General features: G+C 36.8%; 5 protein-coding genes, 2 long non-coding RNA genes and 1 pseudogene across 7 annotated transcripts; 3 read left to right on the forward strand and 5 right to left on the reverse strand.

Annotated features, from left to right (window-relative positions):
* Window positions 1-2,177: 2,177 nt before the first annotated feature.
* On the reverse strand, window positions 2,178-8,706 carry LOC121257724. Its single transcript, XR_005939268.1, has 3 exons — window positions 8,517-8,706; window positions 6,845-6,847; window positions 2,178-2,190 (listed from the first exon to the last, which is right to left on the reverse strand). It is a non-coding gene; the product is annotated as an uncharacterized LOC121257724 (long non-coding RNA).
* Window positions 8,707-8,793: 87 nt separating this feature from the next.
* LOC121258745 lies at window positions 8,794-11,008 on the forward strand (the record flags this gene model as incomplete). Its single annotated transcript, XM_041160288.1, is given in 4 exon segments — window positions 8,794-8,866; window positions 8,869-8,936; window positions 9,787-10,095; window positions 10,768-11,008. Coding segments are annotated over 4 exon segments (564 nt in total), but the record flags the coding sequence as incomplete, so codon positions are not given.
* Window positions 11,009-12,682: 1,674 nt separating this feature from the next.
* LOC121257723 (serine/threonine-protein phosphatase PP2A catalytic subunit) lies at window positions 12,683-17,201 on the reverse strand. The gene is made up of 6 exons (XM_041158902.1): window positions 16,563-17,201; window positions 14,959-15,073; window positions 13,906-14,014; window positions 13,753-13,830; window positions 13,212-13,403; window positions 12,683-13,112 (listed from the first exon to the last, which is right to left on the reverse strand). The coding sequence occupies exons 1-6, from the start codon at window positions 16,813-16,815 to the stop codon at window positions 12,939-12,941; spliced, it is 921 nt and encodes a 306-aa protein (XP_041014836.1). The 5' UTR covers window positions 16,816-17,201; the 3' UTR covers window positions 12,683-12,938.
* A 12,267-nt stretch (window positions 17,202-29,468) lies between these two features.
* Window positions 29,469-32,048, reverse strand: LOC121256902 (CLAVATA3/ESR (CLE)-related protein 25-like). The gene is made up of 2 exons (XM_041157694.1): window positions 31,477-32,048; window positions 29,469-30,043 (listed from the first exon to the last, which is right to left on the reverse strand). Exons 1-2 carry the CDS (start codon window positions 31,761-31,763, stop codon window positions 30,001-30,003), a joined length of 330 nt encoding a protein of 109 aa, XP_041013628.1. The 5' UTR covers window positions 31,764-32,048; the 3' UTR covers window positions 29,469-30,000.
* A 12,967-nt stretch (window positions 32,049-45,015) lies between these two features.
* Window positions 45,016-79,063, reverse strand: LOC121257161 (phospholipid-transporting ATPase 3). Its single transcript, XM_041158068.1, has 27 exons — window positions 78,649-79,063; window positions 77,519-77,584; window positions 76,042-76,103; window positions 74,249-74,330; window positions 73,934-74,044; window positions 70,529-70,606; window positions 70,256-70,352; window positions 66,579-66,685; window positions 65,697-65,762; window positions 65,424-65,545; window positions 65,202-65,286; window positions 64,986-65,063; window positions 64,777-64,893; window positions 64,342-64,488; window positions 64,156-64,260; window positions 59,471-59,613; window positions 58,641-58,742; window positions 58,442-58,505; window positions 58,138-58,350; window positions 52,122-52,287; window positions 51,919-51,998; window positions 51,578-51,817; window positions 47,353-47,574; window positions 47,110-47,277; window positions 46,541-46,903; window positions 46,346-46,452; window positions 45,016-45,554 (listed from the first exon to the last, which is right to left on the reverse strand). Exons 1-27 carry the CDS (start codon window positions 78,829-78,831, stop codon window positions 45,248-45,250), a joined length of 3,681 nt encoding a protein of 1,226 aa, XP_041014002.1. The 5' UTR covers window positions 78,832-79,063; the 3' UTR covers window positions 45,016-45,247.
* On the forward strand, window positions 72,881-82,967 carry LOC121257162. The gene is made up of 3 exons (XR_005939164.1): window positions 72,881-73,354; window positions 81,029-81,030; window positions 82,956-82,967. It is a non-coding gene; the product is annotated as an uncharacterized LOC121257162 (long non-coding RNA).
* A 14,128-nt stretch (window positions 82,968-97,095) lies between these two features.
* LOC121258266 (protein SHORT HYPOCOTYL IN WHITE LIGHT 1) lies at window positions 97,096-99,872 on the forward strand. Its single transcript, XM_041159727.1, has 4 exons — window positions 97,096-97,318; window positions 97,472-97,681; window positions 98,880-98,945; window positions 99,428-99,872. Exons 1-4 carry the CDS (start codon window positions 97,157-97,159, stop codon window positions 99,569-99,571), a joined length of 582 nt encoding a protein of 193 aa, XP_041015661.1. The 5' UTR covers window positions 97,096-97,156; the 3' UTR covers window positions 99,572-99,872.
* Window positions 99,873-103,852: 3,980 nt separating this feature from the next.
* On the reverse strand, window positions 103,853-106,878 carry LOC121258861 (annotated as a pseudogene).
* Window positions 106,879-107,227: the final 349 nt, after the last annotated feature.

A 107,227-nucleotide genomic window follows, 5' to 3' on the forward strand; every position in this document is an offset into this window, starting at 1 on the left:
GTGGAGTACATTTCATAAATGTGTAGGGTTGAAAGATATTCAATCTAAAAGTCAAGTTTTTCTAGATGTACCGACTAGGTGGAACTCCACCTATCTTATGTTGGAGAGGGCTTCAAAATTTAAAAGAGTTTTTGATTGGTTGGAGGAAGAAGATATGTGCTTCCTTAGTAGTATTAGAGATGATGATGATGATGATGTCGATGATGAAAATGTAGACCATGTGGTGAATACGAGAAAGTCAAAGAAGTTAGGGCCTCCCAATGCATCCGATTGGGCGAAGGTACAGTTGTTTGTGAGGTTCCTTGCATTATTTCATGATGCAACTTTTAAATTCTCGGGGGATGAATATGTAACTTGTAATATTGTTTTCCCGGAATTGGTTATTATTAAAGATGCCATTAACATGGAGTGTGAAGAACGAAACCCCGTGGTGGGATTAATGGCCACAAATATGAAGAGAAAGTTTGACAAGTATTGGGAGAATTTGAAAAATTAGAATATGTTGCTCTATGTTGGTGTTCTTCTTGATCCTCGCTACAAGATGCGATACCTTGATTTTGGATTGGGAAAATGTATGCACATGATCATGTGAAAAAATTGATTTCAGTTGGAAGGTGAAAAATGTATTTATCTGCATATATGAGGCATACATGGAAAATGAAGAAGAGCATTCTCTTCAGCGCACAAGTTCCTAACATGAAGATATAAATCCTTCAGCTGACAAGGTGGCTAGTAGAAAGGCAAAAATGATGGCTGAATTTAAACAATAGTTGCAGTCAGAAGAGAGTTTGGAAAGTAAGTTAGAGCTTGATAGATATCTAGCTGAAAGATGTGAGGATGAAGATGATAGTTTTGACCTTCTAATTTGGTGGAAGGTGAATTCAGTTAGATATCGCGTACTTTCAGATGTTGCACGCGATGTACTTGCAATATCGATATCTACTGTGGCCTCTGAATCTACATTTAGTACTGCGGGTCGTGTACTTAACCATTTCCGAAGTAGTTTAAATCCAATGAGTGTTAAGGGTCTCATATGTGCACAAAACTGGCTTCGTTCTTCTTCTACTCTAATAAGCCTTAGGACTTTAATGGATGAAGTGGAGGAATTTGAGAAGCAGCTGGATATGTGTATGTAATAAAATTACCTTTGATATCTTTTGTGGTTTATTTTGTTTTATCTTCTATGTTATGTAACTTTATTTAACTTGTTTTGTTTTAAATTTTTATGGATAGAACTTGTTGGGAACCCGAACTTTGCTAATTCTGTGGAGGGGTCAAATTTAATGCCTACTGGCCCTACACCCAATGATGATTAAAAACTAAAGGTGTGAGAAGATTGTTGGTAAGTTAGGCTCTGATGATCTCTTTATGTGGGTTATGATTTATTAATCTATCTATATTTGTTTAGTGGGATGCATATGGGGATTGTGTTCCATGTGAAGTGTTTATTGTTAGTTGGATATTTGTCGTCTGTTCCTTTTTCACTCTCAAGTGTTGTGTTGAAGATTTAGTTTTGCATAATGCAACTTTAATATGAAAAATCTTGTCTATTTGCCATAAGATATATGATTTGTAAGTTTTGGGTATTAACAATTTGACAAGCCATAAGATGTTTGGTTTTTGGTGTTTCTCATTTTGGGTCATTGGTAACTTTTGCTTTATTGCATAAATTTGATTGCAGGGATTTCTTACATGGGAAGTAGGAACTTGAGCTCCAGTAGTTAAGCAGATATGAACGTCACTCCTCTTTAAAAATTGGCTAGAATATCACTAACTAGTTTTACACATTATATGTTAAGTACTTAAGTTGTTAAGTTGTTAAGTTTTGGATTGTAATTTGTAATTTATAATAACTTTTGTATTATTATTATTATTTAGTTTTTTAGATAGATTAGTTTTTTTTTATCATTATATTTTTCAAAATCAAGTTTTTTTTAATAGTTTTAACTACAAAAGTGTACAAAATTTGATGTGGGCCGAAAATAATTGAAATTTGAAAAAAAAAAAAAATCAAATTCACATGAGTTGCATTTCAGGCATGTCTAGACCGACTGGACCGACCCTGGACCAAATCGGACCAGTCCTATACCTTACTCGGTCCGGTCCAGGGTGGAGAATTCTTAAACTGAATAGGTCCGATCTGATCCACAAAATTGCTCAAGACTAAACCGGACCCGACTAAGATCACTCCTAATTACAAAGCTAAGTGTACTGAAAGCTATCAAACTCTAATACCTTGTTATATTGGATATTTATTCGTGGTTTTCTGACACATGGGCTTGCTACAGACATTTCTATCACGTTGCCTTTAGGTGGTTGCGTTTAATGTGAATTAAATCATTGTTATTCTTTGCTAAATCATTGTTGCATGACATCATACCAATCTCTCCGTCTTTTTCACATTAATTTGTGAACTCTTCTAGGGAGAGTTGTGTTATTCATGGCCTCATGAGTATTAGTTGCCGTTGCCTTTCTTGCATAACATCGCCCTCATTTTGTTTTGGTTGCCTTTTTACGTTGAAAAATAATTTACGCATAATATTTTATATAATTATATTTTAAATGAGAAATATTTTTATAAAAAATTTTATAAAAATAACATCATTTTAAAAAAATATCTTTATTTTATAATATTATTGTATAATATATTATACAATATATGATGCGTATATCATTACTCTTTTAATATATAGGCCACCTCCCACCTCATTATCAATGCTTTCATCTTTTCAATTGATCACTTTAGTCCCCGTGCATTGCTCGCCTTTAGCCCATTCCAACTTCTGTCCAACAACTCTATTCAAGTTCCCAGCAAACCTTCTGTTTTACACTTTTATTTCGTCTTTGTACGTACGTGATCCATTGGAATTTGGAACTCATATTCTTCGGTGCGAACTACTTACCCAGCTCTTGGGAAGATAAACATCGCATTAGCTTATCACTCCTCAATAATAATAAAAGTAGTTTTTTTTTTTTTTTCCCAACATATGTATGGTGCAGAGATTTTGAATAAAATCAGTCTTTATAATTTAAAGTATTATATTAAGACACATCAGTTTATTAGATTTAATTTTATAAATTTACTTTTACGGTTAAAACATTCTTATTTACAATTTGGTCCTAAAAATTTTGGCAGGTTTGGAATCTTAGATGAGATAGGGGTGGGCAGCGGGGCCCCGACCCCGCTGCCCCGACCCGCCTCCGTTAGGCGGGGCGGATCACCCCGCCCGTCAGATGCGGGCGGCGGGGCCACCCGCCCCATCTGGGGCAACATCCGGGGTGGGGGCGGGCTGGGGTGACCCCCGCCCCGGATATACCCCGCCCCGCCCCACCCGGATATTATTATATATATATAATTATAATTATATATAATTATATTATATATTATACGTTATTTACATATATATTAAAAAAAAAAAAAACCCAGGCATGAAACGACGTCGTTTCATGCCTGGGTTTAAAATTAAAACTGAAACCCTTATCCAGCCCCCCCTTCTTGCCTCTGCCGAGCCCCGATTTCTCATTTCTGTTCTTCTCAGTTCTCGCTCTCGCAGCCTCGCTCTCGCCTCTCTCTCTCTCTGAGTTACTTCTCGCAGCCGTGAGCCGCCGCCCGGTCCATCTATCTGCATCGCCATCCCCGTCGCACGACTCGGACTCGCACCCGGTTCCTCTCTCTTCATCTCCGAAGGTACGAAACCCAAATTCGACACTTCAAATTTTTTTTTTTATTTACATATTTAATGGAGATTGGAGGAAGGATGGAGTTTATCGGAGATGGAGGATGGGATTTTGTGAATTGTGTGCTGTGGAGTTTAGATTGTGCATGTGGTTTGATCTTTGAAATTTTGAATGGCTCCCGTGACCCGTGAATTGTGTGCTGTGATTTTTTTTTTTTTTGCATTATATAATGTGTGTAAATCACTGAATTTCAATATTATTGTGTCTAGGGCTCCAATCCGAAACCCTAAATTAATTTAGGGGTTTTAATCTTTGAAACCCCTAAATTAATTTAGGGTTTCGAAATACCCTAAATTAATTTAGGGGTTTTCAATCTCAATATTATTGTGTCTAATTAATTCGGATTGGAGCCCTAAATTAATTTAGGGCTCCAATCCGAAATCCTAAATTAATTTAGGGGTTCGAAATACCCTAAAGAGCCCAATCCGAAACCCTAAATTAATTTAGGGGTTTTAATCTTTGAAACCCCTAAATTAATTTAGGAGTTTAATCTTTAAAATTGCTATGCACTAGGGGTTTAAAAAATTAATTTAGGGGTTTAAAAACAGAATTTGATGTTCCCTACCAAATTGAACAAAAAAAAAAAAAAAAAGAATGCACTAGGGTATTTCGAAATTCAATATAATGAATTAAGATGAAATATATATATATATATATATATATATATATATATGAAATTATGAATGTCAAGTGGTACTTTTTTTTATTCTACTTTTTTTTTTTTTTTTATGTTCATTATAATTTATATAGTTGCTATGCTTATGCCTTATAGTCTTTCAAGTTATAAATATAAATATATATATATATATATATATATATATATATATATATATTATGAATGTCAAATTCATTTGAACACAAAAGAGAATTTGCATAAACATGTTGTTTTAGTAAAAAGAAAGCATTTAGGGTGACAAGACAAAGCCCTCAACAAATTTCGAAATACCATAATCATTATTATCCATTCATATCAACATCTCATCCCTTATTTTGAGTTGATTTCTAGACGTTTCATTTTTATTGTATTGTATTTAATTTCTTTATTTAATTTAATATGCTCGGATGTGATCATTTTTCTTAATATGTTGGTTCAAATTTGTCTGTTTTGAGTTCGGAGAAATAATTAAAATAGTACAATAAAAATAACTAAAACCACTATAAGTCTTTTTATAACTTGAATAATTAATGTGTCTTTTTAATGCCTAAAATTTATGACTTTAAATTTTTTACAATTGTTTGATGAATTATATGGTCTAATTTTTTATTCTAATTTTTTTTTTATGTTCATTATATATTTGCTATGTTTTATATAATTTCAGATTTATTGTTTGCTTGAGTTCATGGATATGCCAGCAGATTTTAGTGCGAGCTCTCCTTTCCAGGCCGAGGGCATCCCTACCCCTACCCCTACCCCTACACCTACACCTACCCCTCCTACTCAAACCCCTACCCCTAGCCCTACGGCACCTTGCCCCGCCCCAAGCCCAACAAGAAACCTGCTTCAATAGTTTGGAGTCATTTCACCAAACTAGAGGGTGGTGACTCAAGTAACCCCCAAGCCAAGTGTAACTATTGTGGAAAAATTTATGGATGTCACTATAGGAAACATGGCACCTCACAATTAAAGGTGCACTTAGAAGAGCAATGCAAAAAAAGTCTAATATTAAGATCATTACAAGACAAAAGCCAATCTAGACTAGAAATTAGACTTAAAAAAATGGCGGATGAGACTAGTGGGGGTGCAACTTTGAAGGGGTATACTAAGTATAATCCCGATGAGTGTAGAAGACACCTAGCTCGTATGGTCATAATGGATGAGCTACCTTTTCAAATTGTTGATGGGAAAGGGTTCCAAGCGTATTCTCGCTACTTGGAACCAAGGTTTAACATTCCTTCTCGCCACACGGTGGCAAAGGATGTAAAAAAACATTATTACATTGAAAAGGAGAAGTTGAGGGGTCAATTGGCGGATCAATTTGTTTGTCTCACCACTGACACTTGGACATCGATCCAAAATTTTAATTATATGTCTTTGACTGTGCATTTTATTGATGTCATTGGACATTGCAAAAGAAAATTATAAAATTTTATAAAATCACCGATCATAAGGGTGAGACAATTGGAAAGGCCTTGGAGGCCGCAATAAAGGAGTGGGGGTTGACCCGAGTGGTTACAGTTACAGTCGATAATGCCTCGTCTAACGATGTTGCATTGGGACATCTAAAGACCTATCTTAGAGAGGCAAATAAGACACTCATGGGTGGTGAGTGTCTGCATGTGAGATGTGCGGCACATATTCTGAATCTGATTGTCACTGATGGTTTGAGAGATCTTCATGACTCGATTGCTCGGGTTATGACTGCTGTGAGATGGGTGAGATCTTCTCCTTCGAGGTTGGACAAATTCAAGGTTGCTGCGAGATCTGCGGGCCTAACATCTAAGAGGGGCCTTTGTACTGATATGCCTACACGATGGAACTCAACATTTCTGATGTTGGAGGCGGCCCAAGAATATAAGCTGGCATTTACATTATTGGGTGACGAAGACATCCAATATGTTAAATATTTTGATGATCACAGGGATTGGGGAAACCCGTAGAGGATGGTTGGGAAATTGTAATTAATTTTGTAGAGTTTTTGAGGCTTTTTTACGATGTCACCATGAGGCTATCTGGAACTTTGTACCCTACATCCAATATTGTATGTCAGCAAATATGTAGGGTAAAAGAAGAATTAGATGACATGGTCGCGGGTGGTCACATTAGGATGCGTGAGATGTCATTGATTATGAGGACAAAGTACGACAAGTATTGGGGAGATTTAACGAAGGCTAATATTTTGTTATATGTAGCTGTCGTCTTTGACCCGAGGTATAAGTTGGATGGCATGATATTTGGATTGGGCCTTGCGTACGGGCAAGTATGGGCAGAGCTTATTGCAGCAAGGGTTCGGGAAACCCTTACTAGATTATTTGATGAGTTTTCCACCCTGCGGGGTGGTAATATTGCGGCACCTACACCTACCCCCTCAGCCTCAAGCTCACAGTTTCCTGAAGTCGAGATTGGGAAAAGACGTAGATTGGAGTGGGGTGAGAGGTATGAGCAGACCCCCTTCCTTCGGAGTTCTATAGAGGCTCAGCCAGAGATAGACAGATACTTAGCAGTAGAGATTCTACCATTTTCACGAGATTTTGATATATTAAGTTGGTGGAAGGTGAATGTCGTGAAGTATCCCATCCTTGGAGAGATAGCCCGCACACTTTTGGCCATCCCTGTTAGCACAGTAGCCTCAGAGTCGGCCTTTAGCACGGGAGGACGTGTATTAGATTCATTTCGGAGTTCATTAGCTCCTGCCACTGTGGAGGCTTTGATTTGCACGCAGAATTGGATCAAGGGAACTCCAATTCATGTTCCGGATGTTCTTGAGTATGAGAAGGCCGACGTCGAGGAGGATAGTGATGATCAGTTTGGATCTGGTATTTATTTTAATTTCATTTTATAATTTCTTATTTTAATTTATTTATTTTCATTTAATTGGTATTCATTAATTTGATTTCAAATTTAATACTCATAGTGATACATGAGACGACGTCTACGGCTACCTCCGATGCAGTATGACTTTGTATTGGACCCACCATTGTCATGGTTTGCACAATTTCTTCCATAATTGTTTTTTGCATTTAAAATTTTGTTTCATCTTTATAACTTTTTAATTCTAATTTGTTTTATTTTTAACTTATTAATATTTCAGGTTTTATAACTTATTGACTTTTATGATCTTGATTTTCAGTCTCACAGCAATCGACATAACTCACCACTCAGTGAACTCACCGCTACGGCTCCACCCCAAAATCAAATTGATCAAATTGAAAAATTATGATTTTATTAATTTATAATTAATTGTAATGTTGCTACAATAGTTAATTGTATAATTTGTAATATTTATTTCTTTTAGAGGAATTTGTAATAGTGTAATAGTTTATTAGTTCTCTTAATTTGTATAATTGTGAACAAAATATTTTAGCATAGTGCCTTACTGCCTTAGTAATGATTACTACTTAATTACTTAATAACGTAATAGTTCAATGTATGATTCTATATATCCCTTATATATATATATTTTTTTTCTTGTTTTTAAATCTATATACTTTTTAATCTAAATAATGGGCTCAAATGGCCCAAAAACGAATTTTGGGCCCAAAGTGGCCCAAAAACCGATTCTGGGCCAATTAGGGCCCAGAAAAATGTACTGGGCCGAAGGCCCAGTATGGGGCGGGGGGTGCTGACAGGTGGGGGTCCACCCCCGCACCCCGGCCCAACGGACGGGGGACCCCGCCCCCGCCATGCGGGGACGGGGTCTGGGAGAAATTCCCCACCCCCGCATATGCGGGGGCGGGGGCGGGGGCGGAGGCGGGGGAGGGGTGGCCCTGCCCCGTAGGGGGCGGGTATCACCCCTAAGATGAGATACATAATTTTTATTATTTTATTCCTAAACATAATTCAAATACAAAATTTTCAAATTAATCATTACAAAATTTTCAAATTAATAATTACAACTTTTTCAAATAAAAAATTAAAAAAAATCAACTTTTTCAAATCTCTAAATAAAAATAATATTATAAAACTATATTATTACAATATTTTATCTTTATAATATTTTTTATTCAATTTTTTCTCTCTTATTTTTTAAAAAATTAAAAACACTCAATTCAAATTATCTCATTACTATTCACAAACTATCTTATTCCTATTTATGAGATTATTATCTCATCTCAATCACGCCATTACAATTTTGAGAAAAGTTGGGTAATAAAGAGGAAAACAAAAATGAAAAGGCAAGCGACTCTTCGAATCGAAACTCTAAAGCCCAGCAGAAGCAGAGGCCATAGATACCAGAAGAAATGATTCCAAATTCTCTATTGTTTCTCCACTTCTTCCTTTCCATTGCAGTGCACACCCTCGGGCTTCAAAGGTAATCGTCTATTTATACTCTCGCTCGCTCACTCTCAGTGACCACGGTTACATTTTTTTTCCTGGATGTTTTTTAATTTGATTTTTGCAGGATTGGTGGAAGTGTTGCACCTGAGAATCGGATCGGGCGCAGAGTTCTGCTGAGTTTCAAAGAAACCCCTCGGGAAGTAACGCTACCTATGAGTGCGCTCCTTCCGGTCCCTGCGTTCCCTGCCTCTACTCCGAAAAGGTTCCGATTTTCATTTAAGTTTTTTCCTAAGAATTTGAAGCCTCTCTTTCATGTTTGGATTTTTATACGATTGTTTCAATTGATAGATTTGTGTGGATATGTTTGTGAGTCGAATTACTTGAGATTCGTGCCTTTGAAATTAGCGTTGGTGTTATGTGACCGAAGGTCGTAGATTTTTCTAAATCTAAAGTAATATCCAAGCTGTGTCCATGCTGTTTGTTGGTGTATTGCATATGATATCTTTTGGCAAACTAAGAGACCAATTGAAGGATATAGTGGGTCTCCTCGCTATTGGGAATTTTCATTAATGCTATGGTGCAATGGAAAACAAGAACAGAAGGTTGGATAGAAAGTTGAGCCAGTGAATCCTCTATAACCTCAATCCCACTATTATTGGGATATTGGAAGAGACATACATTAGGCAGGCATGTGTGCTAATGTTTTTTGGATTACCTCTATGGAGCCTGAATCTTATTTTCATCTGACTTTAACTTATTTCCAACCCCTCTATTACTACTTCTGGACCGATATATCTTTTGAGATGCAATAAAAGGGTGCATTGAAGACAAAATTGCAGACCGTGCTGGGATCCTTCAATATTAGCCCCATTGCTTCCTTGTCGAGTGCCTTCTCAACTGGTACCAACCGTGTACTGGTTCTCATGTTGTTTATTATTATCCATCCACAACCTAGTGCTCCTCATAACTTCCTGTATATAATGACAATAAAATGTACTGTAGATTAGCTTCTGCACTTTCATCATATCCTGTTGATGTTGTTTGCATGTCACTCCATTGGTCTTTGAAATGTATGAGCGCTTATTTTTTTTTGTCTTTATTTTGTTCTGCAGAATGATGAAAAATATAGGTGCAGTGAGACTGTTTATCGTATTCCATACAAATGTGTAGAAATTAGAGATAATTCGAAGGACGCAAATGTGAAAAATTCTCATAATAGCCGTTTTACTCTTGAAATCTCTGACAAGAATACAAAATTAAATGGTGTATTGCATGATGCTGGAGAACTCACTTCTTCAATGAGGGAGAGAAGTGTACTTGATGATCCATCAATGTTAAAGAGTGGACTGCAAGCTTATACTACATATGAAAGCTGTTTACCGCCGGTTAATGAAGAGAAGTTGTCAGTGCTTGGGTTTGAGGTTAGCATTATCTTCTAGTGTCTCTCTTTATTATAGTGCCTGATAAGTGCGCTTGATTAATTTGTCAAAAAGTCCTATTTACATGTGATAAATCAAATATTCTGTGCTATGGGTCTATTTGGCTCTGGCCTGCTAGTCTCAATACTTTAATTTATAGTATATTGTGCACTTATAATCCGTGTAATGACATTGGAACAATTGTGCTATATTCCTTCACAAAAAGGATTTTCGACATTCAACATCACACACTTTTGTTTTAGGCATTGATTGCTATTCTGTTTCTTTGCTTTGAACTTATTTGTCACAAACATAGAGCTTCTGCATCGTGATTCATGTATTTACTTTTTTGCTCTTCGTTGTGAGCTTATAAGTTACTTGACCAAAGAGGTATTGACAATCAAAAAGCAAACATATAAAAACCTGAAAATTGTCTGTATGTCTGCCTCTGTGCGTGTGCGCGTGCGAGTGTTTCTGACAAGTTATCTGTTGTTTTCTTAAGCACTATAAGCTAACTTGCTAAATATTTCACTTTCATAATAATGATTGGTGGATGCAACCATTGCAGATTAAATGCAATTTCTTTAAAGTTAGCCTTTTACTTGCTTTGCAATAAAATGAAGAACATGATACATGCCTGTGTTGATGCCTATTATTCTGTTTCATTCCATACAGGGGATTGTGTTGTGTTTGTTGCTCATTAGCGGCACGGTTGTATACTTCAGAAGAAAGCGGACCATTGCAATGACAGGTTTTGGAGGGAGGATCCAGACCAACTCTAGGTTTTAATGCATCGTATGGATCCTTTTGCTTTATATTTTCCCCTATAATAAATAGCAAGTCAAACAGTGTAATAACATCTAAAATGATTAGATCATTCTAAACTTTTATTCAATGTAAAGAGAAGACAACCTTACATGCTCATGCCTCATATGACATGCATTGTTCACAGGGATAATTAATATTCATCATCGTAAGATCTACATGTATCTGCTTTACTTCAAATTGAACCATCCGATTCAGATCAACCAAAGGATAATTGAAAACCTATTATACTCCAAACTCGGACAACTTCCCTGCTGCCACATCTAGGCATCCATTGATACTTGCATCCGACCGTATCATTTACAGGAAAATATAAACACAATTCTTCTTACAACCATAATTTTAATGAAGGCATCTTTGTAAAATAATTTTAAAAGGTTAAATATTTTTCTTTTTTATTTTCATTTTATTATGATACGTGGACGATACACGTGTTTTTATTCGTGTTGACATGGCTTACAAGTCACGTGGTAAGAGCTCTGTTAAGTGGGTCTAACAATTGTCAAACAATGAAATTCAGAGTACATGGATGAAAGAGATTCATTTTTAAAAGTCGGTGAGTGACCTTTTAAAGTCCAAACCACAAGATTTATAGTATTTAATTATAGAAAATTCTACAAACTATACCTGGCTTATTTTTATCCCACTATAATGGAGTGACAATGTCCATCAACTTTTAATTTTTTTTTTAAATTAAAAAATATCCAAAAGTGATGAAAAGTGGCGGAATGAAAATGAAATAAAAGTGTAATTTATAGTAGGGGTGGCAATTGGTATTTATGAGTCGTGTTAATTCATGAGCATTCGACAATATATGTTAACCTAAACTCCACCCATTAAGTTAAACATATCAGATTTTCAAACCCTAACCCGACTCATTTAAATGACGGAACGTGTCGTGTCACCTGTTTAATAATTAATTAGAAATAGGTCAATATAACACAAACCTGTTTCATATAAATAGGTTGAATTAACATAATTTCACATAAAAGTTAAAACGTATATTTATTAGTAGCCACAATATCTAAAAAATAAGAATAAAACTACTTACTAACAAAAAATATCAATATTTTTCAAATTTTAACTAATAATAAAAGTAATATTACAAACTCTATAATAACAAATATGAGCATAGGTTCATAATTACAATTTCAACAATAAAAACATAATCAACAATAGTAAAATTGTAATTTTGAAATAAAATTTAACGAATTATTGCGGGATGACTTCAGGTTAAATGAGTAGACCCATTTATTAATCGTGTCTTAACAGATCAATCCATTTTAATCCGAATCCATTTAAATCAAATCCAAACACACTAATCTCATGTCGTGTTAATATTAAATTCATAGATTACATCACATATTGCCTCCTAATTTATAACATTACTCTTTAACTATAAAATAATTATAAAAAGAGAACTACAACTACAAAATATTTCATTGTGAAAATCTGATATGGTTGGAAATCCAAGCACACTAATCTCATGTCGTGTTCATATTAGATTAATTGGAAAAATGATACTGTCGTTGCTCATTCTTATCAGCCAATTGTCTCAGCAAAGTTTGGGCCGAACTTTTTGAACAAAAACCACAGAACCTTCTCCCTACAACATGTTCTAATACTGCAAAAACTGCTACGTTTTATGCAGCTCAATTGCAGACTTGCAGTTTGCCAAGGTGGGGAACTCTTAAAAGGAAAGCAAGTGAACGACAACTTTATAGAAAAATCTACCGAATCTGCCCCCTACCCTAACATTGCGATATTACAGAAGAAATACACCATGTTATTGCCGCTTCCTCCTTCCGAAAATATACAAGAAAACAGGCCATTGGTGGCTTCTGTCAGTTCTCCTATGAGTTTCTTAAGAAAAACAATAAAGCAGCAGCACAAACTCCAACAAAAGAATCATGTTGATGATGACCCTCATCTTAAACAACAGAACTCCTCTCTTTTTAAGACACATCTACAATAACATAGCAGAAGAACAGGGGCTACAAGCAGCAGGCAAAAATATGAAATTACAAAAAATAATCGGGAGTCTTGCGTGTGGTGTCAGGCTCAATTTGCCGAGGTGCAGGATCAAACTGCAGAAAATTCTGGTCCATGTTCTCCCCAATTTCTAGTATTGCAGCCATATTCCCACAACGGTAACAATAGTTTGGAGCACTAAATACAGTCACCACGTTCTTTTCCTATAAAAATAAATTTGAGATGAAAGTTAACAAAATTTGCAGTAGAAATAGATGTCAACCCCCCCAAACAAAGATTTCAGTCCGGTCAGGTTCACAAACCTGACACCAGTTGTACCCTTCCATGACAAGCTGGTGGGCTCTTGAAATCAATGTCAGCCCATTGGTATGGTTGAACTGAGCAGCTATATCCTGTCCGAATGTATAACCAGCACCACGTGGAGATATTCCCCACCCACAGCGGTCATCTGGATCAGACCATAAGAGATCACACATTGGTCCTTCGTGTGGAACCTGTTCATGGCAGACAAATGACACAATAACTGTTATGCATGCATTTACAATTACCATGGGAATGAAATAGGGCGAAGGTAACTGGATGTTGTTTTGACATATATTACTTCAACGACACAGAAGAAATATGGGGAATAAGTCACATAATTGCCAAATTTCAAAGGGGTAAACCTTAACACATACAGGGACTGATTTAAAAATTGGTAAAAAGATCAATATCAGCATTCACACAGTCACAATGCCTGGATATTAATACTTTTACCAACAAATGCACTCCAACACAATTAATACTTGAAAGTGTTAGCCATGTCCACTATGAAAAACATCAGATGTGCAATAATGTACATACCTCTTGTATACGGTCCAAAGCTCGGATATTATCCAACGTATCTAGAGAGGGTGACAGACCTCCATGCAAACAGAAGATCTACAACAATAAAGTAAGTCAGAAGCTGCAATAAAATTAATGAAGTAACCTAGCAGCAACATATCCAAATCAAACCTGACTCTCAATAAGGGCGGTGAGGGGTAGATAATCAAATAAATCAGTAAAGTACTTCCACACATTGGCATTTCCATATTTTCTCAAGCATTCGTCATAAAAACCATACCTGAAAGGGGGAAAAGGAATGAAGATAAGGGTGGAATTCTACAAAATCAACTGCAGTGTGTGCGCGCGCGCATGCATGCATCTGAGTGAGCGACAGAGAGAGGAAGGGGCTGGGGGCTAGGGTTAAGTTGATGGTGACTTGATATCATTATCTCTCACTCAGATATTTAACACAAAAAAGTCTTACCAGTGCTAATGAAGGTTCAGTGTTTAAACACTCATTCAGTCATTCTTCATCTAAAGCAATTTTTTTTTTTTTTTTTCCCAACCAGGAGTCATCGTAAACTACATATTCCCATGCATTTGTTAACCTTATCTTACTTCAGTTATCCATGCAGCATCATCAAGCTTAGCTATTTCGCTCTTTACTCAAAAGTTTTATTGCATTAGGAAAACCATATCAAACAACTCCCTCTACTATCCAGTTAGAGCTATCACTAACTTCAAATGGGTTTATTCCTTATCCTTTAACATTCTGGCTTGACACTCGAGCATCTTTTGGCTAAAAACTGTGTACAAAGGCAATAACAGTGAATCACCAAACAGAAAGATTAATTAAACCCAACCACTTGCACACCTTTTTATTTTTTTATTTTTTTTATAAGTACAAATATTATATATATCAAAAGGAGGGAGTACCCAAGTACACTGAATGTATACAAGAAAACACCTTACCCATATTGGAAGCCCCTAATGACCAAAAAGCCTGTGAAAAAAAACCCAAAATACACCAAGCCCGGCCCCAACCCCTTGTTTCCCGTAGAACTAACACTCTACCTGAAAACCAACCCCACCCCCTTATTTCCCGTAGAACTAAAACTTCACAATGTCCCCACTCTCAAAAGCATGTTAGTATTTAGAAAGGGACCGCGCGCTTGTACTTTTGAAGAGGTTTATAATTTAGATTAACAATTACAAATGTAAACAACAAGAAAAGGGTCTTACACTTGAGTTATCTGCCGGCTCTCATGATTCCCTCGAAGAATTGTGATCCTGTCTCTGTAACGAACTTTCAGAGCCACCAAAAGTGAGACAGTCTCGACTGAGTAGTAGCCACGATCTGCATAGAAGTAAACAAGACAATAGGAAAGACTAGTATATTCATGATTTAAAACTTCAAACAGCTATTCAAACCTGCAACTCAAATAGCGTTTAGTAAACAAAACCACAAACAGAATTAAGATAGCAAGATTCTTGAAAGACGAAAAAGAGGAGGAAACAGAATCCAACCAATTATCTCAACATCATTACTGTCCTCTTCATTAATGACACAAATGTATGACATGAATAACACAATCCAAGCTATTATCTCAATAGTGACACTGTCCTCATCCTTCCCCTTAAATTTGCAACATCTCTAACTAAAAGCACATAATTTATTCACTGAAATGATTGCTGGACTTCACATAAACATCAAAGTTGAATACTTCCCATGCAGAAAACCACCCACGCTACTTCAAGAATACCTAAAATTACTTGTGATAAAACGAGACTGCTTTGCTGCAGGACAAAAAATTCTCGTATCACAACATTCAACTTCACATGATCCTCTACAAGCATCTTCTCCCTTGTCTCTCATCCACAGGTTTTAAAAGCACCAGTATACACTCTTTTTGAAAAAAAAATAAGAATATACATGTCATAAGATATAGAACCAAAAGATGTAAACAAATTTAAAAAAGAGTGCTAGATTAGAAAAGAGATTTGCAAAACGAAAGCTCACAAGCTGATGTGGCTAAATATGATACATTAGATCTACTTTGCAAAAAAAAGAACTTTGCAATATAATGTACCGGATTAAACCAATCAGTATGTGAGTCTACTTTCGTGAACCAGACATTTCTCTATATAAAACATGTATTTATTAACATCTTAGACACGAGCCATATGGCTAATTTGTGGTATGTGGCAAATCATCCCCAAAACAAGATATGCAGAAGCCTGGGTTCAGTCCAAGAAAGTTTTTTGTGCAAACAGATTTGACCGCACAAAATCATAGACCAATTCCATGTAAAAATCTGCAACGCCATATTTTGGCCGCGTCATACAGTTTCCATGCGTAGTCTGTACAATATAGCTATGCAGAATGACCACAATTTGTACACATCCGAGACACAAAACAAACCAAGCTTAAAAAGCTGCCAGTAAGTGGCCACCTGAGAGCTTTGAGCGCTTACAAAACAGCAGGAGTATCTTGCATACAAGTTTTCATTTAATCAGGAATTAAAGCAAATAACAAATTCTAATGTTTGAAAACCATTGCTCACCCCCCAAAAGGAAAGAGTTGTTCTTTCTTTCAAATAATTGAGAGTAGGAATGAAATACGAAATTTAACATATGATTGGGCCCTCATAGATGAAACACCTACTTGGAAAACAAAAAGGGCCAACGCGTTATATTAGGCATTTCACGACCTAACAAGAATACAAAAATCCCAAATCAAACACATCAGGACGCAACTTTTTTTATTTCAGAAAAAGGAAAGAAAAAACTGGCATCCTTATTTTTTTTTTTTTTTTGAGAGGAAAAAAAGAAACTCGCATCCTCACCTACATAATCGCCCATAAAGAGATAATTGGTATCGGGAGCATTCCCTCCTATCCGAAACAGCTCGATGAGATCGTAGAACTGGCCGTGGATATCACCGCACACCGTCACGGGGCACTTAACCGGCTGTACGTTCCACTCCTCAACCAGAATTGCCCTGGCCTGATCACAGAGCGTCTTCACCTCGGCCTCAGGCAACGGCTTGCAGTCCATCAGATGCTCAATCTGACGGTCCAGATCCGCGTGCGAGGGCATCGTAAAAGCCTCTCTCTATCTCTTACCACTCAGATCCACCCCGACGAGATCGCCGATTTCAGGGATCGAAAGCCGCGTAGAGGGAACCGGCCGGACCGATGTCTAGAACTCAGTCGAAAGGAAAACTCATCGAAAAAGAGATTAGTAACTTGTAAGGGTTAGGGTTTCGGGTTGAAACGCGCGAGGCAGAGGAACGAAACGAATCGTTTTGGAGATCGGTCGGGGTACGACCTCACGAGTATTCCTAGCAGCTGTGTGTGTGTTTCTTCTCTGTTTTGGGAAAAAATATAAATTGAATAAAAACCATATTTTTTTGATAAAGAGGAGAAAGAAAGAAGAAAGAGGAGAAAGAAACGCAAGAAGAAGCTAAGAAATAGGCTGCCAAAATGAAATGCAACGAAGAAATGGAAAATATCATTTTGATTAATACTAGAGATATGTTGATTTTTAACTTGAATTTTGTTGTCTTAAATTTGCTGAATATAGGTTGTATTTTAAATAATTTTTTAAGAATTATTATTATTTTTTTTTTTAAAAACGAGAGTCGAATTCCAAATCTCCATTCCAAAAGATAGGATGTTATGTCAAGATCATACACCTTTGACAATTTTTTAAGAGTTTAAAAACAAATTATTATATACTTTTAAGTTACGGATAAAGTGATAATATATATTCATTCTATTAAAATGATTTATGTGAACGGAAGAAAGATAACATTAAATAATTAATTGTTAAAATTTAATTGACATTGTATCTATTATTATTGATTATTGTTATAAAATAAATTATAACACAATTTCTATACCACATTACATTTGTGGTCTGTTCAACGAGTTTGTAAATATATATATATATATATATATATAATATTATTTAATGAGACTAAAAATAATCGAGTTCAAGAAAGTTAAAGTTGTTGCTTTTAAAATCATTTTATTTATTTAAAAAATCGTGTGACGAGGGACAGATACTTTTCATTCTATATAGCTCCGGCAAAAAGTCAAAATGAATCTAATGAAAAACAATAAAGAAAGAGATAGACACGTGGCGCCAGCTCCAATTGTTGGACGGCTCAAATCTCCTCGTCCGTTATGGTTGGTCAATGACCCATGATGATAGGGAATCGCGATTATGCCATTTCACCATCCTCCTCCTTTTCAATACATTAACCTCAATATATATATATATATATATAAAAGGAATATGCTAGGTAGACAGATGGTCTACCGGACATTTGCACCCATAGGTACATTTCAATTATTTATTTTTTTTTTCAAATGTAAAAAGTGTATTGAATTAATTTTTTTTTATTTTTTCTTTTCTTTTCTTAAATATTAAAAACATTTCTTAATATTTTGAAAAAAAACAAAAATAAAACCATCGATCAGCTATCGGTAGATCATCGGTCTCCGTAGCATGACCTATAAAATAATTATATTTAAAAGTCTTTTTATATCACATATAATTAAAATGACAAATAAAAAATGATAAATAGTTTTTAAATAATTTAATACCACATTAGAAGATGGTGTAAGAATGATAATAAAAATGATGATTTATAGCACTACTTTAAATATATGTACACACAGACACACACCTCTCATTATCCCATACATACATACATATATATATATATATATATATATATTTATATGAATGAAAACTTCTACTTATCATCTCCTACATTACATGTAATTTATCATTTTTATCCTTCTATTTAAATACACATACGTAGAGTTTTACATGGAATCTTACACCACACACTTCTATCTAATCAACATGTGATTTTTTTATTTTTTCTCTTCTATCTTAATGTTTAAATATGTGTGTATTTAAATAAAAGGGTAAAAATAATAAATCATGCTTTGGTTAGGTGGAGGTGTATAGTGTAGGACTTCTTTATAACATTTCTCAATACATATTAACACTTGTAATCCAATAGAAGTATAACAATCTCTACGACTTGTAGTTAGTCCTACACGCACTATGGTTTGAAGAACAAAACTGCATGATGTTTATAACTCGATCTTGGCTAGATAGGAAAAGATGTCGATGCTACTGGGAACAACGAAGACTAAGAAGCAAATTGAACAGGCCACTTTGTATTTTGCTCACATGTTTATGAAACTCGATCCTCACCTCTTACTCTCAATCCTTATAAGCCCAAGCATCATGGTTATTGTTTTTTTTTTTTTTGCGTCGCTGTTGAGTGTGGCTTAATTCCTGTTGAGAATGCCATTTTAGAGACTTGGTTCGACTGTAACTCGACCCTGGCTCGAGTGAACTTTGGCTCGACACTTCGCTTGAGCGAACCCCAGGTAGATTGTTGGCTCAACACTCACTCGAAAGTCAGCTCAAACAAATGCCAAGTAGATTGTTCGCTCGACATGCTGCTCGAGCCAATTTTTGTAATTAGAGTTTTTCACGTCGTACAATATAAATACATGTTATTTTTTCATTGTATAAAACAACTTTTGTTTTTGCGAGCTCATTGGGTGTATTAGGACTTTTGGAATTAAAGAGTGATTTTTTATTTCTCTCTTGTACTCTATTTTGTGATAGTTAATTCCTTAAGACTGACTCATCTAGTGGACGTAGGCTTGTTCTAAGCCGAACAACGTAAATCTTGGTATTTTTTGTGTGATTATCGAATTTTCTTTTGTTTGCTTCTACTATTATATTTCAAATTAGTCGCTGATCGCCAGTTAATCCCAACAAACTGGTAACAAAGTGCTAGACTCTGTGGGAGATCTTAAGGGATGACTATGGCAAAGTTTGAAGTGGAGAAGTTCAATAGTCAGAATAGTTTCAGTCTATGGCGCATCAAGATGAAAGCTCTATTACGACAACAAAGCTTGGCAAAGGTCATGGATTAGAAGGTGTCAGATGAATCTTTTATACTGACAAAGGAAGATGAAGAGAAAGCACATTGTGTTATTCTGTTGTCTCTTTCCAATGCAGTATTGCAAGAGGTTGCTGATAAAGATATTGCCACTGGTCCTTGGAAGAAACTTGAGAGTCTGCACATGAAGAAGTCGCTCACCAACCGTTTGTATTTGAAGCAAAGATTATACACTTTCAAGATGAGGGAAGTTACTTTTATTTCCGATCATCCAGATTAATGTAATAAAATCATTATGGATTTGAGGAATATTGATATTAACCTTGATGATAAAGATCAAGCCTTAATTATGTTGTGTTTGTTGCCGGTTTTATTTGATAATTTTGTGAACTTGATGCTATATGGTAGAGATACTATCTCCTTGGCAGATGTAAAATCGTTTTGAATTCCAAGGAGTTGAGAACAAAATTGGGTATACAAGGCACAAATAATCAAGTCAATGGATTGTTTGTTAAATATTCTTCTAGTGGTAGATCCGGGGAAAGAAGTTCACAAAATAGGAGTAATTCTAGTGACAGTTCAAAATTTAACAAGAAAAATGCTAAATGTCACTATTGACATATGTTTGGTCATTACAAGAACGAGTGTACTTGATTGAAAAACAATGAGGAAGGTAAAATGTTAAATGTCTGATATTGTCCTAGCAATCAGCGGCTCTAGCGGCCGTTTTGGTGACAAGTGGGTCATGGTATTCAACTTGTACATTCCATATGTGTCACAGGAGAGATTGGTTCACTACCTACGAATCAGTTAACGGTGATTCAGTTTTGGTTGGGAATGATATGGCTTATGATATTGTTAGGATCGATTTAGTCAAGATTAAGATGTATAATGGAACTGTTAGAACTTTATCTAATGTTTAACATATTCCATTTTTAAAGAAAAATCTTATATCGTTGGGCATTCTTGACTCCTTTGGTTATCAGTATTCAGCTGCAAATAGAGTCATTCGAGTCTACAAGGGCTCTTCGATGATAATGATAGGGAATAAGATAGATGGTCTTTATTTTCTTCTTCGTGAGACAGTGATTGGTGCAGTTGCATCTTCAGACATTCTGGATTTAGGTATTACTCGTTTATGGCATATGTGATTGGGCCATATGGGTGAACGAGCGTGGCATTTGTGAATAGGTAGCTTTTGCTTTCTGTGCTCAAAAGACAGGGAAGCTTGATTTTTTTTTTTTTTTGTTGGCTTTGGATTCTTCTGAAGTAGTATAGAATTAGGTTTACTGCAACTTATTTGTTCTAATTTTCGGGGTAGATCTTGTGCACGATATTTCCCTATTTGTACTCATGTTTGCTGATGGCCATTTGAGAAAAAAAAATGTGACAATCCAGACTTAACTAAATCCTCGCCTATCTTTTGTCACCATGTTATGTTTAATCTTTGGGTCAAGCAAGAGGAGTAGAATATTCAGAAGTATTGGGCTTCATCCATTTGGTTATTTTGTCTTGGTGCATTGGGTGTCCAAGCCCACAAGGAGGCCAAAAAGGCCCATAGAATTCATCCACCACTTTGGATTAGGGTTTGAAACCTTAGTGAAACTTAGGGCACATGCCCAACTCACCAACTACCAGCCACTTGTCATACATGCACATCCCACCCATGAGACACCATGAACCAAGACGTGATTTGGGGTAAAAGGGGTAAGAGATTTTAGGGTTTTGGTAACTCAAAAGTCCCATATGCCTCCCACAAGACTTTGGCAATTTCTAAAGCTTTGAGTAATGATTAGAAAGGGGAAAAGACACTCAGAGCCACTACAAAATAGAGGCATGGAACCCCAAAAAGACCCTTAAGGTTTCGACAAAGGATTACACGCCAACCATGACAAGCTCACCTACCATTTGACACTTGTCACACATGTAGATGGGTGAGAGGATTTCTAAAAGATGGCATAGGGAAGTGACGCATGGGGATGCCAAAGGGCTTAGACACACATTTCCAAAGACCTCCTAGGGTTCGGGTAAGGGGTGTTTCACGCTCATCTAAGAAAGACCAACCAACTGTTTTGTCAAGTGTCATGCATGCACTTAGGATGGGGGTATTCTAGAAAAAAGCAATGATTGGTAAGAGAAAAGGGTGCTTAGAATGAAGCAAACCCTAGTTCCTAAGGTGGGCCACAACACACTTTCTTTCTCTCTCACCCCACTTGTTACACCCTTATAGTTTCAAGGAGAGGCACATGAGAAAAAGAAAGGGGCGTCTAGGGAAAACGCACACACACAATCACCAAGGCTCTAGAAGGATCTTTGTGAGAAAAAGGAAAATGAGTGGACGAATAGGGATAGAACAACCCACACGCCACATGCCACTTGGCGAGCATCCACATGCCCAATGTCCAAGGAAGACTTAGGGTTGAGGAAAGGACATACACGCCCAAAAAGGTTAATTGAATCTAGTCCATATGTGAGTCATGTCCAATGGGCTTCTAGGGAATTTTAGTGGGAGCCATGACACTTGTCCTATTTTCAGAGTGACCTTTGATGTTTCCAACGTGTAGGAAATGTTAGGGAAGAGGGAGAGACATTTAGGCTTAAGCTAAAAGGGGTAACACATAGAAATCACACAAGACCACCATTTGAGCTTCTCTATGACATAGGGAGATAGGACTTGGAAAGCTATAAAAAGGGAAGAGGCCAACGTCCAAGGGTCTTTTCCTTTGGATACTATTTTGATTTTCTCTTCACTTGCTTTCTCTCCACTCTCTCTTACATGACCAACCAACGAGAGCCTTGCATCTTCACTTTCTCACATTCTTTCACTTTCTCTCCAAACAAATATCATTCATTTCTCTCTCCTCTCTGGTCATGAGCACAGAAAGAAGTTGGGAGCCACGTATTCAAGGGAAAACGCCACACGATACCATCCTAACTCCCACTACCCATGCATACACGCACGAACACAAAGGGTGATGGGGTCACTAGGGCTCGATTTCAAGGGAAACCCCCACCACCACACACTAATGTTTTAACCTTTTACTCATAAGAAGTTTCTTGAGAAGAAACTAGGATTTTTCCTAGGGGGAGGCCGAAACTAGAAATGGTAGTCTTCATCTCATTTCTAAGGGATCTTGGCCATGATGCATAACATGCACATCTTGTCTATGCCCTACACACACGTACACGCCCAAGACCTAGCCAAGGTTAAGGGAAAACATGACCACCATCTAACCAAGGGCCTCTAGGCCGAATGCTTGGAGTGCCACCATGAGTAAGAAAAACTCTAGCACAACTACATACGTCGGATTAGGGTAATGTTTTCTTATTTCTAATAAGTTAAACGAACTTTTTTATAGCTTACTTGATCATCTTACATTGCTTTGGATTTTTGTAAGTGGACTCTCAACTTACCTTGGATAATATTCGTATATGCCACGTAAATTTTTGTATGTTAACGTGTGAACTAGTTTTATTGGTTGAAAATCTCTTGTTACATGATATCTTGTAATCGGATTCACATGATGATATTGTTATGCTTACGTGTTCTTGATAATTCGGACGTGCTTAGAAATAAAGGTTCAAAACTGTTTCTTGTGTATTATGCTTATACGTTCTCAAATGAATTGGTCATGAGTAATTGTTGGGTTTAGGAAATTGTTTCCTGCCTTAGTATATGTTGAATGCTATTGCCTATGATTGTGTTACGTAAATCGCATGTTCTAATATTTTCAAGCCATAATGTGAAATGTTCTGTGTGTTGTCACATGATTACATAGTCCTCGACATTGCATGTTCATACAGTCTATGAAAAGAAAAAGAGTTACAAGTTCATGTTACATGCATTTTAGGTTGTGTACTGTTTTTCAAAGAATATAGTTTGTACATGTTTTATCACAATCCCAAATACTAGGATTGGAGAATGTCCTGCGGAACTATTCTGTCCACTCTGGAGTGCAAAAATTGGAGTGGTAATTAACTACAGTCGGAAAACCTTGAATGGATCCTTGTGGAAAGGATATCAAAGCGGGGCAACACCTAAAGCTAGTGGGTGACACATGTGTTATATGCAGTGAAGGTGAAATGAAGAACTGCCACATAGAAAAGACTATGACATAGTCATCATGATTAAATGGGCAATTAGGTGATGTGGCAACTAGTGGGGAACCCACGGTGTATAGGGGAGCTTTGAGGTATCCAAATCACATGTTACAAGAAGTGAAAAGGCAATGAGTTAAAGATGTGTAATAAACTGTTCAATTTGCAAAAGAGAATGTTGTTTTATTGAAAAGTCAAAGGACCTCCGATACATATTTTTGAAAATTCAAATTACATGAACTAAGTTTTCGGGTCAAGTACATGTCCATGCATTCATTTTATGGTTTGCATTTATATGCTTATATTATATGTTGTATGTTTGTTTACTTACTGAAATTTCTCGAAATCTCATCATGGTAGTTTCTACTGTCATTCTCAATCCGAAAGAGTAGAAGTTGTGACAGGTGTAGATACAGACCATGAGAAATGCAAGAGAGTGGATCCCCCACCCGTGAAGGAGGCTCTGAAGAGCCCTGAGCGCTCGGCAGAGCCATTCGTAGAAGATAGGCTCAAAGCGACCAACCGCTTCATAAGTGAAGTATTGGAGCTTTTCGAGGTTTTGAAGAAAATTATCAACAATGAAGAAACAAAGTAGGCTCAAGAAAGAGAAACCTTAGAAGGAAAATTATTATCATAGGGATATGGCTTTTAAAACCCTCTTGTATTTTGGAAAATTTGAACATATAAATAAGTTGTTTTAGGATTCTATAGTTTTAAATGGCACCATGATGCTTTTGAAATTGCTCTCAATCTTAATTAGATTTATATGAATTTCCGCTACAATTTATTGCATACTGCTAGAAATACATTAGGTGCATTACATGTTAACTGTCATGTACAAGGGTATGTAGCCTTGAGTTACATGTCCCGACACTTCAGTCACCATCGAATCCCAAACGGTGACTTGGGGCATCACAAAAAGTTCAGGTTTATTTATTTTTAATTTTTTGTTTTGTGATTTGTTTGATAATCTTCAAACATTGGAAGGTTTTGATTGAAAATCTGACAAACAAGCAGGTAAAGCTTCTTTGTACTGACATTTGGGATGGAATTTTGGTATTGTTAAGTATCGTACAATTGGATCCACTCCACAGAAATGGGATAACTGAATGGAATGAATCAGACTTTTGTGTGAGAGCTTGTAGTAAGCTTTTGGTATGCCAACTTTTGAGTGAAGCGATCAACACAACTTACTATTGGGTGAACCATTCTTCTTTCACAGTGTTGTTGTCTTCCACAATGTAGGAGAGCATGGTTATAGCAAGAATGTGGAGTTGCTGAGAGAGCTTCACAATAGAATGCAGGTGGTACTTTAGATCATGCTATTGGAAATGAGCATGATTTTGATTTTGGCATTAGCGCACAGTGAAAGCAAGTCTACAGTTTCATCTAGTAGATAAAGGAGGCAGTTTGGCCACTTTCAGGATATGCTCATGCAGATTTTGTGGTGTTCTTACTTTGTCAAAGAATATTTGTTGTTAGCCTTCGTGTGTATTCAGGAATCGTTGTTCAAGTAAGCAATCTATATCGTAGTGTGTTTGTCTGTGTGAAGAGATTAAGATTCTTCATTAGGACCAAACTTGTGATTTGGTCAAATTGTCTATGGAGTTGAAGAATTTTTTGTGGAAATTGAGTTTTTCAAGGCTAGACATTGTGTTTTGTTTGGGATTTGTGGATGAGTTTTTTTTATTTATTTTTTATTTTTTAAAAAATATTTGGTGGACATCTTTGATGTTTTTGTTGTCAAATTGTGAAATTTGAATTCGACTTGGCGGAATTCATTTTGTTCAGGCTTGATGGAATTCAAGCCAAGGTGGAGATTTGTTGAAAATATGACTTTGGCTCGAACAAACTTTAGCTCAATACTTTGCTCGACAGTCCACTCGAGCGAATCCCAAACAGATTGTTCACTCAACATCTGCTCGACAATCCGTTTGAGCGAATGCCAGGCAAATTATTCACTTGACACTTCTCTCGACACGCCGCTTGAGCAAATGCTCGTAGTTAGGTTTGCGCTGTACAATTTAAATACATGTAATTTTTTCATTGTATTGAGACTTTGAGCAACTAGAATAGAGAGAAAAGAGAGAGAACTCCTTTTGTGAGATTTTGAGAGCTCATTGGGTGTATTGGGGCTTTTGAGATTGAGGAGTGATTTGTGATTTCTCTCTTATACTCCATTTTGTGATAGTGAATTCCTTGAGACTGACTACGCCATTGGACGTAGGTTTGTTCTAAGCTGAACAACGTAACTCTTGGTGTTTTTGTGTGATTGTTGAATTTTCTTTTGTTTGCTTTCGCTATTATATTTCAAATTAGTCGTTGATAGCTAGTTAATCCCAACAATAGCAACTCAGGCATGCAACATATTCGTGTTGTACAAAACTGTTTCTAAGCATATATCATATTTTGGTTTATTGGATTTAGTTTGGGCCACTTGAGTTATTAAGTTGGGCTTTGAATCCTGTTATTGCAATTTTTTTTTATAAGATTAGATGACAACAATATAACTGATGATCCATGGTAGTGCACGATGATGTTAAAGAGCTTGAACTGCTCATCCATGGTTTGTATGGTAATAAACTGTATAAAATATAAAATGAAAAGTACTGAGTTTTATGTTATTCGACACTAAATCAATTATATATAAGACTTTTGGAAGCGAAATCCACTATATTTATTAAATCTACTATATCATTTCACAATTGTATGACAGACCTCTCTTTTATCTTTTTTTTTTTTTGGTCTCATTTCTATTTGTTTTCTTATGGACTTTCATTCTCTCATAGGCCGGCCATACAATTTGTTCTTAACACTTTTTTATACCCACTAAATTCCTTTTGCAGACTAGGTTGGCAAATTGGTTTTTTAGATATTGAGATGAGATGAGATAATTTGAGAGGAGTTTGCTATCCAAACCAGCCTTAGCCTCCATAGACCAGGCTTGGGTATCTAATTCGACCTCTTACCCAGTCTTGCCTAACCCAACCAATTCTACTCTACCCATTCGTAGCTACATAGTAGCTTACACAATTCAATTTGCAGAGCCTCATAGTTCAAACCGTGTTATATGTCTTATTGTCTTTCCTAGGCAAACCTATTTAGTGTATGTTAAGGAAGGTTAGAGGCGATCAACAGATAATTTGCAGCAGTTTGTTAAGGAAAGCAGTCAAACATTTAGCATGGGTGACCAAAACTAGTCGTACGTACGTGACAAGCAAGACACATATCCAACACAGCCAAGTATTCTGGAACAAATTGTTGCAGTGTCTCTTTCACAGATGTGGACCACAACCAAATTTGACAAATTCACCAGTTGGATTTTATAACCGTTGTTGTAGCGGTCCTCTCCTTAGCTTGGCCAATGAACAAGGGCCTGTATTTATTAGTCCTATTGTCTGTTTATTTTTATTTTTTTGTTGTATGTATCAAAATTTTTGTAAAGAGGTTTTGTCAGGATCCCTCATCCTCACTTCTTGTATTCTCTTTTTTAATTTTAATGCAAGTTTGGTGGGAAAAAAAACAAGACCCTATCCTTCCAAATTTTATCAGCCAACATGTGCTTGTAACGGAAGCAATTATTCTTAATTAATTCATCGGTTGTTATAACTTATAATGTTAGGAAGTGTTCTGGCCTAATCATGTTTGTATATAAATAGCTAGCTAGGTTAGCTGTGTTAAGGTCGTGTTTCGTACGCCTAGGCTAAATTCCTGTAACCCATATCGGGATGAATCACAAAGACAAAGTTGGGCTCGGTGGTGGTCTAGGGATCCTCCACTACCAAAGTTAGTACTTCATATGAGAGAATTGTAGGAGAATAATAGAGTTCAGAGAGTCTCATTCATACCGGAGCATTGCTTTTATACAAGGTTTCAGAAGAACATTCTCGTACCTTGTGTCAAGGCTTAGTGTCACGCTCGCAGTTGCTCCGGACATAGCCTTTAATGTGGCGTAGCACCTAAGGTGACTCCATTAATGCGGTGTGGCTCCCCGGATGGCGACTCAACAGTTGGTGATTGATGCAGTCACTTATTGTCCCCATCGTTATAGAATGGAGGGTTGCCCGTGCTTTTTATTCACTTGCCGACGTAGACCCTTTAATGTTAGGCATCACATGCGAGTGTCAGGGTCGGCGCTGCTCGTTTGTCCCCTTCAACTTATTTCTTGCGTGATGCATTCACTTTCTACTAACACAGTTTGTGGGCTGGGCTCTTATGGTGATTCCTGGGCCGTGAGAGGGTAGGATCTAGTCCAAGAGGGGCCTTAGTATCTGGCCCAAGCCCAACTCAGTGGGCTGAGAGGGGAACATCTCTTCCAAGCTGTGTAAAGGCAATTAATTAAACCAGTGCAAGATTATCATTCAACGCAGTTTTCTTATTTCATACTTTGTCCTTTATTTGTATATATATTTCTAATTTTTATCATATTACAATATGTAACAACTGAGTCAAAAATAAATTACATGTAGCCTTCTGCATTATCATGGATATATAGAGGCCGATATATAATTAGTTGTATGCATGGCTATGAAGGCCAACGAGAATGAGTTTTATTAGGTATAGGCTCAACGAGAATAGACCTTGTTTGTTTTCACAAATAATCTTATCTTATCTAATTATTACAATTTTTTCAAACTCTCATACAAAATATAATAAACAAATTAATTTTTCAAATCTTAAAATAAAAATAATATTTTAACAATATTTTATTTAATTTTTAATTTTTATCTCATCTTATCTGTACAATCAACTAGGCATTTTATTATAGATTGAATCTGGTGACGAGACCAAAAAAATGCAAGGAAACACACATGAAAAAATGGGCCTAGGTCAAAAGAAAAGTGGATTGGGCCATGAGGAGTGGGTTATAGAACGAGATCGAGCTTAAACGAGTTTGAATCCTGTGGGGCTGGGGCTCCACTTTGGACCTGTTTTAACTTTCGACTGAACTGATCCCATATTGGTACTATTTCCTGTCGGTACGTCTCACATGCATCAAAAGCATTGGTTTGAATGATCTTTTTTTTTTTTTTTTTTCCTTCCCTTTTTCCAATTTTGGTAAATATCCCAATTTGAATCCTATATACTTGCTTTAATTTGGACCTAGTCTTTGCTTCTCTGTCCAGTCAGATCAGTAAAACAAGAAATTAGGTAAAAGCATCATGTCATGAAAAAGTCGACTATATTATATGCATGCTTCCTTTAAGTTTAACTTTGGTGCATGTTTCGACAAAATGATGGAACGTATGTGGTTTGTTTCTTCCAAATGCGCCTTAAGTTATTTAATGCATGGTGAAAGCTTGGTATATATGGCATGTCATGTAAGCGGCCATGATCTATTTTTTACTATTACCGACGTGGCATGCATGCCAGTACGTTAGTATTAACCTATTTGACCGTTAACCGGGTGATCGATGTGAGTAATTAACATGATAGTGCCACGTGGTATTGCCACATCATCATCCCAATATTATACACAATTTATATATGTTTCGTTATTTGATTGTTACGAGACTAGCTAGAGAGAATCTAATTCGAGCTGTTAAACAAGTTTGAAAGAACTAAAGACCGAAACAGTTATGCAAGCAACTTTAAGAGGCCGCGGGATTCACTTTCGTTAATTTGGAAATCAAGCCATTTAATCTTTAAAGTAATTAATGCAGTAAACAGGTACAGAAACGTTTAAAACGCTCAACAACCCAAAGCCAAACACGACTATATATGATACATAGAAACTGGTACGTACGTACGTAGTACTGGTACATGCATGATGTACGTACGTACCCTTAATTCTCTATCTATATATGCATGCTAGCTGTTGCTTATTTGGACTTTTACGTACATGCAAAGATCGATGCTCATATATATGTTAATAAACTTGCTCTGATCTCCTTCGTAAAGGAATTAATTAAAGATGATCATGCAGAAACTAAAGTGGAGTATCTGCAAATTAGGCTCATCAATCTTCATCTGGACTGCGCCACAAGCTTCAGTACATACGTTTCTTTACTCCCCCAACGGTACCTTCCCATAACAAATTAACATGTGTACGTAAGAAAATAAAACTGCATGCATGCTGCATGCTAGCTAGCTCTCAGCTTGGATTCTGGGATCCTTTCAGGAGTACTATATATCTACAGAGCCAAATCTATTAAAACAAGCATGATATGTTCGACGATCTGCAAGTTTAAATATATATTAAGATGTAGTTTTCTGAAGCTTGTTGAACTGTGATGGATGGCTAGCTAATTAGCTCCACCAGGAGGTCGTCCAGAGTGTCCAGCTCTCCTTCCATAAAGAAAATATCGAAAACAGAACTATATTAGCAAGAGTACCATAATTTTGATTAGTATTTTGAATTCCATTATTTCAGAAGCAAATCTGCTAGCTAGCTCAGAAAGAGGAGGAAAAAGAAAAAGAAAAAAAAGAATCAGAATTTGGTGGTGGACAACAGACTAATTACATGAGCTGCTATTGTTAATCACACAAACTCCATCCGATGTGGTAGAGGTTACGAATTGGGATAAAGCTAGCTAGGCAACAAGAAAGTGATAAGAAAGGCACTGTGAAAAGCTTCAAGGCTTGTTATTATACGGAGAATCAAGTCATGAAATGTTAATTAGCTCTGGATAAGCTGCATGATTAGGGTATGGAATAAAGTGAGAGCAGACAAGCTTTATTTCCTTTTCCCCTTTACGATAACTAATTAATTGGGGTTTATGGACAGAACCAACAGCATATATGTGTGTGTGTGTGTGTGTGTGTGTGTGATAAAGAACCTTGATCATGATCTCTTAATTAAAACAGCACCTTAATGTAACAGTTAAAGCATGAAAATTCCCATAGTTTATATATAAACCTAAAAGTCTTCTCATAAAATATGGCATCCATCGGTATTTATTAATGATCATGAAATTAGGAAAAATAAAAAAACAAAAAGAATACTCATGAGTGAAATATATATATATATATATATATATATATATATATATAATTGCAGGCAGTTTAATAATCCTCTTTGTTCCTGAAAATGATTCTTTAATTGACTGAACAACACATAATAGAGACTCCCAAGAAAATATGAACTATTATTATTGGGCTGAGACAATTACAAGGAAATATTAAAAATCTATAAACAAATTGCGCCCACACACACACACACACACACACATATATATATATATGCAATCTATTTCTGACGAGTTATATTTTACAACAAAAATGAATATTTGCAATAACAATAAACTCATTTTGACAGGAAATGGTCATTTTCATAGTGAATATTAATTTATCACACAAGCATTTTTATTTCTTGTACTGGCGCAGTTGATGAAAGGGATCATTTAAGCTTAGCTGCAAAAGGAATCAATTTCATGATCATATATATTGCCTGGGATATTGAAAGTTCTCAATATCATATCTATTTAGAAAATAATACGAGCTAATTGCTAGCTTTAGCTGATTCTAAGTTCTTCCTTTGTAAAAATGAGATAGGGAAACGTACTCCATAGTTTAGCACATATATATGTACCAAACCCTAGCTATTTGCTAAACTCAGAAAAGATATATACACCAAAACAGACAGAAATATGATATATATATATATATATATATATATATATATATATATAAACCCCACAAACACACACACACACACACACACACACACACACACACACAATCTTTGTGTATGTTTCTCTGAATAAAACGTACGTACGTACCTGTTATGTATAGGATCTGGTCCATTGGGAACTCGTCTTTTGCTCATGCAGTTAAGATCCAACTCCGGATGATCGACGAGCTGCTTCTCTCCACCCATAACATGTGCATGGTTGAAATCTCCTCCGGAGTCGGACGTTAATGACGTTGGTGCAATATTCTTTGTACTTCCACTGATCTCCAGCTGGCTGCCAACCGACAAAAGAAAAATAACCCCTACCAATGCCAGTGCTCCAAACAAGACCTTCAAATGCAAGATCCAATTCTGGCTACTACTACTTCCACCCATAATTGTCGTCCTTTTATCTCTATACTTTATTAATTTCTGTTGGAGAAGATGCGAAATTATAGTGCTTCAAGCTGGACACAGATCCAGGATAAAACAGAACAAGACTATCATTGCGTGGGTGTCTGTGGTTAATATGGGGAGGTAGACGAGAGAAGATCTAACAAGGAAATTAAGAAGGCCGGAAGGAATACTGAGGCGAGAATTTTTAATTATGGGGGGCTGGGGCTGGGGCTGGACTGTTTTTTACCTCAAGGGAGTTAGCGATGGTTGGTTTTCTTTATAGGGTGGGATGGGATTCTGTTGCACTTTCTCGAGCCTGGAGAGAGAGAAAGAGAGAGAGAGAGAGAGAGAGAGAGGGCCAAGTTGGTTTCGAACGTGATATGGAGGGAACCCCTTTGCTTTATGCTGAGAAGGTCCCAATACGACTCTTCTTTTGCTTTGAATATTTGTGTATTTTCATGCACCTACGATACCAAAGACCCTCATTCTGTCATCCTTTACGTACAATCTGGTGAAAAGGGTAAAGATCTTATAGTCCCCAGTCCCATGAAATCTTCATGCACCTCTTGGGACTAAAAAAAGAATCGAATATCATGTGCAGCAACGTCATTAAGACACACACACAACCCCAATGTGGAACCGTGGGATTTTAAGGCAGCAACGTCCAAAAAGATTTTTGTGCTCGCTGCGTTCATATATTATTCGCAATGGATGTAGCCTACTGATTAGATCACATTGTTGAAAAGTACCTAATGATAAGTAGGGCAGTACAAAATCCGATGGAACCGGCCGCCTGAGTCCGGAACCGGCAAAGAACCGGTTGATCGGCGGTAGGAAATTGATGAACTAGATTCAAACTACCGAACCGTTTAGACAAAAAATTAAAATTAAACGACGTCGTTTGGTTTAATACACCAAACGACATCGTTTGGATTTAGGGTTTATTAACCCCCCTCCCTTCTTCTTCTTTTTCTTCTTCTCCCAATTCTCATCTCTCAGACTCTCTCCCCTCTCATGCAGCTACAGCGCATCCCGAGTCTGCCGTGCATCTCTCTCATAGCAACATGGATGCGGCACCATTCTCTTTCTTTCTGAGTTTCCATCTCATCGCGACGTCGAAGATTGACTGGAATCATGCCAAAATTGACGTCGCATGTTTTCTCCCCCTTAACCAATTGGTTTCGGCCAGTTTTAAACATGTATAAAGGTTGTCGGAGCTTAGTTGGCACCAAGGTTACACATATAAGCAATTATGTTACATAACTGTATAGTTAGTTATTTCTTGTACAAACTTATGTTTACAACTCAAGTATATAAATAGAGATGGATATAGCTCTATAAAGTTAACTTCCTAAATTTTGAATGTATAGAAATACATTTCTTCGACTCTCGTTGCCTGTGCTCTTTCTTGCATCTTCTTGTAGCTTCTTCAGTTTCAACTTTTGACATGCTATCAGAAGATTAAAATTCTGGTATGGCTTCCACATCTACTTCTTCTTCTTCATCCTTAATTGATGATTTTTCCAATTCTTACTTTCTTCACCACAGAGAAAGTCCTAGATCTCTTTTGGTTTCTCAGCCTTTGAATGGCGACAATTATTATACCTGGAGTAGGTCTATGGTAATGGCCTTGAGTGCTAAGAATAAGCTTGGTTTCATTGATGGAACCATTGCTCAACCATTGAATCAAGTTGATCCTCTCTATGGTATTTGGTTTTGATACAATAATATGGTGATTTCGTGGTTTCTATTTTTTTTTTTAAGGATATTGCCACTAGTATTATTTGTATTACCATTGTTGCTGAAATTTGGAAAGATCTGAAAATTTGATTCACATTGATAATGGACTAAGTCTTTTTCAGCTTCAAAAACAAATTTCTGCCCTAACTCAAGAGAATGTTTATGTAAGTATGTACTACACTAAACTCAAGGCTTTATAGGATGAATTGACTACTCTCAAGCCTATTCCCACTTGTTCATGTGTTCCTAGTTGTTCTTGTGGTGTCTTGAAAATTGTTGCTAATTATCAAAAGAATGAACATGTTATACATTTTTTGATGGGATTAAATGAGTCAATTTGGTCATATTTGTGGACAAATTCTTCTTCTTGATCCATTTCATTTTATCGCCAAAGTTCTTTCTTTGGTCTTACAAGAAGAAAAACAGCAAAATTTTACTTTTATATCCCTTCTATTGCTAAATCTACTGCTCTGATAAGCCAGAATGTCATTCAATTTATTGGTGGTTCCAAGCCTAACATTAATCAATGTTCTAAACCGCTTTGTACTCATTGTGGCTTATCTGGACACGCTGTTGATAGGTGTTACAAGTTGGACGGATTTCCTCTTGGTTATCATTCACATAAGCCTCAAACTCCAGCAGCGAATCAAGCGTCCAATGTCACATCTCTTCTTGGTTTAGACATGGCAACTACACCATAGCCTGTTCCACAACTACCTTTCTCACAAGAGCAATGTCATCAATTACTTGCTCTTATTCAGCCTTCTCCAAACACTTCATCCCCTACACCATCTGCTATGCATGTTGTAGGCTCTACTCATTCAACCTCCATTGCCAATCCTACTAATTCTTTCATAAATATGTTAGGTATAGTTTTATCTTCAATATTTAATTCTAAAAATCCTTTTTTCCAATCTAGAAATTCTTGGATTCTTGATAATGGTGACACTGACCATATGGTTAGCTCCATTTCTCTTTTCACCTCTATTACTTCCACTATTAATATGTTTGTTAAATGTCTAATGGTGATTTTGTTTTTGTTACACACATTGGTACTATAAAAATTTTTTATTTTTTCATCCTGCCCAATGTACTTTGTGTCCCATCTTTTGATTTTAATCTCATTTATATTAGCAAACTTACAGAAACTTTCTCCTGTTGTTTTATTTTTCTTTTCAAATATTGCTTTGTCTAGGACCTATCTACATGGAAGACGATTGGAGTAGCTGAACAACAAGCTGGCTTATATCATTTGCTTCAAAGGCCTGTAGTGTGTCTTCCCCTATAACATCTTTCTCTTAGTAGATTACATCTTTTACATCAAACTGTTCTAGATATTACCACTTCTAATTCTTTCTTATGTAATATCTGTCATTTAGCTAAACATAAACATCTTTTTTTTCTAACAAGTCATACAGTTAACAAATGTATCTTTGATCTAATATATGATTGTGATATTTGAGGTCTTTTTCCCATTGTTTCTTTTAGTGGCCATTGTTACTTTTTCACTTTTGTGGATGATTTTTCTCGTTGTTCATGGGTTTATCTCATGAAGAATAAATGTGATGCTCAAAAGTTGTATCAATCTTTCTTTGCCTACTCAATTTGGTATCAAATTAAGAAAATACATACTGATTAAGGTAGTGAGTTTGTTATGCCTTCTTTCTTATTCATCTAAAGGTGTCGTTCATCAACAAACATGTGTTGCTACTCCTCAACATATTGTTGAACATAAACACCAATATCTACTCAATGTTGCCATGTCCCTTTGATTTCATGCTCATTTACCCGTATCTTTTTGGAGTGATTGCATTCTCACCGCTACTTATCTTATCAATTCAACTCCTTCACCTTTGTTGTCCAATTAATCTCCATGAGGGCTTCTTTTCTCTTCCAAACCGACTTATTCTTATCTTCATATGTTTAGTTGTTTGTGCTATGCTTTTACTCTAGCTCATTCTCGTTCAAAATTTGCACCTAGAGCTACAGCTTGTATTTTCCTTGGTTATGCACATGGGATTAAAGTTACTAGCTGTATGACTTGCATACTCAATCTACCTTCATTTCTAGAGATGTTACATTTTATGGACAAATTTTCCCTTTCTAGAACTCTCTTCTTTCTTCCAATTCTGATTCTTCTTGTGTTATTTCTGTCTGCACTGATTTTTCTGTACCTAATCAAACATATCCCTTTCATCCTTGTACTCTTATTTCTCATTCAACACCTCCTGTTTCCCAATCTGTTCCTATACAGCCTTCTATACCTCCTCACAGAACTACTAGAGTTCATAAACCACCTTCTTACTTAGCATGTTATCATTGCAATCTTGTTGGTCCAACAACTACTTCTTCTTCCTTGCAAATTGGTGTCTCTGATAAGCAGTATCCTCTCTCTTCTATTTTATCATATCAACATTTGCATTTTGCACATCATTCCTTTGCTGCTTTTATTTCTTTACACAAAGAACCCGCTTCTTTTAAACAAGCCATTAAATCTCCTGAATGGTGTAGTGCTATAGTTGCTGAGATTAAGGCTCTTAAAGTCAATAATACTTGGACACTTACCCCACTTCCCCTGGCAAACAAGATGTTGGTTGCAAATATGTTTACAAAATTAAGCATAATTCTGATGGCTCCATTGAGAAGTATAAGGCTCGTCTTTTTGCTAAGGGTTACACACAACAAGAGGGATTGAACTATCTTGAAACCTTTTCTCCCGTAGCTAAACTGGTCACTGTTCCTATCTTGTTAGCCATAACAGCTTCTAAAAACTATCATTTACATCAATTTGATTTAAATAATGATTTTCTACATGGAGATTTGACCGAGGAGGTTTATACGTCCCTTCCACCTGGTTTTAATCTTAAAATGGTGTAAAACTAGTAAGGGGGAGCAATCTTCCATTACAACATCAGCTTCATCTTGACTAGTTTGCGAGCTTCACAAGTCCTTTTATGGACTTAATCAAGCTTCCAGTCAATGGTTTTCAAAATTTTCAACTGCTCTTTTAGCTCATGGATTTACTCAACCTCTTGATGATTATACTTTGTTCACAAGAAAAGTTGGTGACTCTTTTGTAGCTTTGCTGGTCTAGTAATGATGAACAATCTGTAGCTGATTTCAAAGTGTTCCTTAATAATCTTAGAAAAGTATGCACTTGAAGTCATCTTTGATGCTGGTTTTCTAGTTGCCAAACCTGCATCATTTCCTATGGATTAGAATCTTCGAATTTCCAGAATAGAGGGTACTTTACTTGATGATCAAAGAAGCAAAGTACCATCTCACGTTCTTCAGCTGAAGTTGAATACCATGCTATGGCTACTACCACTTGTGAGCTTCAATGGTTGTTCTCTTTGTTACAAGATCTCACTATCTCACGTGATAAACCTATCATTATCTTTTGTGACAACTAGGCAACTCTTCATATATTTGCAAATCATATTTTCATGAACATACAAAACACATTGACATTTATTGTCATATTATACGTGAGAAGCTTCAAGTTGGCGTGCTCAAGACCCTTCATGTTACTTCTCAGAATCAACTTGGAGATATCTTTACTAAATCTCTTGGTTTAACTTCTTTCTCTACCATTTTATCCAAGATGAACGTGTTTAATATTTACCATTCATCTTGAGGGGGAGTCTTAAACTTATCAGACGCTTAGATGGAGCTTAGTTGGCAGGAAGGTTGCGCAGATCAACAATTTTGTTACATTGCTGTATAGTTAGTTGTATAGTCAGTTATTTCTTGTATAGACCTAAGTTTACAACTCAAGTGCATAAATACAGATGGATATAGCTCTGTAAAGTTAACTTCCTAAGTTCTAAATATACAAAAATACATTTATTAAACTCTCGTTGCTCTCTGATCTTTCCTGCATCTTGATGTAGCTTCTTCATTTTCAAGTTTTGACATAGGTAGCTTACCTGCATGTATATGTAGAATGGGCAAGCGAGGTGTTCCCATGTTCACCAGTATATCTACTCAATCAAATTACAAATACATGAAAAAAAACCAAAGAAACCTCTTGAATTTGAATTAATTCAATCAAGTTGCTAAGGCACTAGTGGACCGATCGACTTCAAAAGGAACATGGGGTGCAAAATCAACTCAATCTAGTTTGTGAGTTGCTAATATTATCAGAGCTTGTCTATGACTGAGTGAACGTTGTCACGTTCTACAACACGAGATTTTGGCTAACTTAGAAGTTCTTGTTAAGTGAGAAGAGAGGAGGAGGAGGAGGAGGAGGAGGAAAGCCAACGATTGTTGAAAAGCAAAAAGAAGAGAGAGAAAAATTAGAATTATATGTTTATATATAGTGTAAGGATAGGCAAGTGGGTACCCAAATTCATGTCGCGCTTGCTCTTTGGTCATTCATCACTTGCTCCTGAAAGGAAATTAATGTATTTGTTGCCTGCTAGGAGTAGACTATAGGGCAAGCAGGTCGTGAATGGGTGACCTGCCACCTCACCCTACTTATACTAGGAATATGATTCAAATTGGGTTTTATGACCATGTACTATGGCATTATGGCATACACGGTAGTCTCTCCCAATCTAATGATATTTATCATGTATAATGTGTCCTTAATAAATTTTTATAAGTAATGCTACTCTTTATCCTAAACTCTATCATCCCCCATCACATATGGTGATGTGTCACATTCTAAGTGACTTCTTTTATCAACCACTTAAATAACATCTATTTGAAATTTGTATGCTATAGATAGGCAATCTTTTTCGACAAAATATATATCTCGTACATAAAACTTAAATGACAACATCCTTGTGAAAAGCTTTCATTTTACATATACGTACATCGATCGCAACTAACTGATCTTGTTTGTATTAATATGTACCAAAAGGAAGAAACAAGTAAATGAAAATAGTCCTACTAGTACTCACGTTCTTTATTTTCTATATTCATTATTATATTTATGGCTCCAATCTCTGGCCTCCTTGCTCTAAAAAAAAAAAAATAAGAAGAAAGAAAGAAAGAATGGAGAGAATAAAGAAAAGAACGGGAAAAACTTCTTGATTTCTTGCATCATATTAGAATTAATTGTTGGATCGAGATCTAGATTTTCTATAATTTTCTTATCCAATTACTTTATACAATTCAGAAAGATATATAGACACAAAATATTAATGCAGATATGAGTGTATTTAATGCACGTTAAGAGTTTATGTTGTCCACAGACATCATTTAATTATGTAGGATCCCCATACATAGACTGGCTCTCTCTTTAAATTCTAAAAAGTGTTTGTATCAAAAAGTTGTAGAGAGGATGATCTAGATCCTAGCTAATTGATGGCGTACCAAGGCGCGCGCATGGAAAACTTCCATCCAACACAAGCCAAATTTGATAATATTCTTAACTGAACTTAAGAGCTATTCCTGGTTGTACCTTTTCCCTTTTCCTAGTTATTGGCCTTGATAAAATGGGAATTAAGCTGCGCTAGTTGGGGTACAGAAAAGTTCTTATACCACAAGGATTGATATATATGGTATTCCAAACATAAGATATATACATACTATATTGACTGAAAATACTGATTAATTAATATGTCTCTATAATATTCTTGGTACTTGAGAATATATATGATAGATGCCGGATTTTATAGAGTTGGATGTCTCTGCAGAGTATAAATATGAGCTAGAATTGACTGAAGATATATAGAAGCTGGTTCCCATGCACAGATAAATAAGGCTTTTATTAATTAAGGGAATATTATCATGTGCGCCTTACTCTAATGTACAAGACTGCATGATATGGCACATTTTAAGTTATCTCATCTATATGAATCTCACAAAAGAGACACCAAAGCTATTGTATTGGGAATCCAATGCTTTTACACTTGTATAATAATAACAGCTTGTCATTCAAGTTAGATATAATTATTATCCATATAAAATAACTTGACATATATATTATTATTTGCAAGAAAATGGGTTGTCATTGCATCGATATATATTCTTAATATTATCATGTCGACGAAATTGCTACATACCAATTTATTGCGAGAGTTTCTTTTTGGTTGAGAGAGTGCTCACCGAGTGTGAGCGCATGCGCGCGCGCGCGCACACATATATATAAATTAGTCTACTGCATACAGTCTAAATGGAGACTGTTCATGCAAACTCATACATTAATTATATTTAAAAAAACTTAAAATTACAATAATATTTTTTTTTAAAATGATATAAATATATATTTTTTGTACCTACATTCATCAATGAGATTGCAAATAGAATTTATATATATATATATTTGCAGTGCTAGTGATATTGCACTACTGACAATGCAATGTTCATGATCAATTTACATCATGATGAATTGTCACATATATAGAGTCAACAGCAGCCAACTCGTACAAAATAAAAACATGAAGATATGATTATACTCTAATAAAATTAGAAGCTTTAATTGGAATGGAATCTATACTGAGATGGCTTCAGTTGTACAAGCACCAGCCTAGTTGGCTGCAGCTAGCAATCTTAAGCAGCCCACGTAATTAAGTGGATTTTCAGTCAGTATCAGTTTTCAGGATTTGCTTTGAAAAGCTAATTCCTTGCGGCTGTAGATGGAATAAAATGCAGTATATAGGACAGACAGTAAATCGCCATTGCTTTTAAGCTTTGGATATAATGTTGGAAACCCTTAACAAAAAGCATTTATATATATATATATATATATATATATATATATATATATATATATTGGCTAACTAGTTCCCCAGCTTACACCTGGGAATCTCTCCTTTGTCCACCAACATCATCATTATTAGGTCATACACATTTTTTTTTTTCTCTCTCATGATTGGGTTCAAAATTCAACTGTACGGTTGCCTTTAATTCCCATATATGTATATCTCGTCCTTTCTTCTTCTTCTTCTTTTTTTTTTTTTTTTTTTTTTTTAAATTTTATGTGCACAAGTTTTTCCCACATATCTTTTTATATTTCACTTAATTGACGGTTCACTTTTTAATTAAAATATAAATAACATTTTTTTCATAAGTATCTATGATGTGAATATCCTTGAAAAACTACAAATTATCAGAAAATCATCAGTTGATTAAATTGGATTCATCAGCAATATAAGAACTGATCATTTTATAATCTAACCGTATACCAGTCATGATTATGTTAAGGGTAGTTCTAATGTGCCGTTCAGTTTTGATTATTGAGAGTGCCCACTAGTACAAATTTTACTTTTTATTTATTTTTTTACATTTTTTAACATATCTAAATATTTTTTTAAAAAAATAAAAATAAATCAATACACTAATAGTCACTTCCTTAATGAGTAAATAAAAGAAAAAAAAATTAAATGCATGAGCAGTTAAAATGAAGAGACAAAATGAAGCGGTATAGTAACATTATTCTTATATAAAATATTCCGGTACTTGGAAGTAGAAACATAATTAATTAATTAATTGCAAAAAAATTAATATTATATATATGTAATATATGAGATGCAAATCACCAAAATCATTGCCATTAATTAACCATAATATTAGTAAGGCATGCAATTTAATTACCTGGCCGCCGCCCATGCACATCAATTGATCATCTAGAAGCCGAAGATCAGGGTTTGTGGAGTACAAGGGTGGCCTACCAGCTAGTGTTGCATGCAAATTATCATATACAAATCTCATTTTCTTTTAAGGATTCGTACACAGACAGCTTAGCTTTGATGAAATGTTCCCCACCAATCGCGCGAGATATGATTTTTTATATATAGATTCATGCTCGAATCATGACTTGGCTATATAGCTTCAGTACCCAAGCTGGGGGCCGGACGATTGATCTTATCATCATCATCATCATCATCATGTATATGCCACTGAAACCAATAGATTTTAAGTGCCAAAGCATGCATGCACTTTTCTGCTTAAATTTTGCTCCTTGCTCTTACTAAAGAAGCATATAATAAAGTTATGTGCCAGCTGCGGCTGATCTTTTCTAGACACATTTTCCATCTTGCATTATTTAGATATCAACGGCTACCTAGCTAGCTAGCTCCTATATAAAAGAATGGGAATCTTAATTCTTTTGAACACATGCTAGCTACGTTAATTTACATATATTTCACAATATTTACCAAATAAATAAATATAATATTTCACATATATTTATAAACGAAGATCAGTAGCATTTCGTTTCTCATTAGATAAATACATCTATTGGAATATCAATTTCAAGTTTATACTTAAATAGTTATATATATATATATATATATATGCTATATACACTCTTATTAATGGATGAATTTATCTTCAACCAATACCTTGTATAAACTAGGTCTTAATTTACACTCTTCAATAAAAAGAACACACCCAAGCCGCATCAAACTCTTTAATACATATATATATAGAAAAAAAAAAAGAAAAAAAAAAAAAAGAAAGAAAAGAAGTGGTTGGGCGACCTTAGCCACCCCATGGGTGGCCGACCACCCGATCGAGGGTGCGTGGTTCTATAGCCACACCTGCCTAAGCTAGCTAGGTGGACGGCCATGACCTCATAAGATGTGGTTGCATATCCATTCTACTGAAGGTGGTTTTGAAACCACCTATAGTACGTAGCGGGTCTCCAATGACCACAGTGGGTTGGGTTTCCAACCACCCCTGGTATCGATAGTTTCTTTTTTTTTTTTTTCGAAATATTTTAGACAAAAAAAAATTACACAAAAATAAATCAACAAATTAATGTACTTTGATGCAGTACATCTAATTGTAAAGTTACTTTTAATATAAAGTAGATCTAACATATCACGTAAAGACATGTCAGTTTATAGATTTACTTTTACGTAATCGTTTTGTGTCTGTAACAGTTTTTTTTATCTTTTTTTATTCGTAAATGGTTTTTTTTTTTTAAATGCCAGTTTATTCTTTTTTTAAAATAATAGAATCCTTAAGTGGCAATTTGGATTAGGTTATACACCATATTCTGACAGTAGGCCGTGGCCACTCTTAATAAATGGGTCATGTTACGTACAAACATATATATTAAGCTTTTATTCAACTTCCATCACATTGTGTTAGTCTGATACTGTATTCACGAACCATTAGATCAACTCTTGTTTTTCAAATAAAGAATATCAAATTGAAAGGATAATATCACATCAATACAGAAGGATAGTAATAGTGCAAGATGAGGATTTGATTATATATAGCATTTTCCTTTTGACTATTTTCGGTTGTAGATAAAATACATTGGAGTTTACTTAGATGTGCAAGTAAGTCGAGCTCAAGTAAGTTGTAGGTGGTCAAGCCTTATTTGTTTAATTTGTATCCAAACACGCATCAAGCTTGAGCTTATTTATTGGCCGTTACGAGAGTTGTTGCAATGACTCATGATATCAGAGCATTTTCAAGTAATAATCCAAAGGGTTTAATATGTTGGAGTTCAGCTATTCTTGGCGCCTTTTAGAGCTATTAAAACTTATTATTGTGAGAACAAGTTATCATGGCCATGATGAAGGGTAGTAGAATTTGTTTAGGACTTGATTCCTTAATTTTCTTTGTAATCCTTGTTGCTTTCATGCAGGCTCTTTATTTAAGAGAAATTTTATAGTTCATAGATCGAACTCTAAAATTGGCACCCAAGAAGTTTAATTAGTGTTAACGCCGTGTTTCGTACGCCTTTGGGCTGATTTCCAGCAACTTGAGTCTTAAGTCTTACACCTGCTCACTTAAAAAAACACATAGAATGGGGGGCCTTGGTGGTGGCCGGGGAGTCTCCAATACTAAAGTCAGTATATCTCCTTATTAGTTCGTGCGTAGGCTTAGAGGAATCAAAGAGAGTTTTTCGTACATAGGGATCGACTTTTATATTAAGTTTCTGGTGGGGACAGCTCGTACCTAACTTTAAGACGCCTATGTCCTTTACACTGTTCGTTCTTTTAGAATCCTTTAATGTGACGTGGCTTCTGGGGTAGCATCATTAATATGGCATAGAGTCTGCGGAGTGGTGTCATTAATGCGGTGTGCCCTGACTCACTTTACCCTGCGGTGTTCCCTGTTGAGCCCCTCCATGCATGCTGTCAGAAAATCAAGGGTTCTCCATATTTTCCGCCCACCTGCTTGTGCAGGTTCCCGAAGGTAGGGTGTCATCGGGGTGGTGTCAGGGTTGTGAATCCCATCTACCCCTACCGTCAACTTTCCCCATACATGGGTTATTTCGTGGGTAGGTTTTGCTCGTGGGCCAAGTACTCTACAGAGGCCCACTGACTCCTTTTGGAGAAGAGTCGTTGGACTTGGTTGGGCTCTCTGACTTACTTCCCCCGTCGTCCCTCGTGGGGTTGCTATATGGGCCGATAGGGCGGGAAACCCCCCTTACAATTAGCTTATTTATTGTATAAAAAAAGGATAGAGAAAACAAGAAAATCATGATGGGAAAGGAAGACTTGGGGAAGCTGAAAACCCCAATAATGCATGCAATTGATCATGTGTTGTGGGTGAACAACGCTCATATATACCCCTTAAAGGATATATATGAAGACTTGGGGAAGATCGATGTAAGTTGTCTTGATGGTTGTTGGTTGCATGCTAGGGATGTTAATCACTAGAAAGGATCTCGACGATATTATTCAGGAATGCAGCCTCAATAGCATACACTTAGAAGACTGGGGATTTGACTATTTTTCTGAGTAGAAGAATGGAATAAAACTTATCGAGAGTAACTATTAGATATTCTCAAAGTACAGTCACTTGGTACTCCTAGAGTGTTGTAGTACTCATCTTATGATAAAATATCATGTCAATTAAAATTAGTGTTTATAACATAACTATATAGCATGTTATGATAAGATGAAGAGTACTACATCGTTCATATTATGAAATTACCTAATAATTTTCCGACAAGAGAGGCTCAAAGCGTCTCTTTGAATTAATTTGGTTACCCCTATAGTAGTACTTTTAGACAACCAATCTTATTCTTGTTAAAGCCACAAACATCTTAATTATTTGACTTAAAAGAAAATACTTTTTATCGTGTATTTAGCAAGAGGGCTCAAAGCGTCTCTCAAGTTTTTAATTTTTTATTTATTTACTCGTGGTCGTTAATGATATTGAAGATTGTGTTTATGTTAGCCCTTAGCATTCACATTGGACTACCCAAGTAAGCTGCAGAATTAATTTGGTTATAGCCCTGTAATGGTTCTAACAATTTAACAAAATATAGCCTAGCAGGACGTGAAGAACCCCATTTTGGCTTTCAACCAGCGTTTAGATGTACTGCTAAAGAGGAATTATTCCCTCTAAACCCCCTTTCTCCTTTCTTTTCTCCATTCTCCCTGTTACAGAGCTTAGTTACTGTTCTTGGTGCTAAGTTAATTAAATTCTCGTCAATCAAAGCGTGTTGAATGAATACCTTTTAGAAAAAGCTTTATTTACAAGCTTTCCACGTTCCCATCATGTCATATGAGAGCATGCCCAAATAAAACAGCAGAAAATAAACAAATACAAGTAGAGCCAAGCGTAGATGCTAATCAATATATACATCATCAGGCTAAAAACCAAATTATATTGCACAGCCAAAAAATGCTGAGATGTAAATCTACATCAGTGGCAAGCCCGGTAACCGGTAAGGTTCAACAAGAGAGAACAGATTTCCGGGTTGAAAAAATGGATGGAAGAAGAAAGAAAAAACTAGATATGGCACAAGCTAATTCTGCAAATATCTCTAAAGGAAATGGTCAAAATGAAAAATTTTGTACAGCAAAATTTATCATTTCAGACTATTTCTTAAGGGGTATCTTTGGCCGTGATCTCATGCTGGCTCTCCGAGCAACATCCCATGCCTTCTGAGGGGCATAGATGCCTAGCTGTGCAGCAAAAAATGACTCATACCCAGGTGAGTCAAAAGCAAAGCCAGTGTGTTTTGATCTCTCTTGTGGGAGTTGAGATAACGCATATCTCCTTGCCTCAGCTTCCGTAAGGTGGTTCCCAATCTCCAGAAAATCTGTCTGGCTGGTATTATCAATTTCATGCCTGTGAATTTCCTGAACAATCTGATAGTCATAGGGAAAGAACCATCTTTGAATCCTGCATCAGGAAAAACCAAAGATTAATGAAGCCAAACAAGACATGCACGCTCCACAAATCAAACTGAAAACTGTACCTCAATTATCAAATAAAGAAAGTTCAGGTGCAGATTATAATGATAATAGTACTAGTTTATTGCAGGGACACAGTGAAGAGCAAGCATAAAATGCAATATGAGGTGAAAGCCTTCACCATGCTATATATGGTCACGTCCTTCTGGTCGATCACGACAATACTCTCCAGTAACTTTAAATCGGGCATGTGATTGGGAGAACCAGCTCCATACTTTACGAAAACGACCTCACCAAGTGTGTAGGCTGAATAAGTAATCACCAGAAACATGAACCAAACTAAGACTGGTCAATGCCTTGGTATCATATCCTTGATACGTTTTTTTTTTTTATAAGTAAATATTGTGGAGACACGTTGCTGTCTATTTCATCCTTGGCCCATTTCGGATAAAGTAAACACTCTCCTAAATCATCTTCCACACCTGAAAAGGGCCAACCCAAGAAAGACAGCAAACCATCCGGGCCAATGCTCCAAAAAACCATATGAGCCAAATCAAGGAATGTACTACCTTGCTCCAAAAGCAACCTACTACATGAGCCCTATCACTATGGCATTGCTACAAACTTGGTCAGTTCAACCCAGCCCCTTCCTAGAACCAATAACCTTTAGCTGTGTCGATCATTGAAAACATGCATATTCAAGCCTGAGAGTGCATAAAAAGACTTGCAACATATCCACATATAAAAGCTACAGAGTGCTCTCAGAGACTAATTTCTTACCCTTGATAGACGAAGTCGCCCAAAAGGGCAACAATGGGAACAAGAAGAATAGTAATGTAAAAGTAGAATGTGCTCATCAAGACATATATGGTGAAATAAACATTCTCCTGCATTGAATGTTAAAAAAAAGGTAAGTTAGCATTTAGAATGATTTAAAAGGGTTGGACAGAGATAAACCAAAAACTAAGTACCCACCTGTCGATCCATTGGGGTCATAATTCCTGAATAAATAAAAATGAAAACAAACCACGCTAAAATACTTCCTCCAACACTAATGTAATGCCACCTTGTAATGGAATTACACATCAGAAGAAGTCGCAAGTTGACTGTTACTACAACACAAGTGAAGGCCATCGTGCTAACATCCCAGAGACCAAACATCTTCCCTGATGAATTTTTAGCACTTTTACTGGAAGTGGTAACAAAGTGATAAAAGATGAGAGACTGATAGATAGAAAAGAACGCCCATATTGCCACAACTCTCCATTTAAAAAAGACATTTCTTATTCCCTCCCTATAGAGTTGAGGATACTTCTTAGAAAGGGTTGCACTGACATCCTGGCAAAAAACACGAGAAAATAATCAATCAAGCATTCCACAAAAACTAGTAAAAATAGAGAATGAAACCAGCAAATTGTTTTTTGAGATAGGGCCTTCTGATGGATGTTTCCCCAACAGAAGTGATCAACCAAACTAAATGCAATTGCTTCAATAAAGTTGCATTAAAAAGTTGACGTCCTAAATGGCCTGAAAGAATGTTGTACCTTATCAAAAAGCCCCACAATGATCACAGGCAGTGCAGTGAATATAACATTATACAATGACTGAAACCAGTCATCATAAAATCTTTGACCAGAAAATCCAGTTTGAAAGGTGAACCAAAATTGAGTCAATGTGAATGTAAGGTTCTTGTAAAAGAAGTATGTCACCACCTGCAATAAAATTTACCATGAATGTAACAACTCAAGTTATATTAACACAGTTTTGAAGCTAACCAAAATTCAGACCTTGCATAACCTAAGATAAGACCACCGTCCATGCACAAGAAGCAAATCTGTAAGGAAGCGAAACTGGGCAATCGCAAAATCACTAGCCATCACCGCTTGCATCCCTTCCATCCCACTTATTCCAATGCCAATATGAGCAGCTTGAATCATGCTAACATCATTGGCACCGTCACCAATGCTAAGTGTAATTTTTTGTCCACCTTTTTTAACCAGACTTGTTACCTGCTATGTACCTTTTCGTTAGTATCACAAGAACTTCCTCGTGCTATTAAAAGGCCTATTCTTATGATCAATAAAATCTTGTTTACCAATCAAAAAATAAAAAAGAAAGAAAAAAATAATTAATTTCATTTTGCACGGTAAATATTCCTAATATGAAGGCATTTCCTTTCCCTTTTTTTTTTTTTTTTTCTGAAAGCAAGACATATTAAACTTGAAACCATCTGAAACCTCCTAGGCTTTCAATCTTGTGCTCTTTGGATCGGTTTTGGTTGTAGTGAAAGCGTGTGGTAGGTGTTGAAAGCCCTAAATGGAGACAAGGCAAACAGATCCAGATGGTTATTCCACGGCCTTTTTCCAAACTCATTTGAATGTATTGAAGGAAGTAATTATGATGGTTTTCATGAGTTTCGCTCGACAGGCAACTTTGAGAAGAACCTTAAAGTTACATTCATTGTCCTTATTCGAAAGAAGTCAGGGGAGGTTAATGTCAAGGAGTTCCAGACAAATGAGTCTAGTGGACGGTGTTTATAAAACTATGGCCAGAGTTCTTGCAAATAGAATAAAATCAATGTTATTGAAGATCATTTCCAACTCTCAAAATGCCTTTATCAATGGAAGGAAAATTATAGACTCAGTTCTTTGCCAATTAATGCTTGGATGGTAGGTTAGGTAAAGTGAGCCATGAGTGATTTGCAAATTGGACATTGAAGAGGCCCTACGATCAAGTGATCGGGGCTTCTAAATTTAATTTCTCATAGGTACAGTTTTGGGGAGAAATGCTGTAGCTGAAACACCAAATAGCACCCCATGGACTCCTTCAACAGTACTCGAGGCATATGTCAAGGGGAACCCTTATCCCCGTTACTCTTTGTTATTGTTATGAGGCTGAGTATGATGATTTCTGCCACGGTGCTCAAGGTCTTTTGTCAGGTCTTTCAATAGGCATTAGGAATCGAACTGGGCTTAGCATCTATCATTTTTTATTTGCATATGACACTGCAGTATTTTGTGAAGCCAACCATGACAATCTCAGCTACCAGCATTGTTTACATCAATGGCTTGAGCAGTTTCTGATCTAGAGGTCAACTTGGCCAAGTCTAAATTACTTTTCATGGGTATAGTTAGAATGTAGCTTGTTTGGCAAACATCTTGAGTTGTGGATCTCTTCCTTACCCATGAGCTATCTTGGGCTTCCCTTCAAAACCAAAGGTATGTGGGATAAAACTATTGAGAAGATGGAGCATTGTCTAATTGGCTGGAAGCTGTTGAACTTGTAAAGGAATGGTAGGAGCACATTGATCAAAAGCACGCTATCCAACTTACCCACCAATAATTATATGTCACTCTTCTTACTCCGTCTGGGTGCTAATCATTTGGAGAAGTTACAGCGGTGATTTCCTATGGAGAGATATGGGGATGGAGCACAAGTTCCTTCTTGTTAAGTGGTCCAAGATATGCTCAACAGTCTTAGAAGGCAGGCCAGGCCCCCTTTGCATTGGAAGCTTATTTGGAGAAATAAGCTCTTCCCAGAGTGGCTTTTTCACTTGGATAAGGCATTAGGGAAGATTCTTACCTTGGACAACGTGAGGAAGCGAGGCTTAATATTGGTTACTTGTGATTGCATGTGCAAGAAAAGTGAGTAGCAGGTGAATCATCTTCTTTTATAGTGTGAGGTTGCTAGCATCCTATGGAACACGATCTTTTGCCTTTTCTGGGATAGGTTGGCAATGCCTTCTTGGGTAGTGGAACTCCTAACATGTTCGAAATGGCAATTTGGCAACCCTTAGTGCACACCTTTGTGGAAGATGATCCCATCATGCTTATTATGGTGTCTAAGAAGTGAAAAAAGCAAGCAAGATTTTGAGGATACCAAAAAAGTTGGTGTTAGAGCTCAAATATTTCTATAACAACTCAAGAAAGGCCCAAGCTACATCTAGGCCCATGCTCCAAAATGACTAGTTAGGGTTTCAATTGAAGTCCCTTGGAATCGTCATAAAGGGCTTAAACTTCTCACTCCCAAGAAATGTCAAATCCCATTCACTATACATCCAAGGTATTACAATCTCTCCGCTTGAATCCTCGACATCCTTGTCAGGTCATTCCATCATAAGTGGCACGGTTCAAGTCCCACACTTTTGGTTGAGATTGACTCTAATACCATTTCTGTCAACCCAAGGTAAGACCAAGCCACATCTAAATCCATGCTCCAAAAAGACTGGTCAAGTTTACTACTGGAGTCCCTTGGAATCATTATAGCAAGATTAAACTTCTCCCTCCCAAGCAATGTGGGATCCCATTCACTATACACAATCTATGGTATAGTGATGAACCTTGACCAACATACTTCACTTCTCATTACTTCCACTTCATACTTCACTTCTCATTACTTCCACTTCACACCAACAGGATAAGATTTAGATGCAAATGTTCCAACAAAACGGAAACTTAAACTAAAGTTCAAAACTTGTCAGCCAACAGATACAGATCCTCTTCATCTCTTAAGGAACTCCACTATCTGGAATTTAGCCAATCTCACCATTGAACAAATATTCAAAGCCCGGTATCACATCATACTACTCATGGGCAAACAACATTTGGTGCTCAATTGAAAATTCATTCTATTTTGATTGTTGTAGTGTGAACTCAACCCGTAATATTGAGGGTTTGGGTGAGAGATTGGCCAAACTCCTGTGGAGTTACATAAGGAACTTCTGAAAATCCAATGAAATCACCATGGTCCACACTGTATGTTAAAAAATATATAGCATGTATGCTTCGAACATTGGTAGTATTGAGGAGGACAGGATGCTTTGGATGGATATTGGGAATAGGAACTTCTCTCATCTCTGTGCGAACTTTGTACAAGGCTTTGTTGTGTCACAATCATATTTTGTTTATCTGGAAGTGCATTTGGAGAAAGTGCCGCCTAAAATTGCTTTCTTTGGTTGGACTGCATCTCTTGAGAAAATATTGACTATGAAAAACTTGAGAAAGTGTGGACTCATTGTGATAAGTTGGTGCTACATGTGTAAGAAGAATGGTGAAGCTGTGGATAATCTTTTACTTCACTGTGAGGTGGCATTGATGTTCTGGGCTGAGATTTTTAAAAGGACAGGACTTGCATGGGTGGTGCCCAAGAGGATGGTGGACTTGTTTGCTTGTTGGAAAGGGCTTCGGGGCAATACCCAAATTGCTTATGTATGGAGAATGATTCCTTTATGTCTCATGTGATATATTTGGCTTAAAAGGAATGGTTGAAAAGCTTTGAAGATTGGGAACGCTCTTTGAATGAGCTTAGAAGTTTCTTTTTCCATACTTTATTTCTTTGGGCTTCTGCCAATGTTTTTAACGAAGCCAGCTTACATGACTTTTTTGTATCACTTTCTAGATCCTAACTTGTAACTAGGTGTTCTCTGTTGTATACTTCTTGTATACTTGAGCTATGCCTATTTACTTGTTTCAATAAAATTTTATTAAAAAAAAGAAGTTAAAAGAACAAATGTGTATCTCAGAATATCTGTGAATACTAGTGAAATCATCGTCTATGAATTGTAGTGAAATAGTAGTAAATAGTTTGTGAATAGTAGTGAAGTAGTCTGAGAATATCTTTGAACAGTTGTATTCCCAAATAGAGCCTTAAAACAAACCAAATCAAAACAAATATATATTTTAACGGATTAAAAGAATAATAAAATTTCAATCCACATCCAAGTATCCACAGGCGAGAAGTTTTTTAATGATACAGTGGCATCACATTGATCTCATGGCATGGCATGGCATGGTATGGACTGCTAATTTCACAATTTTCACACAGCAACCAAATCCAAGCACAGGATAAATTATTCATAAAGAGAACAAAATGAAGCACCGATACAACACACATTCTGCAAATGCATCAACCACAACTCGAACTTATACAGCTATGGAAAATAAATTCATCTATTTTGCTCCATTTGGTGCTCAAATAGGAAATAATTCAGTTAAGTTATATCCAGAACCTCACCTGTGCTTTCTGTAAAGGAGAAACTCGGCAGCAAACAACTGAACTACAATTCAAGCTCAAGTTCAGTAGCATCACACGTAAACTTGGGTCTAAGGCATACATCAGACACTTTCCATCTATTACAAGTGCTAATTTTGGTCCAGAAAGTGTCTGAAGATAGTGCTGTGCCTCCTCGAGGCATTTCTTCAGTTCTTTTTTAACTTGTTCTTTGATAAAGCGCGCAATTTCCACTTGGTCACCCTAACAACAGCTTCGAATTAATAACATATACATTAAATGATTTGAATCAATGCTTCCAACATCCAAGTGTAAAAACATATGACCAAAAAAATGCTGCTTACCCTATCTTCAACTTCTCTAATCGCATCAGTATCTGAACTGATGATAAATTGCTTCATGCCATTGTTAATTAAGTTGCAGGCTACAGCAAATAGGCACAAAGAGAAAACTCACTTACTTGCAGACGCAATTTAGGAAATGGAAATAATTAAAATTTTGAGAGAAAGGGAGAAGAAGCACAAGCTCTCGTCCTAAACAAACTTACCATAAGCTATGTTTATCGCCGTTTCCATCTTGTCCCCTGTCAGTACCCAAATCTTAATACCGGCTCTAGAAAGAGTCTCTATACAAGCTGGTACTCCTTCTTGAAGCTTATCTTCTATAGCAGTGCACCCAATCAAAATGAGATCCTTTTCTATGAGTTCTGACACCTGCATAAATTTTATATTTTTTTTGAAATAGTTGCATCCAAATAAAAGATAAACCAAATTAAAGCACACATGAAAATTAAACGAAGTGGAAAAAGAACTAACATCATGCTCATGTATGAACACTTGATTCACAAAATTAAAGACTTTTTTTTTTTAAATTAATAAGAGATTTTATTACCATGAATAGGCACAGCCCAAGTACACGAAGTATACAAAGGAAATACCTAATACACTCTACTAAGCAGGAAAAAGACTAACACAGTAGAAAAGAAAAAATTCCGAAGTTCTCCGAAAGAATGCTCTGTCTTCAAAACATCTCACATTCCTTTCCAGCAAAAGGAATCATTTTCCATTTGGCAGCTAACATTTCCTTCCCTCAAAACCTCTCCAACATGCAAGAAGATCCACAACTTCCTTTGGCATCACCCAATATATACCTGTCCGACCAAAAACCTCATTCCACAAAGACTTTGCCACCTCACAATGAAGAAAGAGATGATTTACATATTCACCATCCTTCTTGCACATAACACACCAATCAAACAATACACAAACCACGTTTTCTAAGGTTTTCCGTGGTCAATACTTTCCCTAGAGCAACCATCCAACTGATAAACGCCACCTTAGAGGTACCTTCACTCTCCAAATGCTTTTCCAAGGGAAAACACAACCAGGCTGACAAGTCAGCACCTTATAAAAAGAACTAACTGAAAACCTGGAATTTCAAGCATGGTCCCACAGTAAACTGTCCTCTCTTCCCTGCATCACTTTTGAAATATAAATTCTTCCCAAAAAATCAAAAACAACATTCACTTCCTAGTCATTTACATCTCTAATAAAATCAACATTCCACAAAATATTATTATCGGTATGTTGGAAATAATCTTCCACTGCAGCATTTTGATCCCTTGCAATCCTAAAAAGAGAGGGAAAATCAGATTTGAGAGCTGATTCCCCACACCAAATATCATGCCAAAAAAGAATCCTCTTCCCTTCCCCACCTTAAATAATATGTTTCGAAAACTCCCCCCAACCTTTCCTAATGAACTTCCATAAACTCACCCCATACACTCCCCCAACTTCATTAGAACACCAATCCCCCACCCACTCCCATATTTAACAGCAACAACATTCTTCCACAAAGCATCTCCCTCTACATGATATCTCCAAAGCCATTTCCCAAGAAGTGCTTTGTTAAACATCCTCAAATTTCTCACCCCCAATCCTCCACAAGAGATTGGTTGACAAACCTTGTTCCAACAAACCAAATGAAACCTTTTCTCCTCTCCTATACCTCCCCATAAGAAATTATGATAAATTTTCTCAATTCTTTTTGCAACCCCTGCTGGCAAAGGGAAAAGTGAAAGAAAATACGTGGGAAGATTAGACAACATACTCTTTATCAAGGTAATCCGTCCCCCTTTAGACAAGTATAGCTTTTTCTATCCAGCCAACCTTCTCTCGAGCTTCTCAATCACCCCATCCCATATCAAAACAGATTTGTGAGACGTGCCCAACGGAAATCTTACACTCCAAAATATTGGCTACTGCACCTACTGGAACAATTTCAGACTTGTTAAGGTTAATCCTTAGACCCAAGACAGCTTCAAAACATAACAAGGCTCTCAAAGATCGAAGATGTTCTTGATTGGGCTCACAGAAAATTAAAGTGTCATCAGCAAAAAGATGAGATAATTTAATGCTATTCCAATTCTCATTTCCAACCTCAAAACCCGACAAGAACCTTCCTTCTACCATCACTTCAATCATTCTAGTCAACGCATCCATGACAAGAACAAAAAGAAAAGGAGATAGCGGATATCCTTGTCTCAAACCATGTGAGCTATTAAAAAATCCAACCGGGGTATCAACACCAAAATAGAAAATCTCAACGTCGAAATGCAATGCTTGATCCACATACACCATTTCTCTCCAAAACCATACCTCCCAAGTAGATACAAGAGGAAATCCCAACTAACATAGTCATATGCCATTTCCATGTCTAATTTGATCAAAATTCCAGATTCATTTAATCTAATTCTGCTATCCACAAATTGATTAGCAACTAAGACCGAATCAAGAATTTGTTTCCCCCTTATAAAAGCATTTTGAGGTTTCGAAATAATTTTTCCCAACACCACACTCATATGATTAGCTAACACCTTAGAAATGATCTTATATACCCCATTCACCAAACTAACAGACTGAAAATCCCACATCTCCACAGCCCCTACCTTCTTGGGAATAAGAGCGATAAATGTAGCATTGACACTTTTCTCAAATTTCATAAATGTATAAAATTCAAGAAAAAAACTTCATAATATCCTCCAACCACATATTTTCAAATTTAAAGCACCTATGCCCTCTCAAAATGCCCCCCACATTCCAACATAATAGGATAATGGTCAGAAAACATTCTTGGTAACCTTTTCTGGCTCAAATCAGGAGAATGAACTTCCCAAGAAGCCGAAACCAGAAATCTGTCCAGCTTAGACCATGCTCTTCCATTGGACCACGTAAAATCCCACCAACAGTAAATTGATCAAATCAAGCTCAAAAATCAGATCTGAAAAAGTATTCATGACCCAAGAAAAGTAATTATCCCCCAATCACTCACTAGGAAATCTTGTAATGTTGAAATCCCCGCCAAAACACCAAGGAACATCCCAACAGCAGCTAACACCCATCATTTCATCCCATAAAATTCTCCAACATTATCCACATTAGGACTGTAAACCCCTGCAAAAGCCCATTCAAATCCATCTTCCACACTCTTGAATCGACAAGCCACCATAAATTCTCCCACATAATAATCTATCATCTCCACTACCCTCCTATCTCACATAACAATAATACCACCCGATGCCCCTTTCGAAACTAAATCAACCCATCCCACACATTGACAATTCCATTTGATTAACCAGTTTCAGCTTGGTTTCTTGAAAACAAATAACATCAGTCCTCCACTTACAAATCAAATTCTTTACCTGAAGACGTTTTCAATAGTCGTTCAGCCCCCTCATATTCCAAGATAAGATCGTTGGTTTCATAGATGTCTATAGACAGCCCTCTCCTTGCCTTTTCCTAAAGGCACTTCCTCCCTTCGAGTAATAATTTATTGAAAACAATAATCTCTTCAATTCCCTCTCCTTTGAAGCAGATCTAGCCAAAAGAGGTTGACCAGCATCTATAGCTATTAAAAGTGCTCTAAACTTTTCCTCAAAACCGACACAAGAGATTCCCACGCATTCCTTGATTCCGTCCACTTTCCTCAACACCCAGTCAGATGAATTATTGGGCCAATCAATTTCAGGGTGTATTGAAATCAACAGATTAGGGTCCAATTCATCATCAGACTCCCTCAACTCCCCTGACTCACTTGCCTCGGCATCCTCCTCCCCACCAAGAACCATTTGCATCTCAGCATTAAACATCTAGGTACAAGGGACCCTAGATGCATACTCCACAATAGACCCAAAGACTTTACCTCTCAGATCCACTTCTCCCATTACATCCTCCACTTCCACCCTGTCAAACACCTGCTCAGAACCTCCAGAACACAACTCAATAGAATCCCATGACTGCTGAGATAAAAATCTCCCATTGTCGAGATTAGAAAATCCCCTCAAAACCTCGGGCTCATACAAAATCGACAATCCACCCTTCGCCAGAGTCAGACTCACCACCGGAGTACCCCTAGAGGATTCAACAACCACCATCGTCCCTTTCTATGTTGAACTCATGCCCATCTGAGCTGTCGAGGGTTTGATATGTGCCTTCTCAGATTTTCGGTTTTCAGATCCATATAGATGGAGATGCGCCGTTGGAAGAGCCACTGTCGGAGAATCTCTCGAAGACTCGTCTGCCGTCATTGACCCTATCTGTGACGTCGAAGTACCTGACGGAGCCATCGAGCCCTTGGGCTGGGCCTCCACACCATTCGGACTTTTGGAGTTATGTTTCTCGCATAGGGGCTTTTCCTTCCATTGACCATGCTTGATAACTGGGCCTCAATCCAGCCCATTAGCCTTATTATCTTTATAACATTTAGGCCCACTCCGTTGCTCCAGCTTCCCATTTCCCTCTTCCTTATCCACTACAGTAAGGCCCAAACCCATAAACAAACCCAACCCTTCATCTACCTTCTTCAACATGACTCCAACCTCTCATTCCAACCAATTAACTCTGCCCTTACATGCCACAGAGACCCTTCAACTTCATCAAACTGCTTCCACCACAAAGCATCATTCCCTTTGCTACCATCCCGCACCGACTCATCCTTCCTGATTTTACCATTACCATAAATTTGCTGAGGACCAGAAACCTCCTGCCTAGGATTCATTAGAGAAGTAAGAAGTTTCACGATGATGATTAACACCTTTAAAAGATGTATCTGAAATCACCTTCTTACCTCTGATATCCCTTTCACCACCACCATTCAAAAGGACAACTCTATTATCAATAGCTGAAACAGAGCTTCTAAAATCTACCATCTCTCTCACTATTCTTGCAAAACCTGCCCAACCACATCCTTTCCTCCCTTCTGGATGATACCATTCCCCATACCAGTGCCAAACTCAATCAGCTTCACAAACCTTCCAAATGCATTTTGACATCTTTGGACTATAAAAACTCTATGACCCTCCCTTTTAGTCTGAAAAGATTCCTTACTGCCTGATAACCTAAGACAATCCTCCACCACCTTTGCCATCCAAACAACCATTCCTCCACTGAGATGAAGGGACTTAGGTGCCGTTTGGATAGTGTGTTGAGATGAGAGATGAAAGTTGAATAAAATATTGTTAGAATATTATTTTTTAATATTATTATTGTTTCGGGAATTGAAAAAGTTGAATTGTTTATTAGATTTTGTGTGAAAATTTGGAAAGTTGTAATGATAAAATGAGATGAGATGAAACACTTTTACTATCCAAATGGGGCCTTAGACAACTTCCTGCTCCTCAATACAAAAAAAGTTTACACCTTTCCTACTAATCACGAATCTCTTTGCTTCAGTCCAAAACCTACGCTCCATCTTCAACTAACTATTGGTAAAACTAAAAAAAGAAAAAAGAAAAAGGGAATCGTAACAGGGACAATGAATGAAAGATTAAGGATCATCCCTGTCTAGCAGTATTCTAATATATAAAAGTGAAACCATTGGAATAACTTCTCACAAAATTAAAGACTAATCAATGTGACAGTAAATAAAAGCATGTCCATACACAATTTCATACTAGAAAGACTACTTATCAAAAAGATCTCATGCTAGAAAAAGAACTAACAGCATGCTTCGATTAAAAGCAAAGGCAAATATGCAATACGAAAACTTGAATCACATGCCACTACGTGTTTGCAAGGTGTGTAGGAAAAATGAACAAGTGTCAAAATATTTCAGCACAAAAACTTAAGAGACGACACACTTTTCACACGCTATACAAACAAATAAAGTATCAAGAATTACAGACATCAACATTCATGAATAAAGGGTTGAAAACACTGTTCTTGCAACATTTTCCTTAATTCAGAGTTTGAATTCAGCATGTTAATCACTTGAAACATGTAAGAAATTGTACTGCAGAACATATCACACAAAATTGAAATCTACAGACTTGAAGATTTCATTCTTGTGACATTTTGCAGTAAGTGATAAACCGCAATCCAGTACATAACAAAAACTGCATAACTAAAACAGCATCATTAAACTACAGAACATTGATACAGTGTCATTTATAGAAACAATAACTTACTTTTTTTTCAAATGCATGAGTAATACAGATTGAAAAAATTCAGGCAAAAAATGCTATCAATTCCAGGTGGAAAAACATACATGTGTCCAGAAAGATATACCTCATCCAACTTTTTCTCACGATCTCGCAGAGAAGATTTAGCCTGGACAAATTTCTCGTTCCAGTTTTCATACATATCAGGATGTAAATCTCTGTAGGCCAGGCAAAGTGTACGCAATCCAGAAGATCCAAATTGCTCCAAGTGTTCCCTCGTTACTTTCTTTAGATCGTCACTTACATCAGCCAGTCTCTCAAAGATTACAGAATCAGCACCCTGTGAAAAGAAGATATATAGCCGATTGTTATTTTGTTTTTCAACAGCCAAGCAATGTCCATCCTATTTATAAGCCTCAAGAAATTATTACCTTACAGTACAATACCAGTCGGCCATCTGGATAGCGACATACAACAGACTGACGCTTCCTTGTACTAATTACAAACCATGGTGCAGTTGATGTTAGCGAGGTCCACAATAGACTTGTAAACCAATATAAATTACTGAAAGCTCCTCCCCTCAACACACCCCTCCAAAAGGAAAAGAAAATAGAAAACTTTTATACACACCTATTGAACTCAAGGACATTTAGAATCTCATAAGACATGTCTTGGATTTTGCCTATCTTCTCAATATGAGATTCACGAACATAAATCATTGTAGGTGTACGCCTGAGAATCAGAAAATCATTAGTCTCAAGACAAGCTGTATACCCTTGAATGGTAGCAGATCTCACAGAACTAGAACCAGAACCCGCAGTTGTATCCAAACATTAAAAGTTGTTTATGTATAAAAACTAAAGCTTTCAGGTTTAAGACTTTCTTCAGAACCACGCCCAACTAAACCTCAGCAATCAACAAAAACAGTTCAATCCCGTAAGACAATCTAGCAGTAGGTACAACAGCCACAACAGGTACAGAGGATTCACAAACCACTGTTGTCGACGGTGTCCCCCTTGAAAATAAAATTCTGCTATTCGTTCTTCTTTTCACAGCAAATGAATAGATGAGTTGATGTATTCTTTATCCAAGTCAATGAGTTTTAACTAATTTTTAGAACCCTCATTTTAGAAGATCATTAAGACAAACAGGTTAATTTCCCCAGTTTGTTGATGTTATTATCTTGTAGTTCTCTTTTATTTTTGCTCTGGCTCAGAAGGAGCAGAGATCAATCAGGTTTTGCTACTTTACGTTATTAAAAACTATGGAGATCATGCATAGGTGACGCTCTTGTATATGTCCCTAGTGCTTGGGCTATTGCCAATTCTTATTCTCAATAAAATTTTGTTTACCGATCAAAATATTAAACAATATGGTACCCAAGGCAGAAAACTTGACAAAGCAAATAATCCATTCTTCAATAAGGCATGGGAGAGATGGCAAGCACAGCAAGCACAAACCTGTAAAAGAAAAAGCCAAAGTTCTTTGCAGCAGTAACCAAAGCAGCCTCATCTGGGGATGCAGCTTGATAAGTGATTTTTTCCGGGCTTTCGTGACCCTCGGGGAGTACAGTATGACATATAGCAAGGCATCTGAAGAACTCCTATACTCAAAACATATTGTAGCTAAGAGATAACATTACAAAGAGTATGCATGCTCCATGGTACATGCATATGCTGATCACAAACATAATGTATCTAGAAGCAAAGGTTGTTAGGATGTTTTTTATCGATAAAATTTACAAATAAGTGCAAAGGTGAGCAACTTGAGCACACAAGAAGTATACAAGAGAGAACACCCATTTATGATAGGCGAGTAAAGCAAGAGGACATACAATGTAGTAGAAAAATTTCAGTGAGCCATCGTCCAAACATACATAGATTTAAAAGTAATGTTAGAAACAGTCCTACGATGAGCAAGCTCCGCGCACTCCCTTTGAAAAGTAGTGGGGCCCACCATCAAAAGTGGGATTTTTCATGTGGATCCCAAACTTGTCCACTTTTTTCAAAGGAAGTGCATGGGACTTACATACCCTAGGACTGTACAAATCATTTCTCTAGATTTAAACACACATTCTTCTATCTCAAGCACCCCTTCTCCAGGTTTTTGGAAGAGCAATCTGTTCCTCCCAAATAAACAACAATACCATAACAGGATCATCCGCCAACTTCTGAATCACATGGACTGCCCTTCTACACTTTCCAGCAAGCCATGAGCCCATTATCCTTTTAAGGCATAACCCTTGCATCTCGAAGTGACAAAAAAAACAAGACCACGAAACTCTAGCCACATCACAGGGCAATAATAGATGGTCCAATGATTCCCCGCTCTTCTTAGACATGCAACACGAATCCACCACTAGAACTTACTTATGCCTTAAATTGTCTGAAGTTAATTTCTACTCTAGACAGACCAAAAATAATGTCACTCATTTAGGAATTTCTTGCGTCAAATGCTTTTCTAGGAAACAAAAAAACTTGCCAACATGGGGGCATGGAGCATGGTAATATGAGCGAATCTCAAAAGCCTGCTTGGAAGAGTTCCAGCATATTTTGTCCGTTATGCCTCCGCTTAATCCAATTATATGCAGTACATTGAAAACAGAGAAAGGAAATCCACTTCTAAATCATCTGCTACTTGAATAAAGATTGATATTCCATTGTTGATTGTCAAAATAAAAATCCACTTCTAAATCATCTGCTACTTTATTCTTCCATCGACTTCCCATGGAAGAGCATATGGAAGAGTAATGTTCCTCTCAAAATTGCTTTCTTTGGCTGGCTGGCCTCCCATGGGAAAATATTGACTACTGACAAGATGAGAAAGCGTGGTTTTTTTACAATAGATTGGTGTTTTACGTGTAAAAGAGATGGTGAATTGGCAGATGAAATCTTTACTAGGCTTGGTATCTCATGGGTAATGCCAAGGAGGGTGGTAGATCTATTGTCATGTTGGAGAGGTATCCGGGGCAATCATCCAATCGCGGCTATTAGGAAGATGGTGCCTCTATGCTTAATGTGGTACATTTGGAATGAGAGGAATAGCCGCTGTTTTGATAATAGGGAGCATTCATTGGGAGGGTTCAGGGACTTTTTCTTTCATACATTGATACTTTGGGCTTCGGCTATTGTATTGAATGGGGCTAGTTTTAATGACTTATATGTTGTTTTTCACAGTGCTTAGCTTGTAATTAGATTCATCTCTTGTATACTTCTTGTGTACTTGGGCTTTGCCTAATTATGTGAATTAATAAAATTATTCTTCTTACTTATAAAACAAATCATCTGCTACTTCCACCTAGCTATCTGATGTTCCATATATCTTCATAAGTTATTCACCCTCCTAAAATTCTCTAGGATGCCACGCCATATTAATTTTGCCTTGAACACCATCTCTTTAAGACCCAAGTACTTCATCCACCAAGCATATGGGCTAAACCTCCTACGTCTACTATGGCTCCTCTCAGAACCAACTCTGGTTGGCTAAGTTGATTTTCAACCCAGATGTAGTTTCAAAACATAAGAAAATGCAACGTATATGCTGAAAATGATCCAGATTGGCCTTGCAAAAAATTTGTGTATCATTTGCAAAAGTAGAGGCGACACAAGTAACTCAGAATTTCTATGCCCCACAAAGAAACCTAATAAAAGCATCCTCTCTATAGAGGCAACCAGCATTCTACAAACAGCAAGGGGAATAGAGGATCTCCTTACCGAAAGCCTCGGAAACTATTGAAGAAGCCAGTTAGTGTCCATTTATTAAATAGAGAGATGGACTACAGAAATACAGTGTACAATGCTCAGGAACTTCTCCCCAAAAACACGTCTGCAAGATATACAACAGGAAAGCCCGATTAGCATGATCATAAGCCTTCTCTAGATTCCAATTTGCATATTACCCAGGAACCCCCAAACTTATTCTGCTATCAAGGAATTCGTTGATGATAAAAGTTGGATCTAATATCTACCTCACCCTATTAAAGGCATTCTGGGACCTGGAAATGACCTCTTCCAATACTATGTTCAGCCTGTTAGCTAGAACTTTGGAGCTTACCTATACACCCCTCCCAGTTGGCTAATATGGCAGCAATCCTTCATCTCCACAGCATCCAACTTTTTAGGAATGAGAGCGATGAATGTAGCATTAGGACTTCTTTCAAACTTGCCCCAGCTGTGGAACACTTGGAAAACACTCATGAAGTCTCTTTTGATGATAATCCAACAAGTGCGGAAAAATGGCATAGAGAAACCATAAGTCCCATTCATTTCTTTCAGTTTCAGCGCCTCTAAAATCTCACTTACCCCAAATCATGATCCAACCACATGGCTTCCTCGACACCAATGGAGTCAATTATATGGCCCCTCAATTTAGGTCTTGATGCAAACTGCTCCCAAGTAAAAACATGTATAAAATTGCAAAATAAGTTCCCTTATATCTATAGGATCCAACGAGACTGTCTCATTCATAGCTAGGGTTTCAATGGAATTAATCCTCCAATTCAAATTAGCCACTTGTTAAAAGAACTAAGTGTTCTTGTCGCCCTCCCTTAACCAAAGCACCCTCAACTTCTATCTCAAACTAAACTCTTCCAAGAGAGAGATCCTTGTCTCGTCTTTCTATACTTTCTCTTCCCCAGAATGTTCTTCCTTCCACCATTACCTCAATATCATGAAGTTCATTCAAGAGTATACCTTGATATCATAAAGTTCATTCAAGAGTATCCCTCTGAAGTATGATCAAACTCCTACTTGTTCCATGTTTATAAATTATTTTCCAACGCTTTCAGCTTGCTCACCAAAACAAAACTAGGAGAGCTTGGCACGTATATGACATCCACCACTATTTGAACTTGTCCACAAAACCTCATATTTGAACCACGTTCTCAAATTTGATATATCCTTGATATCTAGCAACTTATTGCAATTGGGAAAATAGGAAAATGGCCTTCCCTCCAATGATATGAGGAATCTATCAGTCTTGGTCCATGTCAGAGATTCTCAATTATTAGACCACATAAAGTTGCCATCAATCAAAGGAATATCATAAGACCTTCTTCTCAAATGAACTCGAACAACTCTGACATCGTGGGGGACAAACAATTATCGCTTGATGGCTCGCTTAGGAATCAAACAATACTAACCAATTCAAATAGATTAAGAAAGTGCCCACCTCCATATATCCTAAAATAAATGAGTAGTATTCTTGATAAAGTCTGAACAACATTTTCAACATTCCTTTCACCAATTACAATATAGTAACAATCAGCATTAAACAATTATTAACTAAAGATATCAATGGAAAGAGAAATGCTTTGGCCCCAAAAAGATTCCACCAAAGTAAATCCTCAAACCGACGTGGCTTGATGTGGTATGTTAGATTGTAAAGCTATTTTTATTGTAAAGTAAATCTAACTTATCACATGAAGCCATGTCAATTTGTGGATTTACTTTTGTGGGATTTGGTTGTAGCACCTCTCTAAGGGAAATCCAGATTATTGGAGGTAAATAGTAGGATTTCACATCCACCAAAAAAACCAACAATGAACTTTCACTCGATAGGTTTTCTTATATATTTGGGATTTGATTTGTTGGCTCTACTAGTCATTTAGTTTAACTTTAGAAGTCAAAACCAATATACCAATAAATAAAATTTGCGTAGTGAGGTAATCTCAGATATTCTGTAAATAGTAGTGAAAAAGTAATGATAAAATAGTGAATAGTAGTAAAAAGTAGGTGAAAAGTAATGATAAAATAATGAATAGTAGTTACCCAAAGGGAGCCTAAAACAAACCTCCTAAAACACTCATGCTCCAAAAAAGGCTTGCATACAAAAATCCAAAAAGACTGTTCACCATGCTATAATAACTGCAATATTACTCACAATGTTAGTGTTCGCAATAGTACTGATCACGGTACTGTACAAATGTTCAAGCAACATTCTATATCAGATTCTCGTATCATAACCGTTTATCCCACATTAATTTGGTATTAGGTTTCTTGTCCTATATCAGTTTGCACTAGTTTGGCATCAGAACTTAGTCCTATACCAATTTTGATATCATAGTTAATGTTCAACGTCATATTCAGTTCGTGTTTAATATATGGAAACAATACTGCATCCAGTTCCCACTCAGAACAGTATATACCTTGCAAACATCAGGGTTGGGCTCGTTTCTCCAAGCTCCCCGCATAAGCCTAGCATCATCAAAATTAAAGCCCTTCTCATGGATTGCATTGTCTGAGTTCGGCTCCTGTAACAATTTAATGACATCAAAGTTATCTTCGGTTTAAACAGAAATCATCAGTCTCCATAAGATGACAGCAATGTATACCTCCACTTTTAAGCCGTTACGCTGTGCTATTCCCTTCTCTATTTCAGTGACACCAGTGCCATACACCTCCCCTCCGATTGAACACTTAAAGAACTCCATCAAATTTCTTGTTAAAGTTCCAGTTTTGTCAGAAAATATATATTCCACCTGATTACAGCAGCAGTTCAGAACAGTATAACTCTTTTTGGATGAGTAGAACAACATAATTCACACTGTAAAGTGTAAACCACCACTATTGATCAACTATATTAACAATGTAGCAGATAAAGAGATGCTTCCGCAAACACTAATAGATTTCACTGTTTCATATACTGAAGGTGATGATGACAACAACAATATCTCACTTATCATAACCAAATTTTCTTTTATTTAGCAAAAATAATAAAGACCACTTGTTGTGACTCACTCAAGAATGTCAGTACGGGAGTAATTTACCTGTCCAAGTTCCTCATTCAAATTGGATGTCCGAGCCAGTGCTGGGGTGTTGGTTTCAGTATGGTACATATGTAAGTCCTTGTTGATAAATTGGGTGGACTGAATAAATTTAACCATCTGAAATAGTAATTACAAAATCGTTAAGGAGTTATCCTTAAACAACCCCACATATTGCTAAGACACAGAGTATAACAGACTAAGGAACCTACCTCAATGGAAACATAAAGAGAAATCGGGATAATTGAGGAGTACAAAGTAATCAGGGTAAACATTGTAAGAAGGGCAACCTGAAAAACCAATAAGTAGAATCAACTGACAAAATGTTAAGGAAAAAACCATGCAACTTTTCTCTCATTCTTTTTTTTTTGATAAGTAACTTTTCTCTCATTCTATAGCATTCAAATCAACATAACAAGCATAAATACCAAGAATCGGTTGTCGGGGTTAAACTGATCATCCACACTTTTAGTGAGAGCTAAGTAATAGTACTTGCGGTCTATGAATACACCACTGCAGAGTTTCAAGAAGCCAAAAACTCACTAATGTGAATAATTGCACCTATAAATTATTAAAAAAAAAAAAAATTGATCGCAACTATTAAAATATCCACAAACATGTACAGACTAGCAAATTCCTAATTGTCAAACCTGCCTATAGCTCCAATAAGACACATTGTAAATAGAACACCAAAAAGTGTAAGGATAAGTTTGTCGAGTTTTCTCTCAAATGTACTTCTTTTGGAAGGAACATTCATGGCATTCATCATGACCTGCAATTAAATCCAGACATCCATTAAAATGAACTTACATTAATCAATAGATAAATGACCCAATGGGGCAGATACCACACACATCAAAGAGTGGAGGTAGTAAGAGAGCAAATAGTTGTTGTTTATGTCAGTGTAATTCGTGATATCAAACCTTTGTTTCATGTCCAGTAAAAATAACAGCCCCAACTATATATTCCGTATTCCTGAGACTGCACCCCTGAAAACACCAGTAAAACCAACGAGTAAAAGTCAGCTATGTTCCACCTATGGAGAGCAAATTTCAAAATCAACAATGACCAAATGATATAAAGATTATGAGCATAAAAAAGGGACTCTCTTTTTTATATCTATACAGATTTTATTAATGAAATAAAACACTTGTGTAGATACAAAGCCTACACAAGCTTCCCCAAAACTATAAATTACCAAATGATATAAAGATTATGAGCATAAAAAAGGGACTCTCTTTTTTATATCTATAAGGATTTTATTAATGAAATAAAACACTTGTGTAGATACAAAGCCTACACAAGCTTCCCCCAAAACTATAAATTTTAATTTAAATATCTAACAAACCCAATAAAAGAGAAAATGTGGGTGTTGCCATAAAGTGTTCAACCACTTGGAGCATGAGTAAAAATTTGATCCCAGAAATAAGCAACTCTACACCGTACATATGCATTTGTTCTCCCACAAAAGAATCCACACAGGTCATAGAAGAACCACATTCCAAGTGAAACCATTCATTCGTCAGATATAACAATATAATAAAAATGGGTAACATGATTCCGATCATTAGGATAATATTTAAACCGGTACAATGCCAGGCCTACAAAGAAAGCATTTCAAACAAACCACCAAGATCAACAGAACATTCAAGTGCAACATAGCAGTCTTGTATAAAAGTTATATAACCTATTCCTAGCAGATAAGGGCAGGAAGAACATATTAAATGGCAAAGACTGAGCTACTAAAACATAAAGCTGAATAAAAAAACAACCCAATGTTGCAAGGAAGAAAAATCATATCATACTCGTAACATAATTTGGTTTGGAGTGAGAGGCAATGTTTGCTTCTGAACTATAAGATTGCCAGTGAAAGTGTATAATGAATTGTTTGGCTGCTCACACTGCACTTCACCTGCAATAAACAAAGAAATCATTCTAAAAGTACTCTCCATTTTTCCTTTCGCTTTTTTCATTAATGAAATCTATTAAAAAGCACCAAAAAAAGGCGGTACCCAAGTACCCAAGAAAACTACATAGGGAAATACCCCAGAAAAAGAAACTTGTCATAAATTGAAACAAGAAAGATATGGATTTGGACCCAAAAGCTTGGGCCAAGATTGAGCCCCTAACGGACTTGCCTGATTGGAACTCAATTATCTCAAGCTCAGCTTGACTAAACACAAAAAGTTACAGTTTAATGTCCAGTGGTCTATAAATGGGTGCAATAACAGTAGTGCACTGCAACACTAAGGCCTGTTTTGGATAGCAAGATACTCTCATCTCATCCCATCTCATCTCAATATCCAAACAGCACAAACACAAACATTTTTTAATTTTAAATCTTCAACTTTTTCATCTAATCATTACCTAATCATTACAACTTTCCTAAACTTCCAAACAAAACACAAAAAATAATTCAATTTTTTCAAATCTCAAACAAAAATTATATTAAAAAATTATATTCTAACAAGATTTTAACTTTATCATATTTTTATTCGACTTTTTCTCACTCCTTTTCCAAAATCCCATAAACATCTTAACTCAAATCATTTCACTATTAATCACAGATCATCTCATCTCATCCTTTTTTTATAAGTAAAAATATTATATATATCAATAGAAGTAACCAAGTGCACTGGACGTATACAAGAAAACACCTATCCCATACTAGCTAGCCCTAGATGACCCAAAAAGCCCATGAAAATTAAAAATCTATCCAAATTACATCAAGCCCGAATTGGGATAGAACATGCCTCCCCAACCCCCAACCCTCGTAAGACTAATACTCCACCCGAAACTCCTTCTATGAGGACGTCTTCATAATGCCCTCCCTTTCGTCTTCCCTCGACTTGAGCTACCTCTCTTAGTTTCGTAGTTGATTGCCCAAGAAAGACGCTTTAACTTATTGTTTTTCTTAAAACTTAATTTGGTTTCAAGCGAGTGGCCTGCCTCTTTCGCAATGAGTAGTGCTTTAAATTGGCCTTCACATCCTCCATAAAAAAGCCTCACAGTATGCTGAATCTCGTTAACCTTATGCAAAACTCAATCTGATGGTGAACCCGCTATGTTGTTTGTCGAAAGAAGAGAAACCCGGGGAACAACATTATCCCCAGACACAGTCCCCAATTGCTCTCACGACCCTAGACGTTCCTTCTTACAAGGCACCAACAATAAACCCGTAATTTCCTCCCCGCAGTATCCTGCATTCAAATCCCGAACCTCTTCAAAAGTTATATTGTTGTTGTCCATTATTGTTGTCACCATTAGAGATTCCTTCACCTTCGGCATAGGCGTCGTCGTTTCATCGACGAGAACATTGCTTGTAGGTGCTCCACCCCCCGACAACCCTTTCTGTGCCACTTTGTCAAATCTTACTACTCCCTCAAGAGGCATAGAACAGGCAGGGGGAGCACTACCTTCTGTTACCCCATTTTCATCTTCTGAAAGAAGCTCGTCTGCTTCTCCAAAGTACTTGAAACCCTGGAAGGACCCCTATCTTCAACTGAAAGTGAACCCTAGAAAAAGGTACCAACCCCAATTGCAACTAGTGACTGAGGGCAGTCAAACAGCAAACTAGCGTGAACATTGATGCCGGCGTCCAATGACCCTATCTGTAATAGCGCCAAAGTACCCTTGGCCGCACACTTGAGGCCTTCAAAACTGTAGGATCTACCCCCCCCCCTTTCATCCGTTTTCAACCCACCACCAAAATCCATGATCAGGTCCAACTCCTTATCCACATTAATCACAAGATCTCTCACATACTCTATAACTCTCGTCAATTGAGCTTTAACAGCCCACAAAACCCCCTCCACTTCTCCCACACTCAAACACTCGATCGAGGCAGCCATTCCACCTTGCATCAAATGGTGCTTACCCTCCACTTCTCCCAATTTCACCCAACAGCCTTTGTCTCCTACAAGTGTCTTGCCCTTTCCTTCCGCCACGGAGCTATTCTCGACCATATTACCCGTCGGTGACCTCAACACCGAGGCATATGAGGCACCTTTGACTGAGGAAGGCCTTCCCACTATCTTTCCATCAACAAACTCCCCCTCTGTTTGCATGCTTCAGAACAGCGGCTTTGGACCCAGTGACGCTTTGAATGGAATTCAGAAAACATTTCCATCCGATGTCATTTGCGCCTTCAGAGATCACCAACAAACCTCTCCCATTTCGGAATTCTGAAAGTTGCGAAAAACTGCCTTTTGCGTTAATATGTTGTTGAATGATGAGAACTCCATTACCCATCCTTAACTCCTTGAAGAATCCATCATGACAGATGAGTTCTAAACAATCCTCTATCCCCTTACCAACCAATGAAGTTGTCGTCCCACGTAGGCACATGAACTTAGATATCCTTTTACTACACTCAGAGATGCGAAAGTTATTTCCTCCATCTTTCGTAAAAATGAAAGTTTTTTATTCCACCTTCAACCAACCACCTCTCATCTTCCATCTGAAACGAATCTGCTTCGCGCGTCATCATCTCCCAAAACATCAAGCTTCCTCTCACTTCGTCATCTCCGGCGTCATCTCCCAAAACATGCAGATCTGAAGTAGGTTTGCGCAGGCGAAATCAAAGGAGTGGTTTCTTGAGAAAATCTAATTGTCAGAGGGAGGACCGACGTCGGAGTGCCCTCAAAGGAGTCGCATAAGCCCAACGGTATTGTCTGTGGTGGTGGAGGCACAGATCCGACGAACAATGGTCCGAGAGATCTCCTTGACGATTTTGAATCCAAGAGATCTCCTTGACGATTCTGAATCTCGTCACCGGAGGGAGGACCGACATCGGAGTGCCCTCAGAAGAGTCGCCAGAGTCTGTCGATCTTGTTTGCGTCGGGGAGGCATAGGTACGACGGTCAACAACGCCTCCGAGAAATCTCCTCAACGTCTCCGAGAAATTTGAGAAATTCCAGGTCGCCGGAGGGAGGATCGACTCTGAAAATGCTTCAGTAGAGACACCGGAGTCCGTCGGCCTTGTCTGTGGTGATGGTGGGGTATCTTAGGTGAAGGGTGGCGCCGGTTAGTGCCTTAAGTGAAGGGTGACGGCGGGGTTAGCCTTAGGGTTTTCTCTCACTTAGGTTTGCAAGCCTCGCTTAGGAGTCTCTCTTCTTATTTCATCTCATCTTACCATCCAAACCAGACCTAAGCCAAAATTTCCCATAAGCTTACCACCCCCCCCCCCAAAAAAAAAAAAATATATATATATATATATGTTTCACGATCTCATGTTTCTAGTTATTTCCTTGCATAACTGTGATAGGGAATTATCAAATTGCATAAGGTTGTCCCCGTCTAATATTTGATTAAAGTCCTCCCATGTTAGTAATTTCTGCAAGTGCTGGTCAAATTTTATATGAATTTCATTTTTTTTTTTTAATTGGAACAGCGTCCCGACTAATCCCGGAGGTACAAGTAAATGACAGTACAAGCATCATGATCAACAATAATATAGACAAACAAGTCAAAAATGCTAAACCTTTAAATTCAGATGCCTTCTCAGGAGTCAAATAATCCCATGTCCTCTCCAGTGCCTTTCTAATTTTCAAATTTGTTTCCCCATCCAAATTTGCAGTCTACAACCAAGCAAAAAACAAAATGAGAAAAAAGAAATATGAAGTCATTGATTTGCAAATCACAACAACCAAAAGCTATTCATTCTTCTACAAAAGCATCATAATCATAATGATAACAATGATAATAAGAGCAACAACAAAGACGATAAGATAATGGGGAAGAATATTAAGAAAACCTCAGTATAGCAGACACCATCTGGGTTTGTACCAGCGAGAAAAAGCAGGTCCGCAGGAAAGAATCCGTCCTGCTTAACCTACACCCAAGCAAATCCAGCATTGTATTTTAGCATCCAATTTAATTCTTGCCATTGCCAAAGGAAAATATTTATCATAATACTAAGAATGATAACATCAATAGTGTAAATAAAAGAAAAAAGAGCATTCGAACAACTTTTTTAAAAAAGTTGTAATGCTAGAAAGCAAAGGAAAATAATAAACCATATATAAGTCAGTTTTTTATTAAAAACAAATTCATGGAAAGTGTTCAATTGCACAACTCCAAGTCTGCACCAAGCCTTCAACACTTTCAAATTCCAACAATTAGCCAATCAAAAGATTAGAGTTGCTCTCCACTGTCACCTCAATCCACCATCACCACCCCCACCCTCCAACCCCAAGAAAGGAGGGGCTCTTCAGCTGAACTAGAGTGCTTAGGGAGCAACCACAAAGGGGGAGACCTCTTCCCCCTAAATGGCAACCTCTCAAAGGGAGACATATTTCAGTAATCACAGTACATCAGTCTTATATCCAACCATAAATTCCAAACATAATATTCCCAAAGAACCTACCAAGTAAAAGCACATATCTTCCAAAAGTCGGAAACAGTTAAACATAGTATTTTTTTTTATAGGGGAAACAGTTAAACATGGTAATAGAAGTTGCAGGGATTTTCCAAGAAAACAGTAAAAGTCAGAGAGAACCCTAAACACCCAGACCCGCCGCCACCCCTCCCCCACCCTAGCCGGCGTGTGGCATCTCACCACTACAACAGACTTGGTCGACGGGCCCTAACGCTACCACTGAGGGCCAGCCAATGTCGGTCCTCCCTCCGGCGACCGGATTTCGCAGCTTCTGTCTCGAAATCCGTCATCTGTGTAGTCCTTCTGTGCCGTCTATCGCCGTAGTCTGTCCCTGTCTCTGCCTCTATCTCCAACATCCGTCTCTGTCTCCGTCTCTCCGTCATCTACCTCTGTCGCCGAAACCAGATCTGTCTTTGTCTCCCTTCATAAACGCCACCATCCCGTCCCACTCTAGAACTATGAGTGACCCCTTACCGCCGGTACAGATAAGGTCGACGGGCTCCGGCGACTCCGCCGAGGGCCGTCCGGCGTTAACCCCCTCTCCGGCGACCGGGTTTTTTTGCAAAAACCGACCTGGATGAAGCTCTGTTGTTTTACTTTAAGAAGATGAAGTTGGAGCAGTGGACACAGAGGGATTTGACAATGACGACACGCGATGTGGACTCGTCTCAGTTGGAAGGCGAGAGGTGGTTGAAAGTGGAATCAAAAACTTTTGTTTTTACGAAAGAGGGAATAGATAATTTTAGTATTTCTGAACGTAGCAAAAGAATAACTAAGTTCATGTGTCTAGGGGGGATGATAGCTTCGTGGGTGGCTAAGGGGATTGAGGATTGTTTAGAACTTATCTATTATGAAGGTTTCTTCAGAGAGTTAAGGATGGGTAATGGAGTTTTTATCATTCAACATCATGCTAACACAAGGGGCAGCTTTCTGCAACTCTCAGAATTCTGGAATGGAATGAGGAAAGGATTGTTGGTGATTCCAGAGGGCGCTAATAGCATTGGATGGAAAGGTTTTCTGCAGTCCATTCGAAGTATTACTGGGGAGTTTGGAAAAACAGTGGGAAGGCCGTCCTCAGTCAAAGGTGCTTCGTACGCTGCGGTGTTGAGGTCATTGGCGGGTAGTCCGATCAAGAACAGCTTAGCGGCAAAAGGAAAGAGTAAGGCACTTGTAGGAAACAAAGGTCGTCACGTGACATTGAGAGAGGTGAAGGGGGTCTTGTGGGATGTCAAAGCTCAATTGAAGGGAGTTATGGAGTATGTGAGAGATCTGATGATTAAAGTGGATAAGTGGCTGGACTTAGTCATAGGTTTTGAGGGTGGGCCGAGCATGGATGAGGGAGGGCAGGGGGTAGATCCTTCGGGTTTAAAGGCCACAAGTGTGCCGGTAAAGGGCATTTCAACGCCATCACAGATAGGGTCGTCGGACGCTAGCATCTTTGTCCATGTCAGTGTCACTATGCCTACTGAGGGAGCTATAGGACCTCAATCACCATATGCAGATGGGGTTGGTACTTCTGTCCAGGGTTTATCCTTAGTTGAAGACAGGGGTCCTCCAAGGTCTCGAATATTTTGGAAGAAACAGTCAAACCTCTTTTGGAAGATGCAAACTGGGTTACAAAAGATAGTGCTTCCCCTTCCTGTGCTACGGGGAACAGTAGGGCCAGACAAAGCGACACGACAAGGATCATTGGGGGTGGTGCAAAGTCAAGCAATGTTGGAAGAGAGGAGGAACCTGTAATGGTGGCAGAAACAATGGACACTAGCGGTTTGTCGTTGGTGCCTCATGTGGGGGAAGGTTTGGAATCGGGAGTGCAGTTGGGTACGGTGGCTGGAGATAATGTCGTTCCCTAAGTTTCTATCCCTCCGTTAAACGATATAGCGGGTTTACCATCAGATTGGGTTCTAAATAAAGTTAACGGATTTTAGTAAATCCTGAGGCTTTCGTATGGAGAACAGGGAGAATATGAAGATCAATTCAAAGCTCTACTCATTGCGATTGAGGCGAGTCACACGCTTGAAACCGAATCACATTTTAAGAAAAGCAGGGAGTTAAAGCGTCTTCTATGTTCAATCAACTACGATGCAAAGGGAGGTAACTCAAGTCGAGGGAAGAATAAAGGGAGGGCATCGTGAAGATGATCTCGTTGTGGGATGTACGGGTAGAGGATTAGTTTTATGGAAACAAGGGGCTGGGGTTGGGGTCGGGGTTGGGGTTGGGAGGTGTGTCCAATTCAAGCTTGGTGTATTTTGGGTAGGTTTCATGGGATTTTTGGGTCATTAGGGGCTCTCTTGTATGGGCTAAGTGTTTTCTTGTATACGCCAGTGTACTTGGTTACTCCTATTGATTTATATATATATATAATATTTTTACTTCTAAAAAAAAAACATATCTTCCAAAAGCATACACCACAAACTCAAATCAGTTTCTAGTGCCACAACCAGGGAACAAAGTCAAAATACAGTAAGGAAATGGCAACAGGTAAAGAGTGCTTAATAATAAGCCTTGTAAAACTAAACACTAAAACAACAATGAAATCATGGGCAGCCCACTAGTTTTACACTTGACCCACAAAAAAATGAAAGAAAATAGAAAGCAGTTTGGTTTGCAAACTAGCAATGACACTATAGTCCACAGAGATGAAACACAAAGTAACTGGTGCAGTTTTTCTCAAATATGAAAAATCTGAGATTACAGGGTTTTCTGGAAGCATCAAAACTCAATCTCAACACACAACACATCAAGTCCCATTGTGCAAACACCAAACTGAAGAATACTCACCCTTACAATGTCTCCAACCTGCAATTTTTTCCAAGGTATAGGCTCCCACCTTTGATCTTGCAAGACATCTATAAGATTGTTATTTACCGCCATGTCATTCTGAAAACGCTTCTGTTGTACATGATTAAGCGAGATGATCAAAAAATAATTAAGCAATCGTTGTACATTTATGCTCCAATGCAAACTAATTAATTGATGGAATTTCAAGCCCCATGCTAACGCATAAGGGACAACAATTGTTGTGAAAAAGACCCCAAGCAAAATTCATAAAGAAAACGGAACACCACAATAAGCAAGAAGAAGTTCAGTACTCACCCAATCCTCAAAAGCTTCTTTAACAAGAGAGACAAAGAGCACCAGACTCAAAGGGACCACATTTGTTATTGGAGACACGGGACTGCATAATCAAAACAATACTACTATACATCATGAATTCACGACAAAATCAGGCATCAATAGGATAGCTCTAAATCAAAAACTAGCATAGATATTTTATGCTAATTTAATCATCATTTCCCCACAAAAAGAAGATGGCAAAGCCAAAATGAAGGTATAGAAGAAAGTGGAAAGAGAATGAATCTCAACAGGCAAACATGATGCAATCATGCATGTAGTATGATAATTATTACATTATCACATCTTGAAAGTTTGAACTGATGAGCAAGAGTGATTTTAATCACTTCACAACGATTTTAACACTTCCACTTGATGATAGCTTCACCGATTATAATGCTATGTAAAAGTGAGCATGAAAGAAACATATGGTCAATTCAACATTTTAGAAATCACTCTATATAGTTTTACAATAGCCCAAGAGTAGCTTGGTACACAGGAATTATACAAGAGAACCCCTATACAGGAGAAAAGAAAATGAGAAATTCAAAAATATTTTTTTGACAAGTACCAATTCAAAGATTATGAAAAGGTAGAAACTATTTATGAGCTGCCATCCATGTACAAAGGGGGTTGAGAACATTCTTTTTCAGCTGTACCATTGAAGTATCCTTATCAAAGGCTCGTGCATTTTGTCACCTCCAAATACTTTTTTTATAAGTATAAAGGAACCATCAGGGAAGCACAGTTTTTAATGACACTAGAAACAAAATATCAAATATATGCAACAGAAGTACATTGAAATAAATGCAATCTTCCGTTTCAGAATTGAGGAACTAAATGCTAAGAAATATTGCGAAAATGCTATTGAACTGCAAGTTCAACATAACGAAATAAATGCAATTTTCTGTAACACCCCAGTATGTTATGGATAATCCACAAAGACTGGGTAGGTTATAAAGATAATCATGGGTACTAAGTTTCACACTGGTTATTTACTAAGTGAAACTGAGCTTTATAAGTGATTGTAAAAAGGTTTCATTGTAAAAAGGTTTCAAATTCACTAGTCTTTTTGGGGTTACAGCTCAGATGTGACTAACATTTTTCTTGAGTCTTTACATATGGTACCAAAGCCACCTAATAAGGTCAACACATGATGCTGGAGCATTACATGTCATGGCCTAACAAATGCGTTAGGAATTTAAGAGGGGGAGTTTGTAACACCCCAATCCCAGAATCCATATGGATAATCCATATAGAGTGGATGGGTTAGAAAGGTATCAATTAATAATTAAAAAAAAAAAAAGGTTAGAAAGGCATCATGGGTGTTAAGTCCACATTGGCTACTTGCTAGGTGAAACTAGGCTTTATATGTGATTCTATGGAAGTTTCAAATTGATTAGTCATTTGAGGGTTATAGAGCAGATGTGCCAGGTTACATTTTCCATTTCAGTATTATGGAGTCAAATGGTTCAAAAGCATCAAGCAATACAAATCCAAAAAGCAATAACTTTTTAGCCTGGGAACCCATTGAGATTAGCTCTATGAAGGAATCATACCACCAACTGAAATTACACTTTAGCTATGTTGAGTGAGTTAAGATCTAGAGGGATAGCTCTCACATCGCATATACATGTTATCTAAGATTAGTAGGATACACACAAATACATCAAACTCGCAACTATACAAAATTATTTTACAAAGATTTAAATGCAGGTATATCTGGAAGCCAACCCAATTTAGAAGAAATTGAAGGTAAGCTGAGAATATCATACCTGATTTTTGTTGCTGACAAAATTGAGATTGTAAGAAAGTAGAGATTAGCTACCCGCCTGAACTGTAGAATGTAAGGGAAAAAAATCAGGAACATAAATAAAACAAAAATCAACAGAGGCTAGCAATGAACTAACCCCAACCCATTCATGTAATATTACTGGTATAGAGATACCAGTAATATAATTGTTTTGATCGGTAAGCAAAAACTATACCAGTAATATTAATTAATAATTTAACTCCAAACATTCAGCCAGAAAGTCACTATATACCAGTTGTGGAACTAACAGAAGCTTGCATAGTTCAAATTAACCTAATCTAGTTTACCCCAGAATCTATTTGTCTAGATTTACATGATTTGGATACACAAAGACAAGAAAAGGTTCTCAAAAAATATAATAGTTCTAGGTGAAGTGCCCTCTTAGGCTTTTTATAGCATTTTTCAACAACTGGGTAAATAGATAACTGCGCAAACCGTTAGTGACATGCACTTGCAAGTTTGATATACTGTTGGCCATTTTCCAAATAGCTTAAACCTTTAGTATTAATGGTTACTAATATAGGATTAAGTCTAGTTATCCAGAAGGTCCTTGGTTTAAACCCCATTCTATTCATTTCTTAGATTTAGTACATGGAAGCCCAAGGGTTCGGCTTTGCCAGAGGCTAACAAATGAGATTGTGGGGCTTTAACCTTAATGTTTCAGCTTTAACGTGTTTGTGAGCTTAATATGCATTTTGAGCCTACTTTCTAACAGTTTTAGCTTTTGGGACTGATGATTACTAACACACACACACACACACACACACACACACCCAAATATGTATGGAAAGTGTTGAAACAGCAGCTAAAACATACACTGAACAATATATGATGATCATGTGGAGTCTGCTAGTGTTGTTATAAGGGTATCCTTTTTCTACAAGGACGAAGGATCTCACTAAGGCAAGACCCTTCAGACACCCTTCGGAACAAACCCAGGATATACAACCCCACTCGCTATAACAGTAATATAGGTCTCCTTTTAACTGCTTTCCCACAAGAACATATTGTTTTACACTTCTATCAAAGAAATGCATTATTGACTAACTTGAATGTAGAAGTTATAATCTTTATTCCACTCAAAAAAAAAAAATGATCACAAAAGAAAAAGGATGAGAGGTCCAAATCAAAAACAGAAAGTCAAATTATTTCAAATCTCCAATAATTAAGATTCCCAATTTCCAAGACACCAAAGAAATGGACTTCATCAACTCTATGCACCTCCATTTGCATCTGCTAACCCCTCAAACACAAAGCAACCCATAGATAGATGTATTGGCTTAACACCTAATGTTTAACTCTAGTTGTATTCATAGGTTGATTCAGAAATAACCACCCACTAACTGCCACCTTCGATCATAAGCAAACACCCACGTAAGGGATAAACTAAACAAGATGACATATATGCACATTTTCTTGCCAGGATGCTTGAAGATTACCTGTTCAAATAGACCTTTAGGTAGAAAAGTAAAGAAGTTGTACTTCGTAGTTGATATAGAATTCCCCTAACAAAAATGATACCATAAGAATCAAAACCAAAGAAAACTTATTGTAACCAGATGCAAGCCATGTATATCATAACGTCAACAAAGGTGTAGAAATTCCTAATTGCTAGATATCACAAACACTCATCCATGTAAAGAATTAATTGATATCAAGACAGTAGAAGTATTTTCTTTGATAAGTACTAACATTTTATTAGAAAGCACAAAGGCATAAGGCAGCAGAGTTATATTTCTTGCTATGATTATTGTAAGCACGATGCTTAATATAGGCAGAAACTCTTCATTCACTCGGCTGTCCTTGCTAAATGATGGAACTGAAACAGTTGTAGCAGAAGGAAAGTAGACAAACAAAAACTATCCCATGAAAGAGACATTTTTTGTCTAACCAATTATTTCCGAAAAGATTTTGATGTACAATATTCGAATTTCAGAATGATGACAAACCACAAAGGCTTGTGTGCTGCTGTTGGCGTGAGTTAGTCAGCAAAGTACTTATTGGTTCATCCTTAGTGCACCCTCTTTTCAGGAGACACTGTTGGTAGACCATGTAGCAACCCTGGTGAAGCCTCCCCAAATGGATGTTTTGATTGAGAATAGAATATCATAGAAAAAACTACTTATTAAAGAAAAAAAACCATTAGAGGCTAAATCCTAAGGAACATTTCAATAATGGTAACAGTATGGCGTATGTTAGCTTTCCAATTCAACAGGGAAACTAAGGAGAGTTTCAATTGAAGGAATTAAATTCAATGCTCTGTCATCAGCAAAACAGATAAATTAAAAAAAAAAACTGTTCGTATTCTCTTTTGTCAAAATCCTGTATGGAGCCTAAGCCCAAAACCTTCATATATGGAGGAAATGCAACTTAAGCCTCATCGACAAGTGAGAGGGACCGTATACCGCATCAAGATTTGCTAGAGTCGTAACGACCAAGAATTTAGAACAAAACATAATTTCCAGCCGAAGTCAATTCTTCACCGACATAATCATATATAAAAACGAGTGTCTACATGTATGTATGAGGAAGAGGAAGAGGAAGAGGAAGAGGGGAAGGGTTGACAAACCGTGAATCTGACGGGTAGATTGGCTTCGCGATCATTGCAGAAGATGGTCCGATGACCAGGCGCCTGGGGCGTGACCCGGCCGAGCCGAATCGTCCGAGACGACTGAACGTGCTCGTTCATCGAGGAATTGCCACCCAATCTAGCCGTGGATCTCGACCCCCTAACCCTATCCCATCCACCCATCTTCCTCCGATCGGGTGACGAGGCCGTCCTCCCCGATTGGCCTTCAGAGCGATTCGCTGTACGCGTTGATGCGGAGAGAGACGAGTAAGCGCATTCGACCACGCTACGTACGGTGCCTCCTTTCCAATCTCGACTTTTATTTCCAGTTTTGCCCCCGCACTCAGCTTGTTCTTTTCGCCTTTCTTTCAATTTTTGGTCACAGTCCCAGAACAAGATGAAACAACAAGAACAACTAAGAAATCAAAGAAAAGCCGCGTGGCTGCTACCTTTGGTGAATTTGTTCCTCTCACTAGAGACGCGCGCTTAGCGCGTGCAAACATGAGCTGGCGAAGAGTTTTGGCTTACACGGCGCCGTTTTAATGTTTGACGTACACCGCGTAGGAAGTTGCTCAAAACCTTTGGGGGGGGGGGGGGGGGGGGGGGGGGGGGGGGGCTAAATATTGAGGAATGGAGACAGTTACAGGTCGTGGTGGTCAGGAAGCGGTTGACGACGAACACACGTTACCGTTAAGGAGAAAATGCTTCATTTAGGTTAGTTGGATGCGGGCCAATCAATAAATACTATATGACGCCTTTGACATCTGCCATTAGAACTCCATTGCATGAGCTACAATAATGCCATTGCCACACACTGACAGCCCTATTTATATTCCATTTCAAGAATATTACAAAATAAAAACAAAAATTTCCTTTTAAACTCTCATCCTATTCCTAACTCGTAGATAACTTTAAATATAATAATATTTTTTTATTAAGTTTAACACATCAGATTAAAAGTAAAAGTCAAAATAAAATTTAAAATAATATTATTTTATTATATAATTATATACAAGTTGTTATTAAGTGATAAGTTTATTATTTCTCTATCATATTTTGTATACAATCCAAATTACTATTCATAATAATGAAGTTTATATAAGATTTGTATGTAAACCTAATATGAAGTTTACATAATAATATGGTTTAATATATGGAAAAAAACTACTTTGACTCCCAATTGTACCGTTCAATTTGATCGCTTGGCAATTTTTTTTTTTTTTTTACTTAGTGATTTTTAAGTGTATTGGAGTATTTTTTTTTTATTTTTTTAAATATTTAAATATATTTAAAAAATGTGAAAAAATGAAAAAAAAAAAAAACCAAAAAGCAACAATTAAGTGTAACATCCAGACTCAAAAAGTGTAATTTTAATTATCATTACTATTACTAAATTTAAGACATGTTTTAAAATAGTGATTTTATTAGAATAGGTGACTTTCTTCCACTATCTTCGCCCGTAAGCCCTAGTGTTTATCTCCTAATTGAATAAGCTTCCTAATGGAAAACCAAACTCCCAACTCCAAACTCTATCCAATCTCCTTATGATCCACGATACCCTTTTTCCTTGCCTATAAAACCCACCCCAAGACCTCCAAAAATAAACACAAGAAACTTTATACACATAGCCATCGTAGCAGCTTCTACAAACCGAGAACCCACCTCCCTCAACCAAGTTAGCTACTTCGTCGGAAACTACCACAGACGCCGCCGACGGTGAGCTTTTCCCCCACCTCAACATATGTCATTGCCGTTTGAGCCCAACCTGTTGATTTCTCTCTCCCTCTTTATCGATAGTGACTCTTTGGCCGTGTGCTTGTGCTGTCGTCACCAACACCTCAAAGTACTTCGGAGTACCACTCTTGGAGCCAGAAATCATCGACCAGCCCACCTAGGTGAACTCACTTCCTTCCAGTAAGTCCTCGACGGGATCTATTTCTCCCCGTGATTTTCAGTTCTCAGCTTAGCAAATCCTCTCTCTCTAACTCTCTCTTCCTCTCTCGGTGTCGCACCACCATAGGGACCTCCTAGTAGCGCCGCCGAAAACTCCCAGCTACCCAGAGCTGTCATCGCAGTTGATCCTCCTCTCGATGAGTATCGCACGACACCTCCCCTCTCAGAAACGTCTCTCAGACTTGTGTAATATGGCTTTGATATTAGAGTGGGCCTTGGGCCTTAAGCCCATTTGGCTAGTGCTTCATTGAGTTGGTATTAGGCCTAGTTTTTAAATAAACTTGTTGGGCTTATTTCAAAAACTTTAACAATTTAAGTGGGTTAATGTTGGGTTGACATAAACTATTTTATTGTTTGAAAGTGGGCTAGTGGTGTTTTACAAAGAACAACGGCTTAGTGATTTTAATTGGACTATTTCCTTTAATAGGAGTTGGGCAGGAATTTAAGCTAGCCCAAAGTTTTATATGAATAATTATGAATCCAAAGACACAATTTTTATAAAAAATATATTTTTAAAGTATATCATGGAGCCTATTATTTTAGTTAAATTCTAATATACATAGAGTATTACGACACTCTTTTCTATGAAATTAGTAATGTCTAGTACCTCATATAGGTAACACGCTACAAAGTGGGAATCAGGAAGTGGCACTAAGAGGTAATTAGTATGATCATATAATTGCATGTGTACTATAAATGTGATATTTGTCTATGCTACACTACGAGCTAAGTCAAGGTTAGATCATTTTCATGATCTTCAATGAAATATAACAATGCATATAAATGAGCATATGTATGTTATAATATTATGGATTACGATTTGATGGGTGATATGTCATGAAAATCACATGTATGCCATGCAATGTAATGTCATGAAGTATTCAGATCATATACGTCATGTAATGTTCATGTAGTTCTCAGATCATGTATGTCATAGAATGTTTATGTTCAGATCACATTATGTCATGTCATGTTATGTTATGTTATGCTATGTACAAGTATATGCCATGCTAGAAAAGTTCATGAAGTCCAACAAACTTCTCATGCATTAAGAAATAAAAGATGTTATGTTTATGGATGACACAGACCTAAGCATGTTCACCACCAGTTATGTTAAGATGGTGCCACGGACCTAAGCGCGATTCACCATATGTTAAGTGAAACACGGACCTAAGCATGTTTCACTCCAAGTTATGTTAAGGATGACACAGACCTAAATTTGTTCATCACAAGTTATGATAAGGATGGCACGGACCTAAGCGTGTTCATCACAAGTTATGTTAAGAATGACATAGACCTAAGCGTGTTCATCATAAGTTATGATAAAGATGACACGGACTTAAGCGTGTTCATCACAAATTATGATAAGGATGACACAGATCTAAGCGTGTTCATCACAAGTTATGATAAGGATGACACGGACCTAAGCGTGGTCATCACAAGTTATGATAAGGATGACACAGATCTAAGCGTGTTCATCACAAGTTATGATAAGGATGACACAGACCTAAGCGTGGTCATCACAAGTTATGATAAAGATGACACGTGACACGGACCTAAGCGTGTTCATCACAAATTATGTTAAGGGGTGACACGGACCTAAACGTGTTCATCACAATTATGTTAAGGGTGACACAGACCTAAGCGTGTTCACCACATAAGACGGTATCACGGATCTAAGCGTGGTTCACCATATGTTAAGTGAAATACAAGATAAACAAGTCATGTTTGATTGTTAGGAAATGCATGAAGTCAGTCATTTATGCATTCACGTTACATGTTTGCCATGATTTGGCTCATGTTAATGATGAATAGATATGCTATATGAATCTGTGACGATATATGTATGTATGTATATAAAGTTTTTTTTTCAGAAATTAAACTTATGTTAAATTAAGTTGTGTACGATATAATTGTGAATCTGTAATGATGTATATATGTTATAAAGAGTCTTTCATAAATTAAGTTTATGCTAGGCTAAGATGTATTTTATGGTATGATGTGCTATATAATGAGTATTCGATTCATTTTTGTTTATTTCTCTATTTTCTTCTATATTTAACTTTCACAGATGATGAGTATGAGGACGCAAAACTGGAGGGCCAGGAGTAGATCTAGTGTAAAGACTTAGAAATGAATAAGTGTTATTCACACAAGAATTATATTTTTTTTTTATGTCATTCATAGGATTAGTTTATGTTCTTTTACTTTACGTTCAGTTTTCGAAACAATTATGTTCAATTCAATTTTTAATATTTTGATGTTTTTCAATAAATGAGGTAATTTAGGATATAAATCTCTTTGCTGAGTATTATGTTATGAATGTTAGTAATATCTATATCCTACGGAAACAGGGTGTTACATTAAGAGCATCACCCTCAAGAATAATCTTCCTCAAACCAATGTCAATTTCCAACAAAACAAAATGAAAACCAGCATATGTCAATACAAGATGTGGATCAATAAATAGGGCTTGTTCATTCTCATAGTGCCCATGACTTGCCCTTCCCAGTTTCGGATAATAGTGACAATGCCGACCTAATACTTCTCTATTGCTATTATTAAACATTCATTCAATAAGGTCCCGTTTGGATACAGAAATACTCTCATCCCATCTCATCTCATCTTATCATTACAATTTTTCTAAATTTCCATAAAAAATATAATAAACAATTCAACTTTTTCAAATCTTAAAATAAAAATATTATTAAAAAAATATTATTATAACAATATTTTATTCAATTCATCTAAAATTATCTCATCTCATTATACAAACGAACCCCTTTTTCAATAAAATATCCTCATTTCTCAAACTAATACATGTTTTATATTTTACACCCCGAATTATCAAAACTGATTAACTGATAAATGTTTCACATTTTACTTTTTGAACCGTTAAAACTAATGCATTTCACCCTCAATTTACAATTGATTTTTAAATTAATGTCTTTTATTAATATTTAGTAATCAAGATTGTGACAAGTTATCTATTTTCTTCATCTTTAACTATAAAACTTGGTCAAATGGTGCTACTTGAAAAAAAAAAAAAACATTTGGTTAATGTAATATTTCAATATGGATTGTCCACTTGGTGGGTCAACCAATCACCCACTAGAAACACGGTTGTAGCTATTATGGAATGTCATCAAAGTCCATTATTTTACAATGGAGGATGATACGTTATTTTACTGTGAATTAGGATAATATCATCATTTTATTATTTAATTTAAGTTTATATAAAGGGTAAATTGTGTGTGTGTATATATATATATATATATATATGAGTAATGTTATTATGTCCCTAATTTATACCACTCACTTTGCTCCATTAATATGACACCACAATGCCACGTGACTTATTAAAAAATAGATATATTCAAAATAAAATTGTACCTGAAAACATTTAAAAAAAAAAACTAAAACCTTATATTCCCTTTGCCCTTTTTATTTTTGTGTTTTAAGTTTTTAAATTTTTTTAATAAGGCACGTGTCACCACATTGTGGTGTCACATCAACCGGTAAAGTGAATAGTATAAATTAGGGAGCATAGTAGTATTACTATATCTATATATAGAAAAATGCTACTTTACCCACTCAATTTGCCCTCTCATTTTGACACCTCATGTGTTTTAATTTTTTTTTTTTAGTTTTTTTCTTTACTTAATAGTTAAAGAAGTGACTATCAGTGTATTGATATTTTTTTTATATTTTTTAAAAATGTTTTAAAATGATAAAAAAAAATGGATAAAAAAATTGAAAAAAAATAAATAAATCAATTTGGTCTAGCAATCAAATGGAGCGATGCTACTCATGCGGCAGAGTAGCATCGCTCATATATATATATATAGAAAGAGAGAGAGATAATTTAGTTAAAGTGTTTTTTAATTACCATATTTTATTGACATAACCAACCACAATAATTCATCATTGGTAATTATTTTTAAGTTTCTATCATCAACTGTCTACGAGTCTAAATTGAAAGTTTCTACTCTTCTTAAAAGAGAGAATGAGTTACGAGATAAAAACAAAAACAAACACTAAAAAATATAAGAGAGAGAGAGAGAACAAGATTACTCCCAAAAAATTCAAGAAAAAAATTGGATCCAAAATGAATTTCTACAAAATGAAAAAAAGGGCATGAATTTTACTTTATACACAATCTTCTTATTCATTTTTCAAATATAATTTGAAGATAACGATGGGATTCCACCAATCTATGCCAAAAGAGAGAGATTTTTAATTTGTAGATCAATTGATAATCTAATTAAAATAGGTTGAACGTTTTTATCCTAATATATCTCAAAAAGAAGATTATTTACTCAATAGCTATATTCATTTTTTGCTTATGAACATAGACGTAGAGGCCCTGGAAATGAAAAAGATCTCGGATGATAATATTAGCCTCGTTTGTTTTCGCAGATGAAATGAAATGAGTTGAGATAAAAGTTGAAAGTTGAATAAAATATTATTAAAATATATATTTTTTTATTTTGTTTGTTTTGAGATTTAAAAAAATTAAATTTTTTATTTTATTTTATGTGTGTGAGAACTTGCAAAAATTGTAATGATTAAATAAGATGAGATGAAATGAGTTAATAAGTTTGGTGAAAGTGAACAAGAACAACTATACAACCACCCAATCCCAAATTAGCAAATTATTCTTTTATAAACAAATGCTTTCATTATAATAATAATAATTAAAAGTACTATTGTTATGGATGTGTTTCACACGATTGCTCACACGATTCCTTGCAACCAAAGAGAAAAAAGCTTGGCATGACGAGAAACGCCTCCGATATCTAAATCAATGAAGATAATCAGGATCCTTTAGGAGAAAAAACTTAACTTCATTATCGTCCATGGTTGGGTATAAATAGAATATACAGTGGCCTTTTCTTAGGTGTGATAACCACTTGATCTTTCATTTGAATTCAAGTGATGGGATTGTTATTTGAATTTCCCTTACCTTTCAGTGTTATCTTTGATAGTTGGGGTTGTTTGTTAGTGATGGCTTATTTTAAATGCAGGAGAAATTATCGCCATATCTCCTTAGTAGGCCGAGTAATTAGCTCAAGGCTTGTTGGTCCAAACTTGGGCTTAGGCCCACAAAGGTGGTCCAGTGGGCTAGTCAAAAAAGAGGAGGGGATTAAATCCCTTCCAAGTACCTCGCGAAGATGAACAGTCCAGTGTTTGACAAGATGAACTATCAACATATACTTGCCATGGTTTTCCTTTAGCAGCTTCTGGTACCTCCTCCTGAAAATTCATGAACTCTACTATAAAATCAGCCAAGACCAAGATTTGTCCCTTTACGGTAGTCCTAGGGACGTAACTAATGTCGAACTCACTTAGTTCGATCAACCATTTGACTAATCGACCTGAGGTGTCTAGTGGTTGTAACACTTTCTGCAAGGGTGCCGCTTTAATGATCCTTTATGGTATGTGCTTGAAAGTAGGATCGTAGTCGGCGTGCAACCGTTACAATTGCGAATGTGATCATTTCTATCTTTGGATATCGAGTTTCAGCCTCCCTTAGGGCTTTGCTTATGTAATACACGGGTTTTTGCTCATTTTCTTCCTTTGTCACCAATACTACGGATACGACGTTTGGGGTTGCGGCTAGATATAGCATTAAAGGCTCCCCATGCTTGGTTTAGTTGAGTAATGGGGGATGAGTATTACTGGTGCAATACTCCGAAAGCTTCTCTTACATCCTTCACATGTTGCTCAAACTCCATGCTTTTCACCAACAGGTCATCTACATAAACTTCCATGTCTCAGCCTATTTGTTGTTTAAACATCCTGTTTACCAACTTTTGGTACGTTACTCCCTCGTTTTTTACACCGAAAGGCATGATGACTTTGTAGCAATATAGTCCTCGATCTGTTATAAAAGCTGTCTTTTCTTGGTCGTCTTGGTTCATCTGGATTTGATTGTACCTAGAGTAAGTGTCCATAAAACTTAACATTTTATGTCCTGCGGTGGCATCAACGATTAAATATATCCGCGGGAGGGGAAGTTTATCTTTTGGGCAGGCTTTATTAAGGTTTGTAAAATCTACATGCATTCGCCATTTCTCGTTAGATTTCTTCACTAGCACCACATTCAAAAGCCACTCAAGATACTGGGTTTCTCTAATGAATCATGTTGCCAATAATCGATCTACTTCTTCTACAATCGCCTTGTATTTCTTGGAGCTGAGACTCCTTTTATTCTGCTTGATTGGCCATGCCTCTGGGTTGACATTTACATGATGTTCTATAACCTTTTCATCAATTCTGGGCATGTCTTTGTGACTCCATACGAAGACATCTATGTGTCTGATGAAGAGCTATTTCAGTTGTTGCCTTTCTTCATTCTTCATCCTAGTCCCGATCTTTATGGTGTTTTCTGGCAATGAGCTCCAAACTCCGGCTCTGATTTTTACATCTGGATTAAAAAAACTATTAAACGACGCCGTTCCACATAATGTGGAACGACGTCGTTTCATCACATGGGGGTCCAAAATGCAGGACCCTCATTCCCTTCTTCATTCTTCCTTATTCATTCTCCTTTTTCTCTAAACCTCTCGGATCTATGCGTCTCGCCGCCTCATGCCCTCTCTGTTTCTACCGTTCCTCTTGGCGCCTCCATAGTGCGCAACACTCTGTTCCCTTTCACTTCTCAGACCAGCCTCCGTAGTCTATGGTAAGTTGTCCGATTCCGAGCCCTAAAATTAAATCAAGGAAATTTAATTTTATGTTTTTTTTTCCATGTTGTTGGGTTGCCTAGAATTAGTTATTTTTGGATTAATTGTTGTGATTCTTGTGAAGTTGTGTTGTAGTAAGGAAATGTAGCAAAAATTGAATATGGTTGATGGTAACGTTTGCACAGCAATGTGTTTGATAATATGTGTAAGAGATGCTACTGCTTCAAAAATCAAAACCACATGACCCACAAAGTTAGTAATATAAATTGTAGAATAGTAAACTAATAAACTAATATAATTAAAATTTTTAATATATATCTTATTTACTTAAATTTAATTATCCAAGTGATGGTCAAGAAAAGCATGTGTGTGCTCTTACAAACACACAATATTTCTAAGATTATTTTTCTATCCAAATTTAAAAAATAGATCGATTGCAAAGGCAAAACTAGACAAGAGTAAAATAAAAAACATTTTTCATTGAAGTAAATGGTTCTCCTCAACTAGCGTTTCTCATAACTCAACCTAAAATCGAAGCTATATGTTAGTTCATCTAGAAGAAAAGCAAAGGAGCAGGTTAGAGTAACCATCCTTCAGTAGTCTTCTAAGCAAAACTTATAGGATAGTTATGGAAAAGGAAGACATAGTTGTTGCAGAATTCTTCAATCTCAAATCACCTTTGGAAAAATTGCACAATGCTTCTAGAATGATTAACAAGTCTTTAATAAAAGCAGAATATGTGTACTGCAGATTAAATGGTCTACGTCCTATGAGTCTTTTTTTTTTTTTGTAAGATTAAGTTTAGTTCCACCCTGAGTATACATATGCTTATGTTGTCTAAGATGTAAATTCAAATTAATTTCATATACTGCTTATACATTCTTTTGACCCCAATAACTTTCTTCATTTGGATATCACCCTCCAATAAATTTAGAAGAAATAAAAACCAAGTCCAACAAGATATTAGCATTTCAATATGAAGTTATAGAAAGGAACAAATCGAGACTCAATTTGTTCTTTCACAATTAATTTTTCTATTTTAAGAAACTGGTTTTCCATAACATTTTCTCCAAAAAATTGCCGTTGTTTTGAAAGAGAGGGATAAAAAAGAAAAGACTATGGACTCAGCAAACTAGAATCTAGATTCCTGAGATCTTAGGCATTCAAACAATTGCTTATAAAAAAAAAAAAAAAAAAGAGGGATAAAAAAAAAGTCCATGCATGCATCTTCGACTCATTTTCGTATATAAATTACTGAGTGCTAGTAAATGTCCTTAGGGGTCATGTGAGAGGTGATCATGAAGTAATAATATATGAAGGAAAATATCATGCATATTAGGCAGCGAATGTGAGTTATGATTCATTTCAGTGGTCACAAGACACTCCATCTTAAATGAGTTGATGCCTTTAAATGAATTCATGTCTCTTTTCATGTATGTTTATGTTTAGTTTCTAATTTATTTTTCTTCATCTTAAATGAGTTGATACCTTTTAATATAGCCTATTTATTTTTTAAACTAATTTTTTGCTTCTAATTTATTTTTTCAGCTTCTTTGATTGTGATATGGATCTTAGATTTAGTGGAGACGATGGTCCACAAGGGAATGTGGCGGATGCCAATGCTACAACTCCTACACCGGTGGGTACTTTTATCCCTAGAGCCACATCTAGGGCAGCTACATCTAGAGCAGTTACATGTTGTGCGAGTAATCTACTCCCACTCCCAGTAGATATATAAGATGAAGATATGTTCAATGAAGAGGAGGAGATGTCCATTGAGCACGATCAACTACCACAACCTTCTAAAAAAAGGTCGTGGACATGGAAGTATTTAACCAAAATTCCTGGTGATATTGCAAACCCGCTAGCAAGATGCCACCATTATGGGTCACTTTGTGGATGCCATTCGAAGAAGCAAGGCACCAATGTGTTAATAGCAAATCTAAATGGTTGTCAACGATATAAGATCGCGAAGGGATTGGCGGCTACTGATCAGACCAACCTCAGTTACGAAACTTCTACGGCCACTGATGGTATACAGGCTAAAAAATTGGTCATCTCTCAATACAGTGAGAAGATGTTGAGGGACATGCTTGCAGAGATGATAATTGCTGATGAGATGCCATTTACCACAATCGACAAAATAGACTTTTGAAAGTTTCTAAACTTTGTTGAGCCACGATTTCTCATTCCATCACGGTATACGGTGATGCGAGATTGTATGAAGAGGCATGCAAAAGTCAAGGCAGAGATGAGGAAGATGTTTATTACCACTAGCGAGAGAGTGTCATTTACAACTGACACATGGACGTCCATACAGAACGTCTGCTACATGTGTATGACAACACACTACATTGATAGTGAGTGGATTTTGCATAAAAAAATTATTAGCTTCAAAGAAATTATAGATCATAAAGGTGCATCCAATGGGGTGAAGATAGATGATTATATAAAAGACTGGAAAATTTGAAAAATGTTGTATATTACAGTTGGCAATGCCAATGCCAATGAAATAGCAATTGATTGGTTTAAGCGAAATACGACGATGAAAGATGATGTCATTCGGGCCACGAGTTTATTCATATTTGATGTTGTGTTCATATCATCAACCTCATAGTTGTTAAGGGGTTAAAAGAGGTTGATGATTCCATTACCTGAATTCGCAACATTGTGCGATATGTGAGGGTTCCCCCCAAAGGCTTGCCAAGTTTAAGGTAATAGCAGAAGATCTTCAGATTGAATGTTCTAGTATGTTGTGCTTGGACGTTCCGACTCGATCGAACTCTACATACATGATGTTGGATGTGGCACAGAAGTATCAAAGAACGTTCGAGCGGATGGAGGTCGAGGATGAGCACGTGAGGTATGCTTTGTTGGAGCCAATAGGACAGGGGCTCGGAGCGCTGGACGCACATGATTGGACTAATGTGAGGTACTTTGTTCAATTTTTAAAAATTTTTTATGACATAACCATGCGAATATCTGGATCCAAATATATGACTACAACTTGTACTTCAACGGGCTCTCGGAGCTTCATTTCCACCCACAAAATAGTTGTGCTAACTCTAGGAGATTGTTATCTGTTATGGCTACAATGATGAAGACCAAATATGATAAATATTGAAAAAATATTAAGAAGATAAATATATTACTATTTGTGGTTATGATCCTTGACCTTCGATATAAGTTGGTTGTTCCAGAATTTTGGATAAAAAGTGTTAAAAAATTATATTGATGACTTATATAGTCACTACAACAATAGTTGTCAACCTTCATCTGCAGCTGGTAACTCCTTACATTCGAAACCGACGGGGTTGACAGCTTCCGTAGATGATACTGACCCATCCGTAGGGGTTACAAGCCATCGTATTATGCAACAGTATCATCAACTCATTGCAACGAGGAATATTATGCAGTGTACATCTGAGGTTGAATGATATTTTATGGAAGCTGTCGAGGCACCTAATAGTATATTTAAGTTATTAACTTGGTGGAAGGTTAATTCCACTAAGTATCCAGTCATTTCCCACATAGCCTGAGATGTGCTAGCCATTCCTGTCACTACGGTTGCCTCAAAGTCGGCGTTTAGCACTGGAGGTCGCATGTTGGATGCTTATTGGAGTTCATTGTCACCGTCAACCGTGGAGACCCTCGTTTGCACACAGAATTGGATAAGTGAAATGCCCATTAGACTAGATATCATTAGCGTTAATGCCGATAGCTATAGGCTTGAATCAGGTAACTTTATATGTTTTTAAATGATTATTTAATTATTTTTAATGTTTCTAACTTCTACTTTTTATGATTTTATAGATCTAATTGTGAACCCTAACATAATTGCCGATGACTGAGAGTCTGAGACGGACGCCCCTTGAGAGTTGGGATGGAGTTGAGAGACTATGTACTATGGAGAACCCCCGTTCTTGGTAAGAATCAAATTCTACTTTTACCGTGTTCAATTTTTTATTATAAGTTTTTTTCATTTATTGATTGCAACTTTCTATTTTCATTTCAGGCATGACTAATGGATCATTGAGATTTGAGTGAAATCCATGTTTAATATTTATGTAGTTATCTTTAAAGGCTAAGTCAATATTGTTATAAATGTGACTGTTATAACTAAGGCTATATCATACATATTATTTAGTTTTTAAACTATTGTATTTTTAAGCTTTTTTTTTTTTATTTTTATCTTTTCAGTATTTTTTTTACAGGTTTGGACTTGAGCTTTGATGAGTCCAAAAGTAAAAAAAAAGGGCATTCATTTAGCCCAATAAATGGTTGGAGCTCTGACCTCTGTTCGGAGCTCCGACCTTCGATCGGAGTCAGACTCCGACCTCTGTTCGGAGTTGGAGTAAAAATTTTCCTCCAACTCCTGTCGAAGTCAGAGTTCGAAAACCTCAACTCCGACTCCGTCGGAGTCGAAGCTCAGCCCTACCACGAGTATCTCCTATCCCTCGTTTTGGTGGGAAACTTCATTTTCAAATGGTAGGTGGAGGTGATCGCCCTTAGGGCGTTTAGCGTGGGCTGGCCAATGATGGCATTTTATGCTGAACGTGTCCTTACGACAAGAAAATCAGTCATGGTAGTGGTGATATGGGGGTCTGTCCTTACTGATATTGGCAAGGCGATAGACCCCATGGGTTGCACTGTCTCCCTAGTGAACCGCTTCAAGATGGTTGGTGCTGGACGTAGCTGATCCAGGCTTATTCTCAATTTCTCAAACGCATCCAGGAATAGAATGTCTTCTAAACTTCCATTATCAATTAGTATTCTTCGGGTAGTTTAATTTGCCACCAGCATCATCATAACTAGTATGTCGTCATGTGGGTAAGCTACCCCTCTGCAATCGTCATCACTGAAGGAGATGGTGGGTGAAAGCTGCATCCAAGGTTGTTTCACTGGCCTTCCTACACTGTAGATTTCTTCGTATCTCAACCGCCGAGCATACGCTCTTCGCCCAGAGGATGTGGGACCTCCCCCACCATATCCTCTGGTGATCATGTGTATCTCACCCAATGGTTGGTTTATTCGGTCTATGTTCTTTCTAAGGGGTAGGTTCCGTGGTTCTTGGACCTCCTCCCTTTTCTTGGTAAGTGTCCACCTCCTCTCCTTAGGATTTCACTCTATTGACATCTGCGTTCCTGTCCTTGCTTCCTATCGTCGGGGCATTGTGGGGGAGTGGTATTTCGAGCGACTATGCGTCCAAGCTCGCCATTGTCTCTCATTTCTTCAATTTTCTATTTTAATGTATAACAGTCTTCCGTTTTGTGTCCACTCGTGTTGTGGTAAGTACATAACTTCTGGGTTTGGTGCCCTTGCTCTTCACCTCGTCGAGTTTCTCATGCTTTGTCTTGGACGTGCATGCTGGAGTAGTGCACGTGAGGGCCATTATGGCACCCCACATGAACCGCCGTTTCTCGCTTATTCTCGTGTTGGCCTCTCCTCGCCTTCGAATCTCCTTCCTAGTCTCTCTTTGATCCCCCTTTCCTTGCATGCTCCTTCCATCGTTCCATTTCCGATCTCCTCGGTGTCATTAGGGCCAGTAACATATCTTCGGCTTTGACGAAATCGTCAGCCCTGTCCATGAATTATCGCAGTGTGTAAAGGGTTTTCCTTACTAGTTCAGCCATGAAGGGGCTTCTTGGCCAGATTCCCCCAAGCAAAGCAACCAGCATGATCTTCTCTTATTGGTTGTCGGCTGTCATCCTTTCCCAATTGAACTTTGCTAGATATGCTTTTAAGCTTTCGTCTTCCCTTTACTTTACAGTAATGAGGTATGTTGTGGGCCTTTTTCTTCTAAAACTCGCCATAAACTGAGCTAAGAACTGCCAACCCAATTCTTCAAAATTGTTGATGGATCCCCACTGTAGTGCTCCAAACCACCCCCAAGCCATTTCTTTCAGGGTTAGAGGGAAGGCCAATCATGCAATTTCTCCGGGGAACCCATAGAGCGTCATGTGGGCTTTGAAGGTTTCTAGGTGCTCCATGGAGTCCTTTGACCCGTTGTACATCTTTATCGCCGGAATTTTGAATTTTGGCAGGAGTGGCACTGCCATGATCTCTGCACTATATGGCAAGTTCGTGCTGGTGAGTAACTGATTAACTAAGGTAGACGACCGTATCTTTTTTTCCATTTCTTCATATTTATCCATTAAGCTACGCAGGTCATGATGCATTTTGTTTGCTTCCTCGCCAAAGCGAGGAGCCCTACTTGTACTTTGTGCTTCCACCTTGACCCTATTGGCCTACCTAGGTGCTGCATATCCTCCTAACTGTCTGTTCGTTGCTTTGAGAGCCTCGTTTTCCTTTCAGAGTGTATCCACTTTAGTGGTGAGCTTTTTCATGATTTCCTCCATCTCTGCAATTATTCCCTCCATGTTTCTAGACGATGCCTCTTGGTCCCTGGTTTTTTTAGATCGAGTGGTGTCGGACATGTGAAAAGCACGTTGACTGTAGGAAAGAAGATCTCACTGATAGCGCCAACTGTTATAAACGTGTTTCACACAGTCGCTCATAGAATTCCTTGCAAGCAAAGAGAAAAGTGGCTTGGCGAGGCGTGAAACGCCTTTGATACCGAAGTTAGTGAAGATAATCAGGATCATTTAGGAGAAAAAACTTAACTTCATTGTTGCACCTAGGTGGGTGTAAATAAAATCTGCCATGGCCCTTTCTTAGGTGTGGTAACCGCTTGATCTTTCATTTAAATTCAAGTGATGGGATTGTTATTAGAATTTCCCTTGCCTTTCGGTGTTATCTTTGATAGTTGGGGTTGTTTATTAGTGATGGCTTATTTTAAATATAGGAGAAGTTATCGTCATATCTTCTCAGTAAGCTGAGTCATATCTTCCAGTAGACTAGTCAAAAAAGAGGAGGGGATTAAATCCCTTCAAACTACAATTGGGACCTCTATAATCGCTCAAAATTTTCAAATCTAGGTGTTAAACAATCATAAAAGTGTACAAAATATAGGAAGACAAAATTAGGAGAAACGGAATAGTTCAGATCTCATGTTTTCTTGTCCTATAGACACAATATGGTCTAAGACCAACCATAAATTTGTTTTTGTTGACAATCGTCAAGAGGTCTGTCCAAGATTTTTACTACAACCGTACTGAAAGGTTACCATAGATGGGATTATACCAGTTTTGGATCTATTTTTTGCAATTGAAGAAAGTATCCGTCTCCTACTCTACAAACTTGGATAGAGGAATATATATGTTGATTCGAAGTTTTAGGGAAATGTGTAAGATAGGCGTGAATAAAGAGTCAACTTGATTACAACTTCGCATTCTTTTTAGAAGCATGCAAGTTTGTACTGATGCATGGGACCGCACAAGCAAGCCATGGAGAGGCATAGATGATTAGATCTTGAAGGTCTAAGACCTGAGAATCGGATGGAGTGATGCATGTGTATTTGGAACTCTAGTGATGTGCAAAGCATGGGGCGCATGGGCCACTTTGGGTGGTTCTTGAGGCACGCTTGTCCACTGTTAGAGATAAATTTGGACATTTTCCATGTCAAAGAAGAAAAAAATATACAAAAAATTTTGGTTTTTAAGCTGGGAGAGGAGGGGGAGGGAAGAGCTAGAACTTCTCCCACACTTGGATCGACTCTTGTTTTGGATTGAAAGAAATGAGTTCATAGAGATAAAGGCGTGATTTAAAGAGAGATGATTATTGCTTTAGGCTACGTTTGGGTACCAAGAGTACCTCAAGTATTTTCATTACTATTTTTTACTTTATTATTACTTTTCACCTACTTTTTTTACTATTCATTATTTTTTACCTACTATTAATTATTCTATTATTACTTTTTCATTAATTTTTCACTACTATTTACAAACATTCTCAACACTTCTCAGGTATTCTCACTACCCAAACGTTTGGATACCAAGAGTACCTCAAGTACTCTCACTACTATTCTTTACTTTATTATTACTTTTTATCTACTTTTTTACTATTCATTACTTTTTATCTACTATTTATTATTCTATTATTATTTTTTTACTACTATTTATAAATATTCTCAATACTTTTTAAGTATTTTCACTATCTAAACGTAGCAAAGTATCAAATTATTTTCATCAAATATAAGGTAGACCTCAACTTTTTAATAGCCAAACAATCCTTCGGGGCAAATAGTTTTCTTTTTTATGTTTTTATCTAATTCTTTTAAAGTGAAATAGATTATATAGACTATATCGAATAATATTTATTATTATTTCATGTGATTAGACCACACTTTTTCAATGGCAAAACAACTCGGTGTGAAAACTTAAATCTCGTTTGCTTATATAGGTGAGATAGAAAAGAAATTTTGTGAATAGTAATTAAATAATTTGAGGTAAGATTTTTATGAGGTTTTACGAAATAAGAGAAAAAAAAAAAGTTGAATAAAAAAATTATAAAATTAAAAGAGAGTTAGAATATAATTTTTTAATATAATTTTTGTTTTGAAATTTGAAATTTGAAAAGGTTGAATTATTTTTTGTATTTTGTTTGAAAGTTTGAAAAATTTGTAATGATTAGATGAAAATGTTGAAAATTTAAAATTGAAAAATGTTTGTATTTGAATAGTGTTTAGACATTGAGATGAGATGAAATTAAATTAGATGGTTTAAAAGGTTTACGAAAAACTAAACCAGGTCTGAATTTTTCTAAAAAATTATTATAACTTTTCTAAATTTTCAAACAAAACACAAAAAATAATTCAACTTTTTAAAATTTTAAAACAATAATAATATTAAAAAATTATATTATGACCCTCTTGTAACTTTAATACTGGACTGTTTCACCACCGAAACAGAAACTTCCAATTTTTTCGGTTTCGATTCAATCTGGTCCATTTTTTTGCTTTTACATATTATCTATGTTAGTAATAATATGATGTTTATATATACTAAAATATTAGTCTATTTATATTATAGTATAAGTACATTATTTTATAATAATTAACACATACTAATATAGTATTGAATTTAACTATAGTTTATATAAGTTCTAGACTTTTTATACGAATATATATGATCAAATGTGTAAAACTGTATTTACAAAAAGAATATATATACATATATATATCAAAAGTAAGTTTATATTAATAACTTAATATTAATGTTTATGTTTAAGATTTAAAATTTAAAATTTTTTTTATACTAATTTTATATTATGAGATTAAGATTTATATGTTATTTAAAATCTTATATTAAAAATTGCAAGATTAATTTTATGTTATATAATATGTTATATTAATTTTATGTTACTTGCATAATAAGATTAAAATTTTATGTTATATTAATTAACAATTTAACATATAATATATAATATAATATAAAAAATTATAAATATATATACTAGTCTGGTTCCGTTTAAATCGATTTTTAAAATATCAAAACCTGTATCGTACCGTTTTAAAAGTGATTTTGGTTCTTAAAAACTGATATCATATCAAACTACTTATAAACTGTATCGAATCAACCAATTCGGTTCGATCCTATCCAAGCTTAGTTTGGATATTGAAAATACTTTACTACTATTTATTATTTTATTATTACTTTTTACATACTATTTATTATTATTTCATATTTTATTATTATTATTTATAAAATATCTAAAAATATCTCGCTATTCAAACACAATCTTAACCGATTTTTCCAATTTTTTTTTACACTATTTCTGACTACTCGTATCTCAAACTCAGATTTGGGCGCGTTGGAGATCAGGTTTGAGCCTAAAAAACTGGAGGACAGACATTGTTCCAAACAACTACGTGGGCCCCAAATAATGAATCAGGGAATCGATGCGTCCCTAAATCCCAGCCCAAGTATCGTAATGCTGCTGCTTGTAATATCTCGAACCGGGCAATAATGGCGGCAGGAGCAGCAGCAACGTTATCCCCATTGATTGACCTCACGACCCTCCACTCTTCGTTCTCACCTTCTGCAAATTTCTCATTCCCTCACCATACTCTTTATCTACACCACCGCACCCCTCGCATAAAGCCCATAATCAGCATTTGTCACAGCAAGGTCTCTCTCTCTCTCTCTCTCTCTCACACACACACACACACACATACACACACACCCACACCCGCACGCACGCACGCACGCACTGAGGCACGGACGCAAAGTTAGAACTTGGAGACAGTATTTGACCATAGGATGGATGATGTATGTTCTCAGTTGAACAGTTCAATCGGCACAGAAGCAGATGAGATTGATGAAGCTTTCTTCGAAATCGATGATGTGGCCGAGGAGGAGAGCGACGAGGAAGATACAGAGAGCAGCCTTGATTTGTTAATCAGGTTCTTGCAAAGCATGTTGAAAAAGGTCTCCAAGCGTGCCAAGAAGGCCTCCCGCTCCGTTTTGCCAGCCATAATACCTCCCCAGCTGGTAATTATTTCTCCTTCCTTAACGATTGCATGAAAGAAATCAATTATGCTGGCTTGGAACTGCTTTTTTTTTTTTTTTCTTTTTTTGAAGAATCCACTCGAATTGAGTTTGGGTGTTGGGTCTGTTTGACGTAGGTGACATTTTAAAGGAACAAACTGATCAGTAGTGAATAATCTTCGAAAACTTTCTCTCATTTTCGTGATGTCTGCTGGAAGTCTTTGACGCATTGATCGGAAGGTAGATTTTGTGCATAAATTGATACATGAAGAAGAGGACTATTGAGTGTTGGGTGAGCAACCGAGCATATAAAGGGAATGTTAAATACATTATGACATTGATAGGTCCCAGGTCAATCACTTGAGAATAATATATTGGATAAAACTCCACTTCGGGTGGGATCTGGAAACCACACACACACACACGCGATAGCACGATCTCTCGAGAGGGTTGAGACAGCTGTATGCATGTGTGGGTCGCGTTCTTTGCTGCTTATTCCTCCATCTGTGAAATTAGAACTCAGCTTCTGCTCCCATTGCGGCATATCAGACATGCATTAAGCAAGTACATGAGGTGTGCCTCTGGGTTGTCCAGTGATGCTACTCTGCATCATGGATATGGGTCAGGTTCACTATATCAACACCTAATATATTCATAAACACACTGTGATCAAGATTTCAAGAGGTCCCTGTCAAGAATGCTAATCCCAAATGCAAGCTAGAGAATGAGATGGTGGAATAAGATCCTTTGGGTATGAATGTAACTCAACAATAAACAGAAAACGAATGCCAATCCCAAATGTTCGGTAGTTGGTGCTAAATTTAGTAAGAGAATGATTTTTTTTTGCTTTAAAACTGTTGTTTCATCTCTTTTGGAAATGGATTCCAAAAAGGCAACCCCAAAGTAAGTAAAAGAGGTAAAAACCCCTTCTTATGAAGAAGGGTTTCCAAAGAATAGCATTAAATAGATACGCCAGGAGCCCAGGATAACATGCTATACATAAGCACAGAACCTATTGTTATGTAAGTGCAGTCATTATGAATTAGAGGTGCTTTATCATCAACATCATCATCATCTCCACTATCTCTGCATGTTATTGTGAGCAAATTATTATGATTTTTGGAGTAACTTGCGAGTTCTTTTTGGCTGTCTGTGTTTCAAATATGCTAATTTCTTTTCTAACCTTGTACCGGGAATACAGGTATCTTTTGCAGTTGATGGCATTCTGCTCTTGGGTTCGCTATCTATTGTGAAAGCACTTCTTGAGGTATGGTTTTGTCGTCACTGAATTTGATAAGTTAGATCCCATTAACTGTTTGATGTTCAATTAAGCAAACCACATGCGCATATGATTTGAAAGCCACGTTTATATGTCATGGTAATTGGATATGCTGAAACATTTTTTATCATGCAAACAAGCTCTCTCTCTCTCTCTCTCTCTCTCTCTCTCTCTCTCTCTCTCTCTCTCTCTCTATTTTACTTTGTAACGTATTATCCAAATTCAAAGCATTATGAAATGGCCGATATTTCCCACTTATTTGAAGTATAAAGCAAATGATAGACTACGAGCAAATATCACACCGTCTTGCACCGTTTGATTTGATTAAATTTTCCAACTGTAGACTTAGCCACAGGCCCACATCACAAATACTCTTGTCAGACTGTCTTGGCATTCTGAATCAGCTGATAACCGGACACATTGTAATAGATGAGACAAGCTAACAACTGATATGATGATTATTGATTCAGGTGGTCCGTACCCTTGGAAGCACTGTGTTCACGGTGATCTTGCTCCTGCGTGTTATATGGGCAATTGTTTTTTATTTCCAATCAAGTGAGAGCAGCTTTAACCAGGGTGGAAGTTCCTTTGGAGCAACACAGCCTGTTACATAATTTTGACCATTTGTTGGAGAGCTCTCTTTCCTGAATTTCCTACAGAATATCACTCTTTCTCCTCCTTTGGTCTTCTATATAGCTACATGACTACTAGATTGCTTTTCTTTTTTGTGGCTTTAAGTTCTGTAGATATGTAGATATAAATAGGCAGTATAAATATGCTTAGGAAGTGATTCAAACTGCATACTATTTGATTTATTAACTGAACAGTCTAAATGGTTCATCTACCCTGTTGGAGATAGATGTACACTAATGTGATGATTTCTCCACTTCGAAATATATGACATAAAATTTTGTACTCAGATTGTATCTCTGACCTTTACATGCTTTCACTTCACCCCTTTTAACTGATTTTGGACATTTTATCAGTTCTGTTGGTAACAATGAAATGACCAAGGATGCTCTTGGCAATGGAAGAACCTAGTGTTGGTGTAACACTCTGCTCAAACCCTTTCTTTGTTCAACGATTGGCCGGGGAAGAAGAGAAAGGGAGACAGAAAGGGTAAGTCTCTGTCATTATGTGTGGCACTACACAACATCGAAACCAATTATTTATAAACTAAATCGAAAACTAAATTCATTTTATCGTTTGAGCTCAATATATTTATTTGTAATCCATTCAACTTTAGTTTTTAGAACCATTATCACTGTTCAAGTCATCCTCATATTAGTCTCTTTTCTTTTCTTCGTAGTGCTCCTTGTTGTAGGCTAGTCTTGCCTTGCTAGATTAAGCCCTTCGTAGACTTACCCCTTGTATGGTCTATGTCCAATCCCTACAGCATCAGGTTGTGGCATGAATTCTCTAACTGCCTTAGATTGTTGTGCTGTTCTGCTGTTTGTTTAAAATAAATGAATTCTTTTACCCCAACCTAAAAGGGGTGTAACTGATAATTAATTAAACATTTACATTGGCCTCAATTAAGATGTTTATGATTGGGGGCACAATCCTCTGAGCCTATGGTTGCTGTTGGCAGGGGTGTAAACAAGCCAAGTTCAAGTAGTAGTGGGTGGTCAAGCTTGATTGGTTTTGCCTTTTATTAGAACACGAGTCGAGCTCGGACTTTTCATCATATTGAATTGGATGATGCTACATCAACCGAGAGTGGCCACCGAATGTGTATTCTTTTTTCTGGTTTTTTTTTTCAAACATTTTTTAAACCCTCTTAAACATTTTAAAAAAACACAAACTCATTAAAAAATACTTCATTAACCATTAAGTGGAAAAAAAAAAAAAAAACCAAATCGGTGGCCATTCTCGGTGACCACTATCAGTGAGAGTAGCATTATTCTATTGGATTTTGGATTTTATATTTACAAATAAATTATATATATTGTATCTTATAATTTTATCTATAAAACTTGGTAAACCAATTTTGACTTTTTGCTAATATCTTTATAAAACTTATATAAACATATCAATGATTATATTTATAAGAATTTAAGTAACATGTTTAGTATTAGGAACATAATTTCTCTCAATCTCTTTAAATATTAAAAATATTTTCATTATATATATATATATAGTAATAATACTACAAGAAATAACAAATAAAAATTTATTCAAGTTTATAGGTAAGCAGAGTTTGTACAAGTTGTATTGCTTAATACTTATCATAAGAGAGCGGCTAGCAGCCAGACAGGTGTGCAACTTTATTTTACACCCACTAATAATAAAAAAACACGTAGGAATTCCACAAAATGAAAAATGAAGTTGCATATAGTGAATCTGTATCCCCCCACAAAAATCTGATCTCCCCTCCCTTTCTGTCCCCCTCCCAATCTCTTTCCTCCTCCATTGCTCTCAAGAGCTCTTTCTCCTCAAATTCATATAGGGAGAAGCCAACCTCTCTCTCTCTCTCTCTCTCTCAAAAGTCCTTGTTCGGTCTCTCCTTTCTACCTGAGTTGCCCAGAAACATCTTAGCCTATGATAATAAGTAAATATTACCCAGAAACAGCCATGAATTGCTACTGGTAACGATCTCAAACCCAATCTTTGAGCTTTGAAACTGGAAGTAAAAGTTCTATATTTTTAAGAAAAACACTAGTGAAGAAAAAACTCCATCAATAAAACCCAAATTGTTTAATTGAAGAGTTAAATATCTTATATTTCTTTCTTTTTAGATTAATATTCATCTATTATTCATCTATTAAGAGAGACTAACATAGAATCGAGTTTATGAGAGAGAAAGCTTTTGCAGAGAAAGAGTTTGCTGAGAGTAACGTTGGTGTTATTGGGTCTATCGTATAGCTCTTGAGATTACTGACGTGTCTCTCTCTGATTGGAGGGTGTAAATCTTAATTTTACACCCATCCTATTTCAAGACTTTCTCTTATCATAAGAGAGCGGCTAGCAGCCGAACGGGTGTGCAACTTTATTTTACACCCACTAATAATAATAAAACACGTAGGAATTCTACAAAATGAAAAATGAAGCTGCATGCAGTGAATCTGTATCCCCCCACAAAAATCCGATCTCCCCTCCCTTTCTGTCCCCTCCCAATCTCTTTCCTCCTCCATTGCTCTCAAGAGCTCTCTCTCCCCCCTCAAGAGCTCTCTCTCCTCAAATTCATATAGGGAAAAGCCAACCTCTCTCTCTCTCTCTCTCTCTCAAAAGTCTAGCTTGTTCGGCCTCTCTCTCTCTCCTTTATAACTACCATGAGTTGCCCAGAAACATCCCAGCCTGTGATAATAAGTAAATATTACCCAGAAATAGCCATGAGTTGCTACTGGTGACAATTTCAAACCCAATCTTGGAGCTTTGAAGGTGGAAGAAAAAGTTCTATTTTTTTTTAGAAAAACACTACTAAAGAAAAAACTCCATCAATAAAACCCAGATTGTTTAATTGAAGAGTTAAATATCTTATATTTCTTTCTTTTTACATTAACATTCATCTATTATTCATCTATTGAGGATAGAGAGACTGACATAGAATCGGGGTTTAGGAGAGAGAAAGCTTTTGCAGAGAAAGAGTTTGCTGAGAGTGAGGAGAGAGACGTTTGCTGCGTTTTGCGGATAAAGAGTTTGCTAAGAGTAATGTTGGTGTTATTGTGTCTATCGTATAGCTCTTGAGATTACTGACGTGTCTCTCTCTGATTGGAGGGTGTAAATCTTAATTTTACACTCGTCCTATTTCAAGACTTTCTCTTATCATAAGAGAGCAGTTAGCAACCGGACGGGTGTGCAACTTTATTTTACACCCACTAATAATAATAAAACACGTAGGAATTTTACAAAATGAAAAATGAAGCTGCATGCAGTGAATCTATATCCCCCCATAAAAATCCGATCTCCCCTCCCTTTTTGTCCCCTCCCAATCTCTTCCCTCCTCCATTGCTCTCAAGAGCTCTCTCTCTCCCCTCAAGAGCTCTCTCTCCTCAAATTCATATAGGGAGAAGCCAACCTCTCTCTCTCTCTCTCTCCTTTCTACTTACCATGAGTTGCCCAGAAACATCATAGCCTGTGATAATAAGTAAATATTACCTAGAAACAGCCATGAGTTGCTACTGGTGACGATCTCAAACCCAATCTTGGAGCATTGAAGGTGGAAGAAAAAGTTCTATATATTTTAGAAAAACACTACTGAAGAAAAAGCTCCATTAATAAAACCTAGATTGTTTAATTGAAGAGTTAAATATCTTATATTTCTTTCTTTTTACATTAACATTCATCTATTATTCATCTATTGAGGATAGAGAGACTGACATAGAATCGGGTTTAGGAGAGAGAGAGCTTTTGCAGAGAAAGAGTTTGCTGAGAGTGAGGAGAGAGATGTTTGCTGCTTTTTGTGGAGAAAGAGTTTGCTAAGAGTAATATTGGTGTTATTGGGTCTACTGTATAGCTCTTGAGATTACGAACGTGTCTCTCTCTGATTGGAGGGTGTAAATCTTAATTTTACACCCGTCCTGTTTCAAGACTTTCTCTTATCATAATTGTGTATTCATGAATGACTCATTTAAGTAGACGAATCGAGCCGAATTTGAGTTTGATCGAACCAATTTCGAGTTCAAGTAGCCTATTTACTTCCAGCCCTAGTTGTTTATATGATTACTGCATTAAGGAACTTCTAAATTTAGCTGTTTGGAGATCAGCATGCATCATTAAGTGTCGTTTGGATTCAAAGATGAGTTGAGATGGGTTGTGAATAGTAGTGAGATGAGTTGTGAATAGTAGTGAGATTTGTGAGTTAAAGTTAATGAATAGTAATGAATAATAGTGAGATGAGTTGAGATGGGTTGTGAATCCAAATTCCTTAAAAACGAAAGACAATAGAAAGACAATATTTCATAACTAATTCGCAAAACCAAAAAAAATTGGCATCCATTCAAAGCAGATATATGTATGGTGCATGACTCATCTATGCACAACTTTATTCTTTTGCGCAAAATCAGTTGTAAATCAGAGTTTAAAAGAGAAAATATGCAAGTTAGAGATAAAAAAGGCACTACTACCTATGCTTGCTTTCAAATATACATACATTATACAGAAAACCAGCTTCATGAATATCTATCCGTATAGTCTGGAGTTGCATTTTGAGAAGGAAACACTTCAATACTGGGGTTCATTCTTGAGTTGACCACTTCAAGCTTCATTGACAAGAACTGCAAAATCCATTAAACTTTATAATGCTCAACTTCTGATTTAGTAAGTGAAAAAAGATTACTTATTCTAAACAAACAGCAGAATAGCACAAAAATCTAAATCAGTTAAGAGAATTTATACCTCAACCTGATGCTGTAGGGACTGGACATAGTTGATTATTTCATCAAGGACCAGTGCCTTGCCAATAACCTGAATTTAAAAGCCTAGTTGGAACTGAAAGTAAAATATACCAATACAACTGATGTAGAAGAATATAAATCCCTCAAGTTTGACTAACTTGAGAGCCTCAAGTGGGAGGAAGATAGGTACAAGAAATTGGATCTACAACATTTTTTGAATATTTCATGCTAAAAAAAACTCACACGAGCAACAATAAATATTGTCAGACCCATTGTATGTATCTATCTCTCTCTTCAGTAAGGTTCTCATTTTCAGACTAAAGCTTGGGAGATTTTTTTTTTTATCTGATGTGGAATGTAGAGGAGCAAGATTCAACTGTGTCACAGATTAGGTTATTTATTGTTGAACATACAAAGAAATAAACTAAATGGAGTTTAAACTTTACAAAAACTTTTTCTTTGGTAACTGGACAACCAGAAGGTGATTGAAGTTCAAGAAATGGCCACATCATACCTTGTTACAACCAGGGACCAGATCCTGTAGAATTGTCATCCTCTCGCCTATCTTTTCCCTTCTAGCCTGTCCACCAAATGGTTCCAATCATAAAATATCATTCAATGCAAGCCACTGCCATCTCAATTTGCACCACTAACTCTACCATGATTGCAGTACAATCATACATAATTTAAAGAACAGCTTGTGTATAAGTTTTTGGATCTAAAGTTCAGTAGTCCTTTTATATCAATAGAAAATAAGAAAAATTATTCACATCACCTACAATTTACCACCACATTATGCATAATAAATCCTAAAAAAAAGCTACGTTCGGATTTATTTATTGGTAAATCAAACACACTATTGATATAGAAGCTTGTGATCAACTTCAATAAATAAATAAAAAAGTAAATATCATATCAAAATTTCCAGCATTAAAATTACTTCAAAGAGTCAAATAACAAGATATCGAGAGGATTGTTAGTGGGAAGTTACTCTTTCTGCCAGACTGTGGCTATCGGTAGCTTGGCCCCTTCTCGCTCGTACGTGGATATAATCTTGCTTGGGCGGCTCTGACGGTGCTCGAGTATTCTGTTCCACACGCTTGCCTGAACTGGGTTCTGCTTCAGCTTTTGAATCGGGATTCTCGCCCCCACTTCCTGATCTTCTTTTGAGCCGCTTTCCGCCGCAATCATTCTGCACAATCCAGCAAATAGAATCAAGCATCGCAATCATCCCAACTCATCTCTCAGATTATAAAATGAGTGCTGCGCTGCCGGCCAGCGGTCAGGCGCAAATTTTTTTTTTTAATTTTTTTTATTCATATTTTTTTATATTATTTTTTAATAATTTTAAAAAATATAAAAAAAATTATGGATACACTAATATTAACTTCTTTAATTAGTAAATAAAAGAAAAAAATGTAAAAAAAAATTAAATGTATGAGGTCAAAATAGGGGCATTGTAGCATTATTTTTATAAAATTGTTTGAGCTAAACATCCACAAATACTCAGTTTCAATCTCCAATTCCATGAATCCATATGGTATTGCATTAAATCGAGAGAAACCATGACAAGAATTTCAACTTAATTCACTCAAAAAAATATATATAACGAAGAATATAACAATAACAAGGATGAATATTGAATAAGATGGAATGAATTTTGAGCAAATACCGCGACATTGTCATTGCTGGTGGAGACGCCCTTGGCGGAATCGTTCTCAAAATCACGCCGCTTCCTCGCACCGCCATGATTCGGTACCCGGTCCAAACTCATTGGATCATTGCCTGAAGCGTCCCGACTCTCACCCATAACATCCCCGAACTGCGTCCTCCTCAGCCCCAACCCACCCCCGAATTCCCCCGCGCCAGTCGCTGGGAACTGCCAGATCTCCATAAGGTTGTGAGATGCAGCATTGGCGTTGGAAAAAGATCCCTCGTCAATCAGCGCCGACGGATCCATTTATTCACTCACGACAAACAAGCCGACACGATTTCTGATACCGGATTCAAAATCTTTTGAAGCTGAGTAAACTCGTGAAGAACTCTGAGCAAGCAGAGAGAGAGAGAGAGGTGTTTTTGTCGGGTTAGCAAAGGCAGCTGAAAGAAAGGAAGAAGGCGCGTATGAGCTGGAAAATGGAAAGCGAGAGGCAGAGAGAGAGAGAAATTGAAACTCTTTACGTGTGTCCGTGCGTGTGTACTCCGATCTACTTGGAGAGTGCGCGCTCTCTCTCACTCTCTCTCTGTCCACCACCACTCCAAAACAAAGGAACGAAGACAGAGACGTCGGGACTTGGGAGTAGGAAGCATTACTCACTTCAACTTCCACTGTGTCTGTGAGGGATCACCATTTCTCGGAGGGTCCATTCTAGTCCAGGCCCTAGCTCTCCTCACCTCTCCACCGTCCGATCTCTAGATATCAACCACGCGTCAATCCAAACTTGTTCGTCATCCACTGTATCTCCTGGTTAAATAGAAAGGGCTGGGAAGATTCTTTGTACAGAACTCAAATGTACAAACGGAGCCTGTGGGTGGGCTTCCTTCCTTGACGATACAAACCCATGTAGGGGAGCAGGGCGTGCTCGATTAACAGGTGACTACTGGCTTGTTTGATGAGCAAGACAAATCTAATATTACTAAAATTTAAAAATAAAATTTAAATTTTTTTAACTTTCTCTTTTAATTATTACTTAATCATTATTTAGACACAAAAATTAATACAATTTTTATAAATTTTAAAATATATAAAAATTTAAATATAATTTTTTAATATTTTTATTCAAATTTTTCTTTCATTTTTCAAAAATAAATAAAACATCTCGACTCAAACTATTATACCACTATTTATATAATTATATCCAAACATGCTCTTAGTTAAAGCTTAACACAAATATATATAAAAAATAATACTACAAATTAATGGAGTTTGTTGAAGTA

This window comes from Juglans microcarpa x Juglans regia, chromosome 3S (assembly GCF_004785595.1).
Source record: "Juglans microcarpa x Juglans regia isolate MS1-56 chromosome 3S, Jm3101_v1.0, whole genome shotgun sequence".
Taxonomy (NCBI): Eukaryota; Viridiplantae; Streptophyta; class Magnoliopsida; order Fagales; family Juglandaceae; genus Juglans; species Juglans microcarpa x Juglans regia.

What these genes read in the sequence shown, in the direction of transcription:
- LOC121257723 (XM_041158902.1), bottom strand. Translation starts at nt 16,815, where the DNA reads ATGCCCTCGCACGCGGATCTGGACCGTCAGATTGAGCATCTGATGGAC. An exon ending in AGCCGGCAGATAACTCAAGT is followed by an intron (nt 14,015 to 14,958) that starts GTAAGACCCTTT and finishes TCCCCCTTTCAG; the next exon opens with GTATGGTTTTTATGACGAAT. An exon ending in CCGCCCTTATTGAGAGTCAG is followed by an intron (nt 13,831 to 13,905) that starts GTTTGATTTGGA and finishes TTATTGTTGTAG; the next exon opens with ATCTTCTGTTTGCATGGAGG.
- LOC121256902 (XM_041157694.1), bottom strand. Translation starts at nt 31,763, where the DNA reads ATGGGTGGAAGTAGTAGTAGCCAGAATTGGATCTTGCATTTGAAGGTC. An exon ending in CCAGATCCTATACATAACAG is followed by an intron (nt 30,044 to 31,476) that starts GTACGTACGTAC and finishes TCTTTATGGAAG; the next exon opens with GAGAGCTGGACACTCTGGAC.
- LOC121257161 (XM_041158068.1), bottom strand. Translation starts at nt 78,831, where the DNA reads ATGGGTGGATGGGATAGGGTTAGGGGGTCGAGATCCACGGCTAGATTG. An exon ending in CAAACCAAATTATGTTACGA is followed by an intron (nt 65,763 to 66,578) that starts GTATGATATGAT and finishes TGGTGTTTTCAG; the next exon opens with GGGTGCAGTCTCAGGAATAC. An exon ending in ACCCCGACAACCGATTCTTG is followed by an intron (nt 65,064 to 65,201) that starts GTATTTATGCTT and finishes TTGGTTTTTCAG; the next exon opens with GTTGCCCTTCTTACAATGTT.
- LOC121258266 (XM_041159727.1), top strand. Translation starts at nt 97,157, where the DNA reads ATGGCGGCAGGAGCAGCAGCAACGTTATCCCCATTGATTGACCTCACG. An exon ending in CCATAATACCTCCCCAGCTG is followed by an intron (nt 97,682 to 98,879) that starts GTAATTATTTCT and finishes CCGGGAATACAG; the next exon opens with GTATCTTTTGCAGTTGATGG. An exon ending in TTGTGAAAGCACTTCTTGAG is followed by an intron (nt 98,946 to 99,427) that starts GTATGGTTTTGT and finishes TTATTGATTCAG; the next exon opens with GTGGTCCGTACCCTTGGAAG.